General features: G+C 51.6%; 2 protein-coding genes across 3 annotated transcripts; both read right to left on the reverse strand.

The window, feature by feature from the left end:
* Positions 1-38,177: 38,177 nt before the first annotated feature.
* Positions 38,178-105,210, reverse strand: LOC136607491 (uncharacterized). Its single transcript, XM_066589043.1, has 21 exons — positions 105,121-105,210; positions 98,448-99,063; positions 97,139-97,265; positions 96,375-96,961; positions 92,588-92,663; positions 91,846-92,270; positions 89,829-89,862; positions 89,286-89,752; positions 87,492-87,546; positions 86,775-87,214; positions 84,530-84,653; positions 83,573-84,160; positions 78,771-79,540; positions 78,361-78,654; positions 77,832-77,963; positions 55,305-55,433; positions 52,421-52,547; positions 42,793-42,864; positions 41,291-42,180; positions 39,804-39,974; positions 38,178-39,697 (listed from the first exon to the last, which is right to left on the reverse strand). The coding sequence occupies exons 2-21, from the start codon at positions 99,045-99,047 to the stop codon at positions 38,852-38,854; spliced, it is 6,954 nt and encodes a 2,317-aa protein (XP_066445140.1). The 5' UTR covers positions 99,048-99,063; positions 105,121-105,210; the 3' UTR covers positions 38,178-38,851.
* A 17,265-nt stretch (positions 105,211-122,475) lies between these two features.
* LOC136591606 (zinc finger protein 11-like) lies at positions 122,476-143,989 on the reverse strand. 2 transcript variants are annotated; one of them, XM_066588538.1, is made up of 7 exons: positions 143,960-143,989; positions 138,059-138,636; positions 137,774-137,983; positions 134,612-134,797; positions 132,986-133,675; positions 126,131-126,853; positions 122,476-123,393 (listed from the first exon to the last, which is right to left on the reverse strand). In XM_066588538.1, exons 2-7 carry the CDS (start codon positions 138,633-138,635, stop codon positions 122,477-122,479), a joined length of 3,303 nt encoding a protein of 1,100 aa, XP_066444635.1. In that variant the 5' UTR covers position 138,636; positions 143,960-143,989; the 3' UTR covers position 122,476. The 2 variants fall into 2 exon arrangements, with proteins under 2 accessions (XP_066444635.1, XP_066444634.1); XM_066588537.1 differs by lacking the exon at positions 143,960-143,989 and adding an exon at positions 139,294-139,353.
* Between the last annotated feature and the right edge of the window lie 190 nt (positions 143,990-144,179).

The following is a 144,179-nucleotide window of genomic DNA, read 5'->3' on the forward strand; positions in this document are numbered from 1 at the left end:
TTAGACAGGAGGCATATGGCACAAGCGGCCGCGGCGGAGTGTTCCCCACTTATTCAGCGGAAGGCACAAGGGGCGCTGTGCGCGGAGGGCAAAGGGACGAGAGGTCTTCAGAGCAGAGGGGTAGTAGCGCAGAGAGCAGGCGCAATGCAAGGCCTTGTCTCCCTACCCTTTGTCGTCCGATATCTCTCACCAGCTTCCTCTTCAAGTGAGGGGCAACAACGCCGCAGGAGGCACGGGCACTCACGGGAGCGGTCCTTCTGGGGCCAGGAGCCGCGTTTTTGGTCTGAAAAGGATCGCGGAGGGCACGTCGATCGCAACAGGAGACCGGTACCTTCAGAACAAAGAGGACAACCTACAGATGTTGCACGAAGTATGTCAGTGGTGGTGCCGGAGGTCGGCCGTGGTGGTGAGTCCTCATTGTTTGCTGCTTGGAATAGTGAAATGGATCCAGGCAGAGAGGCTGAGAAAGATGATTTCGTGATGGTTTTAAAATCACTGTTAGGTAAAATGGATAAAAAAGAAGGGCTTTTAGTGTCCTCCGGGCCAGGGGGCACGGGCCCGCCTGACGTGAGTGAGAAGTCGGTAGACCATTCAGAGGGTCTACAATTTGCTGATTCCCTTTTCTGTGGTGTAGCCCCATTGGGGGCGGTTTGCCGGAAGAAACAATCGAGAAAGTGAAAAAAGGGCTTCGCTTCTGTCGCCAGAACACATGACAGTAGATAAGGAGCGCTCATACGAACGCGGGTCCGAGAAGAAGCCTAAGATAGCTAGGACCTTCGGAAACTGGCTTCAGGCTTTCTTGGTGCTAGCACATGTTGCATGTCAACACAACCCTAGCAAGGGTCCGGAGTTGATGGTCTACATGAATACCATATATAGTGCGTACAAACTGCATGGCGGATCGGCATGGTGGAGGTATGACGAGGATATCCGGCGTTGGGTTTCTGGTGCGAGTCAAATCAGCTGGGCGTCCAAAGCAACGGACGTTTGGATACGACTGATGTTGGCTCAGCGCCCGCAAAAGACGTCCTTTCTTGGAGGAGCCGCAGAAGCTGGGCAACGGCTCTTGTTGGTTGTACAACGAGGGCCACTGCAGGTTCTATGCGACGTGCAAATTCTGCCATGAGTGTTCGGTATGCGGAGGACAGCACGCAGCTGTCCGATGCTTACGAAAACCACGACCAACCATGGTGGGTCCTGCCAGCAGCGCGACGCACCCCGGTGAAAGACAGCTACCTGCACCAGTGGTTAGAACGGTACCACAGGAAACGGGAGGCAAGTCTGCTCAAGGCGGGCTTCACTAAGGGGTTCATGATCCCTTACGTGGAACAAGCGTCTGCAATGTTTTGCCACAATTTGAAATCGGCGCTAGACAATATCGAATTGGTAAAAGAGAAACTGTTAAAAGAGGTTGAGTTGGGCCGAATGGCAGGTCCGTTTTTAGAACCGCCCTTTCCCAACTTACGAGTCTCCCCGCTGGGCTTAGTTCCAAAAAAGGAACCCGGTAAATTCCGCCTGATTCATCATTTGTCTTTTCCAAATGGCGAATCAGTAAACGACGGGATAGCAAAAGAACAAGCGACGGTAAAATATACATCTTTCGACAGCGCAGTGCAATTGGTTTGATCAGCCGGAAAGGGTGCCTTGATGGCGAAAGCGGACATTGAGTCCGCTTTCCGATTGCTGCCGGTTCACCCGGAGTGTTTCCATCTTTTGGGTTGCAGGGTTGAGAATCAACTCTTTATTGATATGTGCTTGCCCATAGGATGCTCCATCTCTTGTTATTATTTTGAGGTTTTCTTGAGTGGATGGTAAAATTCGAGACGGGCATTCCATCGGCGATACACTACTTGGACGACTTTCTTTTCGTCGGGCCAGAAGCATCAGGTGACTGCGAATTGTTACTTTCGACCTTCAGAAAGCTAATGCGCAAAGCCGGCGTCCCTCTGTTGGAAGAAAAAACCATGGGCCCAGTGACAACGATAGTTTTCCTGAGCATCGAGATTGATTCATCCGAGATGGTTTTCAGATTACCGTCGGAAAAAGTTGCGCGCTTGCGACAATCGGTGACCACGATATCTGCGGCAAAGAAGGCAACCCTGCGCCAAATGCAAGTGTTGATAGGCCTGTTAAATTTTGCCTGTAGAGTCATCCCAATGGGACGACCGTTCGCGAGGAGGCTATCATTAGCCACGGTGGGGGCAAGAGAGCCTCATCATTTCATTCGGATAACACAGGGCATTCGTGCGGACCTTCACATATGGAGGGTTTTCTTGCACGAATTTAACGGTCAAGTGATCTGCCAGGAAAATGAAAAGTCGAGCAGTGAGCTCAGATTGTTCACCGATGTGGCGGGTTCAGCAGGTTTTGGAGTCATCTTTAAAAACCACTGGTGCAGGGAGTCTTGACCAAAGGTATGGGTGGAAAGAAAATGGACGAAGAATGTCACGCTGTTGGAATTTTTCCCGGTGCTGGTGGCAGTGGAGTTGTGGGGCCCTCAGTTGGCTGATCAAAAAATATGTTTCTGGTCGGATAACGCAGCAGTGGTCCAAATTGTGAACAAGCAAACCGCATCATCGGAGGTGGTGTTGGCACTGCTGAGGTATTTCGTTTTACGGTGCCTGCAATTAAATATTTGCTTCAGGGCAAAACACGTGCCGGGTTGCGAGAACAGGCTAGCTGATGCTCTCTCTCGTTCGCAGATGGAGACGTTCAGGAAACGTCACCCTACGGCGGACAAGGGGGGGTGCGTTGCCCTGCTTTTCTGTGGAATCTGGTAGACGAGAACTGATGGCATTGGTGCGTGCATCAGTGGCTGACTCGACCTGGAAGGCTTACGAGTCGGTATGGGACACGTGGTTGAGCTTCGCGGGCAGCGAAGCGGTAGACGAGCAGTGCGCTCGGACAGCGACGTTTGATATGTTAGCGTCACTGAGGTTACAGAAAGTTACAGTGGGTGTGGCTAAGAAACATCTGGCCGGGGTGGCCTTTTTCTTGCAATTGCACGCGAAAGCGGATATAACGAAGGATTTTGTATTTTTTAAAAATCATAAAAGGTTGGAAGAAGGAGGGGGGACGGGTGGACTCCCGTCACCCCATCACCTTTTCCATTTTACTGGAACTTCTGGAAGTTTTAGGGTCAACTGGTAGGGACGAGTACGAGGTTTTATTGTTCAGAGTTGCATTTTCACTAGCGTTTTTCGCAGCCCTTAGAGTTAGCGAGCTAGTTGCGGCGAGCAAAAATAGACCGGGAGGCCTGAAGGCTGCGGACGTTTTGTTATCGGAAGACGTTTTAAAAGTTTGCGTTCATAAGTCAAAAACGGACAGATACGGTAGAGGAGAATGGCTGTCCATAAGCAAGCTTGACGGCGAGTGCTGTCCGTTAAGACTTGTTTCGCGATATATGGCAGTCAGGCCAGCGACCCATCAGTTTTTAGTTCACTCACCGGGCCTAGATGTTCATTGGCATGGGATTCGAGGACTTCAATGGCCCAGGCTCCTACGAGAAGTAATGCAGATCGGCAGGTGGACCCCCCGAAGAGTCGTCCTAATGGTACATGCTGGGGGGAACGACCTGGGAAGGATAAAAATGGGAGAGCTGCTGGTCCTTATGAAACAAGACATGTTACGTTTCAGAGAATGTTCTCAGGAATCGGTGATGGTTTGGTCCGACATCGTGGCCAGGAGGCACTGGAAAGAGGCTAGAGACCCAGGAGCCATCGAACGCATGAGGAAGCTAATTAATCTGAAGATGTCACAATTCGTGCAAGCTTTGGGGGGAATCGCAATCAGGCATTGGGAGCTGGAAGATAGAGAAAGGGGAGCCCTTAGGCGGGACGGGGTTCATTTAAACGAAGTCGGGTTAGATACCTTTTTGTCGGGATTACAGGACGGAGTGGAGGCAGCATTAATTAGAGCTGCGGGGGTGGGGCGGCCTACGGCGTAGGGATACGCCGCATACCGTTTGGCATATGAGCTTCCATGCCGGTGGTGTTGTTTCGTGGAGGGTTAGCAAGTCCGGAATGAGAACGGGGCTTTCCAACACCCAGGATGGTTTCTACGGTATTCAAAGCATGGAAGAGTTTAAATATCTGAAAGTTGCAGTTATAAATTATTTAGAGTTAATAAAAGCAGTTGCCTACCCCACGATTATTTACCAACAAGAAGTAGTCGGATCGTTGATTTTAAGAGCGAGTTCGAAAAGGTTTTTTGTTAAGTGCCCACAGTCTCGCATTCAGCGCACTCGATTTCATGTAAATAACACTTTTTACTCCCAGCAGCAAAATCTTTGTTAATCCGTGTTATGACCATTTTATCACAATTCCGGCATTCCGTTCCTTTTTTATGGTCTTCACCGCGCAGGATTAATATTGTGATATTTAAATAGTTTGGATTTTTATGTACACAGCGACACAACATAAGGGGGCGGGGGGGGGGGCGGGGGGGGGGGGGAGGGGAGGAGGGGGGGGGTTAATTGTTTAGATTTTTAAATACTTTTAGGGTTTATTTTTTTACCTGTTAACAAAACTTTTTAGGTCTTTTCCATTTTCATTTAGTTCCCATGGGGGTCTTGAACTTGTAATCATTTGATCACTTGTACCATAGACAGCCACAGCCAGGGCTTGATGGGCAGCTATGTGTGGCATACAGGGAAGCCATGCTAGCCCATAAGCATTCTGAGGGGGGGGGGGGGGCCAGTGGGGCTCAGCAGGGGCGCCCCCACCCTCACTGACCATTTAGACACGCAATGTTTGCTGCTTGCTGAAAGTTTGTAATTTGGTCAATAAACCTAATTTGCAGTGCGTGCGGGGGAGGGGGTGAATACTTGTGATTGCAGCTCTATATTTGTATGGTGGCTCAGTGGTTAGTGCTGTTGCCTTGCGGCGCTGCGGTCCTCACCAAGGACAAGATCTGCATGGAGTTTCCTCCCAAACTACCCGTGGTAAGTGATGGCGGCCCTTGTACAGCGCTGTGGTATGTGTATGCGCTATGTAAATGAGTACATAATGAATCTGATGCAGCGGTCAGATTACTGATATCAGCGGAGCTGAAGGACCCCGATGATGAGGATGCATCACTATTACAGTAACTTCGTGTCGGACCCCAAATCCTACATCACACAGTCTTATAATATCCCCCTGCATATAATAAACCCCCCAGTGATGTCCGCGAGCCGACCTGGAGGATAATATTATATACTGAGCCCCCCCCCCCCCATATTCTGTATATCGAGCCCCCCATACTCACCGTCTCTGCACCGTGTGAAGGGGAGATCCAGCAGACAAGCAGGGCTTATATGTATATACAGAGTCGGGGTCTCCGGAGGCGCAGCGGACGGATCCTGGGGGCTCTCATATAACCACAGGTGAGTAATTAGCAGACGCTTCCCAGCAGGGAAATCAGGAGCAGCAAGACACAAAGCCAGGGAGCTCCTGGTCCCACTGTGACGGTCGGGGCCGGCGGCCCAGGGGGCCGGGGACGATGCGGACATCAGGCTTACAGGAATATACATGTAAGATGCAGCTTCTGCAGAAGCTTCTGGTAACAGATTAGTCATATACGGTTATTCAGTACGCTATACTCCACCGTGAGTGGGGGATGGTAACAATCTGTTATACACCACAGAGATCAGCAACACGCTTCACTGTACAACACGTAGTAGCGCCACCCAGCGTTTCACCCAGCAATGGCGGTCACCCACACACAGCCTGAAAGTAGCACAGGTGTTGTCCAGTAACCTGTCCACGACTGGCAGATTAATGTGTCCTCTGGTGGCGGCTCAAGCTTGCATAGTGTAACTAGCAGGCCGGCGTTTAACCCACTACCATGAGCAGACGTCGGCATTCTCCCAAGGGCCGACCTCACTTACATATCTCGGTACTGTAATGTAGGTGATGGGCAGAGCTGCAGGCCGATGTGACACCTTCGTAGCCGTCTCTCCAGCTGGGATCCCTGCAGGTTAGTTCTCCCAGCGACGTCTGCTCTGGCACATTATGCAGCTGCACTTCTCAAACACCGGCTGCTCCTTTCTTGTGCCCCCGTCCCTCTCTAACAGGCATGGATTCTCCAGAACTTCTCACACAACTCCCTAAGTTGACACCTCACTCCTTTAGCAGCGCTCTTTCCTGGCAATGCAGTCTCTTTTTAGGCTCAGTTCTACTGGAATTTCTCTCTAGCTTGCAGCTCTCTATGATCTCAAGTCCTCCAGATCCCCCACCTGACCACTGTAACCAATGGGAAGTCATATATAACACTCCATCAAGAAATACACAAACTGCAGTAATGCATGATGGCCAGTAGAGGTCGCCCTTATACCATCCAGATTACATAAGTATAGGAACAATAACAGAGCTTTGTCATTACAGCACAAACTTAAACCTGGGCTCCCTCCTTACACCGCAGCATCAGCATGGCGAGACTCGTCACATGACCCTCAATAACCACACAACATAAAGATATAAAGGGCTCCAGGAGTCAAATACTGGGCAGCAGAAACCAGACTTCACTGCCGAATTACTGAAAACCAGATGCCAAACTCCTGGACACTGGGCACCAAACTACAGGGACAACGGGTGCCAAATTACAGGACAGCAGTCAGTCAACTACAGCATATCAGGTATGAAACTACAGGACACGGAGCACCAAACCACTAGTCACAGGGCTTGTCATTAGCTCCTATGACAGACATGTATGTCAAAGGTTCTACACCTGCATGATTCTGTGTTGACTGCTAGCAGGGCTCGCTGTAATGGCCGGGTCATTTAACTCCTTAGAAGCCACAGTCAATAGTGATCATGGCATCAAGGTGGATACACAAAGGGAAGAAGCTCTTTTTTTCCCCATGGGTCCCCACATATGGAATCGTGTGATGCAGATGGGTAACTATGGCAGTCAGAGGTTGAGGAAAGACCCCAGACACCCCACAGTTGCATGACTATTAGGCCTCTTTCACACGGGGGGCATTGATTGGCCAATTCATAAATCCTACCTCTACAATGAACTGGCTGTTGATTGGTTCTTCGACCTCTGCTCAGCCAATCAATGCAGTGCTGGATGAACCAATCATAGCCATCGCATTGGTCTTGCCATAAACATTAACTAAGGATTGGATCCCTTTAAAATGTAACTTTTATTGAATTATACAAAGATTGCACATGGAAAGAAAATATTTAAAAGCCCGGAATATGCTGCAGACAGATTATATATATATTATATTGTGGTTTATTACTATCCACATTGTCAGTGTTATCCCAGATTCAGATAACTGTCAGTCTATGGATATAGTTATATCTGCATGTCGTAGAATCATAGAATGGTAGAATTGGAAGCGACCCCCAGGGTCATCAGGTCATCCAGGGTCATCGGGTCCAACCCCCTGCTCAGTGCAGGATTAAATCATCCCAGACAGATGTCTGTCCGGCCTCTGAAGACTTCCATTGAAGGAGAACTCCCCACCTCCCGTGGCAACCTGTTCCACTCATTGATCCCCCTCACTGTCTAATATCTAATCTGTGTCTCCTCCCTTTCAGTTTCATCCCATTGCTTCTAGTCTTTCCTTGTACAGATGAGAATAGGGCTGATCCCTCTGCACTGTGACAGCCCTTCAGATATTTGTAGACGGCTATTAAGTCTCCTCTCAGCCTTCTCTTCTGCTAAACATTCCCAGATCCTTTAACCGTTCCTCATTGGACATGATTTGCAGACCGCTCACCATCTTGGTAACTCTTCTCTGAACTTGCTCCAGTTTGTCTATGTCTCTTATAAAGTGGGGTGCCCAGAACTGGACCCAGTATTCCAGATGAGGTCTGACTGAGGACTCTTTCCCACGGGTGCATATACAGCGCGTGTTTATGCCTGTTAAAAAATGTTCACACAGCGGGGACATTTAATCGCCTGAAAGGGCGTATTTGGCTAGTGGCGAGAGCCAGCAAACATATTGCAAGGGCGAAAATATGGTGCGAAGTGTGCAGGGGCAGCGGTCTGAAGAGGGAAAGAAAAGTGTGAATGCTTGTCCGCTCCCACATAGTGTCGCTGTGTAAAGTACGCACGTGTTCTCTTTCTCTCTCTCCTGCGTTTTGTCCCGGTTGCGGCAGTCATTTGCATAGGGTTCGCGTCAGCTACAAAGAAATGGAGGATTTGGAGGGCGAGGACTTGGTTGTCGATTGGCTTTTTCCCCATCATTTCTGCGCTGCGAGGAGGCAGGCCAGGGCGGCAAGGCTCGCAGAAACCTCGCACCAGGCGAACATTCCTGAGACTAGGAGGCGAAGAGTGCGGCGCTTTGGGGTGCCCTCCTGCTTCTTGAGCGCCAGCGTGCGGGGCATTTTTTAGAGCTGTATGAGGGTCTACGGCGCCACCCAGATCAGTTTATTTTGTTTTGTCGTCTCTCAATTGCACAATTTGAGGTTCTTTTGGTGACGGTGCGCCCATCACTGCGGCGAACTAACACAACTATGAGATTGTGTCTCCGTTACAGACAGGCTGTTGATTGCCTCGCGGTTAGTAACTCCTTTCCTGATTTGGCTAGCTTGTTTTTGTTGTTAATGCACATTTTCAGCCACAGAGCAATATAGAGTTCTGCCACTTCTGCCCTACCCAAACGCATGCGTTGTGAAACCTCCGTGCTTGTTTGTCTTATTTTGGGGGGGGTTCAATGCTCCTGCCACCTTTCAGCATTTTATTAATGATGTGTTTCGAGATCTTTTGGATCAATTTGCTGTTGCTTACCTTGCTGACGTTCTGTTCGACTTGAAGTCCTTAAACTGTTCCATGATTCTAAACTTTCGGGCCATCCTGGAGTCCGGAAGACTCTGGAATTACTGCTTAGTTCATTTTGGTGGCCTAATTGTAAGAATGATGTGAAACATATATCGCTCCTTCTGTAATGTGTGCGTGAAACAAGACCCCGTGATCTCCTCCATTAGACTACCATCTCCATTCAAGTTTTTGTGTGGTTGGTGTTAGTTGCCAAAATCAGTGTGCCTTTGCTCTGCGCCAACGTGACGGATTGCCTTATTTGCGCACCTTTGCGGTTTGCATTTGAATGTAATATTTGCCGTTTTTTTTGTTTTTGGGGGGTGTGCCTTTTGAAACACAGTGTGCTTTGCCTTGGGCCTGTGACCCCACTTCAACATCCACAGCCATAACCTCAGTGCCTTTTAATGTGTGTCCTGTGTTATTGGGTGTCCGTTTTTTGTTTTAGTCAGGCGCGCCCCTATTAGGTGACTTGCTATACTCTACCAGCTACATTGTGTTTAGGCCAAAGTATCAGCTATTTCCCCTTTGAGGTGCTGCAATGTTTTTCCATAACTGTGTGGACTACTTAGGAGAACATGTCGTGACTTTCTGTACTCACTACATTCTGCCTTTTCCCTTCTGTTCACAGATTACTGTCTACTGGCAATACGTATGTTTCCGTGCGTCATGAAATTAGACACGGAATTGCCGCCATCGCCGTACTTGTTCCTCAGACATGTTCCTGTATGTGGGAGTGCCTTATTTCTACAGTGATAGCGACTCCCACGCTGCAGGGCTGGACGGAGATCGCCCATGGATTTTGGCATACTGCGCAGTTCCCATACAGCATTGGGGCCTTGGACGGAAAGCACATCCGTATCTGATAGCCTCCACCCTCTGGTTCCCGATACTTCAAATATCGCCTCTTTTTTCAGTCATCTTTTTGGCTGTTGCTGATAGCAATTATTGCTTCCGGATAGTTGATATTGGGGTCTATGGTAGCGCTGTGGACGCACGCGTCTTCAGTGCTTCCAGAATGAATAGATGACTTTTGGCCGCCCAACTTGCCCTTCCAGAACCACGTGCTCCTCCTGGAACATCCGCCCACCTGCTCCTTTTGTGTTTGTGGCAGATTTGGGATTCGGTCTGTCTAATCATGTCATGCGCCCTTTTGCTCGCAGAGACATGAATACCAGGAGGCATGTTTTTAATTACCGTCTCACGCGTGCCCGGCTTTTGTTGAATGCACCTTTTGGAATCCTGGTCAACAGGTGGCGGATTTTCCACAGCAGCATTCAGCTGGCGCCGGACAATGTGAGCGCGGTGATTAAAGCCTGCGAGGTGCTTCATAATTTTGGTCGGCAGAACAATGCTGTTGGGAATGCAGCGGATGCGCATCCCACAATTCTCCAGGTGGAAGTGCTGGAAGAGCCGAGCCTCCATGGTCGGCCAGCTGAATCTGCTTTGCACGTGCGTGAGGAGTTTACTGATTTTTTTTTTTTTTTTTTTATGAGCCCCCGTGAACACGTTCCCTGGCAGTTGGACCATGTACAGGGAAGCAGGTGAGTTGGTTAGTCCGGACAGGATTTTTTTTTAAAGCTGGTAGTGCCTTATAGGATATGGACAGGGACACATTGGCATCTTTTTTTTTTTTACAAGTTAGGGACTTACAAGAGTACGAGGCCCCTTTACGTGGCTTGTGAGCTTAAACCAGCTTGGCATCCACCGAGGAAATACCCATTTGTGTCAAATTGGCGCTCATGATTGCTAAGTCTGTGTGCATGCCAAATTAGTAACTAAGACCTCGTCATGCTTTTTCCTTGATGCCCACCAGGAGGGGCAACTTTGCTTGTTTGAACTGTGCTAGCTGCAATAATCTACTAAAAGGACAGACCTTTTCACACCCCAGGACTGGTAAGAGATATCAAATAAAAGGGATGTACACTTGTGATTCAACTTATGTGGTTTATCTTATCAGCTGTCCATGCGGGCTACTATATGTTGGGGAAACCGTAAATGATGTCAAATCAAGGATCAGTGAACACACGAGTACGGTGAGAACTGGTAGGGGTGACGCCCAGTAGCCAAACATTTTTGTGAGGTCGGTCACTCGGTCAGCCAATTGCGGTATTAAGTGATAGGCCATGTGCCCGTTAATGCTAGAGGGGGAGATAGGGAGAAAAAGTTGAGGTACCTTGAACTCAAATGGATTTTTGAACTTGAGACATTGCATCCCAAGGGCCTTAGTATTGACTGTCATGCGTCACCGTATTTCTGAAGGGATTCCACCCATGCTGATTGTTCTGATGGTTAGAGATCTTTTAGTTTGTTTTAACCATGTCTTTTGTTCCTCCTCACAGGTGTCTCCGGTGGAGTCCGTCTTGTGCGATCTCCCATCCGCATTGAGCAGCTCAATTATCGCATGTTCAGTGTATTCAGGACTTTTACAGTATTTATGAATGGATATAATAAGTGTTACAAAGCACTTGAATTCATGATAAGGCTCTCGTATTCTTCCACTCGGAGCTTTTTCTAAATTGATAATATATTTTTTATTTCTTTATTAATTTTTGCTATTTATTTTTATTATGGATAGTGAAATATTTAAAGTTTTCTAGTAGTTGCTATCGCGGGGGATCTGCCTTCGGTGCCGTCACAATTCCACACGGTGCACTTATCTATTTGACTCATATACATTACTTTGTATTGTCTGTCCCTGGCTGTCTGGGTGGATAGTGCGTTCTATACAGCCGACTATGCATTGATTCGCTTTCTCCCCCTTTTTGGCACTACGGTGATTCTGTAGTTGGCCTGCACCACGCAGCTACAATTGCGATTTAGTCATCTCCGATTGTTCCAATACACTCTATAGTCTAAGAGGACCTGTTTTTGCCGGTATTCCTGCACATGCACAATGGAGCATGTAGTATGACGTAGAGCTGGAGTCTTCTCTGCTATCGCGAGAAGTGTTGCTGTACGCGCCTGCACAGTAGAATGAGGAGACGCCGGGCCATTAGATTCTTAGAATGGAGCAGATAGGGGAGACACAGTGGATGCATTTCCTAATTAACCTGTAAGTTGGTTAATGTTGATGGGCGTGTTTACTTCCTTTGTAATTGGGTTCTCACTATATATTCTGTGCATTTATGTGGTATATGCTTGACAAAGACCATAGTCTGATGGTCGAAACGTGGCGTTTTTATATGTGTGGACTACAATAAAGACCTGGTTTTTACTAAGAGATTCGTCTGATAAAAGTTGCATTCCCTTGTGCTGCCCTACCACCTTCTCCGGTTAAACTTGCAGGCCATCTTGGAGTCAGTAAAACTCTGTGGAGGCCTCATTTTAGGAACGATGTGAAAAAAATGCATTGCCTTTTGTGTAACGCGTGCGTTAAATAAAAGCACAATGTCCTCCATTACAACTTCTTCAACAACTCCCAGTCCCATCCAGGCCATGGGGATCAATACCAATGGATTTTATTTGGGGGTCTTCCTCCTTCTAAAAAAATAACTACATTTCTTGTTGTGGTGGACCGACTCACAAAAATGGCTCATTTTATTCTCACCAAGGAGATTCCTACTACTGAACAAACTGCGGAATTGATGATCAAGAAGATGTGTAGACTACACCATATTCCTGATAACGTGGTTTCTGATAGAAGGGTTCAGTGTACATTGAGATTTTGGAAAAGCTTCTGCACTGCCCTAGGGATTACTATCAACTTGTCTTCTGCCTTCCATCTTGAGTCCAATGGCCAGACCGAAAGGACCAACCAGACTCTTGAGAAATACCTTCACTGTTTCATTTAACCTCCAGGGTGATTGGGTGGAATACTTATGTACAGCAGAATTCACCTATAACAAGTCAAGAAATAGTTATATGTCTTAAAGTGCCTTTTTTGCTAATCTTGGTGTTGCATCCAAACAGGACGTGCTGGATCCATAATCTGAAATACTCGCGCAAATGCACACCAAACTGTGGTAAACAACAAGGGAAATGCTGTCCCTAACGAACCTGCCCAGGGAAGGGACCTTTCTATTTGCAGGTAACCCACCTTGAGAAGGGCCAACCTGACCACGTACCTAGGCCATTAGCTGACCCTATGTGGAATAGAATACCACAGCAAACAAGATGTAAAAGATAATAACTGCTGCACTTAGCTTTGTGAAGGCTCGGGCAAACAGGAGATCAAGTTCCAGGCTCTGGATTCCTCCACAGCCAGAGGAAGACTGAAACCAAACACAAGGCCAGGTTAAATAGTCCTGACAAATTACCCACAGGTGAGGCCAAGCACATCTCACCTAATACTACTCCCCCAGAGTTAGAAGATACACATATAAGACCTGTACCAAATTATTTAGAAAGGAAGCAATCCCAGAACTACTGCAACACTTGGCTTACATCCAGTATTTACTCCTGACCTTCCCATGAATACTACCACCCCTATGGTCACTCATAGGCTAACTACATTAAGGGAAACCTAGGGAAAACTAGAAGAAAGGCTACAAGAGGCCCAGGAACACTACAAAAAGGCAGCAGATAGACACAGCAAATCTCCCCTTATCAGTCAGGTTATCTACTAAAAACTTATTTGCATTTGCCCTCTCCCAAATTCGGGCAAAAAGTTATTGGTCCTTTCCAGATCTCCACAAAGGTGGGCCAAAACTCCTTGGCAAACTTTGAATTCATCTGGTGTTCCGTGTGTTGCCATTGAAGCCATTTTTTAGCAACACCTTTCTGGGAAGAAGTCAGCTTCCTCCTCCACCAGTGAAGGTCCAGGGTAGAGTTTCTTGGACTCCAGAACATATAGATTCCCACAATGTCCATGCTCTGAGGCTCACGGACGAGTTTCACCACAGTTACCCAGGAAACCAGCCGCTGAGATGTCTGGAGGCCATCCCGGTAGGAGGGGAATATTGTTAGGACTCGAACCTGGGACCTGCTGTGCTCCAGGTGACAGCTTTCCTAAGTGAGCTATCAGCCTGTTGAACAGCTCCACTGCTGAATCCTGTCCTTATTCCCTGCTCCTGTTTCCTTCTCTGGCTCAGCCCCATTCACTTGATTAGGCACATTATTTAAGCCAGGCCTTGTACTTCCCTCACTGACTGATTGAACTGAGTAACCCAGTAGTTAGACTCCACCACCTGCCTGCTCCTCCACACTGCAAACTGAGACATACCGTTACTTTCCTCTGGCATTCCTTCGACTACACTGGCAGTGCTCCTCCTATTTTTTTGGTTCTCATACTGGAGCTAATTTTGTAGGGCTCTGGCAACAATCCTCCTCTTCCTCCAGACCTGATGTTGGATGTTGGGAAACCCAGAAGCTCCTGTACACCAAGCGGTAGCCCATCCTACTAAGCTATTCAGAGACTTGGATTGATCAGAGACTTGCTGAAAATAAAAAGGAGAAGCTGTGGGTATTTGGGAACCACCCTGCCTGTTGTTTCAGTCAACCAGCATTTAACAAGCAGCAAAGGATTGAAGCCTTACGTGATCCAATGCTGATTGATGTCATCCACAAACCCCTTTCCTTAGCAGTGAAAGACGACACACAATTGAATTGCTCCCTGGAATAACCATTCCTTTCAGGCAAATTTAGAATCTCTCTAAACTAGAGTTAAAGGTACTCAGAGAATACCTGAATGAAAATCTAATTTTTCGACTTTCTTCATCCCCAGCTGGGGCACCTCTGTTCTTTGTAGAAAAGACTCAACCTTGCGGGCATTCATTGATAATAGGGAACTAAATAAAATTACTGTGAAAAATCATTACTCTCTTCACTTAATCCTGGAATTACTGGAAAGACTCTGTTCTGCCAAGATTTTTGCCAAACTAGACTTGAGAGGGGCCTATAACCTCATACAGATCTGCCCAGGAGATGAGTGGAAGACCATGTTTAGAACAAGATACGGACATTTTGAATACCTGGTTATGTCTTTTAGCCTTTGCAATGCACCTGCCACCTTTCAGCTATTACCATGCGGCAGTTGCTGGTCCTCCTGGGGCGGTGGTGTGCGGAGTCCCGCTGTCGGGGCGCATCCCCCCGGCTTGTTCTGTTATTGCTCAACCCCTGACCGATCTTACCAAGAAGGGTGCTGACTTGGTAAGATGGCCACCTGAGGCCCTAGAGGCTTTTAGCCATCTCAAAAGGGCGTTTACTGCTGCCCCAGTGCTAGTACAGCCTGACGCATGGCGACCGTTCTTCATTGAGGTTGATGCGTCTGAGGAGGGGGCAGGGGCTGTATTGTCTCAGGAAGACAGCGGGAAACCTGGGTATAGTCCATGTGCGTTCTTCTCGCGGAAGTTCAGTTCGGCGGAACGTAACTACGACGTGGGTAATTGTGAGTTATTGGCGATGAAGTGGTCTCTAGAAGAGTGGTGTCACCATCTTGAGGGGGCAAGACATCCCATTACCGTGTATACTGATCATAAAAACTTGGTATATCACTCCAATGCTAAGAGACTCACGGCTCGTCAGGCCAGGTGGGCGTTGTTTTTTGCCAGATTTAATTTCTTTGTTACATATATTCCAGGGGAGAAGAACGTGAAGGCATACGCCCTCTCACGGAGTTTCGGTTCACTGGAAAATGAGACAGTGGCTCCCGAGAATATCCTGGCACCTGGGGTGGTGGTGGCAGCTGTAGAATCTGATCTCGTTCCTCATCTACATGATTGTCAGCAAGACGCTCCCTCAGGGTTGCCGGAGGGCAGATGGTTTGTGCCAGAGACCTTGCGTCTCTGAGTCATTGAAGAGTCTCACTCATCTGTTCTCGCAGGCCATCCGGGGGTTCAGGGGACTCTGGATCTTTGTACTAGACACTACTGGTGGCCAGGCATGTCTCAGGAGATCCGCGACTTTGTTAAGGGATGCTCTGTCTGTGCACGCAGTAAAAGTCGGCGGCGGCGTCCAGAGGCGCCTCTGAGACCGTTACCGGTGCCTTCTCATCCATGGTCACATTTATCGGTAGATTTTATCACCGATCTACCTGAGTCTCAAAAGTTCACCACTATCCTAGTTGTTGTAGACCGTTTCTCAAAGATGGCACATTTCATGGTGGTAAAGAAGCTACCTTCTGCAATAGAATTTTCCAAGATTTTTGTAAAAGAAATCATTTGTCTACATGGGGTTCCCGAGAACATTGTATCTGATCGCAGGGTTCAGTTTGTTGTGCAATTCTGGCAAGCATTCTGCAGAAACCTGGGAACGTTGCTTTCCTTCTCGTCAGCATTCCACCCGCAGACTAATGGTCAGACTGAGCGGAAGAACCAGGATTTAGTACAATATTTACGGGTGCTTGCTAGCGAAAAGGCTCATCAGTGGGCAGAATTCCTGCCGTTGGCAGAGTTTGCGCTAAGCAACGATACTTGTTCTTCCAATGGGGTATCTCCATTCCTTTGCGTATATGGTCAGCATCCTCGCTTCCTTATAGCTATTTCTGCGCCGTCTGCCTGTCCTGCAGCTAATGTTGCCACAGATGCACTTCAGGGTGTATGGAAAGAAGTACAGAAGAACCTGGAAGCAACGGGGGCTCGTATGCAGCTGCGACGTGGGAGGAGTCTGTCAGTATCTGAACCGTACAGGGTGGGACAGAAGGTATATTTGTCTTCTAGAAATCTCAAATTGAAGGTTCCGTCTTTGAAACTGGCGCCGCGTTACATGGGTCCCTTTGTCATCACGCGGGTAGTAAATCCGCTTGCTTGTGAACTTGATTTGCCAGCTACATGGAGGGTTCACAGGGTTTTTCATAAGTCATTATTGAAACCTTTTGTCCTTTCAGGGCAAAAGTTTATTGGGTCTTTCCAGATTTTCGCAAAGGTGGGCCTAGATGCCTTCCACTTAAAACCCCTGGCAGACTTAGAATCCATCCAGTGTTTATTGTGTCGCTACCCAAACCATTCTAGAAGAACACAAGAAGTGAACCACCTCCACCACCAGTAAAAATCTAAGGGGAGGTGGAATATATAGTTGACAATTCTGGATTTTCGAATTTGCAGGGGTAAATTGCAATAAAAGGGGTATGGACTGGAAGAAAATTCGTGGAAGCCAGAATGCAATGTCCATGCCCCTAGTCTCACGGAGGATTTTTACAGGACGTATCCAGGAAAACCGTCTTCTGGAATGTCCAGAGACCATTTTACAAGGAGGGGGAAACTGTCGGGACTCAAACCCATAAGCTCCTCTATTTCAGGCAGCAGCCCATCCTGCTGATCTATTCAGACCTGGATAGCTGCTTTGCTGAACATTGTCCTTATTTCTTCCTCCTGCTCATCTAGTTACTATTTTCCTGTTTGGGTCCATCCTGTTTCCTGAGTAGATGCGCTATATAAGATTTGCCTGGTGACTCACTCATTGCGTGATTATTGAGCTTCCAGCCTGTAATCAAGCTCCTCTTTTTCTGGCTCGTCTTATTACGAATAGCTGCTTTGTGTACCGACCTCTGGCTTCCACTGACTACGCTACCTGCCTGCTCCCCTTGTACGATGCAACGACACTACCTGTGTACCAACTTCTAGCTTCTCCTGACCACGCTACAGGGGCTCTGAATCTGCACCAGATTGTTACACTTGAAAGCATTCTGTAGGGCTCTGGCAGCTCATCCTGTTTCTCCAGTCCTGTTGCTGGAGCACATTTTGCAGGATTCTGGTAGCATTCATCCTCTTCATCTGATCCTGGGGGGCCTTCATTAAGTCTCGTGCAGTGCTCCTGTTTCTCCAGTGCTGATGCTGGGGGGTATTCTGTAGGGCTCTGGTAGCTCCTTCTGTTACTCCGGTCCTGATGCTGCAGGGCATTTTGTAGGGCTCTGGCAGCTCCTCTTGTTTCTCATGTCCTGATGCTGGAGAGTATTCTGTAGAGCTCTGGTAGTTCCTTTGGTCCTGATGCTGGAGAATATTCTGTAGGGCTCTGGCAGTTCCTCCTGTCCCTCCGATCCTGATGCTGGAGGGTATTCTGTAGGGCTCTGGCAGCTCCTCTTGTTCCCCCGCTCCTGATGCTGGAAGGTATTTTGTACGGCTCTGGTAGCTCATCCTGTTTCTATGGTTCTAATGCTTAGGAGTATTCTGTAGAGTTCTAGCAGCTCCCCCTAGCCCTCCAGTCCTGATACTGGATTGTATTTTGTAGGGCTATGGCAGTTCCTCCTGTTCTTCCAGTCCTGATGCTGGGGGGTATACTGTAGGGCTCTGGCAGCTCCTCTGGTTCTGATGCAAGAGGGTATTCCGTAGAGCTCTGTTGGCTCCCTCTGTTCATCCAGTCCTGACCCTGGAGGATATTCTGTGGGGCTATAGTAGCTCCTCCTGGTCCTGATGCTTGAGGGTATTCTATAAGGCTCTGGCAGCTCCTCCTATTCCTCCGGTCCTGATGCTGGAGGGTATTCTGTGGGGCTCTAGCAGCTCTTCTGATCCTAATGCTGGGGGGTATTCTGTAGGGCTCTGGTAACTCCTCCTGTTCCTCCGGTCCTGATGCTGTAGGGTTATCTGTAGTGCTCTGGAAGATCCTACAGTTTTTCCGGTCCTGATGCTGGGAGGCCTTTTGTAGGTCTCTGGTTGCTCCCTGTGTTCCTCCGGTCCTGATACCGATTTGATTGGTCCACTCGGGAATTGACACATTGGGGGTTGTCCTGTCATAGTCACTTAGCTACTATATCCATGTGTTCAGCAGATACCATACTTATTCCTGAGTATTTGTCTGATTTTCATGATGTATTTTCCAAGAGACTGTCTGAGACTTTGCCTCCCCATAGGGAGTGGGACTGTGGTATTGATTTGATCCCCAACAGTCCCATCCCTATGGGAGCCATTTTCAATTTGTCTGGGTGTGAGCATGAAGCCCTTAAGTCCTATATCTCAGAGTCTCTGGCCAAACGACATATCAGGCTGTCCAGTTCCCCTGCCGGGGCAGGTCTCTTCTTTGTAGAGAAGAAGGATGGGACATTGAGGCCTTGTGTGGATTATCGGGCTTTGAATAAAATTACAGTGAAGGACCGATGCTCCTTGCCCCTGATTCCTGATTTATTAAATCAGGTGGTGGGGGCCCACTGGTTCCCAAACTGGACTTAAGGAGGGCTTACAATTTAATTCACATCCGAAAGGGAGATGAGAGGAAGACCGCATTCAACACCTCGTTCGGACATTTTGAATGTCTAGTCATGCCCTTCGGACTTTGTAATGCCCCCGCTGTGTTCCAGGGATTTATGAACGGGGTCTTCCACGACTTCCTGGGGGTATTCTTGGTCATATATCTTGACGACATTCTGGTGTACTCCCCAGACTGGGATTCACATGTGCGGCACCTGAGGCTGGTTCTGACCCGTTTGCGTGAGTACCAACATTTTATAAAGTTGGAGAAATGCATTTTTGGTACTAAACAAGTGTCTTTCCTTGGTTATGTGATTTCACCCACGGAGATTCAAATGGAGTCTGATAAAGTGGCAGCAATCTCCCAATGGGTCAGACCAGAAAACCTGAAAGCTCTCCAGCAGTTTTTAGGTTTCGCAAATTTCTATCATAGATTCATTAAGAATTATTCTGTTATTGCTCAACCCCTGACCGATCTTACCGAGAAGGGTGCCAACTTGGTAAGATGGTCGCCTGAGGCCCTAGAGGCTTTTGGTCGTCTCAAAAGGGTGTTTACTGCTGCCCCGGTGCTTGTGCAGCCTGGGGCGTGGCGACCGTTCTTCATTGAGGTCGATGCGTCTGAGGTGGGGGCGGGGGCTGTATTGTCTCAGGAAGACAGCGGGAGATCTAGGTATAGCCCATGTGCATTCTTCTCGTGGAAGTTCAGTTCGGCGGAACGTAACTACGACGTGGCTAATCGTGAGTTATTGGCGATGAAATGGTCTCTGGAAGAGTGGCGTCACCATCTTGGGGGGGGGGGGGGGGGCAAAGCATCCTATTACCGTGTATACCGATCATAAAAACTTGGTATATCTCGCCAATGCTAAGAGACTCACAGCTCGTCAGGCCAGATGGGCGTTGTTTTTTGCCAGATTTAACCTTGTCATTACATATATTTCAGGGGAGAAGAACGTGAAGGTGGACGCCCTCTCACGGAGTTTCGGGTCGCCGGAAAGTGAGACAGTGGCTCCCGAGAATATCTTGGCACCTGGGTTGGTGGTGGCAGCTGTAGAATCTGATCTCATTCCTCATCTACAAAATTGTCTGCAGGACGCTCCCTCGGGGGTGCCGGAGGGCAGATGGTTTGTGCCAGAGACCTTGCGTCTCAAAGTCATTGAAGAGTCTCACTCATCTGTTCTCGCAGGCCATCGTCCGTGGTCACATTTATCGGTAGATTTTGTCACCGACCTAACTGAGTCTCAGAAGTTCACCACTATCCTAGTTGTTGTAGACCGTTTCTCAAAGATGGCACATTTCGTGGCGGTAAAGAAGCTTCCTTCTGCAATAGAGTTTTCCAAGATTTTTGTTAAAGAAATCATTCGTCTACATTGGGTTCCCGAGAACATTGTATCTGATCGCGGGGTTCAGTTTGTTGCGCAATTTTGACAAGCCTTCTGTAGAAACCTGGGAACGTCGCTTTCCTTCTCGTCAGCATTCCACCCGCAAACTAATGGTCAGACGGAGCGGAAGAGCCAGGATTTAGTGCAATATTTACGGTTGTTTGCTAGTGAAAAGGCTCATCAGTGGGCAGAATTCCTGCCGTTGGCAGAGTTTGCGCTAAACAACCGTACTTGTTCTTCCAATGGGGTGTCTCCATTCCTGTACATTCACTTCCTTACTGCTATTTCTGCGCCGTCTGCTTGCCCTGCAGCTGATGTCCCCACAGACACGCTGCAGGGGGTATGGAAAGAAGTACAGAAGAACCTGGAAGCTACAGGGGCTCGTATGCAGCTGCATAGTGGGAGGAGTCTGTCAGTATCTGAACCTTACAGGATGGGACAGAAAGTATATTTTTCTTATAGAAATCTCAAATTGAAGGTTCCATCTTTGAAACTGGCGCCGCGTTACGTGTAGTGCTCTGGTAGCTCCTCCTGTTCCTCAGGTCCTGATGCTGGAAGATATTCTGTAGGGCTCTGGCAGCTCCTCTTGTTTCTCCGGTCTTAATGCTGGAGAGTATTTAGTAGGGCTCTGGTATTTCCTCATGTCCTGATGCTGGAGAGTATTCTGTAGAGCTTTGGTAGTTCCTTCTGTCCTGATGCTGGAGGGTATTCTATAGGGCTCTAGTAGCTCCTTCTGTTCCTCCGGTCCTGATGCTGGAGGGTATTCTGTTGAATTCTGGTAGCTTCTCCTGTTCTTCTGGTCCTGATGCTGCAGGGTATTCTGTAGGGCTGTGGTAGTTCCTCCTGTCCTGATGCTGGAGGGTATTCTGTAGGGCTCTAGTAGCTCCTTCTGTTCCTCCGGTCCTGATGCTGGAGGGTATTCTGTGGGGCTCTAGCAGCTCTTCTGATCCTGATGCTGGGGGGTATTCTGTAGGGCTCTGGTAGCTCCTCCTGTTCCTCCATGGTGTTGGGTTGATGCCCTTCTGTCCGGCACTCCAGGGGCAACAGCCCGTGTCCTGCTATCTGCTCCATGCTGGGGGACACAGTAACCTTTTTCCAGGATGTCTGGATGTGCCATCCTAGAGGAATAGGACTACTTGTATCACTTGATGGGGTGGCAGGTAATGCCTCATATGCCAGTATGGATGAGCACACCAATAAAACGCAGATCTAGAGAAGAATCATTCAGTAAAGAGGAGAGGAATGGCCTCCAGTCCCTTTTTAGGGTTGTCTTGTTGCCTCTTCTTCGCTTCAATTGTCACTTTCATTTGCACCCAAGTAAGTAAAGTCGATTCCCAATCACTTTATGCTTCTTGGCTGGACAGATTGACGTGGGGTTATACTGTGCTGCGATAAAAACCTCATCGACCAAACTCTACGTTTTGTAGAGATAAAGCATGCAGCGGCTGTGTGGCCATCAAAATGAGAGAAACCATCTGTGGTCGCCCCTATCTCCATCTCCCTATGGAAACTTCACCTATAGGATTCAGGAAGGGTGTGATGGACAAACAGGCGCTCAGTGTGCTAATCCAAACCAGCCTCAGTGGGCATCTGTGTTCACAATGGTGAACCAGGCATAGTAGCAGGGAGGGGGATCACAACCAAGGCTACATGCAAGCCTCGCAGATGGGTGTCTTGATGGGGATTAAAAGTCAAGGAACGGATATACCACAGGTGTAACTGGCCATAGGTGTGGATGGTTGCCTCCTCCTTAGTCATGCTGTGCAGCCCTTCCCCAGCGTAGCTCACCTTTGCTTATAACCATATTAAGAGCCAATAGGAAGGGCTCACTCACACGAGAGTTCATGTCCCACGTATTCCTTGCATGTTTTTCACACACATGATACGTGGTGCTAAAAGCCAATTGATTTCTATTGGGACACTCACACCTCTCACGTGCATAAAACACAGCATGTCCGATTTTGGTGCATATTATCGCAGACACAATACACCCCAATACGGGATCTGGGGATTTAACATATGCAGCACATACACATGACATGCTTATATGCTGTGTACTATGTATTTTACATGCTTGAAAAATCAGCATGTAATACACAGGAGACGTAGACCCATACGAATGAGCCCTGAGGGCCAATGTGGGGCAAAAAATACAAGAATCCATATTTGGTGTTGTAATGGAAATTATTTGATTGTAAGGTATTATAATAATTATATGAATTTAAAAATGCGCAATGAGAGACACCATTGAAATATACCAGAAGTTACTTCACAAACTAGGGACATATGTCTAGATGAGATAAGAATATCAAGAAGCTTCCACATGTTAGCTGAAGGGGACCTAGGAATATCAAGATACTAAGGGAGGGGTTGACGCCTCACACTAAGACTAGAGAATAAAGTAGTTCATGAGCTGGATATATGTGAGTGTATATATATGTATATATATGTGTACATGTATGTGTGTATGCCTGTATGCCTGTATGTATATAGATATATGTATATAAGTGATATTTGAAATATTACGCCACAGAATCATCCTGAAATCTATTGCACAGATCGTGTGACCATATTCTTAGCTAAGGCATATGGTGAGATAAGATAAGAACTTCGAGCTACTTGGGCCCCTCAGCACTCCGTCAGGAGGTTATTCACTGCTGACTTGGAAGTTTCTGGAAGGTATGCAAATGAAGGATCAGAATGTATCCAGTGAATGCCCTGAAATGTCTGAGAAGTAACCAATCAGAGTTCGGATTGAGAACTGTCTAATGAACTATGATATTTCTTGGAGTAATGAGATGTAGCCAATGGACACGAAGAAGGGTTAAACTGACCTATGAAGATGTTGGATTGGAAACTAACCAATAAACTGCATAGATAATTGTCCAATGATGTTGCGACACCCCAATGCAAGGGGCTATAAATAAAAAGCCCAACTTCCATTTGTTGGGAATTCTTTGATGAATCCATAACTGTGTGGGCTCTGTCATTTAATTCCTCCGTCATATGACGTACTGAACTCTAGGTGTGGCAGCCCTACTGCACGGGTCACCTAGACTTCAGTCACAGGGTACAGTCTGCTGTCCCTCATCAGGCTATCGCCGTAGCATGGGTCATATGACGTCATTCACGAGGTACACTCCGCTTTCCCTAAACGGCCATATATTTTTGCCACAACAGTGTCATTCATGTAATTTAGAGCAGAAGTCCCCTACTGCTTCTTGTGGTGTGGGTAGGGGTCTATTTGACAGGCTTGAAATGTTGTAAAATTAGAGCTGCGAGGTCTCCCTGAAGGTGGCGGCACCGCACACACTAGATGGCTTTCATATCCCAATACCATGGCCAACTATGAACTCTGAAAGGTACAGAAGCTTCGATGTCCATTCCGGATTGGTTGTGGCATCTCACCACCAGACCCCATTGTCAGCAAAAATGCTGACAATGGGGTCTACACCCGGTGACATCCCCCCACCAGACCCCGTGGTCAGCTCTACACCTGGTGACATTCCACCACCATACCCCATTGTCAGCTCTAAACCTTGTAACTTACCACCACCAGACCCTGTTGTCAGCCTTACACCTGGTGACATCCCACCACCAGATCCCATAGTCAGCTCTACACCTGTAAACAACCCGCCACCAGACCCCGTTGTCAGCTCTACAACTGTAAACATACCCCCAACAGACCCGGTTGTCAGTTCTACACCTGGTGACATCCCACCACGAGACCCCGTTGTCAGCTCTACACCTGTAAACATCCCCCCCACCAGACCCCGTTGTCAGTTGTACACCTGGTGACATCCCCCCACTAGACCCCGTTGTCATCTCTACACCTGGTGACATCCCACCACCAGACCCCATTGTCAGCTCTACACCAGGAGACATCCCCCCACCAGACCCCGTTGTCAGCTCTACACCTGGTGACATTCCACCACCAGACCCCATTGTCAGCTCTACACCTGGTGACTTACCACCACCAGACCCCATTGTCAGCTCTACACCTGGTGACTTACCACCACCAGACTCTGTTGTCAGCCCTACACCTGGTGACATCCCACCACCAGATCCCATTGTCAGCTCTACAACTGTAAATATACCCCCAACAGACCCCGTTGTCAGTTCTACACCTGGTGACATCCCCCCCACTAGACCCAGTTGTCAGCTCTGCACCTCGTGACATCCCACCACCAGACCCTATTGTCAGCTCAAAGCCTTGCAACATCCCCCCACCAGACCCCGTTGTCAGCTCTACACCTGGTGACATCCCCCCGCCAGACCCCGTTGTCAGCTCTATACCTGGTGACATCCGCGCCCCCAGACCCCGTTGTCAGATCTACACCTTGTGGCATCCCCCCACAAGACCCTATTGTCAGCTCTACACCTGGTGACAGCCCCCCATTAGACCCCGTTGTCAGCTCTACACCTGGTAACATCCCACACTAGACCCCGTTGTCAGCTCTACACCTGCTGACATCTCACCACCAGATCCTGTTGTCGGCTCTACACCTGGTGACATCCCACTGCCAGACCCTGTTGTCCTCTCTACACCTTGTGACATCCCCCCACCAGACCCCGTTGTCAGCTCTACACCTGGTGACATCCCACCACTAGACCCCGTTGTCAGCTCTACACCTGGTGACATCCCACCACTAGACCCCGTTGTCAGCTGTACACCTGGGGACATCCCCTCACCAAACCTCATTGTCAGCTCTACGCCTGGTGACATCCCCCCACCAGACCCTGTTGTCAGCTCTACACCTGGTGATATCCCACCACCAGACCCCGTTGTCTATTTGACAGGGTTGATATGTTGTAAAATTAGAGCTGTGAGGTCTCCCTGAAGGTGGCGGCACCGCACACACCGGATGGCTTCCATATCCCAATGCCATGGCAAAGTATGGACTCTGAAAGCTACAGAAGCTGCTATGTCCATTCAAGATTGGTTGGTGGCATCTCACCACCAGACCCCGTTGTCAGCTCTACACCCGGTGACATCCCCCAACTAGACCCGTTGTCAGCTCTACACCTGGTGACATTCCACCACCAGACCCCATTGTCAGCTCTAAATCTTGTAACTTACCACCACCAGACCATGTTGTCAGCCTTAATACCTGGTGACATCCCACCACCAGATGCCATTGTCAGCTCTACACCTGTAAACATCCCCGCACCAGACCCCATTGTCAGTTCTACACCTGGTGACATCGCCCCACCAGACCCGGTTGTCAGCTCTACACCTGGTGACATCCCGCCGCCAGACCCCGTTGTCCGCTCTATACCTGGTGACAACCCTCCCAGACCCCGTTGTCAGATCTACAACTGGTGACATCCCCCTACCAGACTCCCTTTTCAGCTCTACACCCGGTGACATCCCCCCCACCAGACCCCATTGTCAGCTCTACACCCAGTGACATCCCCCCACCAGACCCCGTTGTCAGCTCTACACCCGGTGACATCCCCCCACCAGACCCAGTTGTCAGCTCTACACCCGGTGACTTCCCCCCACCAGACCCAGTTTTCAGCTCTACACCTGGTGACATCCCCCCACCAGACCCCGTTATCCGCTGTACACCTGGTGACATCCCCCACCAGACCCCGTTGCAGCTCTATACCTGGTGACATCCCCCCCAGACCCTGTTGTCAGATCTACACCTTGTGGCATCCCCCCACAAGACCCTATTGTCAGCTCTACACCTGGTAACATGTCACACCAGACCCCGTTGTCAGCTGTACACCTGGTGACATCCCCCCACCAGACCCCGTTATCCGTTGTACACCTGGTGACATCCCCCACCAGACCCCGTTGCAGCTCTATACCTGGTGACATCCCCCCAAGACCCTGTTGTCAGATCTACACCTTGTGGCATCCCCCCACAAGACCATATTGTCAGCTCTACACCTGGTAACATGTCACACCAGACCCCGTTGTCAGCTCTACACCTGGTGGCATCCCCCCAGAAGACCCCGTTGTCAGCTCTACACCTGGTGACATGCCCCACCAGACCGCATTGTCAGCTCTACACCTGGTGACATCCCCCACCAGACCCCATTGTCAGCTCTACACCTGGGGACATCCCACCACCAGACCCCATTGTCAGCTCTACACCTGGGGACATCCCACCACCAGACCCCATTGTCAGCTCTACACCTGGTGATATTCCCCCACCAGACCCCATTGTCAGCTCTACACCTAGGGACATCCCCCCACCAGACCCCGTTGTCAGCTCTACACCTGGTGGCATCCCCCCACCAGACCCCGTTGTCAGCTCTACACCTGTAAACATCCCTCCCACCAGACCCCGTTGTCAGTTGTACACCTGGTGACATCCCCCCACTAGACCCCGTTGTCATCTCTACACCTGGTGACATCCTACCACCAGACCCTGTTGTCAGCTCTAAAACTGGTGACATCCCCCCACCAGACCCCGTTGTCAGATCTACACCTTGTGGCATCCCCCCAAAAGGCCCCGTTAACAGCTCTACACCTGGTAACATCCCACACCAAACCCTGTTGTCAGCTCTATACCTGGTGACATCCACTCACCAGACCCCGTTGTCAGCTCTACATCTGGTGGCATCCCCCCACAAGACCCCGTTGTCAGCTCTACACCTGGTGACATCCCACCACCAGACTGCGTTGTCAGCTCTACACCTGGTGACATCCCCCCACCAGCCCCAGTTGTCAGCTCTACACCTGGTAAAATCCCACACCAGATCCCGTTGTCAGCTCTATACCTGGTGACCCACCCACTAGACCCCGTTGTCAGCTCTACACCTGGGGACATCCCCCCACCAAACCTCATTGTCATCTCTACACCTGGTGACATCCCTCCACCAGACCCCGTTGTCAGCTCTACACCTGGTGACATCCCCACACCAGACCCCGCTGTCAGCTCTACACCTGGTGACTTACCACCACCAGACTCTGTTGTCAGCCCTACATCTGGTGACATCCCACCACCAGATCCCATTGTCAGCTCTACAAGTGTAAACATACCCCCACCAGACCCCGTTGTCAGTTCTACACCTGGTTACATCCCCCCACTAGACCCCGTTGTCAGCTCTGCACCTCGAGACATCCCACCACCAGACCCTATTGTCAGCTCAAAACCTTGTAACATCCCCCCACCAGACCCCGTTGTCAGCTCTACACCTGGTGACATCCCCCCGCCAGACCCCGTTGTCAGCTCTATACCTAGTGACATCCGCCCCCCCCCCCCCCAGACCTCGTTGTCAGATCTACACCTTGTGGCATCCCCCCAACAGATCCTATTGTCAGCTCTACACCTGGTGACAGCCCCCCATTAGACCCCGTTGTCAGCTCTACACCTGGTAACATCCCACACTAGACCCCGTTGTCAGCTCTACACCTGGTGACATCCCCCCACCAGCCCCCGTTGTCAGCTCTACACCTGGTGACATCCCCCCACCAGCCCCCGTTGTCAGCTCTACACCTGGTGACATCCCCCCACCAGCCCCCGTTGTCAGCTCTACACCAGGTAAAATCCCACACCAGACCCCGTTGTCAGCTCTATACCAGGTGACATCCACCCACTAGACCCCGTTGTCAGCTCTACACCTGGGGACATCCCCCCACCAAACCTCATTGTCATCTCTACACCTGGTGACATCCCCCCACCAGACCCCGTTGTCAGATCTACACCTTGTGGCATCCCCCCAAAAGGCCCCGTTAACAGCTCTACACCTGGTAACATCCCACACCAAACCCTGTTGTCAGCTCTATACCTGGTGACATCCACTCACCAGACCCCGTTGTCAGCTCTACACCTGGTGGCATCCCCCCACAAGACCCCGTTGTCAGCTCCACACCTGGTGACATCCCACCACCAGACTGCGTTGTCAGCTCTACACCTGGTGACATCCCCCCACCAGCCCCCATTGTCAGCTCTACACCTGGTAAAATCCCACACCAGACCCCGTTGTCAGCTCTATACCTGGTGACCCACCCACTAGACCCCGTTGTCAGCTCTACACCTGGGGACATCCCCCCACCAAACCTCATTGTCATCTCTACACCTGGTGACATCCCCCCACCAGACCCCGTTGTCAGCTCTACACATGGTGACATCCCCCCACCAGACCCCGTTGTCAGCTCTACACCTGGTGACATTCCACCACCAGACCCCGTTGTCAGCTCTACACCTGGTGACTTACCACCACCAGACTCTGTTGTCAGCCCTACATCTGGTGACATCCCACCACCAGATCCCATTGTCAGCTCTACAACTGTAAACATACCCCCACCAGACCCCGTTGTCAGTTCTACACCTGGTTACATCCCCCCACTAGACCCCATTGTCAGCTCTGCACCTCGTGACATCCCACCACCAGACCTTATTCTCAGCTCAAAACCTTGTAACATCCCCCCACTAGACCCCGTTGTCAGCTCTACACCTGGTGACACCCCCCCCGCCAGACCCCGTTGTCAGCTCTATACCTGGTGACATCCGCCCCCCCAGACCCCGTTGTCAGATCTACACCTTGTGGCATCCCACCACCAGACCCTATTCTCAGCTCAAAACCTTGTAACATCCCCCCACTAGACCCCGTTGTCAGCTCTACACCTGGTGACAGCCCCCCGCCAGACCCCGTTGTCAACTCTATACCTGGTGACATTTTCCCCCCCAGACCCCGTTGTCAGATCTACACCTTGTGGCATCCCCCCACAAGACCCTATTGTCAGCTCTACACATGGTGACAGCCCCCCATTAGACCCCGTTGTCAGCTCTACACCTGGTAACATCCCACACTAGACCCCGTTGTCAGCTCTACACCTGGTGACATCCCCCCACCAGCCCCCGTTGTCAGCTCTACACCTGGTGACATCCCTCTACCAGACCCCGTTGTCAGCTCTACACCTGGTGACATCCCACCACCAGACCCCGTTGACAGCTCTACACCTGGGGACATCCCCCCACCAAACCTCATTGTCATCTCTACACCTGGTGACATCCCTCCACCAGACCCCGTTGTCAGCTCTACACCTGGTGACATCCCACCACCAGACCCCATTGTCAGCTCTACACCAGGTGACATCCCCCCACCAGACCCCATTGTCAGCTCTACACCTGGTGACATTGCACCACCAGACCCCATTGTCAGCTCTACACCTGGTGACATTCCACCACCAGACCCCATTGTCAGCTCTACACCTGGTGACTTACCACCACCAGACTCTGTTGTCAGCCCTACACCTGGTGACATCCCACCACCAGATCCCATTGTCAGCTCTACAACTGTAAACATCCCCCCACCAGACCCCGTTGTCAGTTCTACACCTGGTGACATCCCCCCACTAGACCCAGTTGTCAGCTCTGCACCTCGTGACATCCCACCACCAGACCCTATTGTCAGCTCAAAACCTTGTAACATCCCCCCACCAGACCCCGTTGTCAGCTCTACACCTGGTGACATCCCCCCGCCAGACCCCGTTGTCAGCTCTATACCTAGTGACATCCGCCCCCCCCCCCCCCCAGACCTCGTTGTCAGATCTACACCTTGTGGCATCCCCCCAACAGATCCTATTGTCAGCTCTACACCTGGTGACAGCCCCCCATTAGACCCCGTTGTCAGCTCTACACCTGGTAACATCCCACACTAGACCCCGTTGTCAGCTCTACACCTGGTGACATCCCCCCACCAGCCCCCGTTGTCAGCTCTACACCTGGTGACATCCCCCCACCAGCCCCCGTTGTCAGCTCTACACCTGGTGACATCCCCCCACCAGCCCCCGTTGTCAGCTCTACACCAGGTAAAATCCCACACCAGACCCCGTTGTCAGCTCTATACCAGGTGACATCCACCCACTAGACCCCGTTGTCAGCTCTACACCTGGGGACATCCCCCCACCAAACCTCATTGTCATCTCTACACCTGGTGACATCCCCCCACCAGACCCCGTTGTCAGATCTACACCTTGTGGCATCCCCCCAAAAGGCCCCGTTAACAGCTCTACACCTGGTAACATCCCACACCAAACCCTGTTGTCAGCTCTATACCTGGTGACATCCACTCACCAGACCCCGTTGTCAGCTCTACACCTGGTGGCATCCCCCCACAAGACCCCGTTGTCAGCTCCACACCTGGTGACATCCCACCACCAGACTGCGTTGTCAGCTCTACACCTGGTGACATCCCCCCACCAGCCCCCATTGTCAGCTCTACACCTGGTAAAATCCCACACCAGACCCCGTTGTCAGCTCTATACCTGGTGACCCACCCACTAGACCCCGTTGTCAGCTCTACACCTGGGGACATCCCCCCACCAAACCTCATTGTCATCTCTACACCTGGTGACATCCCCCCACCAGACCCCGTTGTCAGCTCTACACATGGTGACATCCCCCCACCAGACCCCGTTGTCAGCTCTACACCTGGTGACATTCCACCACCAGACCCCGTTGTCAGCTCTACACCTGGTGACTTACCACCACCAGACTCTGTTGTCAGCCCTACATCTGGTGACATCCCACCACCAGATCCCATTGTCAGCTCTACAACTGTAAACATACCCCCACCAGACCCCGTTGTCAGTTCTACACCTGGTTACATCCCCCCACTAGACCCCATTGTCAGCTCTGCACCTCGTGACATCCCACCACCAGACCTTATTCTCAGCTCAAAACCTTGTAACATCCCCCCACTAGACCCCGTTGTCAGCTCTACACCTGGTGACACCCCCCCCGCCAGACCCCGTTGTCAGCTCTATACCTGGTGACATCCGCCCCCCCAGACCCCGTTGTCAGATCTACACCTTGTGGCATCCCACCACCAGACCCTATTCTCAGCTCAAAACCTTGTAACATCCCCCCACTAGACCCCGTTGTCAGCTCTACACCTGGTGACAGCCCCCCGCCAGACCCCGTTGTCAACTCTATACCTGGTGACATTTTCCCCCCCAGACCCCGTTGTCAGATCTACACCTTGTGGCATCCCCCCACAAGACCCTATTGTCAGCTCTACACATGGTGACAGCCCCCCATTAGACCCCGTTGTCAGCTCTACACCTGGTAACATCCCACACTAGACCCCGTTGTCAGCTCTACACCTGGTGACATCCCCCCACCAGCCCCCGTTGTCAGCTCTACACCTGGTGACATCCCTCTACCAGACCCCGTTGTCAGCTCTACACCTGGTGACATCCCACCACCAGACCCCGTTGACAGCTCTACACCTGGGGACATCCCCCCACCAAACCTCATTGTCATCTCTACACCTGGTGACATCCCTCCACCAGACCCCGTTGTCAGCTCTACACCTGGTGACATCCCACCACCAGACCCCATTGTCAGCTCTACACCAGGTGACATCCCCCCACCAGACCCCATTGTCAGCTCTACACCTGGTGACATTGCACCACCAGACCCCATTGTCAGCTCTACACCTGGTGACATTCCACCACCAGACCCCATTGTCAGCTCTACACCTGGTGACTTACCACCACCAGACTCTGTTGTCAGCCCTACACCTGGTGACATCCCACCACCAGATCCCATTGTCAGCTCTACAACTGTAAACATCCCCCCACCAGACCCCGTTGTCAGTTCTACACCTGGTGACATCCCCCCACTAGACCCAGTTGTCAGCTCTGCACCTCGTGACATCCCACCACCAGACCCTATTGTCAGCTCAAAACCTTGTAACATCCCCCCACCAGACCCCGTTGTCAGCTCTACACCTGGTGACATCCCCCCGCCAGACCCCGTTGTCAGCTCTATACCTGGTGACATCCGTCCCCCCAGACCCCGTTGTCAGATCTACACCTTGTGGCATCCTCCCACAAGACCCTATTGTCAGCTCTACACATGGTGACAGCCCCCCATTAGACCCCGTTGTCAGCTCTACACCTGGTAACATCCCATACTAGACCCCGTTGTCAGCTCTACACCTGGTGACATCCCCCCACCAGCCCCCGTTGTCAGATCTACACCTGGTGACATCCTCCCACCAGCCCCCGTTGTCAGCTCTACACCTGGTGACATCCCCCCAGCAGCCCCCGTTGTCAGCTCTACACCTGGTGACATCCCCCCATCAGACCCCGTTGTCAGCTCTACACCTGGTAAAATCCCACACCAGACCCCGTTGTCAGCTCTATACCTGGTGACATCCACCCACTAGACCCCGTTGTCAGCTCTACACCTGGGGACATCCCCCACCAAACCTCATTGTCATCTCTACACCTGGGGACATCCCCCCACCAAACCTCATTGTCATCTCTACACCTGGTGACATCCCCCCACCAGACCCCGTTGTGAGCTCTACACCTTGTGACATCCCACCACCAGACCCCAATGTCAGCTCTACACCTGGTAACATTCCACCACCAGACCCCATTGTCAGCTCTAAACCTTGTAACTTACCACCACCAGACCCAGTTGTCAGCCTTACACCTGGTGACATCCCACCACCAGATCCCATTGTCAGCTCTATACCTGGTGACATCCCCCCCACCAGACCCAGTTGTGAGCTCTACACCTGGTGGCATCCCCCCACAAGACCCTATTGTCAGCTCTACACCTGGTGGCATCCCCCCACAAGACTCTATTGTCAGCTCTACACCTGGTGACATCCCACCATCAGACCCCGTTGTGAGCTCTATACCTGGTGACATCCCACCACCAGACCCCGTTGTCAGCTTTACACCTGGTGACATTCCACCGCCAGACCCCGTTGTCAGCTCTACACCTGCTCACACCCCCCACCAGACCCTGTTGTCGGCTCTACACCTGGTGACATGCCCCCACCAGACCTCGTTGTCAGCTCTACACCTGGTGACATCTCTCCACCAGACCCCGTTGTCAGCTCTACTCTTGGGGGGCATCTGATGGTTTCTGTATTGTGATCTCCTGTGTGATCCTCTCCTTCATACCTGATCCTCACAGATCTATCTTGCAGCACAGGACTGCTGGGGGGGGGGGGCAATACTTTTGTCAACATAGTGTAGATAGCGCAATCCTGATGGCGGCTTTGGGGCTTTATATATATGATTAGTACATGGATGAAATAGGAGGGCCCCAGCCGATCCCTGAATGGCGCTCTATCTGGAGGTCCTGACTCCTCTTTTGGTCATTGATTTTCATGCAAAACACTGAAATCAGCTGTTACTGAAATACAAAAAAGCAGGCGATGCAGCAGCACTCAGCGGGCAGGACATCCTCCACAAGAGCCCATGCTGTAAAAATAGGATGGTGTGTGCCCTGCACTGTGTATGATGCCCATCAAACAGCAGGACGGAGGGGTGGGGGGTGGGGGGAGGATATAAGTTTCCGTGGCCGATATATAGGGTTGCTATTTTAAATTTCTGGGACCCATGTGTTCCCATCATCCATCATGTATGTAGGGTACACAGAGACAGGTGGGCGGCGAACGGGCTCTGATTTAAGACTCCCTTGACAGTAAGAGTTTTGCCCAGGAATGTGGCGGGCCGGGCCAAAACCAGAAGACGGTGGGGGTGATGGGTGGAGAATAGGGCTGCAGTGGCGATCAAACATAGGTTTGGATTATACTATATGGCGGTCCTGGCCATCACAGGGTCTTCTGGTTCCCCCTCTTCCCACAGCGATCAGATTTGGGATGACTTTTTCTGTAAAGGGGGTCCGGTTATCACAACATACATGAGGATCCTTCCTGTAATCTCCATCCACATGAAAGCCCCCTTATATATAAAGACCACCCCCACTACAGGAGTGATGAGTAAAGGCATGGCAGGCTTATAGTAGGCATCAGCCCCCATCCCCCACCACCACCACACACAAATACACACAGTCAGGACCCCCAAGACTTGAGTTTCGTTACAGAAGCCCCCAGTGACCCACTCTGGTTGCAGCCTGAGGTCATGTGACCACTAGCTGCCCCATATCAACCACAACAATAGCTCCAGGAGGTCAGATAGAAATATGTGACCCCCATCATGTATAATGGGGGGCTATTATGTATCAGCCTCTGATGGGGACCGTTATTTTACGCCCAGTCTTTCTCTCGCAGTACGTCTTATTGTTTGGGCAATATCAGCCATTCTTTTCTCTGGGAACAGATGTGATTTTTATTTTTCCTACAGAAATATTGTGGTTTTCACAAATGGACAGGCCAGCGCCGCGCCCCATTATCATCACAAAACACACTGCGATCGCAGGAAAAAACGCCAGTTTGTGAGTGCGATATCGGTCCAAGTGTAAATATCGCCTTATGGGGAGCATTATGACTGTCCCTGGTTCAAGGGCGCAGTGGCCATCACAGTTACGGCTGACGTCGGTATGGGCGCTGTCTGCTACCGTTACCGCCGGGGGGGGGGGGCGAAGGGGGGGTGGGACACACAATCATCCCACTATTACTGTAGCCATAGCCTTGTAGGAAGTTGTATGGAGCACTCCTAGAGGAAGACTCCATGTCCTCCGCTTGCGCAATTGTCCTGCCTTTACTGTCCAAGAACAGCGGCGGCATCACTAAACCCCCCCCCCCCCCGGACAGCCCCCCCCCCCCCCGGACCCCAGATTACCGTAATGTACGAGGGGGTGCTGATAAGTCTTTGGCTTTGTGTTCTTTTTTTGTTTCTATGGTAACAAATGTTCCATCACATGAAAGCCTTATGTGTCTAATATATGTGTTTGTAGCTTATGGCAACAGTGATCTCGGCACGCGGGAAAACAAAATGGCGGAGTCTCAGGCGATGTTCACAGCCAATGAGAGCTGAGGAGTGATAAAGTCGGCGCAGGATATTCCTGGTGATATGTGGCAGACATCGGGGGATCAATGCCCTTCATATTCTACAGTTATGAACTGGGTGCCATTTCAGCACCGATAATGAGGAACGTCCTGGACGACCGACAGAGGTTGTTGTTCCGGAGATCGCCGATGCTGCGCACAACCTCATACTGGAGAATCGGCCGGCTGCAGGGATAGCCGACATCATGGGGGCTTCTGGTGAGCGTGTTTGTGTCATTATCCATGAAGAAGCTATCAGCACAGTGGGTCCCCAAATGTCTGACAACAGATCAGAAAAGCATGGAGTGACAACTCCCCGGTCCATTTGTCAGGATTTCCAAACTGATAAGAATTTCCTGAATGGACCGGTCACTATGGAGGAGACCTGGATTTATTTGTATGACCCTGAAACCAAGGAGCAGTCAGAGAGTGGAGGCCCAGTGGTTCTCAGCCACTAAGGTGATGGCGCCTGTGTTCTGGGATAAGGAGGGCCTGCTGCTAGTGGACGACCTTCACAATGGTTCCACCATCAATGCAAGGTATTACATGGAACTTTTGGACCAATTGAAGGCCGCTCTGAAGGCCAAAAGGTGCGGCAAGCTGTCCAAAGGAATCTTGTTTCTGCAAGACAACACCTCCGCTCACACTGCACAAGCGACCGCGGCAAAACTGGTGGAGCTAGGCTTCCAGCTGGTTGACCACCCACCTTATTCAACAGATCTAGCTCCCTCTGACTAGCATCTGTTTCCAAGCCTGAAGAAACACCTCAAGGGGACCAAACTTCACCCCATTTCTGATGCCATGGCTGCTATTGATGACTGGTTTGAGGCACAACCGAAATCCTTCTTTTTGCAAGGCTTACAGAGCTTGGGATCCTGATGTAAGACGTGTGTTGGCATCAGTGGAGAGGATGTGGGAGAAATGGAGAGTTCCATCTTCCTACCTCGTTTCTTTCTGGGTAAAGCCAAAGACTTATCAGCCCCCCCTCGTACATCATCCGCCCCCAGGAGCCTGCACCCCACTTTATATCACATCTGAGCCTAGAGCAAATCCAGCAACCAGCAGCAGACTTTATAACCCTAGTTGGTTAGGACAAATGAAGCCAAACAATGCATGAGCCGCAGAAAAAATGAGGCCGGACCCTCGCTCCCAAGAATGAGATTCAATGGGAAATAGTCCTGCCGCAGCATACAGGGGGCCAAAATGAGGTACAAAGACTTTTATTCCTCCATAGAAACAATAGCTACATTCGATCACATAATGTGATCTTTCTCAAGCTTCCTTTGTTCTCACTCCCAGGCGGCCGGGTCCTCGCCAGCGTGATGTCACTATGGATGACACGTCATCATCAACAAAGGGCAACACCTCTCTCCCGGTGGCTGATAGTCACTGCACACAGGATATATTGGGCACTACCTACGACTTTAAGTGGGCACAGTATGGCTCAGTGGTAATAATATCATTGCACATGGGCACTGTATCAGCATAGCTGTATGTGGGCACAGTATGACTGTAAGTGGTAATATTATTGCTATACATTGGTACGGTATCATGTGGGCTCAGAATGGTGGCATCTGGGTACAATATGACTACGTACCACACTATGGCAGGCTTGTTATAGTTTGGAGCAATGTTGGAGGTTGCTGCGGCCCCGGATATTGTAGGGTTAACGCTTACAAGTGATTACGGGCGCCTCCCCAGAGTTATTCCTCCTGTGCACGGATGTCTTGGTCCTTCTTACTTCCATGACATCAGGTGCCGACGTTTCACAAGAGGTCTCTTAATGAGCCACAAGTCAGAGTGGAGGTCCCGGGGGGCGGAGCCTAAGTGTGACCGCCGCGCTCCTCATTATTATCATCCATCGCCTGACATCTTAGCTCTTATGGGCACCGACGCCATGAGGTGATAAGGAAAACATGCAGTACTCGTTACACGTTAACACTGCTGCACCGCGACGCCCTGCAGTAACACATTCTAAGAACTCTGCTGTTCTGTACACATGTAAAATACTACTTCTAGAGATGACAGTGACATCACAGCCACCCGCACACTGTCCCGTCCACTCGCTATGACCTCATCAGACTTCTAATCCTTTTCCTTGACATCACAGTCCTCCTGAGAAAACAGAACTTACCCCCCCCCCATCGCTCCACCCACTTACTGTGGCATCACATCAGATAACGAAGCCTCTAACTATATCACTAGCCATATCCAGAATTACCCTGCCCCCTCAACTGGACATCATCAGTCCTCCCCGGGTAACCCCTCATCTAAGTGGGTGTGACATCACCAGTGATCCCCAAATAGTCACACCCACTCAGTGACATCATCCCTCCTTTCATTGTGACATCACCACAGTCCTTCTTGGACATCTTGTCTCACAGTGACATAATCAGTCAACCACAGGTGACCCTTTCCCTCATTGTGACATCACCTGTGCTTCCCAAAAAGCCACACCCACTCAGTGGCATCACCAGCATCCCCCCCCCCTACACTCCCAAGCCTCTCATTTCGTTGTGACAGTACCACAGTGCTCCCTAGATAACCCCAACTCTTACCGCGACATCAATAGTCATCCCCAGGTAACCCTTCTCCTCACACTAACAGCAGCAGTGCTCCCCTGATAACCACACCCACTCAGTGACATCACTAGTGAACCCCAGAGAGCCATACCCACTCATTGACATCATCAGCCTCTCCATCCCTCCCCAAAATAGCCTCTTCTTTCGTTGTGACATTACCACAGTGCTCCTTGTATAACCCCTTCTCTCACCGCAACATCATTAGTCATCCCCAGGTAACCCTTCCCCTCACAATGACAGCACCAATGCTCCCCTGATATCCACTCCCGCTCAGTGACATCACCAAAGCTCCCCAGACAATCCTGCTCCATCAACAGACATCACCAGCCCTCCCTAAAAAAATAATCCATGTGACTTTGTGGCCATTTTGAGAAAACATAATTCTTCACTGTGATATCAAAGCCTTTTGCTACATAGTCCCACCCGCTCAGTGATGTCACCAGCGTTCCCTGAGATAACCCATCACGTCTACTCTGCACTCTCTGGCGCTTTAAATCAAGCAGTCCACACTCTTGCCTTCCTTATTGTTAGCTGCGTATCTTGACTCAGGCAGCACAACGGACTGTCACTGCGCCATAAACCCTCCAATAATGAGGTAATATTCACCTTTACCACAGGCTGTAAAATGAGCTGCTGTTTCTTTATCAGTCTGACGTGTACGCTGTAGACATCTAGTGGCCAATATGAAAATTGCAACATTTTATCATTTATTTTACATGGAAAGATACAAAATAAAAAGGAATTATAAAACGTAACATGAGACGTTCTGATGATGATGGAGACCCTTTAAAATATATCCCAACCCTAAAATAAAGTAGCAGTCCCAGAGTCATCCTCTTCTAGTCCGCTGTCTCAGTTTCCAACTCTAATGCTGATTGAAAACCGTGATGGCCGCCATTACATAGTGGTTGTTACTTAGAGTCTGAAGGATGCCAGCTCGGGTTCATCTAAAGCTTTTCTAGTCACCTGAACAGGTCTGCGCAGTGTGGAGAGGCGGTCCACCGTACAGCCGGCGGAGCTTCCTGTGAGTGCTGTTACATGTCGGAGCCCACACTGGAGCAGGTGGTTCACAGGACACCTGAATGTAGGTGCAGGTACTGCTGTGGGGGATAACATGTAAAGGGGCACCTCATCACCCTGTGCCCCCAGGAACAAATGAGGATGGAAGCAAAGGATCTAATAAATGAAGGCATTATGGGCGATCAATGGCGGGAGGATTTTCCCATCATCCTCTGCTTTCCTACCTACGGTACTATTATATCATAGAGTGCTGCATTGTACTTTGGGAAGGCTTCTTGTGTTGTAGGATACATCCGGGACCCTCGTGGTGCGCTGGCTCTGTGGATCCCCCCCTTGGCATCTACCTGTTGAGCTGTATTTCTGGTTGTCCAGGCTGGGGGTGTTTGTCACTCTTGCGCCGAGTGCGCAGCTGTTCGTTCAGTCTGTTGCGGATCTCACTGTGATCTGACTTGCGCAAGGTAAAATGTCGCTCCACGACGGCCATGACTCGCCTCTTCACGTTCAGCGGGATCCCCTGTCTGCCTCGGAGGCCATCCAAGTTCACTCTGTTCACCCAACTCTTGTAGATGTCAAACGGGACTAGAGCGCGGAATACGAGGGCCGCGAACCTCCCCGGCTTCCGTGCGCTCCGGGCCAGGAGGCTCCACTCCTTCTCCGCGCTCAGAGACTGCATAGAGATGTTGGGGAGCCGCTCGCCTATCCTGCAGGACTCATAGTGGGGGAGCTCGTAGTATCCCGCCTCGGGGGACAGGCTCAGCTCGCACTCATCCTCCTCCTCCTCCTCACGTTTGATGGTGGTGGTGGGTAACATGTCGTCATCGTCATGGCGGGGATTTTCGTAGATCCAGGACACCGGCTCTCTGCTCTGCTCCGTCAGGGATTCCAGCGGGTAGCCGTATCTGCACTGCAGGCTGCTCTCTGGGGACGCCCGGCTGGATTCTGAAGACGGTCTGTCCTCCGGCGGTCGACTCCACACCGGACAGGAATTCTGCACTAAGATGGCGGCTGGCTGAGCAGAAGAGGAACAGAGTGAGGTCACCATCTCCTTCAGCTCCTTCATCTCTTGGGCCATCTGGTCCATGGCTGATCTCATAAGGTCCCGCTCATGTTGAGCCTGCACCGTGCTTCTGCGGAACCTCTTGAGCTCCCGCAGCAGTTCCTGCTGCAGCCGACTGGGCCTCTTGTTCTGTGATTAATGGGAAAAAAGCAACATGGCTGATAGCAGAGAGCACAGACAGACAATGAAATGTATTTAATAGCGCCCCCTGCAGGAGAGGCTGCTGGGTGTGTACCTCCGTCTGCGTGCTCCGCTCCATCTTGTTGACTGCTTCAGGTTGGTGCTTCTCATCTTCCGCCTCAACTTTCATGGGTTCTGTTAAGTGAATCAGTTCCTGCAGTGGCGGTGGGGGGCGCTCTCCGTAGGGGGCATCCATCGTCCTCTCTGTAACCCACCGGAGACGCAGCTGCAAGGAAGAACAGAGTCACATGTCTCGTATACAGAGAATGTAAATGGTCTGTGAAGATGCAAAAGCTGCGACCTAGCACTGTACTGCGCGGCGGGAGAACGTGGCAGCGCAACAGCTGCAGCAACACAATGCAGAGGGCGTTGCTGCCATCTGGTGGCTGATGTTATAACTGCAGCATAAACTATAATGAGCGCTGGAGTATCCTCAGTGATGTCACATGGTGGCGGCGATGAGTCATCCATCATGTGTCAGCTGTGGTATGTGAGGATGCGAATCCCCTGAGGATATACACCGGGATGGAAGACCCCTTTAACCCCCTAGTGACGTGCCCTATTATGATTCTAAGGTAACAATGATTTTTTGGGGATTTTCCTCTCCACTTTCAGAAGCCATAACTTTGTTATCCCCCCACCACCCCCCCCCCACCCCTCCGCGCCGCACGGGGGATTTTTATGTGACGAACTGGAAGTTTTATTGTAGAACCTTTGTTAATTATTTCTGGAGGGCCGACAGGAAAGACGTCATCCGCCGCATAAATGACACAATAAATGTTTTCTGCGGATCGGTGCGATTGCGACAAAACCACAATTATCTACGTATATTCTATTTTTCCACTTTTACAGTATAAAAGCCCTTTGAATGCAGCGATGCAAACAAAGTCCTAAAACTTCTGCATTTCCCCGTGGGCGGAGCTCTGCGAAGCTCTATGCGTTTCGCGGTTTTATTGGTACCATTTTTGGGTACGTACGGCTTTGAACAAGAAAAGCATTTTGGCTTACACTGCAGTACTTTTGTATTTCAATTCATTATCGCTACTAATAACGATTACAGGCCTAGATGCCAATGTCTGGCGCCCAGTTGCCATGGCAACTCACTGGCCCTCCACAATTAGATGGCAGAGTGCTGATGACATCACAGAGGGAGCGCCCTCCCTCTGTGAACCTTATACATTGCATGCAAGGGGTTAACAGCGGGCATCCGTGTTCTCACGGATCCCTGCTGTTGTCGCGGTTGGCTGGCTGTCAGTCATAGTCGGCTACTGCTGCAGATGTGCGGGCTCAGCTCAGATCTCACGCCATCAATATGACATAGATGTACGCACATTGGCGGGAACGGCTTTCCAGCCAGGACGTACATTTATGTCCGGGGGTGGGAAGAGCTCGGCCCATCTGAGTGATGCTGACTGACAACCGCTAGCGGCTAGTACTGCAGGAGCGGGGGTTGTCAGCCAGCTCCTCGCACACTCTGTCCGCACTGCTGTCATGCACCAGGAGGCTCAGGATGGAGGCGGTTCCCCCGCAGCTGGTCCGTACCTCTCTGGTGGACTCGGGGGTCCGATGAGCCGGTAGATCCTCTGCAGGGATCTCTTCGGTCTTCAGGGTTCTCTCCACGAAGCTCTGGCTCTGCTTCCACCTGGGGTATTGGCGCTCCCAGCCGCTCCTCAGGTTTTCTCCGGAGTGTTTCTGTAGATGGCGCTGCAGGGACTTCTTCCGTATGAAGCGGTCCCAGCAGTAGGGGCACTCGTAGGGCCGCTCGCCCGTGTGCCTCCTCATGTGCGCCACCAGGTCCGTCTTGCGGCTGAAGCTCTTGGTGCAGCAGGAGCAGTGGAATGGCTTGTGCCCGGCGTGGCTCCACAGGTGGGTGGTGAGGGTGGAGTTCTGCCGGAAGCTCCTCCCACATTGGTTGCAGGTGTAGGGCCGATCCTCGGTGTGCGTCCGGCGGTGAGCGTTTAGATGCTGCTTCTTGGTGAAGGTCTTGGAGCAAATGTTGCAGCGGTGCGGCCGGTCCTGGCAGTTGCCCATCTGGTGGCCTAAGAAGTCAATGAGGCGTTTCCAGCTCTCGCCGCACTGGGCACACGTGTGCGTTTTACCATCGCAGTCGGGCTCAGCTGGCGCCTGGGGGGCGACTGTTTCCCTCTTACAAGGTGTGAGGTCAGGGGATGGGGTAACAGTTCTGGAAACCGAGCAGTCCGGGGAGGGTCCCGCTGAAGGACTCGGAGGATCCGCCGCGGTCTGGGCGTTTGGCTTCCTTCTTCTTTCTTCTGTCCATTGTCCAGAGTTTCTTTTTACGAGTCTTAAAGACCTCCTGGTTCCCGCGGCCCCCCCTGCGCTGCCGCCCGGACTGCCAGCCTCTGTTCTTTGGCACTTATTACCCCACAGATCCTCACAGCTGCTCGCTGCGCCTCCATTCACCGTCCTGCCACCTGCAGAAGAGAACAAACCATCTCACAAGTCACCGCCACATAGTAACAATGTGCTGCATACTCCACTCACATCCAAAGCAGCAGTTACATCATGTATTTTACTCCAGTCACATCCAAAGCTGCATCCAAAATTCCACTGTAGTATCAGGTCTTTATAATCCACAAATATATTTAAGGCTGCAGTGACAATACTGCTGTAACGTTATGTCTTGTACTCCAGTCACATCCAGAGCTGCAGTGGGGGATGGAGCTGTGGAGGTCACTGGAGTATGAGACATGATGGGACGCCTATAATGACTCTCTATGAGGTAAGGGATGTGTCTGGTAAAAGACTGACTGCTCTCCCATCGCGTCTGCAGACGACACAAACCCGTGACACGAGGAATTGTAGAGCCGAACAGGAATAAAAAGATACGGCATCTGATTGGTCGTCAGGCCCCTCACTGGAAAAGCAAACGTATCAAAAGAAACACGCCGAAACCCTGCGCCAAATTCAAGGACCAACAACCCAGAATGTATTCACAATAACTCATAAAATGGGCGTGGCTAAAAGCTGCAACAATGTTACAGAGTGTCATTTTCATCTATTTGCGTCTTCTTTCTATTACAGACCTGCAGCTTCCACGCAAGGATCCTCCCCACGCTCCATCTTCACCACGATCTCTGGGGGCGAAATCGTAAGTCCTATGTAAAGAGGAGGGGACAAGTGTGAATGTACAGCATGACATCACTGCCGTGTCTACCATAGTATGACATCACTAACCTCCAGCCACACTATGGCTTTAATGTGATATAATAGCTCTATCCAGCACAGTATGACATCACTGCGCCCAAAGAGAGAGATCCCAGCTCTGACATCAGTGCATCACAAACTATATCAGAGCCCCGCCTATCACACTATGACATCACTATACCCCAAATAATGACATCATGGTGCAGTCACAGTACAACATGTCTATATCACAAACAATGATAACGCTTCATCAGACAATAACATTTCACTTCAGCCAAAAGTAAAATGTCACAAAAGTCTATGACAGCATGACATCACAGCACCCCAACTTATGATGTCACAGCTCTATCACAGTAAAACATCACAGATCTATAACAGTGTGACATCACTACACCTCCAACTAAGACCTGACAGTTCAACCATGGTATGACATCATCACAGGCCAAACTATCACAGCACAGTGCAGTCACAGTATGACACTGGTCAGACCACACAAGGAATATTGTGGACAGTTTTGGGGACCAGTAATCAAGAAGGATATAAGAGAGCTGGAGCGGGTACAAAGGGGGCAACTAAAGTAATAAATGTAATGGGCGGACTACAATACCCAAGGAGTTTGGGGTTATTTAGTTTAGAAAAAAGATGGCTGAGGGGCGCTCTAATAACTATGTATAGATATATCAGGGGTCAGTACAGAGATCTCTCCCATCATCGATTATACCTAGGACTGTAACAAGGGGGCGCTCTAATAACTATGTATAGATATATCAGGGGTCAGTACAGAGATCTCCTAGTTATACCCAGGACTGTAACAAGGGGTCGCTCTAATAACTATGTATAATATATCAGGGGTCAGTACAGAGATCTCTCCCATCATCTATTATACCCAGGACTGTAACAAGGGGGCACTCTAATAACTATGTATAGATATATCAGGGGTCAGTACAGAGATCTCTCCCATCATCTATTATACCCAGGACTGTAACAAGGGGGCACTCTAATAACTATGTATAGATATATCAGGGGTCAGTACAGAGATCTCTCCCATCATCTATTATACCCAGGACTGTAACAAGGGGGCGCTCTAATAACTATGTATAATATATCAGGGGTCAGTACAGAGATCTCTCCCATCATCTATTATACCCAGGACTGTAACAAGGGGGCGCTCTAATAACTATGTATAGATATATCAGGGGTCAGTACAGAGATCTCTCCCATCATCTATTATACCCAGGACTGTAACAAGGCGTGCTCTAATAACTATGTATAATATACCAGGGGTCAGTACAGAGATCTCTCCCATCATCTATTATACCCAGGACTGTAACAAGGGGGCGCTCTAATAACTATGTATAGATATATCAGGGGTCAGTACAGAGATCTCTCCCATCATCTATTATACCCAGGACTGTAACAAGGGGGCACTCTAATAACTATGTATAGATATATCAGGGGTCAGTACAGAGATCTCTCCCATCATCTATTATACCCAGGACTGTAACAAGGGGGCACTCTAATAACTATGTATAGATATATCAGGGGTCAGTACAGAGATCTCTCCCATCATCTATTATACCCAGGACTGTAACAAGGGGGCACTCTAATAACTATGTATAGATATATCAGGGGTCAGTACAGAGATCTCTCCCATCATCTATTATACCCAGGACTGTAACAAGGGGGCGCTCTAATAACTATGTATAATATATCAGGGGTCAGTACAGAGATCTCTCCCATCATCTATTATACCCAGGACTGTAACAAGGGGGCGCTCTAATAACTATGTATAGATATATCAGGGGTCAGTACAGAGATCTCTCCCATCATCTATTATACCCAGGACTGTAACAAGGCGTGCTCTAATAACTATGTATAATATACCAGGGGTCAGTACAGAGATCTCTCCCATCATCTATTATACCCAGGACTGTAACAAGGGGGCGCTCTAATAACTATGTATAGATATATCAGGGGTCAGTACAGAGATCTCTCCCATCATCTATTATACCCAGGACTGTAACAAGGGGGCACTCTAATAACTATGTATAGATATATCAGGGGTCAGTACAGAGATCTCTCCCATCATCTATTATACCCAGGACTGTAACAAGGGGTTGCTCTAATAACTATGTATAATATATCAGGGGTCAGTACAGAGATCTCTCCCATCATCTATTATACCCAGGACTGTAACAAGGGGGCACTCTAATAACTATGTATAGATATATCAGGGGTCAGTACAGAGATCTCTCCCATCATCTATTATACCCAGGACTGTAACAAGGGGGCACTCTAATAACTATGTATAGATATATCAGGGGTCAGTACAGAGATCTCTCCCATCATCTATTATACCCAGGACTGTAACAAGGGGGCACTCTAATAACTATGTATAGATATATCAGGGGTCAGTACAGAGATCTCTCCCATCATCTATTATACCCAGGACTGTAACAAGGCGTGCTCTAATAACTATGTATAATATATCAGGGGTCAGTACAGAGATCTCTCCCATCATCTATTATACCCAGGACTGTAACAAGGGGGGACTCTAATAACTATGTATAGATATATCAGGGGTCAGTACAGAGATCTCTCCCATCATCTATTATACCCAGGACTATAACAAGGGGGCGCTCTAATAACTATGTATAATATATCAGAGGTCAGTATAGAGATCTCATCATCTATTATACCCAGGACTATAACAAGGGGTCGCTCTAATAACTATGTATAGATATATCAGGGGTCAGTACAGAGATCTCTCCCATCATCTATTATACCCAGGACTGTAACAAGGGGGGACTCTAATAACTATGTATAGATATATCAGGGGTCAGTACAGAGATCTCTCCCATCATCTATTATACCCAGGACTGTAACAAGGGGGCGCTCTAATAACTATGTATAGATATATCAGGGGTCAGTACAGAGATCTCTCCCATCATCTATTATACCGAGGACTGTAACAAGGGGGCGCTCTAATAACTATGTATAGATATATCAGGGGTCAGTACAGAGATCTCTCCCATCATCTATTATACCCAGGACTATAACAAGGGGTCGCTCTAATAACTATGTATAATAAATATATCAGAGGTCAGTACAGAGATCTCTCCATCATCTATTATACCCAGGACTGTAACAAGGGGGCGCTCTAATAACTATGTATAGATATATCAGGGGTCAGTACAGAGATCTCTCCTATCATCTATTATACCCAGGACTGTAACAAGGGGGCGCTCTTATAACTATGTATAGATATATCAGGGATCAGTACAGAGATCTCTCCCATCATCTATTATACCCAGGACTGTAACAAGGGGGCGCTCTAATAACTATGTATAGATATATCAGTGGTCAGTGCAGAGATCTCTCCCATCATCTATTATACCCAGGACTGTAACAATGGGGCGCTCTAATAAATATCTATTGATATATCAGGGTCAGTACAGAGATCTCTCCCATCATCTATTATACTCAGGACTGTAACAAGGGGGCAATCTAATAACTATGTATAGATATATCAGGGGTCAGTAGAGAGATCTCTTCCATCATCTATTATACCCAGGACTGTAACAAGGGGGCGCTCTAATAACTATGTATAATGTATCAGGGGTCAGTAGAGAGATCTCTCCCATCATCTATTATACCCAGAACTGTATCAAAGGGGGCTCTAATAACTAGGTATAGATATATCTGGGGTCAGTACAGAGATCTCTCCCATTATCTATTATACCCAGGACAGTAACAAGGGGGCGCTCTAATAACTATGTATAGATATATCAGGGGTCAGTACAGAGATCTCTCCCATCATCTATTATACCCAAGACTGTAACAAGGGGGCGCTCTAATAACTATGTATAATATATCAGAGGACAGTACAGAGATCTCTCCCATCATCTATTATACCCAGGACTGTAACAAGGGGGTGCTCTAATAACTATGTTAGGATATATCAGGGGTCAGTACAGAGATCTCCCCCATCATCTATTATACCCAGGACTGTAACAAGAGGGCGCTCTAATAACTATGTATAATATATCAGGAGTCAGTACAGAGATCTCTCCCATCATCTATTATACCCAGGACTGTAACAAGGGGGCGCTCTAATAACTATGTATAGCTTTATCAGGGGTCAGTACAGAGATCTCTCCCATCATCTATTATACCCAGGACAGTAACAAGGGGGCGCTCTTACAACTATGTATAATATATCAGGGGTCAGTACAGAGATCTCTGCCATCATCTATTATACCCAGGACTGTAACAAGGGGGCGCTCTAATAACTATGTATAATATATCAGAGGTCAGTACAGAGATCTCTCCTATTATCTATTATACCCAGGAATGTAACAAGGGGATGCTCTAATAACTATGTATAGATATATTAGGGATCAGTACAGAGATCTCTCCCATCATCTATTATACCCAGGAATGTAACAAGGGGATGCTCTAATAACCATGTATAATATATCAGAGGTCAGTACAGAGATCTCTCCCATCATGTATTATACCCAGGACTGTAACAAGGGGGCGCTCTAATAACTATGTATAATATATCAGGAGTCAGTACAGAGATCTCTCCTATTATCTATTATACCCAGGACTGTAACAAGGGAGCGCTCTAATAACTATGTATAGATATATCGGGGTCAGGACAGAGATCTCTCCCATCATCTATTATACCCAGGACTGTAACAAGGGGGCGCTCTAATAACTATGTATAATATATCAGGGGTCAGTACAGAGATCTCTGCCATCATCTATTATACCCAGGACTGTAACAAGGGGGCGCTCTAATAACTATGTATAGATATATCAGGGGTCAGTACAGAGATCTCTCCCATCATCTATTATACCCAGGACTGTAACAAGGGAGCGCTCTAATAACTATGTATAGGTATATCAGGGGTCAGTACAGAGATCTCTCCCATCATCTATTATACCCAGGACTGTAACAAGGGGGCGCTCTAATAACTATGTATAATATATCAGGGGTCAGTACAGAGATCTCTCCCATCATCTATTATACCCAGGACTGTAACAAGGGGGCGCTCTAATAACTATGTAAAGATATATCAGGGGTCAGTACAGAGATCTCTTACATCATCTATTATACCCAGGACTGTAACAAGGGGGCGCTCTAATAACTATGTGTAGATATATCAGGGGTCAGTACAGAGATCTCTCCCATCATCTATTATACCCAGGACTGTAACAAGGGGGCGCTCTAATAACTATGTATAGATATATCAGGGGTCAGTACAGAGATCTCTCCCATCATCTATTATACCCAGGACTGTAACAAGGGAGCGCTCTAATAACTATGTATAGGTATATCAGGGGTCAGTACAGAGATCTCTCCCATCATCTATTATACCCAGGACTGTAACAAGGGGGCGCTCTAATAACTATGTATAATATATCAGGGGTCAGTACAGAGATCTCTCCCATCATCTATTATATGCAGGACTATAACAAGGGGGCGCTCTAATAACTATGTATAATATATCAGGGGTCAGTACAGAGATCTCTTACATCATCTATTATACCCAGGACTGTAACAAGGGGGCGCTCTAATAACTATGTATATTTTTGGCAATGAGTATTTTGGCACCCCATAGGACATGGCCTATTAGTTTTTTGAAAGATGGGTTGATTGGAATCGATGAGAAAAGAGCTAATTTAGGATGAGTGAATATACAATAAGGAGACCTGTGACAGACCTCCGTGTCCACACTGCCCCCAACAATTAGCGTCAGGAGCCCTCTACTAACGGAGGCAGTACCACCGCGGCACCTTGGCCCCCCTGGAAGCTCGGCTGGCCCAAGCGACAGCTCTTCACCACCGTCCTATAGGAAGTTTCGTCTACATCTCTTTCCCAAGTAAGTGGCTCAGGTTACCTAGGACTTCATGGTATGATAACCGTCCTTGACTTTGGGAGCAGACGCCTGCCTAAACCGTTCCAGCTCTGGGATTTTAGCTTTGTGGATAGAGGGTTTACCAGGGAACGATTCTGGAGGCATTGGTATAAATCCTCATGGGCGTATCCTGAAGACGGGCGGAAGGATCCCGGGTCCCCCTGGATTATAAGGTTTGAGATGGATTTTAGGCCTCTAGTTACAACTCTGGACTAACGGACTCCGGAGCCACAAGGAATGTCTTTAGGGAGTCCCACTTTACATTCATCTACTTTATCCACTTCTATGGTGGATGTCATTGTTGGGGTTAGCAAAACTGACTTCAGGGGAGGGGGCAGGGCAGCTAAAGTGGTGGCAAGGAAAAGCGACTTCAAGGGCCTGTTGTTATCACATTTTTGTTCTATAGTCGGCCATCCCATTCTGTGCGTCGGAAGTGTCCAGGCCGGAGCCTGGTTCAGGACAGTAGACGGTAAGCATCAATACTACCGTGTTTCCCTGAAAATAAGACACTGTCTTATATTAATTCATGCCCCAAAAGAGGCACACCTCTTATTCTCACCTGGTCCGCAGCATCCTGGTGCCTCGCGCTGCTGGTGTGCGGCGGTGATGCGGCAGTCTGCTGTGTCCTCCATGCTGAGATATCAACTTCTTTCTGGTGACGGGGCTTTGAATACCCCGCCTCCAGCAAAGAAATCGCTGTGATTGGATCGAGCACTAGCCAATCACAGCCGGCGCTCGATGAGCCAATCACAGCCATTCAGTGATGTCATTCACTGAATGCCTGTGAATAATCGAGCGCTGGCTCTGATTGGTTGGCGCTCCATCCAATCACAGCACTGGCTTTGCTGGAGGCGGGGTATTTAAAGCCCTGTTTACCGGTAAAAAAGAGGATTTCTCAGCGCCAGGGACCATTGTGAGGGATTCAGACGCCATGGGCCAGGTGAGTATTGATGTTTTTTTAATGTATTTTAGCTAGGACTTATTTTCAGGGGAGCGCTTATATTTGAAGCCTCCCCCGAAAACACGGGTAGGGCTTACTTTTGGGGTAGGCCTTACTTTCAGGGAAACGTGGTAGGGAGGCCCACTCCTCCCTGATGGCAGTGTAAGGCCAGGACGACTCTAGGACACCTCCCCCCCCCCCCCCTCCCCCCCATAGTAGGAGAGCTGTCTTTGAAATTTAGCTATGAGTTGATTGGGGATTGGGAGGGAGTATTAACATAATGTGTAAGGTAACGCGACCCTTCCAAGATGCCAATGGACACTGAAGGAATCTACGTCTCTCTGTGGTTCCTCCAGTAGAGGGATGACATTTCCGAAGATTAACCCGAGGATGGGAAGCGTGGACGTCCCCTGAGTACGGGGTGCTTGTGTTGTGGGGACTCCGAGGTCATGTCTGGTCTTACATTATTAGATGGACTCCCAGTATTAATCTGTAGTGGAGAAGTGGTCCAAGATGCCACATGTCGCTCTCAGGCTGATTTGATGCCGCCCGCCCGTGCCGAGCGCGAATCCCACATGTTTCTGCGTTCCGCCAATTATCAGGGTAAATAACAGAGGTGATAACGGGCAGCCTTGATGCGTGCCTTGGTGATCGGAAGCACTTTGGCAGAGGGGGCAGAGTATAGCGCTCAAATGGCTTTTAGCCTCTTCCTGCCACAGGATGTAAATGCACATCCAGGCGGGGGGTACTTAAAGGGGTTGTCCCGCGCCGAAACGGGTTTTTTTTTTTTTCAACCCCCCCCCCGTTCGGCGCGAGACAACCCCGATGCAGGGAGGTAAAGAAAGCTCACCGGAGCGCTTACCTGAATCCCCGCGCTCCGGTGACTTCTCTACTCACCGCTGAAGATGGCCTCTTCCTCCGTGGACCGCAGCTCTTCTGTGCGGTCCACTGCCGATTCCAGCCTCCTGATTGGCTGGAATCGGCACGTGACGGGGCGGAGCTACACGGAGCTACACGGAGCCCCATAGAAGACTGCAGAAGACCCGGACTGCGCAAGCGCGGCTAATTTGGCCATCGGAGGGCGAAAATTAGTCGGCACCATGGAGACGAGGACGCCAGCAACGGAACAGGTAAGTATAAAACTTTTTATAACTTCTGCATGGCTCATAATTAATGCACAATGTACATTACAAAGTGCATTATTATGGCCATGCAGAAGTGTACAGACCCACTTGCTGCCTCGGGACAACCCCTTTAACGGAACAGGGGGTACACTTATGTCCTGTGGATACGTGAGATCAGGAGAGAACCCACACCATCCGGCAGCTGGAGCCGGCTGTCACTGACAGCCGGTCTCCACCTGCAACAGCGGGGGTGCATCAGGACAGCGACCCCACTGTTAACCCCTTACCTGCAGATTGCGGCATGTAAAAGGTTCACAGGTCTTAAGAAGAGCCGTTGAATCTTCGGCCTTTTGAATGAGTTGTGTCTTCTTCATGCATCAATGATTTGGCCGAGTGGTTTGTGATACGTCCGCACACACCCGACATCGGTGCACGGCGCTGCCAGCTGCCATTATGGCTTCCCTGATATGATAGGAGTGGACTCTTGCTAGAATATCCCTCGGGTAGTCGGTGCGCCCTGCCAATAATTCCATGGTGTGGAGTTGCTTCTTGGGCCGTGGCCCGTGTTCTGTGGTTTCGGGGGTTACGGACTCCTAGTTCTGTCCTCCATGTCCGCACGTTTGGCTCTCAGTTGCTCCATCTCACCCGAGAGGACATCCTGCGCCTCCATTAATCATGATGCGGTCTTGCTACTTCGCTCACTTTATTTTCAGTGTGACTGACTCTCTCCTGAACTGTTTCCCTAGAAGTGGAAGAGAGGGACCTCATGTTGGACTGTCTCTTAGAGCGCCGGCCATCTCTTTAATGAAAGAGTCTGATGCAGGTTGCTGAGATGGCCTCAGGTAATTGTGGAGGCTGGGACAATTGATCCTGATCTTCATTGCCTGCTATGAAGGGAGCCGCCTGCAGGGGCAGTGTGGTCTGGGGGACTCAGAAGGAGTCTCCTTACCAGCAGCCTGTCTCAGCGCTCCTTGGCTTCTCTGCAGAGACGCCTTCTTCTCCCTGCAGTGAGGATGATGGAGCCGGGCAGACAGAGGCCGGAGCACGTGTAGTGCCGTGGGCTGAGAACTCCTCCAGGCGAGGCATGAGCAGCAGCTGTGGAGTCTCAATGGAGGTATGGTATCCCCCCGCTGTGGAGCTCCGTAGTAGCTTTCAGGATGCTCCAGGATTACACCGCCATCTCGGTGCTCCGCTAGGCCACGCCCCTTGGACGTGTTTCTTGAGTGCTACAATATTACATGTTACATCACTGATTACTCAGAAGGGTCGGTGATCCGGGATTATGCCGATTGCCAAATCAGAGTCAGAAAATAATTTGTCTTCTACCTCATTGGGGTCCTTGCCTTCTTCTGGATCAACATTGGGGGGTAACAGGCTGATTTGGTTGGACGGGCCTAACATACTATGACATCATTATACTGATAGAGCTCTGCCGCTGTAGTTTGACATCACTACACCCCAATGTATGACATCACAGCTGTATCAATCCCAATATGACATCACAGCTCCGCCTTACCCAGTGAGGTCAGGTTGAGGTAATTGTCGGTCATCACCTCTCTGTACAGGTCCTTCTGCGGCGCCTGGAGCCTTCGCCACTCCTCCTCCGAGAAACGAACTGCAACGTCATCAAAGGTCACCGCGCCCTGCGAGAGACAGAGGTCAGCGAGGGGGGCAGCCAGTATAATATATAAGGGGTCTCGGTCACTACTGGGGGTCGGTATGCGGTTACAGGCAGCCTAACGGATCTGGGAGGTCAGTACAATATATTTGGAGGTCTTTATCACTACATGGGGGTCATTATTTTGGGGCTGTTATAGATATGGGGGTCTTCATCACTATATAAGGGGGTCAGTGAGTTATTATCTATATATATATATATATATATATATATATATAAAGACGAAAGCCCTCACTGATTGACTGACTGACTCACTCACTGACTCACTGACTCACTGACTGACTGACTGACTGACTGACTCACTCACTCACTCACTCACTCACTCGCCAAAAGTTCTCCAACTTCCCGATGTCGTAGAAACGTGAATTTTGGCACAAGCATAGATTATCTCCAAAATAGGAAAAGCTAATGGGCCCCAACTCGATTATTCAATTCTAGCGCAAAAGAATTAGCGTCGAAATTTAACGTACGGAATCTAATTCTCTCACTTCCCAATGTCATAGAAACTTAAAATTTGGCACAAGTATTGATTATGACATAAATAGGAAAAGCTAATGGGTCCCAACTCCATTATTCAATTCTATGCGCAAAAGAATTAGCGTCCAAATTTTACGTATGGAATCTAATTCTCTCACTTCCTGATGTCATTTTATATAACTGAAACATCGCATGGTTACCTCCCCGTGGGGTTTCCTGGGTAACGCAGAGAACTATGCAAAATGGTGAACATATGTTTTTCCTCAGTATCTCTAAAGAAACCACGACTTCATAAGATTTTCCGTGTGAACACCAGATAAACACCAGTACCAAATTAACGCGGGCGAAGCCGGGTATATCAGCTAGTATAATACATATGAGGGGTTCTATATCACTAAGTGAGGGAGTCTGTGATTATATAACACTTAAAGAGGGTCTCTATCACTATCTGGGGGTCTTCATCAGTGTATGGGGAGCAGTGAGTGATTATATAATACATATGGGGGTCTTCATCACAAATGAGGGGGTCAGTGAGTTATTATATAATACTTATAGGCAGTCTTCATCACTATATGGGGGGTCAGCGAGTGATTATAGGGGGTCTCTATCCCAACTTGGCGGTCTTCATCTCTATATGGGGGGTCAGCGAGTTATTATAGGGGGTCTCTAACCCAACTTGGCGGTCTTCATCACTGTATTGGGGTAAGTGGGTGATTATAGGGGGTCTCTACCCCAACTTGGCGGTCTTCATCACTATATGGGGGGGGGTCAGTGAATGATTATATAATACACGTAGGGGGTCTCTATTCCTCTCTATGGGGGTCTTTGTCAGTCAATGGAGGTCAGTGAGTGATTATAGGGGATCTCTACCTCTACTTGGGGGTCCTCATCACTATCTGGGGGTCAGCGAGTGATTATAGGGGGGTCTTTCACTATCTGGGGCTTTTCAAGACTATTTGGGAGTCAGTATAACAGATAAGAGGGTCTCTATCCCTACTTGAGGGGTCTCTCACTGCATGGGGGTCTTCATCACTATCTGGGGGTCAGCGAGTGATTATAGGGGGGTCTCTATCCCTACTTGAGGGGTCTCTCACGATATGGGGGTCTTTATAACTATCCGGGCATAACAGATAAGGGGGTCTCTCTACTTGGGAGGGGGGTCTTCATCACTATCTAGGGGTCAGTATGATGGGTAAGGAGGTCTCTATTCCTACTTGGGGGTCTCTATCAGTATCTGGGGGTCAGCGAGTGATTATATGATACATGTAGGGGGTCTCTAACACTATATGGGGTCTCTATCAGTATCTGGGGGTCAGTGAGTGATTATATAATACATATAGGGGGTCTATATCCCTATTTGGGGGTCTCTATCAGTATCTGGGGGTCAGCGAGTGATTATATGATACATGTAGGGGGTCTCTAACACTATATGGGGTCTCTATCAGTATCTGGGGGTCAGTGAGTGATTATATAATACATATAGGGGGTCTATATCCCTATTTGGGGGTCTCTATCAGTATCTGGGGGTAGGTGAGTGATTATATGATACATGTGGGGGGTCTCTATCCCTATTTGGGGGTCTCTATTAGTATCTGGGGGTCAGTGAGTGATTATATGATACATGTAGGGGGTCTCTATCAATATCTGGGGGTCAGTATAACAGATAAGGGGGTCTCTATCCCTACTCGGGGGTCTCTATCACTATATGGGGTCTCTATCACTATCTAGGGGTCAGTATGATGGGTAAGGGGGTCTCTATCCCTACTTGGGGGTCTCTATCAGTATCTGGGGGTCAGTGAGCGATTATATAATACATGTAAGGGGTCTCTATCAATATCTGGGGGGGGTCTTTATCACTATCTAGGGGTCAGTATAACAGATAAGAGGGTCTCTATCCCTACTTGGGGGTCTCTATCAGCATCTGGGGGTCAGTATAACAGATAAGGGGGTCTCTATCCCTACTTGGGGGGTCTCTATCAGTATCTGGGGGGCTCCATAACAGATAAGGGGGTCTCCCAGTATTTGGGGGGCAGGCAGCAGCTGGCAGTCACTGTCACACACTCCGGGGTTCTGTCCTATAATTCGGGGTGCCGGGACCCAGCGGAGTTATGGGGCGCTTGTGTTTCCCAGTAATGCCTTGCGGCCGGAAGCGGCCTGGACGGGACCATTAGTATCGCTGCGGGGGGCGGAGCGCACCATCTCCCGCGCAGGTAGATCCCCGGACTCTTGTGGCCCCCGCACTCACCTCTCCCCTCATCCCCGCCGCTCCGCGCCCTGCCGTGCCGGCCGTGGCCAGTGGGTGTCGCTGCGCTGCCGGAGTAATGCTGACGTCACAGGCGCGTCGCGCTGATTGGTCAGTCCGCGCTTCTTTCTCCTGCCGCCAGGGGGCGATGACTGACGGCGCTGATGACGTCACTGATTCGGTGCCCGCTGTTTGTCGTGACGTCACCTCGGCGCAGGGAGTAAGTGACGCTATTAGTTCAGGCTCCTCCCCTCACTGTTAATAACCCCTGCAGCCACGGACTGGTGCCGCCATGTTGTGCCAGGTTACAGGGGCCGCAGATCCGTGGAGTATTCCGTAATGCTGCGGTCCCCGTATTTCCTCTCCGCGGTCTGCGGTGACGTCGATGATCATGTGACCTGTGGATACTTTTTTCGGGAGGCAAAAGTAATTTTAAAAAGCCTTTTGGCTCCTCTTTTCTGCTCTCAGCATGCGGCGGCAGTGGTGGTGGCGGTGGCGATGGTGGTGATGGAGGCGGTGGTGGAGGCAGTGTGCGGTGGTGGTGGTGATGGCGGCGGTGGTGGCAGTGGTGATGGCAGCGGTGGTGGTGGTTGTGTGGTGGCGGCGGCGGCGATGGTGGTGGTGGTGGCGGCCCCAAACGCCTCGCTGCTTCTAAAAATGTTTGTTTTTTTCCGCAGTCGTCTTTGCGTGCTTTCTGCCCATCGGGGACTTGAACCTGCACTGCGCTGATCGCTCTGACACCCCGCTTCCCCCAAAGTAAGCCTTATTTACAGTTTATAAAAGGGTCAAAGCAGATCGTGTCGCGGCGGCGGCGATACACGGGAGAAAGTAACATTGTGGTGGTACACCGCAGCACTTCTGTACTGCAGTGCATTATTGCTCACCACAGTGGTCACAGGACGAGGCACAGCGCCCGCCCGCTGTGAAGATTGCCCGCTGCATATAAGGGGTTAACAGCGGGGATCAGTGTTCTCAGCGATCCCCACGGTCGGCTCCCACAGATGAGGTTTCTGCGAGGCTACGGCCTGCCACAGCGCGTCTACCACCGGGGGGCAGCACAGACCGCAGCGGACGCTTCCATTCACAGATTATACCAGCGAGAGAGCACGCCGGCCAATCCAAGATTTCCCCCTCCCCCCGCCGCGTCTTCAAGAGGGCCCAGAAAGACGAATACAGAAGAAAGATCACAGCGACGGAGCCCGAATAACACCTCTCAGGTCCTGGGAGGATTGGAGGCGTTGTCTCTGTTGCCCCAGTAGTCCGCTCGCTCTGGGATTCTCCTGAGGATGATTGGGGATGTTGTCTCTGTTGCCCCTGCAGTTCGCTCGCTCTGGAGGAATGGGGGAGTTGTCCCAGTAGTCCGCTCGCTCTGGGAGTCTCCGGAGGGTGATTGGGGGAGTTGACCTTGTTGCTGCAGTAGTCCACTCACGCTGGAAGTCTCTGGAGGGTGATTGGAGGAGTCGTCACTGTTGCCATAGCAGTCTGCTTGCTCTGGAGGATTAAAGAGTTCTCCCTGTTGCCCCAGCTGTCCACTCGCTCTGAAAGTCTCCGGAGAGTGATTGGGGGAGTTGTCCCTGTTGCCCCAGTAGTCCGCTTGCTCTGGGATTCTCCTGTGGATGATTGGGGATGTTGTCTCCGTTGCCCCTGCAGTTCGCTCGCTCTGGAGGATTGGGGGAGTTGTCCCAGTTGCTCGAGCAGTGCGCTCCTTCTGGGAGTCTCCGGAGGTTGATTGGGTAGTTGTCCCGTTGCCCCAGTAGTCCGTTATGGTACAAATATAATTGGCTATTTGTAGCCCTCCGTTGGGATGGGGCTCATATATAATACACAAATGCAGAGAGGGCGCCCCTCCTTATTGAAATACAAATGTTCGCACACAGAAATCTGAGACGGTTTTGCACTCAAAACTTAAAGCAACAGACAAACTGAGCCGAGACACAAATACTTGATCAGCCCACTGAGCTCAGGAATGTGACAGTTTTCCACTACATTGATGACATCATAATTTTCTGGACCAATACCGAACAAGAACTAATAAAATTCCATGAGAGATTCAATGCATTCGACCCCACCATAAACCTGACATTAAGCTACTCGTATACCAAATCAACTTTTTGGACACCAGCATAAAGATTTTGAACAATTTAATACAGACATCCCTATACCGAAAACTGATTGATCGGCCCACATACCTCAGATGGGACAGTTCCCATCCTAAACACATCAACAAGTCCATCGTCTAAAGCCAGGCCATCAGATACAACCAGATCTGCTCCAACGCAACCGACAGAGAGGAACATTTACACAATCTCAAAAATACATTTTTAAACCACAGCTACCATCCCACCTCAGTTGACGACCAAATCACCAGAGCCACCAGGATACCCTGGAATCACCAGAGCCACCAGGATACCCTGGAATCACCAGAGCCACCAGGATACCCAGGAATCACCAGAGCCACCAGGATACCCAGGAATCACCAGAGCCACCAGGATACCCAGGAATCACCAGAGCCACCAGGATACCCAGGAATCACCAGAGCTACCAGGATACCCAGGAATCACCAGAGCTACCAGAATACCCAGGAATCACCAGAGTCACCAGGATACCCAGGAATCACCAGAGTCACCAGGATACCCAGGAATCACCAGAGTCACCAGGATACCCAGGAATCACCAGAGTCACCAGGATACCCAGGAATCACCAGAGTCACCAGGATACCCAGGAATCACCAGAGTCACCAGGATACCCAGGAATCACCAGAGTCACCAGGATACCCAGGAATCACCAGAGTCACCAGGATACCCAGGAATCACCAGAGTCACCAGGATACCCAGGAATCACCAGAGCCACCAGAATACCCAGGAATCACCAGAATACCCAGGAATCACCCCAACACACAGCAGGACTATAAGATCCCTGTAATGTAAGGAGCTGTAGGACCTGCTGACATGTACGGACCGCAGACAGGATACATAACCCCAACACACAGCAGGACTATAAGATCCCTGTAATGTAAGGGGCTGTAAGACCTCCTGACATGTACGGACCGCAGACAGGATACATAACCCCAACACACAGCAGGACTATAAGATCCCTGTAAAGTAAGGGGATGTAAGACCTGCTGACCTGTACGGACCGTGGACAGGATACATAACCCCAACACACAGCAGGACTATAAGATCCCTGTAATGTAAGGAGCTGTAAGACCTGCTGACATGTACGGACCGCGGACAGGATGCAGATCCCCAACACACAGCAGGACTATAAGATCCCTGTAATGTAAGGAGCTGTAAGACCTGCTGACATGTACGGACCGCAGACAGGATATGGACCCCCAACACACAGCAGGACTATAGGATCCCTGTAATGTAAGGAGCTGTAAGACCTGCTGACATGTACGGACCGCGGACAGGATACAGATCCCCAACACACAGCAGAACTATAAGATCCCTGTAATGTAAGGAGCTGTAAGACCTGCTGACATGTACGGACCGCGGACAGGATACAGATCCCCAACACACAGCAGGACTATAAGATCCCTGTAATGTAAGGAGCTGTAAGACCTGCTGACATGTACGGACCGCGGACAGGATGCAGATCCCCAACACACAGCAGGACTATAAGATCCCTGTAATGTAAGGAGCTGTAAGACCTGCTGACATGTACGGACCGCAGACAGGATATGGACCCCCAACACACAGCAGGACTATAGGATCCCTGTAATGTAAGGAGCTGTAAGACCTGCTGACATGTACGGACCGCAGACAGGATACAGATCCCTAACACACAGCAGGACTATAAGATGCCTGAATGTAAGGAGCTGTAAGACCTGCTGACATGTACGGACCGCAGACAGGATACAGATCCTTAACACACAGCAGGACTCTAAGATCCCTGTAATGGTAGGAGCTGTAAGACCTGCTGACATGTACGGACCGCGGACAAGATACATAACCCCAACACATAGCAGGACTATAAGATCCCTGTAATGTAAGGAGCAGTAAGACCTGCTGACATGTACGGACCGCAGACAGGATACATAACCCCAACACACAGCAGGACTATAAGATCCCTGTAATGTAAGGAGCTGTAAGACCTGCTGACATGTACGGACCGCGGACAGGATACATATATACACACAGCAGGACTATAAGATCCCTGCAATGTAAGGAGCTGTAAGACCTGCTGACATGTATGGACCGCCGACAGGATACATAACCCCAACACACAGCAGGACTATAAGAACCCTGTAATGTAAGGAGCTGTAAGACCTGCTGACATGTACGGACCGCGGACAGGATACATAACCCCAACACACAGCAGGACTATAAGATCCCTGTAATGTAAGGAGCTGTAAGACCTGCTGACATGTACGGACCGCAGACAGGATACATAGCTCCAACACACAGCAGGGCTATAAGATCCCTGTAAGGTAAGGAGCTGTAAGACCTGCTGACATGTACGGACCGCGGACAGGATACATAACCCCAACACATAGCAGGACTATAAAATCCCTGTAATGTAAGGAGCAGTAAGACCTGCTGACATGTACGGACCGCAGACAGGATACATAACCCCAACACACAGCAGGACTATAAGATCCCTGTAATGTAAGGAGCTGTAAGACCTGCTGACATGCACGGACCGTCGACAGGATACATAACCCCAACACACAGCAGGACTATAAGATCCCTGTAATGTAAGGAGCTGTAAGACATGCTGACATGTACGGACCGTCGACAGGATACATAACCCCAACACACAGCAGGACTATAAGATCCCTGTAATGTAAGGAGCTGTAAGACCTGCTGACATGTGCGGACCGCCGACAAGATACATAACCCCAACACACAGCAGGACTATAAGATCCCTGTAATGTAAGGAGCTGTAAGACCTGCTGACATGTACGGACCGCCGACAGGATACATAACCCCAACACACAGCAGGACTATAAGATCCCTGTAATGTAAGGAGCTGTAAGAACTGCTGACATGTACGGACTGCAGACAGGATACATAACCCCAATACACAGCAGGACTATAAGAACCCTGTAATGTAAGGAGCTGTAAGACCTGCTGACATGTACGGACCGCAGACAGGATACATAACCCCAACACACAGCAGGACTATAAGATCCCTGTAATATAAGGAGCTGTAAGACCTGCTGACATGTACAGACCACGGACAGGATACATAACCCCAATACACAGCAGAACGGTAAGAACCCTGTAATGTAAGGAGCTGTAAGACCTGCTGACATGTACGGACCGCAGACAGGATACATAACCCCAACACACAGCAGGACTATAAGATCCCTGTAATGTGAGGAGCTGTAAGACCTGCTGACATGTACGGACCACGGACAGGATACAGATCCGCAACACACAGCAGGACTATAGGATCCCTGTAATGTAAGGAGGTGTAAGACCTGCTGACATGTATGGACCGCAGACAGGATACATAACCCCAACACACAGGACTATAAGATCCCTGTAATGTTAGGAGCTGTAAGACCTGCTGACATGTACGGATCGCAGACCGGATACATAACCCCAACACACAGCAGGACTATGAGATCCCTGTAATGTAAGGAGCTGTAAGACCTGCTGACATGTACGGACCGCCGACAGGATACATAACCCCAACACACAGCAGGACTATAAGATCCCTGTAATGTAAGGAGCTGTAAGACCTGCTGACATGTACGGACCGCAGACAGGATACATAACCCCAACACACAGCAGGGCTATAAGATCCCTGTAATGTTAGGAGCTGTAACACCTGCTGACATGTACGGACCGCAGACAGGATACATAACCCCAACACACAGGACTATAAGATCCCTGTAATGGTAGGAGCTGTAAGACCTGCTGACATGTATGGATCGCGGACCGGATACATAACCCCAACACACAGTAAGACTATAAGATCCCTGTAATGTAAGGAGCTGTAAGACCTGCTGACATGTACGGACCGCAGACAGGATACAGATCCCCAACACACAGCAGGAGTATAAGATCCCTGTAATGTAAGGAGCTGTAAGACCTGCTGACATGTATGGACCACCGACAGGACACATAACCCCAACACACAGCAGGACTATAAGATCCCTGTAATGTAAGGAGCTGTAAGACCTGCTGACATGTACGGACCGCAGACAGGATACAGATCCCCAACACACAGCAGGACTATAAGATCCCTGTAATGTAAGGAGCTGTAAGACCTGCTGACATGTATGGACCGCAGACAGGATACATAACCCCAACACACAGCAGGACTATAAGATCCCTGTAATGTAAGGAGCTGTAAGACCTGCTGACATGTACGGACCGCAGACAGGATACATAACCCCAACACACAGCAGGAGTATAAGATCCCTGTAATGTAAGGAGCTGTAAGACCTGCTGACATGTACGGACCGCAGACAGAATGCATAACCCCAACACACAGCAGGACTATAAGATCCCTGTAATGTAAGGAGCTGTAAGACCTGCTGACATGTACGGACCGCAGACAGGATACATAACCCCAACACACAGCAGGACTATAAGAACCCTGTAATGTAAGGAGCTGTAAGACCTGCTGACATGTACAGACCGCAGACAGGATACATAACCCCAACACACAGCAGGACTATAAGATTCCTGTAATGTAAGGAGCTATAAGACCTGCTGACATGTACGGACCGCAGACAGGATACATAACCCCAACACACAGCAGGACTATAAGATCCCTGTAATGTAAGGAGCTGTAAGACCTGCTGACATGTACGGACTGCAGACAGGATACATAACCCCAACACACAGCAGGACTATAAGATCCCTGTAATGTAAGGAGCTGTAAGACCTGCTGACATGTACGGACCGCGGACAGGATACAGATCCGCAACACACAGCAGGACTATAGGATCCCTGTAATGTAAGGAGGTGTAAGACCTGCTGACATGTACGGACCGCAGACAGGATACAGATCCCCAATACACAGCAGGACTATAAGATCCCTCTAATGTAAGGAGCTGTAAGACCTGCTGACATGTACGGACCGCAGACAGGATACAAAACCCCAACACACAGCAGGACTATAAGATCCCTGTAATGTAAGGAGCTGTAAGACCTGCTGACATGTACGGACCGCGGACAGGATACATATATACACACAGCAGGACTATAAGATCCCTGTAATGTAAGCAGCTGTAAAACCTGCTGACATGCACGGACTGCTGACTGGATACATAACCCCAACACACAGCAGGACTATAAGATCCCTGTAATATAATGAGCTGTAAGACCTGCTGACATGTACGGACCGCCGACAGGATACATAACCCCAACACACAGCAGGACTATAAGATCCCTGTAATATAAGGAGCTGTAAGACCTGCTGACATGTAAGGACCCCGGACAGGATACATAACCCCAACACACAGCAGGACTATAAGATCCCTGTAATGTAAGGAGCTGTAACACCTGCTGACATGTACGGACCGCAGACAGGATACATAACTCCAACACACAGCAGGGCTATAAGTTCCCTGTAAGGTAAGGAGCTGTAAGACCTGCTGACATGTACGGACCGCGGACAAGATACATAACCCCAACACATAGCAGGACTATAAGATCCCTGTAATGTAAGGAGCAGTAAAACCTGCTGACATGTACGGACCGCAGACAGGATACATAACCCCAAAACACAGCAGGAGTATAAGATCCCTGTAATGTAAGGAGTTGTAAGACCTGCTGACATGTACGGACCGCAGACAGGATACATAACCCCAACACACAGCAGGACTATAAGATCCCTGTAATGTAAGGAGCTGTAAGACCTGCTCACATGTACGGACCGCGGACAGGATACATAACCCCAACACACAGCAGGACTATAAGATCCCTGTAATGTAAGGAGCTGTAAGACCTGCTGATATGTACAGACCGCAGACAGGATACAGATCCCCAACACACAGCAGGACTATAAGATCCCTGTAATGTAAGGAGCTGTAAGACCTGCTGATATGTACAGACCGCAGACAGGATACAGATCCCCAACACACAGCAGGACTATAAGATCCCTGTAATGTAAGGAGCTGTAAGACCTGCTGACATGTACGGACCGCGGACAGGATACAGATCCCCAACACACAGCAGGACTATAAGATTCCTGTAATGTAAGGAGCTGTAAGACCTGCTGACATGTACGGACCGCAGACAGGATACATAACCCCAACACACAGCAGGACTATAAGATCCCTGTAATGTAAGGAGCTGTAAGACCTGCTGACATGTACGGACCGCGGACAGGATACATAACCCCAACACACAGCAGGACTATAAGATCCCTGTAATGTAAGGAACTGTAAGACCTGCTGACATGTACGGACCGCAGACAGGATACATAACCCCAACACACAGCAGGACTATAAGAACCCTGTAATGTAAGGAGCTGTAAGACCTGCTGACATGTACAGACCGCAGACAGGATACATAACCCCAACACACAGCAGGACTATAAGATCCCTGTAATGTAAGGAGCTGTAAGACCTGCTGACATGTACGGACCGCAGACAGAATGCATAACCCCAACACACAGCAGGACTATAAGATCCCTGTAATGTAAGGAGCTGTAAGACCTGCTGACATGTACGGACCGCGGACAGGATACATAACCCCAACACACAGCAGGACTATAGGATCCCTGTAATGTAAGGAGGTGTAAGACCTGCTGACATGTACGGACCGCAGACAGGATACAGATCCCCAATACACAGCAGGACTATAAGATCCCTCTAATGTAAGGAGCTGTAAGACCTGCTGACATGTACGGACCGCAGACAGGATACATAACCCCAACACACAGCAGGACTATAAGATCCCTGTAATGTAAGGAGCTGTAAGACCTGCTGACATGTACGGACCGCGGACAGGATACATATATACACACAGCAGGACTATAAGATCCCTGTAATGTAAGGAGCTGTAAAACCTGCTGACATGCACGGACCGCTGACTGGATACATAACCCCAACACACAGCAGGACTATAAGATCCCTGTAATGTAAGGAGCTGTAACACCTGCTGACATGTACGGACCGCAGACAGGATACATAACTCCAACACACAGCAGGGCTATAAGATCCCTGTAAGGTAAGGAGCTGTAAGACCTGCTGACATGTACGGACCGCGGACAGGATACATAACCGCAACACACAGCAGGACTATAAGATCCCTGTAATGTAAGGAGCTGTAAGACCTGCTGACATGTACGGACCGCGGACAGGATACATAACCGCAACACACAGCAGGACTATAAGATCCCTGTAATATAAGGAGCTGTAAGACCTGCTGACATGTACGGACCGCCGACAGGATACATAACCCCAACACACAGCAGGACTATAAGATCCCTGTAATGTAAGGAGCTGTAAGACCTGCTGACATGTACGGACGGCGGACAGGATACATAACCCCAACACACAGCAGGACTATAAGATCCCTGTAATGTAAGGAGCTGTAAGACCTGCTGACATGTGCGGACCGCCGACAGGATACATAACCCCAACACACAGCAGGACTATAAGATCCCTGTAATGTAAGGAGCTGTAAGACCTGCTGACATGTGCGGACCGCCGACAGGATACATAACCCCAACACACAGCAGGACTATAAGATCCCTGTAATGTGAGGAGCTGTAAGTCCTGCTGACATGTACGGACCGCAGACAGAATACATAACCCCAACACACAGCTGGACTATAAGATCCCTGTAATGTGAGGAGCTGTAAGACCTGCTGACATGTACGGACCGCGGACAGGATACAGATCCGCAACACACAGCAGGACTATAAGATCCCTGTAATGTAAGGAGCTGTAAGACCTGCTGACATCTACGGACCGCAGACAGGATACAGATCCCCAACACACAGCAGGAGTATAAGATCCCTGTAATGTAAGGAGCTGTAAGACCTGCTGACATGTACAGACCACCGACAGGATACATAACCCCAACACACAGCAGGACTATAAGATCCCTGTAATGTAAGGAGCTGTAAGACCTGCTGACATGTACGGACCGCAGACAGGATACAGATCCCCAACACACAGCAGGAGTATAAGATCCCTGTAATGTAAGGAGCTGTAAGACATGCTGACATGTACGGACCGCAGACAGAATACATAACCCCAACACACAGCAGGACTATAAGATCCCTGTAATGTAAGGAGCTGTAAGACCTGCTGACATGTACGGACCGCAGACAGGATACAGATCCCCAACACACAGCAGGAGTATAAGATCCCTGTAATGTAAGGAGCTGTAAGACCTGCTGACATGTACGGACCGCAGACAGGATACATAACCGCAACACACAGCAGGACTATAAGATCCCTGTAATGTAAGGAGCTGTAACACCTGCTGACATGTACGGACCGCGGACAGGATACATATCTCCAACACACAGCAGGACTATAAGATCCCTGTAATGTAAGGAGCTGTAAGACCTGCTGACATGTACAGACCGCAGACAGGATACAGATCCCCAACACACAGCAGGACTATAAGATCCCTGTAATGTAAGGAGCTGTAAGACCTGCTGACATGTACGGACCGCAGACAGGATACATAACCCCAACACACAGCAGGACTATAAGATCCCTGTAATGTAAGGAGCTGTAAGACCTGCTGACATGTACGGACCGCAGACAGGATATGGATCCCCAACACACAGCAGGACTATAAGATCCCTGAATGTAAGGAGCTGTAAGACCTGCTGACATGTACGGACCGCGGACAGGATACGGATCCCCAATACACAGCAGGACTATAAGATCCCTGTAATGTAAGGAGCTGTAAGACCTGCTGACATGTACGGACCGCGGACAGGATACAGATCCCCAATACACAGCAGGACTATAACATCCCTGTAATGTAAGGAGCTGTAAGACCTGCTGACATGTACGGACCGCAGACAGGATACAGATCCGCAACACACAGCAGGACTATAGGATCCCTGTAATGCAAGGAGCTGTAAGACCTGCTGACATGTACGGACCGCAGACAGGATACATAACCCCAACACACAGGACTATAAGATCCCTGTAATGTAAGGAGCTGTAAGACCTGCTGACATGTTCGGACCACGGACCGGATACATAACCCCAACACACAGTAGGACTATAAGATCCCTGTAATGTAAGGAGCTGTAACACCTGCTGACGTACGGACCGCCGACAGGCTACAGATCCCCAACACACAGCAGGGCTATAAGATCCCGGGGACATTCACATGTTCCATGTCTAATGTTGTGTACTTGATCCGGTGCAGTAAATGTCCTAGGGGGGGCCTTTATTTTGGGGAAACCGGACAAAAACTGAGAGTGAGGATGAGATCTTATACTACTAGAGATGAGCGAGCACCAAAATGCTCGGGTGCTCGTTACTTGAGACGGCATTTCCGCGATGCTCGAGGGTTCGTTTCGAGTAACGAACCCCATTGAAGTCAATGGGCGACCCGAGCATTTTTGTATATCGCCGATGCTCGCTAAGGTTTTCATTTGTGAAAATCTGGGCAATTCAAGAAAGTGATGGGAACGACACAGCAACGGATAGGGCAGGCGAGGGGCTACATGTTGGGCTGCATCTCAAGTTCCCAGGTCCCACTATTAAGCCACAATAGCGGCAAGAGTGCCCCCCCCCCCCCAACAACTTTTACTTCTGAAAAGCCCTCATTAGCAATGCATACCTTAGCTAAGCACCACACTACCTCCAACAAAGCACAATCACTGCCTGCATGACACTCCGCTGCCACTTCTCCTGTGTTACATGCTGCCCAACCCCCCCCCCCCCCACGACCCTGTGTCCACAGCACACACCAAAGTGTCCCTGCGCAGCCTTCAGCTGCCCTCATGCCACGCCACACTCATGTCTATTTATAAGTGCGTCTGCCATGAGGAGGAACCGCAGGCACACACTGCAGAGGGTTGGCACGGCTAGGCAGCGACCCTCTTTAAAAGGGGCGGGGCGATAGCCCACAATGCTGTACAGAAGCAATGAGAAATATAATCCTGTGCCACCGCCATCAAGAGCTACACACGTGGGCATAGCAATGGGGAACCTATGTGCCACACACTATTCATTCTGTCAAGGTGTCTGCATGCCCCAGTCAGACCGCATGCAGGTACAACTCCGCAATGGGAATTCCGTGTGCACCCACAGCATGGGTGGCTCCCTGGAACCCACCGGCTGTACATTAATATATCCCATTGCATTGCCCATCACAGCTGAGGTAATGTCGTGCTTAATGCAGGTGGGCTTCGGCCCACACTGCATGCCCCAGTCAGACTGGGGTTCTTTAGAAGTGGACACATGCAGTTACAACTCCCTGTGGACCGACAGCATGGGTGGCTCCCTGGAACCCACCGGCGGTACATAAATATATCCCATTGCAGTGCCCAACACAGCTGATGTAACGTCAGCTGTAATGCAGGTGGGCTAAAAATTAATTGGATTACACTGTAGGCGCGGGCCCCAAAAAATTGGTGTACCAACAGTACTAATGTACCTCAGAAAAATTGCCCATGCCCAACCAAGAGGGCAGGTGAAACCCATTAATCGCTTTGGTTAACGTGGCTTAATTGGTAACTAGGCCTGGAGGCAGCCCAGTTAAAATAAAAATTGGTTCAGGTGCAAGTTTCAACGCTTTAATGAGCATTGAAACGTATAAAAGACTGAGCCTTGTGGGCCTAAGAAAAATTGCCCGTTCGGCGTGATTACGTGAGGTTTCAGGAGGAGGAGCAGGAGGAGGAGGAGGAATATTATACACAGATTGATGAAGCAAAAATGTCCCCGTTTTTGATGGTGATAGAGAACAATGCTTCCATCCGCGGGTGCAGCCTACGTATTGCTTAGGTATCGCTGCTGTCCGCTGGTGGAGAAGAGAAGTCTGGGGAAATCCAGGCTTTGTTCATCTTGATGAGTGTAAGCCTGTCGGCACTGTCGGTTGACAGGTGGGTACGCTTATCTGTGATGATTCCCCCAGCCGCACTAAACACCCTCTCTGACAAGACGCTAGCCGCAGGACAAGCAAGCACCTCCAGGGCATACAGCGCGAGTTCAGGCCACGTGTCCAGCTTCGACACCCAGTAGTTGTAGGGGGCAGAGGCGTCACCGAGGACGGTCGTGCGATCGGCTACGTACTCCCTCACCATCCTTTTACAGTGCTCCCGCCGACTCAGCCTTGACTGGGGAGCGGTGACACAGTCTTGCTGGGGAGCCAGAAAGCTGTCAAAGGCCTTAGAGAGTGTTCCCCTGCCTGTGCTGTACATGCTGCCTGATCTCCGCGCCTCCCCTGCTACCTGGCCCTCGGAACTGCGCCTTCTGCCACTAGCGCTGTCAGATGGGAATTTTACCATCAGCTTGTCCGCCAGGGTCCTGTGGTATAGCATCACTCTCGAACCCCTTTGCTCTTCAGGAATGAGAGTGGAAAGGCTCTCCTTATACCGTGGGTCGAGCAGTGTGTACACCCAGTAATCCGTAGTGGCCAGAATGCGTGTAACGCGAGGGTCACGAGAAAGGCATCCTAACATGAAGTCAGCCATGTGTGCCAGGGTACCTGTACGCAACACATGGCTGTCCTCACTAGGAAGATCACTTTCAGGATCCTCCTCCTCCTCCTCCGGCCATACACGCTGAAAGGATGACAGGCAAGCAGCATGTGTACCCTCAGCAGTGGCCCAAGCTGTCTCTTCCCCTTCCTCCTCATGCTCCTCCCCCTCCTCCTCCTCAACGCGCTGAGATATAGACATGAGGGTGCTCTGACTATCCAGCGACATACTGTCTTCCCACGCCTCCGTTTCCGAGTGCAAAGCGTCTGCCTTTATGCTTTGCAGGGAACTTCTTAAGAGGCATAGCAGAGGAATGGTGACGCTAATGATTGCAGCATCCCCGCTCACCATCTGGGTAGACTCCTCAAAGTTTCCAAGGACCTGGCAGATGTCTGCCAACCAGGCCCACTCTTCTGTAAAGAATTGAGGAGGCTGACTCCCACTGCGCTGCCCATGTTGGAGTTGGTATTCCACTATAGCTCTACGCTGCTCATAGAGCCTGGCCAACATGTGGAGCGTAGAGTTCCACAGAGTGGGCACGTCGCACAGCAGTCGGTGCACTGGCAGATTAAACCGATGTTGCAGGGTCCGCAGGGTGGCAGCGTCCGTCTTGGAGTTGCGGAAATGTGCGCTCACCCGGCGCACCATTCCGAGCAGGTATGACAAGTGTGGGTAGCTTTTCAGAAACCGCTGAACCACCAAATTAAAGACATAGGCCAGGCATGGCACGTGCGTGAGGCTGCCGAGCTGCAGAGCCTCCACCAGGTTACGGCCGTTGTCACACACGACCATGCCCGGTTGGAGGCTCAGCGGCGCAAGCCAGCGGTCGGTCTGCTCTGTCAGACCCTGCAGTTCTTGGGCTGTGTGCCTCTTCTCTCCTAAGCTGAGTAGTTTCAGCACGGCCTGCTGACGCTTGCCCACCGCTGTGCTGCCACGCCGCGTGACACCGACTGCTGGCGACGTGCTGCTGCTGCTGACACATCTTGATTGCGAGACAGAGGTTGCGTTGGAGGAGGAGGAGGGTGGTTTAGTGGAGGAAGCATACACCGCCGCAGATACCAGCACCAAGCTGGGGCCCGCAATTCTGGGGGTGGGTAGGACGTGAGCGGTCCCAGGCTCTGACTCTGTCCCAGCCTCCACTAAATTCACCCAATGTGCCGTCAGGGAGATATAGTGGCCCTGCCCGCTTGTGCTTGTCCACGTGTCCGTTGTTAAGTGGACCTTGGCAGTAACCGCGTTGGTGAGGGCGCGTACAATGTTGCGGGAGACGTGGTCGTGCAGGGCTGGGACGGCACATCGAGAAAAGTAGTGGGAACTGGGAACCGAGTAGCGCGGGGCCGCCGCCATCATGCTTTTGAAAGCCTCCGTTTCCACAAGCCTATACGGCAGCATCTCCAGGCTGATCAATTTGGCAATGTGCACGTTTAACGCTTGAGCGTGCAGGTGCGTGGCGGCGTACTTGCGCTTGCACTCAAACAGTGGCGCTAGCGACGTCTGGATGCTGCGCTGAGAGACATTGCTGGATGGGGCCGAGGACAGCGGAGGTGAGGGTGTGGGTGCAGGCCAGGAGACGGTAGTGCCTGTGTCCTCAGAGGGGGGTTGGATCTCAGTGGCAGGTTGGGGCACAGGGGGAGAGGCAGTGGTGCAAACCGGAGGCGGTGAACGGCCTTCGTCCCACCTTGTGGGGTGCTTGGCCATCATATGCCTGCGCATGCTGGTGGTGGTGCCTCCCCAGCTGATCTTGGCGCGACAAAGGTTGCACACCACTGTTCGTCGGTCGTCAGGCGTCTCTGTGAAAAACTGCCACACCGTAGAGCACCTTGACCTCTGCAGGGTGGCATGGCGCGAGGGGGCGCTTTGGGAAAGAGTTGGTGGATTATTCGGTCTGGCCCTGCCTCTACCCCTGGCCACCGCACTGGCTCGGCCTGTGCCCACACCCTGACTTGGGCCTCCGCGTCCTTGCCCGCGTCCACGTCCTCTAGGCCTACCCCTACCCCTCAGCATGGTGTACTACCAGTAGTGCAGAAACAGAACGCTGTAATTAAATGTGCCGGTTATTGGCCTGTGGTTGGAGGCTGACTTCGCTTACCGAACGCACAGCAGAGCCAGGAAATAATTTTGCGCAAGCCTGCTGTAACACTTAGCTGGCTGCGTATGAATTAGGAGGGCAACTACACCCAGCACAGACCCAGTACACTGAGGACAGTCACAGGCAGCCCAAATAGATTTTTTTCCCCAAATGTTTTTGGAAAGGCCCACTGCCTATATTCAATAAATATGTCTTCTGTCCCTGCCTCACCACCACTACTGGCCCTGGAGTATGTATAATTACTGCAGGGCGCAATGCTCTGCACGGCCGATATACCAAAAAAAAAAAAGTGCAACACTGCAGAAAGCAGCCTCCACACTACTGCACACGGTTAGATGTGGCCCTAAGAAGGACCGTTGGGGTTCTTGAAGCCTAAAATAACTCCTAACGCTCTCCCTATAGCAGCTCCAGCACCAACAGTACTTTCCCTCCTCTATGTCAGAATAAATCTGAGGCGAGCCGTGGGAGGGGCCGATTTATATACTCGGGTGACACCTGATCTCGCCAGCCACTCATTGCAGGGCGGGTGGTATAGGGCTTGAACGTCGCAGGGGGAAGTTGTAATGCCTTCCCTGTCTTTCTATTGGCCAGAAAAGCGCGCTAACGTCTCAGAGATGAAAGTGAAAGTAACTCGAACATCGCGTGGGACTCGTCACGAGTAACGAGCATCTCGAACACGCTAATACTCGAACGAGTATCAAGCTCGGACGAGTACGTTCGCTCATCTCTAATCACCACTCAATTACAGGGGGAAAGATAGAATTACCTGTGGCAAAACATTTTTGTGGTCAGGGACACATCATAGAGCAGATGAGAGTTATCGTACTGAAGGGCAACTTCACATCATAGCATCACAGACGAATTTGGGAATACAGGATTCTTACATAAAAGGAAAATATGAAAGGTCTGAAGGAGGTCAAGAGGGATGTCCTCCTCCCAATCATTTTTTTTTTCTTTTTAAACTTCATAAAATTCAGAACTTGACTCGTAAAAATGTTGCCATCCAATAGGTGGTGCTGCATCTCCTTCCATGTGCAGGTCGAAGGAGAGATAAGACACATCCTAAAAATGTCACATTCCTGAGCTCAGTGGACTGATCAAGTATTTATGTCTCGGCTCAGTTTGTCTGTTGCTTTAAGTTTTGAGTGCAAAACAGCCTCAAATGTCTGCGTGTGAACATTTGTATTTCAATCAAGAGGGGCGCCCTCTCTGCATCTGTATATTATATATGAGTCCCATCCAAGCCACTTCCATTGTAGAATAAGGAAGGATCCATAGGTGATCCGAAAGCTGCTGTAACATCATGTATGTTTGTTGGCCATTAATAGGTCTCATATCTACAAGATGACTTGGCTTCTCTCACTGAGGACAATCACACTTTGCTCTACTGGCGACTCTGGAACAAACCACCTTTTTTTTGTTTTGTCTTAAGACTGAACTGCGGCCTTTATGTATGCTTGGAGCTGGGTGCTGCCATTGTTTTAAGAATCAGTCTTGTTCGTCTGATCTGGTTCTATTTGAGGAATGGTCACTTCAGATTGTGACATTTCCGGATAAATAACTCCATGCATTGCTATGTGAGATACTAACATTCAAGCCATAAATCCTACTAACTAGAAGGACAGGAGAGGGTCTGGGGGAACCAGAAGCATGCTGGACCTGGGATGGGGAGCGCCCTCTCACAGTGCGGTTCCCAAGAGGCCCCCTGTTCTCTGACTTCGCCGTTGCTTCTCCGGTTGATGCACAAAGCAGATAAGTATACCGAAGGCTCTTGGTGATGAGAGTATTCATGTAACCGATGTTTAAGAATTGTTTACACAACATATATCCAATATCACCGATTTTTATATAACTTGGATTTATTTTATCATTCATTCATTTGTAATAATACCTTGTGTTCCATCAGCCCGCTTGTCCTACTTTGAAGCCGTATCTGACCTTATTGTTTTCAAGTTGGTAAAGCATAAATGGCGCTGTGAACCGAATCCGCAGAAGGTTCAGTGGTTGATATTTAGCAAAATTCTGATAATCTGGAATTTTAAGAACTCTCTCTAATAATCCAGAGAATAGTGTGATATTGCATAAAATGTCTATTTTTAAGAAAAAGGATGTTTTGAGTGAATCTGTTGAGATTCCAGGGTGGGAGCAGGCTCCCCATAATACTTTGGCTACTGAGTGGTCACAACGTGTGGGTTTAAGTGAATCATGGGAAAGGTGTTTGGAGGATGGTGAACCAGAGAATGTGGTGGCGTGTTGGCAAAAAGTCACATTAAGGAAAGAAAAGGATTTCCTGAATGTGTGCAGACGGGGATGGATGTTGTTAGCAGCCTATCGTATACAATGAGAAGAGAAAGCGAGAATGGTGACAAGTGCAAGAATTAGAGAAGCAGCTGTGTAATGCAGAGAGCGCACTGAATATGGCACTGGAAATAACTGGGATTCTAGCAGTAGTGAAGAGGATGATGAGGGTTGGGGTGAACAAAAGAGAAGATTCCTTATCTGTTGAGGCTAAACCAGCGATTAGCAGAGAGGAGGTAGATACTCTTGGTAATGGTCAAGTTTACTAAGGCAATAGAAGATATTTCTGAACAAGATATAACGGATCTTTTTAGTAGATTTCAGCAGAAGTCAGGAGAAAGTTTAATAGCTTGTCTGGTACGCCTGTATGATCAGGGAGCGTCAGGGGTTAACTTGGAAGCACAGGATGTGAAGAAGTTTCACACCCTGGAATCCAATGCATCAGATGGAGGCGTATATTGGCGGCTGATGTATGCTCCTGTGAATAAGCCCTCAGTCATGGACCAAATGTCCAAACAAGGAGGGTTAACAGATGTGTCAGCTGCAGCAGCCCAGGGGTTAATGAGAAATGCCCCAGTGCAGCTGATTGGCCAATGATAGACAGAGGTCTAAGGTAAGAGATTGTATTCAGCGGATTAAAGAAGAGATGATGAAAGTAGCTATTGTTGTGGGACATGCCGATGAGATGATACAGATGCCTGTCCGGTGGGTGTGAGGAATAACGTTATTAGATGTGCCCCGCCAGCGGTGGGTGTGAGGGGTAACGTTATTAGATGTGCCCCGCCACCGTACAAGTCTGTTATCATGGCTTTATTGGTGAACCAGACAGCGCAGGAAACAGGAGCCGTCCTGGAGGGGGTCAGACAATTGGGAGACCGAGGAGAATGGGGGCCCTAGCAATACTCTACCAGAGAAACCGGAGATGGGGAGCCGAGTACTGGCGATAAGGCTCAGGTCACCAGGAAAGAAAGGTTGGTAACTTAAGCATATCCCATACTTATCATTTAATATTACTACAAACTGTTGCCATCCACTGATTCATTACATTGACTCAAGTCATATGTATTTTATTAGTCCAGCTGGATTATAAATTCCAATACTCTAAATAAAGCGAGAAGTGGGATCTTCATCCAATTGTTCTGGTACCTTTATTGGAACCTCCGGAGAGTTGTGCTGACACAGCAGATTTTTCTTTTAGCATATTCTACCCTCCCTCCATCGGTGGGTTAATCTGGGTGGCAGCACCTCCTGCTATCTACCATATCCAAGCTAAGCACTTTAAGACCAGGATATCTTCCCAGGCCTTTAGTCCCAATCTTCACTATGGGTTTGTTCCACTTCTCTCTCCACGTGGCAAGAGAGACGTCCGTCCTTCCATGTCGCCGGAACAACCCACTGCAGCGAGGCTTGATGATTAATATTCAGAGGTAACATCATTGAGGAAAGAGTTAAAACAGGAAAAGGAGGAGGAGTCACAGCAAGATGGAAATCCCAATCCTAATCGAAGAACTCAGGAGACTCAAGATGGCGTGAGCAGGAAGGAGATGTTGCCAGTCTTATTGAAAGATGGGGGGGATAGATGGGATCCGTACAGATAAGATGTGGAGGATGTATAAGAGGGGTTAGATGACCCGGGGAGAATCAGAGAGAGAACCACCTGATAGAACCCCAAATGCTCCAATGTGGGGAGATTACAAGGACTGTTCTCATCTGAGGTTTAATGTGATGCTTGCCTCGTTAGGTTATGTTTGGAGCTCTAGGATGATGATGTGCCGGCTGAGATAGCCGATTCTGCAAAAATACTCAAGTACCTTTTCTAATGATAGGTTTTATTTTGCAGAGCAGAAGCCAAGACTATTTGTTTGGGGGAGGGGATGCTAATATCTGTTGTGTTTGCAGGAATACAAGAGCAAAACCTTGGTCATTCATTGACCTGTGAGATCACCAAACAATGGATACAATAGATGGGGATCGCTTTGCTTCACTATCCCTTGTAAAACCAACCACAAATGTCTAAATTCAGACAAGGTTTTTTAAATTTCCATTTTTTGAACTCGTGTGTTGAAATAACAGTCGCAGAGGTTGTTCCTGCCGTTCAGCCGGGACACGGCCGTGGCTGTTTCAGGCCTCCACAAGTACAGCTTGTACACGCCGTCCTTGCTGCACTCATCCCTCTTCACCGCTCCTGCCTTCCTTCCACCACACTGAACGCTACAATGCTGACTGCACCGAGGGTTGGCCTTCCGCTACAGGGAGCTGAATTTCCCTACCTCAGCGGTGGATGTTGTCAGTTTGTCTTCACTCTCCAGCCCTCCTTGAAGATCTCCAGATTCAGTGACCCCCAACTCACACGGTCTGCAATAACATTGAGGGGTCTCTGCATGTGACCTGCAGCAAGATGGGTGGGGTTCTCTGCCCATGGCAAGATCAGTCCCAGCTTGTTTAGAAGATGTGGAGATCTACTGCCCCCCAGGCCAGAAGTCATGTTGGCTGCCTTCCCCTCGGATACACATGGAAGGGCTGTGTGAATAGCAAGTTCTCACAGATTGCATGTCAATGATGTTTGCTGTGTAGTGCAAGTGTCTCTATCACAGGTCTGGCTTGGGGCTAGAACCTTGTGTTGTAGCCACTACTGGAGTGTAGCGTGGTCAAGGAGTAGCCAGGGTCTGGTACACAAGATGGTGGTGCCGTACAGAAGGTTCAGGCAGCAGAGTAGTCAGGAGGGAGCCGTGGTCTGTTACACAAGATGGCAGTGTGGTGCAGAGGAGGCAGGAGATAGCCGAGGTCTGGTACACAAGATGGCGGTGCAGTACAGAGGGTCAGGCAGCAGAGTAGTCAGGAGGGAGCCAAGGTCCGGTATACAAGATGGCAGTGCACTACAAAGGGTTCAAGCAGTAGAGGAGTCAGGAGATAGCCAAGGTCTGGTACACAAGATGGGGGTGCAGTACAGTTGGTTCAGGGAGCAGAGTAGTCAGGAGGGGGCTGAGGTCTGGTACACAAGATGATGATCAAATGGTAAGAGGCAGGTCAGCAGGGAGGAAGCTTGATTACAGGCACAATAAATGCACAATGGTGCAGTGGAAGGGCCAGGCTTATATAAGAAATCTATTCGGGGCAGGGCGGAGCCAACCCAGGGAACTAAATCAGAAATACAGGAACCAGGCTAAGGGAGCTGTCCAGAAAGCTGAATATCTTAGCAGGGAAAACCACTGCTTGGGGCACAGGAGGTCCCAGGTTTGATCCCTGACAGTCTCGCTCTGGCTCTCCATCTTGATTTTTCCCTACCCAACCCCGTTGGGATATATTCGTTGAAAGCAAGCTCCATCAAGGCAGGACCATAGACTTTCTATCTACCACATCTCCACCCTTTGAGAGAGCCTTCTTGTTGGGGTGCAGTTTCAAATGCACAAGCCTTCTTCTTGTAGAGGTGTGTCCCTGGGTCAAAGAAACTGCATCTGAAGTTGCTGACATGAGGCCCAGAGCTCTGATGAGGGTTGTTTGTCCGTCGAGGGACTATCACGCCCTTTGCGGGAGTTAGGAGACTTCTCTGTAAGGGCACTTCCACAGTTACTGGAATATTCCACCACATGCATTAGACTATCACGCCACACAAAGATCTGCACCAAAATCTGCTTTTTAAGGTCGGTTTCACAAATTTTGTGCAAATATAAAACCCATTATTTTTAATAGCGTCATATACCCGAGCGGTGTTTTATGTCCTACCTTTTTGCATTCCTTGAAACGCATCGCCCATTGTTTTCAATTGGACAGTCAAACACATCACACGTCGCACATTGAAAACAATGGGAAACACTTGCCAATCCTCTTAACGTGCCTGAAAGACAGAAAGACCGCCTCACATCGATGTAAACAACGTAGGTTGGCAAGAGCAATATTGGGCAGAGTTTCTCGGCCCGATATGCTCCTTGCGTGTAGATAGCCTAACATGCAGAGTTTGACACAGATTTGCAAATGGCTAATTTCTGCCTCAAGTCTAAGTAAAAATCCAGGTGTTGGGTGTGCGGACTGATTCCTGAGCAGCATATTCCGGTACGTGTGAAAGCACTCTCTAGCCAACCGTGGAAGCCTCCTTGTAGCGGCAGGACAAATATCTGACTTGTTCCCATTTATAATCCTGCCATGCTGATGGAGGAAGGAGAGAGCAGCAGCAGATGGTTTACGAGTCTTTAGAAACCAATCCTGCAGGCAGGACCTCCGACATATTAATGACCAGTAAAAAACAATTGCAAACTGTGAACCGGCCGAGTAGCAATCCAACGAACAGTTAGCTCAGTCTGTAGGTCCGCTCGCTGATGCTGTGATCAGTCTGTGACCCATTATTCCCCCCCCCCCCCCCCCCCCCCGTGTCTGCATTCCTGTACGCAGTGCAGATACCAGGCGGCGAGGGCCAGGGTCACAGACTGTATGTGGCAACCGGAGGACTGGATCTACAGAGCAAGTCTGGAGGTCCACTATGGGTTGGGTCACCTTTACTACTGGGACAATGTTGGAAGTCACTATTAGGACAACATTTCATGCTTCAACCCAGGCACCATAAAGACTTGTGGCGCCCCTGCTGAGTACAGCTCCACGCTGGGGTGCAATTTGCAGGTATTTCCTGGGAGAATTAGTCGGTTGTGAAAGTAGGTGTCCTTCAGGTTCAAGGTGGCCATATAAGCTCCTCGCTGCAGAAGGACAAAGACCAAATTGATCATTGCGATGCGAAATTTCTTCTTCCAAAAATAAAGAATGAAGTTGATGATGGTCCATGAAGGTTTTGGTACTACAAGCAGTATAGACCTCCTTTTTTAAGTAATGAATAGATCTTCAAGGAGCCTTTTCTGCAAGTTCTCCAAGATAGAACATTCTAGAGCTTCTCACAGGGAAGGCAATTTGTCTGAACAAGTTTGTGTAGTGGAAGACATGAAATCTATGGAATACCCTGACTAGATGATATTTAGGAGCCCAGTGGGATAACAAGGAGAGGAAGAGCAGATAGATGAGGAAAGTCGAGATAGTGAAAAGGAAATGATGGAGATAGGGATGACCGGCATCAGTTGGGTGAGAGGAGATAACCGTCACCAGCGCGGTGAGGGGAGAGATGGTGATGACCGGCACCAGCGGGGTGAGGGCAGAGATGGTGATGACCGGCACCAGCAGGGTGAGGGCAGAGATGGTGATGACCGGCACCAGCCGGGCGAGGGGAAAGACGACGACTGGCACCATCGGGGCGAGAGGAAAGAAGACGACCGGCACCAGCGGGGTGAGAGGAAAGAAGACGACCGGCACCAGCGGGGTGAGAGGAAAGAAGACGACCGGCACCAGCGGGGTGAGAGGAGAGGAGATGACTTCTGTAGTGTTCATTTTTCTCTCCTTCTACCCAATAATTGAAGACCAGAACTCCAGATTTCAAACACAAATTCAATAAATTTACAGACAAGTCACAAACAGTACACAAAAGGGGCGAGGGCAGAGATGGTGATGACCGGCACCGGCCGGGCGAGGGGAGAGATGGTGATGACCGGCACGGGCGGGGCGAGGGCAGAGATGGTGATGACCAGCAGCGGCTGGGCGAGGGCAGAGATGGTGCTGACCGGCACCAGCGGGGCGAGGGCAGAGATGGTGATGACCGGCACCAGCGGGGTGCGGGCAGAGATGGTGATGACCGGCACCAGCGGGGCGAGGGGAGAGATGGTGATGACCGGCACCAGCGGGGTGAGGAGAAAGACGACGACCGGCACCAGCGGGGTGAGGGGAAAGACGACGACCGGCAGCAGCGGGGTGAGGGGAAAGACGACGACCGGCAGCAGCGGGGTGAGGGGAAAGACGACGACCGGCAGCAGCGGGGTGAGGGGAAAGACGACGACCGGCAGCAGCGGGGTGAGGGGAAAGACGACGACCGGCAGCAGCGGGGTGAGGGGAAAGACGACGACCGGCAGCAGCGGGGTGAGGGGAAAGACGACGACCGGCAGCAGCGGGGTGAGGGGAAAGACGACGACCGGCAGCAGCGGGGTGAGGGGAAAGAAGACGACCGGCACCAGCGGGGTGAGGGGAAAGAAGACGACCGGCACCAGCGGGGTGAGGGGAAAGAAGACGACCGGCACCAGCGGGGTGAGGGGAAAGAAGACGACCGGCACCAGCGGGGTGAGAGGAAAGAAGACGACCGGCACCAGCGGGGTGAGAGGAGAGGAGAGGAGACGACTGGCACCAGCGGAGTAAGAGGAGAGGAGACGACTTCTGTAGTGTTCATTTTTCTCTCTTTCTACCCAATAATTGAAGACCAGAACTCCAGATTTCAAACACAAATTCAATAAATTTACAAACAAGTCACAAACAGTACACAAAAGGGGCGAGGGCAGAGATGGTGATGAACGGCACCAGCGGGGCGAGGGCAGAGATGGTGATGACCGGCACCGGCCGGGCGAGGGGAGAGATGGTGACGACCGGCACCGGCCGGGCGAGGGGAGAGATGGTGACGACCGGCACCGGCCGGGCGAGGGGAGAGATGGTGATGACCGGCACCAGCCGGGCGAGGGGAGAGACGACGACCGGCACCAGCGGGGTGAGAGGAAAGAAGACGACCGGCACCATCGGGGTGAGAGGAAAGAAAACGACCGGCACCATCGGGGTGAGAGGAAAGAAAGCGACCGGCACCATCGGGGTGAGAGGAGAGGAGACGACTTCTGTAGTGTTCATTTTTCTCTCTTTCTACCCAACAATTGAAGACCAGAACTCCAGATTTCAAACACAAATTCAATAAATTTACAGACAAGTCACAAACAGTACACAAAAGACGCCAATATATAAGATTTACAGCTTAAAACGGAGTCGTTGTGTAAACCGAGGCAGACGTGAGGTGTCAGGAACCTCCCAGGACAGCAGGGTGCTGAAAAGTCTCTACGCCTAGAAGACGCAGCGCCCACTGGTGGTTGCTTTCTATAGTACAAGTGGAGGCTGCACTCTGCATCATCCCCACAACACAGGGACCCCACTAGAGAGCCTCCACCTATAGCTGCAGTACAGTCTGTACAACAGGAGCTGATCCCATCCAAGTCGGGCTTTAGACTTTCTACCAAATCTGAATCACATCAGGTCTTATACTAGTCACAGCTAGAGCTGCGCTCAGAATTCAGGCAGATATCCCCTATTGAGAGACAGCTGTAAACACCACCTTACAGAATGCACTGCAGCAGAGGAGGTCTTCACCAACAGGCGGACTTCAGATCTACCAATAAACCACCATAATGGCCACTGCAACTCTGGACATGACTGGAGTATATCAGAAAGTGTAGCTCTGGATGTGACTAGAACCAGAATAGGAAGGAAAGCACCCCGGCTGCTGCCCATCCACCAACTAGCAGCATCTTGGCTCGTCTGTCCCTACAGCACTCGCTCACTGAGACAAAGCGCCCAGAAAAAAGGCTCCCGTGACATTTGGCAAATGACTGGGTTCACAGGGCAGTGACCGCGTATTGCACCTTACATATACTGTTGACAGAAGTATTGGCCCCACCAGTCCTGCGCTGGCAATGTGTGAGTGTTAGGTATAAAAGACATGATCACACAGGAGATCCCAGTACAGAAACCATCAGATGCCCCTGGTTGTATAGCTGACAACGGGGTCTGGTGGGGGGATGTCACCAGTTGTAGAGCTGACAACGGGGTCTGGTGGTGGGATGTCACCAGGTGTAGAGCTGACAACGGGGTCTGGTGGGGGAATGTCACCAGGTGTAGAGCTGACAACTGGGTCTGGTGGGGGGGATGTCACCAGGTGTAGAGCTGACAACGGGGTCTGGTGGGGGAATGTCACCAGGTGTAGAGCTGACAACTGGGTCTGGTGGGGGGATATCACCAGGTGTAGAGCTGACAATGGGGTCTGATGGGGGAATGTCACCAGGTGTAGAGCTGACAACGGGGTCTGGTGGGGGGGATGTCACCAGGTGTGGAGACGAAAAAGGGGTATGGCTGGGGGATGTCACCAGGTGCAGAGCTAACAACGGGGTCTGGTGGGGGGATGTCACCTGGTGTAGAGCTGACAACAGGGTCTGGTGGGGGGATATCACCAGGTGTAGAGCTGACAATGGGGTCTGATGGGGGAATGTCACCAGGTGTAGAGCTGACAACGGGGTCTGGTGGGGGGATATCACCAGGTGTAGAGCTGACAATGGGGTCTGATGGGGGAATGTCACCAGGTGTAGAGCTGACAACGGGGTCTGGTGGGGGGGATGTCACCAGGTGTAGAACTGACAACGGGGTCTGGCGGGGGGATATCACCAGGTGTAGAGCTGACAACGGGGTCTGGTGGTGGGATGTCACCAGGTGTAGAGCTGACAATGGGGTCTGATGGGGGAATGTCACCAGGTCTAGAGCTGACAACGGGGTCTGGCGGGGGGGGATGTCACCAGGTGTAGAGCTGACAACGGGGTCTGGCAGGGGGATGTCACCAGGTGTAGAACTGACAACGGGGTCTGGAAGGGGATGTCACCAGGTGTAGAGCTGACACCGGGGTCTGGCGGGGGGGGGGGGGGGGGGGATATCACCAGGTGTAGAGCTGACAACGGGGTCTGGCTGGGGGATGTCACCAGGTGTAGAGCTGACAACGGGCTCTGGCGGGGGGATGTCACCAGGTGTAGAGCTGACAACGGGGTCTGGCGGGGGGATGGCACCAGGTGTAGAGCTGACAACGCGGTCTGGTGGGGGGATGTCACCAGGTGTAGAGCCGACAACGCGGTCTGGTGGGGGGATGTCACCAGGTGTAGAGCAGACAACGGGGTCTGGTAGTGGGATGTCACCAGGTGTAGAGCTGACAACGGGGTCTGGTCGGGAGAGGTTACCAGGTGTAGAGCTCTCAATGGGGTCTGGTGGAGGGATGACACCAGATGTAGAGCTGACAACGGGGTCTGGTGGTGGGAGGTCACCAGGTGTAGAGCTGACAATGGGGTCTGATCGGGGAATGTCACCAGGTGTAGAGCTGACAACGGGGTTTGGCTGGGGGATGTCACCGGGTGTAGAGCTGACAACGGGGTCTGGTGGGGGGATGTCACCAGATGTAGAGCTGACAACGGGGTCTGGTGGTGGGATGTCACCAGGTGTAGAGATGACAACAGGGTCTGGCAGGGGGATGCCACCAACCAAACCGTACAGGACAATGTTGCTCCTTGGAGACCATCCGGTGTGTGCGGTGCCGCCACGTTCAGGGAGACCTCGTAAACTGATAGAACGTGGACATCGAAGCCTTGTAGGAGTTGTGAAGACATCACACACATCGTCTGACCTCACTCAGGGGATCTCACAGGACATTGGGACATCAATTAGTATCAGAACCCTCCATAGGGAACAGCATGTGATGGGTTACCATGGATGAGCGGTGGCACACATCACAGCGGTGCCTGCGATGAGGCTTGGAGCTACGGACTGTAAGTAAGTGGAAGCAAGTGTTGTGAATGAATCACAGTACACCATCTTCCGGTTGGATGGCCGCACTTGGGTGTGGCAGTTGCTTGCAGAGGTTTCTACGTGACAGCATTGTCCTAACAGTTAAGTTTAGAGGAGGTTCTGTTATGGTGAGGAAGGTTTCTGGTGGCAAGGACAAGGACCACTGGTTATAGTGAAGTCCACCCTCACCACCAATGGGGACAGAGACATCCCGGACAACATGGCATCACCTCCCCTCTGGTAATACTCTGGTACAGCTCTGTGTCTCCGCCAACATGACCGAGCGCCCATGTCATACGGCACGGAGGGTGGGGGAGCAGAACATTTGCAGCCTTGTCAGGATCTCAATCCCGAGTGGGATGAACTAAAACGCCATATCCGTGCGCCCAACAGACCCAGGCGGCCAACACCAGATTGGAAAATGGGGAGAAAATGGAATTTAATCCCCGTCTATGTGCGACCCAATACTTCTGTCAACATAGTGTACAGCCCTGGGGGACATGTGGTTAGTTCAGGGGATTTAGTGTCAGACATGATGGGGAGAACAGCACCAATGCAGGAGGTTATCACAGTCTCATGTGTGCAAACTGGAGTCTAAACAGCTGGGAGCAGAGCGATGCCAGGCAGTGGGCGAAGTGCAGGAGGAGAGGAAGTGCCTACCCACCCCTAAGCAGTAGCTGCCCAGGCTCAGGGCAGGACGAGACCCCCCTCAATGCACAGCGGGTGAACAGTTATCGATGTGGAGCATCAGGTTCCTGAAGGATAAAGATGGATAACGACGCCCCTGCTAAGTCTGCTCCTGGCGTGCCCCCTACAGTGGCTTGGGCACCGAGCTGGCAGCCATCGTGCCCCACTTAGCCCTGTGTGTACTCAAAGGAGGAGCTCAGGACATCAGCGTGGACCTTCTGGTGCTTGATGAGCTCGGACCTCCAGCGGTAGCTCTTGCCACACTCGCTGCAGGGGTACGGCCTCTCCCCGGTGTGTGTCTTGACGTGGGTGGTGAGGTGCTGCCGCTGTACAAAGCACTTGCCGCACTGCTTACACTTATAGGGCCGCTCGCCTGTGTGTATGCGTTTGTGGATGAGTAAGGCCGTACGGCGACGGAATATTTTGCCACATTCATTACACAAGTTCGGTTTGTCGCCGCCCTGGTGGCTTCTCTGATGCTTCAGCAGATCCGAGCTCCGTGCAAAACGTTTCTCACACTGATTACACGAGAAGAGTTTCTCCCGTGGCAGCCGGCGCTGGTCCAGGAAGTGCAAGCTCGGCCGGAAGCCTCGGAGAACGTCGCTGGAGGTGTGCGGCTCGTCACCAGGGAAGTCTCTCCCCTCGCACACCGGGTCCGCACCAAGCTGGAGGTGGTCTTTAGAGTCCGAAGACATCTCCAGCTCCTCCGCAAGCTTCTCTGGACTCGTCTCCTTCCCGTTCTTACTGATCCACACCTCACCTGTCCGGAGAAAAGAAATCCACTTATGTTACATCTTATACTCCAGTCACATCCAGAGCAGCAGTTACATCATGCCTAGACAATGCTTCATCTCTTATGGGGTGGCCCTTCTGAAGACACCAATGGTCATGGAGATACGCGTGGGGTTCAGCATAGTCTCCTGCCACCCGATGGGCCTTAATCATATGATGTGTATCTGCCGTCTGGTGTGATATGGTGTCATCTACACCACACGGCATCACAGGATTGAAGTCACTGACTTGATTCGCTGTCAGAAGAGGCCAAGGGGGGCACAATATAGAACCTCTGCACTATGATGGCCGAGAGCTTCCCCACAAGTCAGCACTACCAGACAACGGCATCACTCACCCAGCGATATCAGCGAGTCGGCGCTGTCCTTCATCATGTTTCGGTACAGATCCTTCTGCCATTCCTCCAGATCTTTCCACTCCTCCGAGAAACACACAGCAACGTCATCAAAGGTCACGGCAGCCTGATAGAGAAGCGAAGGGGGCATCATCATAAGAGACCGGCCCACACTGTGACATCACACATATCATACAAGAGGAGGAGCTACAGAGATATGTTATGTGGAGTATCTATCACAGTCCTTTATTTCAGAAAGGGGATCACAGTCCTGTATGATATGGAGGGGGAGGGGGAGGGATCTAACAGTCCTGTATGATATAGAGGGCGAGTGGGAGGGATCTAACACAGTCCTGTATGATATAGAGGGGGGTGGTAAGGATCTAACACAGTCCTGTATGATATAGAGGGGGAGATCTAACACAGTCCTGTATGATATAGAGGGGGGTGGGAAGGATCTATCACAGTCCTGTATGATATAGAGGGGGAGCTATATCACAGTCCTGTATGATATAGAGGGGGAGCTATATCACAGTCCTGTATGATATAGAGGGGCAGATCTATCACAGTCCTGTATGATATAGAGGGGGAGCTATATCACAGTCCTGTATGATATAGAGGGGCAGATCTATCACAGTCCTGTATGATATAGAGGGGGGTGGGAAGGATCTATCACAGTCCTGTATGATATAGAGGGGGAGCTATATCACAGTCCTGTATGATATAGAAGGGGAGATCTATCACAGTCCTGTATGATATAGAGGGGGAGATCTATCACAGTCCTGTATGATATAGAGGGGGAGATCTATCACAGTCCTGTATGATATAGAGGGGGAGATCTATCACAGTCCTGTATGATATAGAGGGGGAGATCTATCACAGTCCTGTATGATATAGAGGGGGAGATCTATCACAGTCCTGTATGATATAGAGGGGGAGATCTATCACAGTCCTGTATGATATAGAGGGGGAGATCTATCACAGTCCTGTATGATATAGAGGGGGAGATCTATCACAGTCCTGTATGATATAGAGGGGGAGTGGGAGGGATCTAACACAGTCCTGTATGATATAGAGGGGGGTGGGAAGGATCTATCACAGTCCTGTATGATATAGAGGGGGAGCTATATCACAGTCCTGTATGATATAGAGGGGGAGATCTATCACAGTCCTGTATGATATAGAGGGGGAGATCTATCACAGTCCTGTATGATATAGAGGGGGAGATCTATCACAGTCCTGTATGATATAGAGGGGGGTGGGAGGGATCTAACACAGTCCTGTATGATATAGAAGGGGGTGGGAGGGATCTAACACAGTCCTGTATGATATAGAGGGGGAGTGGGAGGGATCTAACACAGTCCTGTATGATATAGAGGGGGAGATCTATCACAGTCCTGTATGATATAGAGGGGGAGCTATATCACAGTCCTGTATAATATAGAGGGGGAGATCTATCACAGTCCTGTATGATATAGAGGGGGAGATCTATCACAGTCCTGTATGATATAGAGGGGGAGATCTATCACAGTCCTGTATGATATAGAGGGGGAGTGGGAGGGATCTAACACAGTCCTGTATGATATAGAGGGGGGTGGGAAGGATCTATCACAGTCCTGTATGATATAGAGGGGGAGCTATATCACAGTCCTGTATGATATAGAGGGGGAGATCTATCACAGTCCTGTATGATATAGAGGGGGAGATCTATCACAGTCCTGTATGATATAGAGTGGGGTGGGAGGGATCTAACACAGTCCTGTATGATATAGAGGGGGGTGGGAGGGATCTAACACAGTCCTGTATGATATAGAGGGGGAGTGGGAGGGATCTAACACAGTCCTGTATGATATAGAGGGGAAGATCCATCACAGTGCTGTATATGAGCGGAGGTCTATCACATTCTTGTAGGATATGTTGTGTTTGTGGAATGACGGGGGGGAGGGGTAACAGTCCCAGATTAGCCTCCTGTATCATACGGAGGGGAGATCGATCAGCCTTGTATGATACTGAGAGGGAGGTTTCACACTCTTGGATGATATGGATGGGAAGTCTATCACAGTCCTGTGTTACATGGAGGGGGGGGGGATCTATCACAGTCCTTTATTATATGGGGGAGGGTAATCTATGACAGTCTAGAATGATATGGGGGGGGGGAAGCTATTAAAGCCCCAAATGATATAGGGGAAGTGTGGGGTAAATCTATGACAGTCCTATATTATATGGCGGGGTCTATCAGGGTCCGCACCTCGTTGCTGTGCACCCTCTGGTGCTTCAGCAGCTCGGACCTCCAGCGGTAGCTCTTCCCGCACAGGGCACATGGGAAGGGCTTCTCCCCGGTGTGGGTCTTCAGGTGGGTGGTGAGGTGCTGCCGCTGCACGAAGCTCTTGCCACACTGGGCGCACTGGTACGGCCGCTCTCCGGTGTGGATGCGCTCGTGGATGAGCAGCGAGGTGTTGCGTCTGAAGCATTTGCCGCACTGGTTGCAGACGTACGGCCGCTCTCCCAGGTGACTTCTCTGGTGTCGCGCCAGATCGGAGGTTCTTAGGAAAGTCTTGTCGCATTGGGTGCAGGGGTGGAGCCTCTCCTGGGAGGTGCGGACGGGGCACACCCCCTTCTCGGGAGCAGACGCTTCCCCTTCGGGCTGCCCGCCATGGTGGGCATCGGTGATGGCCTTCCAATCGTCATCTGAGGGGGAAAGAGGAGAATAAGCTGGGGGACACAGAAGGGTCGCTGCACTCCGCTCACCCCCCAGTTACAAGTGGATCTTTCTGGGTGAAGGTCTGAAAACGCTATGAGACACCCTGCGACTCCCAGCATGCCCCAACAACCAGCCGGGCTCTCATCTCCATGCACTGATTCCAATCTACTGCTCCCTGTTATCAGGCAATCCCATAGGGACTGATGCCGACCCGCCATTCCCCCCGGGACCCCCGATACAACGTGATCAGTGTCATCATCTCACTTAGAAAGTTTTCTTTCTCCGTCTTGCAGGTGGGATCAGCCACGGACAGAAGACACTGCGGGAGAGAAGACATCAGTCAGTGCGCCGGTCAATGAGGCGCTGAACGCACAGCTCCGCCCCCGCTCAGTGCTCAATCACAGGGGCAGTCCTATGTAAGGGCTCGTTCACTTCCACATACTCTAGTCCGTGTGTCCCAAGCCCCGTTACAGCCATGTGAACCCGTTCCGCAGGCCAGCCCGCGCAGATTTTCTTCTGTATGTGAATTTGAAATCCAGGTGTGGAAAACCCAGCATTGCCATGTGACCCGTAGGGGGCGCCGCGCAGGAACCTGTGATGGTGAAAGGGACTGCGAATCCACAGTATGCTCAAGGGCAGATTCACAGGAGCCGTGGATGTAGAGGCAGAGTCTGCACCGACCCCGCTGTGAGAACGCATCATTAACCCCTTAGTGACACCCTATTTTGGTCCAAAGGACACGGTTTTGGGCCCAAATTTTCAAAAGTGGTAACTTCTTATCCTTCCGTCCCCACAGACATATGAGGGTATTTTGTGTGGCGAGTCGTAGGTAAGGGCACCATTTTGGGGTCCATATGATGCATTGCAGAACTTATTAATATATTTTTTTTTGGGGGGGAGGGGGGGAAACATCAATTTTGCTGGTTGTTTTTTTTCTATAGTGTTAATAACAAAATTGTATCTTTTTTTAGGTTTTTCCACTTTTGCATAGTAAAAACCCTTTTTTGGTGGTGGTGGATCTAAACATTTGTTTTGCATCGCTGCAGCCAGCGTCCCAGAACGTTTGTTCCCCGGGACGAGCCGTCGCTTTTATTGGTACCATTTTGGGATACATACGGCTTTTTTGACCACTTTCATTGTGACAGCACTTTGGCTCCTTTAACAGCCGTGCAGGATGTAGACGAGTGGGTTTTGTTTACATTTTTTTCCTAAACTGATGGGAAGAGCCGCCCTCGGGCTTCGTTTACATGCCACAATCAACACTGATCACAACATGTAAGGGGTTAACAGCGGGGATCGGTTAATCACCACCAGCTCCGCTTCCCATCCACAGGACATGAGTCTACGCACTGAAGCAAGAACCGTTTCACACTGCTGAGGGCTCGTTACTATGTATCGGTGAAGGTAAGAACTAGCACAGAAGAGAGATTTGTGCTGCTAAGGCCTCCTTCCCACGAACGGATTTCCGCCGCGTAATTCGCGGCGAAAATCCGCTGCGTTGCCCCCTGCTATTAGGTTCTATTGAACCTAATAGCACAATGCTCACGATGCGTAATTCCAGCGCGGAATTACGCATCGCGATTTCTCCCGTCCTCACCCGCAGCATGCTCTATTTTCTGCGGGTGAGGACGGGCTGTACGCACTGACGGCTTCCATTGCAGTCAATGGAAGCCGTCCGTTCACGCTATCTCCCGCTGTAACCAGCGGGAGATAGCGTGAAAAAACGCTTTCCCGCCCACCGCCGCGCGTCATATGACGCCAAATGACGCGGCCGGCCGCGTCACGTGACACGGCCGGCCATGCACGTGACACGGCTGGTGACGCGGCGGTGGTGGGCGGTGACGGGCGGTGACGCGGCGGTGGTGGGCGGGGAAGCGATTTCACGCTATCTCCCGCAGGTAAGTATAGGGGCTCTGGGGGGCGCCGTGACGGGCTTCACTGCGTAATATTACGCGGCGGACCCCGTCACGCTCGTGGGAAGGAGGCCTAAGTGTCTGCGCTGATACACTGTAACAAAGCCTCAGTAGTGTGGAGGACACTCCGCTGAGATCACGTTACCTCCTCCTCCTCGTGGATCTTCTGGTGCTTCAGCAGCTCAGACCTCCAGCGGAAACCTTTGGCACACTGGCCGCACTGGAAGGGCTTCTCCCCGGTGTGGGTCTTCAGGTGGGTGGTGAGGTGCTGCCGCTGCACGAAGCTCTTGCCGCACTGGGCGCACTGGTACGGCCGCTCTCCGGTGTGGATGCGCTCGTGGATGAGCAGCGAGGTGTGCCGCCGGAAGCTCTTGCCGCACACGTTACAGATGTAGGAGCGCTCATCGGTGTGCACCCGCTGGTGAGTGCGCAGCGTCCTCTTGTTCAGGAAGGTCTTGCTGCAGTCTGGGCAGGACAGCGCCCGCTCCGCCTTCTGTGCCCGCTGCCGAAGGAGCAACCGTGCTCGCTTCCCCAGAGCCTTGCCCCTCTCAAGGGCGCACAGTGCCCCCCCTGACACCTCACGCTTGGGTCGCCGCTTCCTACTGGTAGATTCTGGAAGGTAAAAAGCAACAAGTCAGGAGCGGCTGGCCAACCATCAACCCCAACATGCCAGTCAAAAACTGCTCACCTCTCTGCCCGCCCTCCGAGCCACCGTCCGGATCCTGAAAACAGAGGAGGACAGGAAGTTATTCACTGGGACATGCCGAGGCCATACCCCCAACCCCGAGAGACCGCCAATATCCGAGGGTCCACCAACTTTTAAAGGGCCTGTCTGTATAGAAAGCAACTTTGCTTTTCAGTTCCATAGATCTTCAGTGAGAAGAGGCTCCAAACTTGTCCTGTTGCTTTAAGGCAATCCTGTGTGAGCCACAAAGACACCCTGCTTGGGGTACCATTAATGTTGGGGCACTATGCTTGGCACCCTGGGCCAGCCACCACACGGCTGCCCCAGGCCTGGGCCGGCCACCACACGGCTGCCCCAGGCCTGGGCCGGCCACCACACGGCTGCCCCAGGCCTGGGCCGGCCACCACACGGCTGCCCCAGGCCTGGGCCGGCCACCACACCGCTGCCCCAGGCCTGGGCCGGCCACCACACGGCTGCCCCAGGCCTGGGCCGGCCACCACACCGCTGCCCCAGGCCTGGGCCGGCCACCACACCGCTGCCCCAGGCCTGGGCCGGCCACCACACCGCTGCCCCAGGCCTGGGCCGGCCACCACACCGCTGCCCCAGGCCTGGGCCGGCCACCACACCGCTGCCCCAGGCCTGGGCCGGCCACCACACCGCTGCCCCAGGCCTGGGCCGGCCACCACACCGCTGCCCCAGGCCTGGGCCGGCCACCACACCGCTGCCCCAGGCCTGGGCCGGCCACCACACCGATGCCCCCACCCTGGGCCGGCCACCACACCGATGCCCCCACCCTGGGCCGGCCACCACACCGATGCCCCCACCCTGGGCCGGCCACCACACCGATGCCCCCACCCTGGGCCGGCCACCACACCGATGCCCCCACCCTGGGCCGGCCACCACACCGATGCCCCCACCCTGGGCCGGCCATCACACCGATGCCCCCACCCTGGGCCGGCCACCACACCGATGCCCCCACCCTGGGCCGGCCACCACACCGATGCCCCCACCCTGGGCCGGCCACCACACCGATGCCCCCACCCTGGGCCGGCCACCACACCGATGCCCCCACCCTGGGCCGGCCATCACACCGATGCCCCCACCCTGGGCCGGCCATCACACCGATGCCCCCACCCTGGGCCGGCCATCACACCGATGCCCCCACCCTGGGCCGGCCATCACACCGATGCCCCCACCCTGGGCCGGTCATCACACCGATGCCCCCACCCTGGGCGATCATCACACCGATGCCTCCACCCTGGGCCGATCATCACACCGATGCCTCCACCCTGGGCCGGTCATCACACCGATGCCTCCACCCTGGGCCGGTCATCACACCGATGCCTCCACCCTGGGCCGGTCATCACACCGATGCCTCCACCCTGGGCCGGTCATCACACCGATGCCTCCACCCTGGGCCGGTCATCACACCGATGCCTCCACCCTGGGCCGGTCATCACACCGATGCCTCCACCCTGGGCCGGTCATCACACCGATGCCTCCACCCTGGGCCGGTCATCACACCGATGCCTCCACCCTGGGCCGGTCACCACACCGATGCCTCCACCCTGGGCCGGTCACCACACCGATGCCTCCACCCTGGGCCGGTCACCACACCGATGCCCCCACCCTGGGCCGGTCACCACACCGATGCCCCAAGCCTGGGCCGGTCACCACACCGATGCCCCCACCCTGGGCCGGCCACCACACCGATGCCTCCACCCTGGGCCGGCCACCACACCGATGCCTCCACCCTGGGCCGGCCACCACACCGATGCCTCCACCCTGGGCCGGCCACCACACCGATACCTCCACCCTGGGCCAGCCACCACACCGATGCCTCCACCCTGGGCCGGCCACCACACCGATTGCCTGTACCCACATCTACTCTTAGTTTCTCATCTGTTCAGGTTACCTCCGATTTGTACAGCGCTGCGGAATATATGAGCGTTATAAATAAAGTTATTATAGGACGCCCCTTGCTGATGAGGGTCTTTCTGGGTTGCGGGTAATGCATCACCTGCTCCTCCTCGTGGACCTTCTGGTGTTTGAGCAGCTCGGACCTCCAGCGGTAGCTGTTCCCGCAGACGTGGCAGGGGTAGGGCTTGTCCCCGGTGTGCGTCCGCTGGTGGGTGGTGAGGTGCTGCTGCTGGACGAAGCTCTTGCCGCACTGCAGACACTTGTACGGCCGCTCTCCGGTGTGGATGCGCTCGTGGATGAGTAAGGCCGTGTGTCTACGGAAACACTTGCCGCAGACGTTACAGATGTAGGAGCGCTCCCCGAGGTGTCCCCGCAGGTGCGCCTTCAGCGTCCGCTTGTTATAGAAGACCTTCCCGCATTCGGCGCATGCATGCGCCTTGTCTGCCTTGGGGTTACGAGGACGCCGCCGGCCCGCACTTTTCCCCGTGGTCGGGGGGGTCGCGGTGGGAGGATCAGAGTTGGAGTCTGGAGAAGAATAAACATAAAGTGGAATGACTGACAGTTAACCCCTCGAGGACCGGACACGTTCTAGGGATCTCTGGGCGAACGCCGGCATATGTGTCATCAGTCATGGCGGTAGCTGCAAGCCGCTTCCCCACGAGCCGAGGTGGAGACCGGACATTAAACTACTGTGTGCGGGCGACTTCACTACAAACGCTGCGGATGGCCACACATGTCCTCTGCCGCAGCCCGTAGTACATCATGGCGGCCAGGAGAGGCGCTGGGTATCATACAAGAGCGCTGTAGGAAACCTATGACATCAACCTGGCACCGCTGCTCACCTGGGACAACCGCTTCTCTCTTCCGCTCACCAGGATCCAAATCTCCTTGCTCCTCCTTAATGGGCGCATCAGCAACCTGAAACACAACACAGGCCGCTTATCCCGACATCCTGAGCGAGCGGAGAGCATAGACATGGCCGCCTGACGGGGACTGAAGAATCAGGGAGTTATCCACATATACTCCACCCTCGCCGACATCCACATATATAGTTCAGCCTCCACCCCAGATATACTCCACCCTCACCTACATATATACCGCACCCTCACCTACATATATACCGCACCCTCACCTACATCCACATATATACTCCAACCTCACCTACATATATACTCCACCCTCGCCGACATCCACATATATAGTTCACCCTCCACCCCATATATACTCCACCCTCACCAACATCAACATATATACTCCACCCTCGCCGACATCCACATATATAGTTCAGCCTCCACCCCATATATACTCCACCCTCACCTACATATATACTCCACCCTCACCTACATATATACTCCACCCTCACCTACATATATACTCCACCCTCGCCGACATCCACATATATAGTTCACCCTCCACCCCATATATACTCCACCCTCACCTACATATATACTCCACCCTCCACCCCATATATACTCCACCCTCGCCGACATCCACATATATAGTTCACCCTCCACCCCAGATATACTCCACCCTCACCTACATATATACTCCACCCTCGCCGACATCCACATATATAGTTCACCCTCCACCCCATATATACTCCACCCTCACCTACATATATACTCCACCCTCGCCGACATCCACATATATAGTTCACCCTCCACCCCATATATACTCCACCCTCACCTACATATATACTCCACCCTCGCCGACATCCACATATATAGTTCACCCTCCACCCCATATATACACCACCCTCACCTACATACACATATATAGTTCACCCTCCACCCCATATATACACCACCCTCACCTACATCCACATATATACTCCACCCTCACCGACATAAATACTCCACCCTCACCTACATATATACTGCACCCTCACCTACATCCACATATATAGTTCACGCTCTATTCCATATATACTCCACCCTCACCTACATATATACTCCACCCTCACCAACATCCACATATATAGTTCACCCTCCACCCCATATGTACACCACCCTCACCTACATATATACACTCCACCCTCGCCGACATCCACATATATAGTTCACCCTCCACCCCATATATACACCACCCTCACCTACATATATACTCCACCCTCGCCGACATCCACATATATAGTTCACCCTCCACCCCATATATACACCACCCTCACCTACATATATACTCCACCCTCGCCGACATCCACATATATACTCCACCCTCCACCCCATATACACACCAGCCTCACCTACATATATACTCCACCCTCGCCGACATCCACATATATAGTTCACCTATATAGTTCACCCTCCACCCTATATATACACACAAGCCTCACCTACATATATACACCACCCTCCACCCTATATATACTCCACCCTCACCGACATCCACATATATACTCCACCCTCGCCGACATCCACATATAGTTCACCCTCCACCCCATATATACTCCACCTTCGCCGACATCCACATATATACTCCACCCTCGCCGACATCCACATATATAGTTCACCATCCACCCTATATATACTCCACCCTCACCAACATCCACATATATAGTTCACCCTCCACCCCATATATACTCCACCTTCGCCGACATCCACATATATACTCCACCCTCGCCGACATCCACATATATAGTTCACCATCCACCCTATATATACTCCACCCTCACCAACATCCACATATATAGTTCACCCTCCACCCCATATATACACTCCACCCTCGCCGACATCCACATATATACTCCACCCTCGCTGACATCCACATATATAGTTCACCATCCACCCTATATATACTCCACCCTTGCCGACATCCACATATATAGTTCACCATCCACCCCATATATACTCCACCCTCACCTACATATATACTCCACCCTCGCCGACATCCACATATATAGTTCACCATCCACCCTATATATACTCCACCCTCACCAACATCCACATATATAGTTCACCCTCCACTCCATATATACACTCCACCCTCGCCGACATCCACATATATACTCCACCCTCGCCTACATATATACTTCACCCTTGCCGACATCCACATATATAGTTCACCATCCACCCCATATATACTCCACCCTCACCTACATATATACTTCACCCTCGCTGACATCCACATATATAGTTCACGCTCTATCCCATATATACTCCACCCTCACCTACATATATAGTTCACCATCCACCCTATATATACTCCACCCTCACCAACATCCACATATATAGTTCACCCTCCACTCCATATATACACTCCACCCTCGCCGACATCCACATATATACTCCACCCTCGCCTACATATATACTTCACCCTTGCCGACATCCACATATATAGTTCACCATCCACCCCATATATACTCCACCCTCACCTACATATATACTTCACCCTCGCTGACATCCACATATATAGTTCACGCTCTATCCCATATATACTCCACCCTCACCTACATATATAGTTCACCATCCACCCCATATATACTCCACCCTCGCCGACATCCAAATATATAGTTCATGCTCTATCCCATATATACTCCACCCTCGCCGACATCCACATATATAGCTCACCCTCCACCCCCACCAACATCCACATATATAGTTCACCCTCCACCCCATATATACTCCACGCTCACCTACATATATACTCCACCCTCGCCGACATCCACATATATAGCTCACCCTCCACCCCCACCAACATCCACATATATAGTTCACCCTCCACCCCATATATACTCCACCCTCACCAACATCCACATATATACTCCACCCTTCACTCAATATATACTCGCCAACATCCATCTATATACTTTTTCTACATACCTATTCCACCTACATCCACAAATACTGTTCACTCTCCATCAGCACATGTTCAGTACCCCACCCATGTATACTCCACCGCCTAATAACAGAATATATATAGTATACACACAGGATATATATTAAGACCCAATCCACATTTATACTGCACCCTCCAGGCACAACATGGTCCACCGGTGACTCTACAGTAACCCCCCGCCCCCCTATACGACCTCGGAGACCCATGTGACTAACTGCACTGCTGATGTCCTTGCCGCCCCCACCGCCCCATTAGTGTCAGTAAGGCCTCTTTCCACAGCCACACATCACCCCCCTCCTCTCCACGGTGCCAGTCATACATCACCCCCCTCCTCTCCACGGTGCCAGTCATACATCACCCCCCTCCTCTCCACGGTGCCAGTCATACATCACCCCCCTCCTCTCCACGGTGCCAGTCATACATCACCCCCCTCCTCTCCACGGTGCCAGTCATACATCACCCCCTCTCTCCACGGTGCCAGTCATACATCACCCCCCTCTCTCCACGGTGCCAGTCATACATCACCCCCCTCTCTCCACGGTGCCAGTCACACATCACCCCCCTCTCTCCACGGTGCCAGTCACACATCACCCCCCTCTCTCCACGGTGCCAGTCACACGTCACCCCCCTCTCTCCACGGTGCCAGTCACACGTCACCCCCCTCTCTCCACGGTGCCAGTCACACGTCACCCCCCTCCACCTCTCCACGGTGCCAGCCACACATCACCCCCCTCCTCTCCACGGTGCCAGCCATACATCCCCCCCCTCCTCTCCACGGTGCCAGTCATACATCACCTCCTCCTCCTCGTGGATCTTCTGGTGTTTCAGCAGCTCGGACCTCCAGCGGAAGCCTTTGGCGCACTGGCCGCACTGGAAGGGCTTCTCTCCGGTGTGGGTCTTGAGGTGGGTGTTGAGGTGCTGACGCTGGACGAAGCTCTTGCCGCACTGGGTGCACTGGTACGGTCGCTCTCCGGTGTGGATGCGCTCGTGGATGAGCAGCGAGGTGTGCCGACGGAAGCATTTTCCGCAGACGTTACAGATGTAGGAGCGCTCCCCGAGGTGTCCCCGCAGGTGCGCCTTCAGCGTCCGCTTGTTATAGAAGAGCTTCCCGCACTCGGCGCAGGCGTGCGCTCTCTCCGAGGTGCTGCCGTTTGCACAGTCTAGAAATTTCATGCGGATCTTGTCCATTCCTTCTGTGAAGGCTTTCCCCTCAGCGATGTCCAAGGTCTGCCCCAAGGGGTCTTCTCCTCCACCCAGAGGGTTGCTACATGCCACGGCCTGCTCTGGGCACAGCGGTAAGTTACTGGCACAGTCCACAGCCAGGCTGGGTGTCCGCTCATCTGGGGGCTTCTCGCTGATCGCCTTCTCTACCAGACCTTCACCTTTGAAAACAATACATAGGTATCAGAGCCACCAAATGTCTCGTGCCTCATCCACTAGGGATAGAAAGCATTGCGCGACTCGTAGTGGCACTTATTATACTTAATGGCTTGCACTAGCTTAGGGCACAGTCTACTCCACCAACGAGGAGGCACGAGTAGCCCGAGGAGGGGTCTTACCAAGGGAGATTAACGTCTCTGAGGTTTCCTTCATGACATTCCTGTAGAGCTCCTTCTGCCACTCCTCCAGCTCCATCCATTCTTCTTTAGAAAACGAAGCGGCCAAATCGTCAAAACCCCCACTGGACTGGAGACAGAAACGGCATGACAATAACTCAACCAATCTTGGATCATGTCACCAGGTCTGCTCTATAGAGACTGTGTGCATTCGCGTAACATTTAGCTAGGTCTGGTCTAGCTGGGGGCGACTGGTGGTTCGGACAGTCAGGTCTGGGATTGTCTGGCAGTTCAGCCGGTGAGGTCTGTTTCCATCTCTGTGTGCCTGGCGGCTCAGCCAGTCAGGTCTACGTCCATCTGGTGGATCATTAGGTCAAGTCTGGGAGCATCTGGTGTCTCAGCTGTCCAGGTCGAGTCTTGGGAAGCTTGGTGCCTCAGCTTGGTCCATTAAGTGGATGATAAGGTCAAGTCTGGTCTTGTCTGGCAGCTCAGACAGGTCTGGTCGAGTCTCTTCTAGTGGTACCTGATGACTAAGTCAGTCAGGCATGGTCTGGCCTCTCCAGGCAGTACCTGGAGGCTCGTCCGGTCTGGGCTCACCTAGAGCCAATTTGGGGCCTGGTGGGTCAGATCTGGGTCCATCTGGTAGATTGTCAAATCTCGGCTGGGGGTGCCTGGCGGCACGGACAGTCAGGTCTGGGGGTGTCTGACGCCTCTGCCGGTCAGGTCTGTTTCCTACCTTCAGGTGCCTGGTGGCTCAGCTGGTCAGGTCTAGATCCATCTGGTGGATCATTAGGTCAAGTTCGGGGGCAACTAGTGTGTCAGCTCTCGAGGTCTAGTCTTGGGAAGCCTGGTCCCTCAGCTTGGTCCATTGGGTCGAGAATCAGGGTCAAGTCTGGGGGCGTCTGGCAGCTCAGAAAGCTCTAGTCGAGTTTCTTCTATTGGTACCTGATGACACAGACAGTCAGGTCTGGTCCAGCCTCCTCAAGCAGTAGGTCTGCGTCATCTGGTCAGGTCTGGGTCCATCTGGTCTATTGTCAGATCTCGGCTGAGAGCACCCCGCGGCTCGGCAAATCAGGTCAAGTCTCGTCTAGGGGCACCTAGCTGTTTGGCCATTCAGGTCTGGTTTGGGGGTCGGTCAGATGTCATCTGGAGGCACTTTTCAGTTCTGGCAGTCAGGTCCGAGGGTGCCTAGCAGCTCGGCTAGTCAGATTTGTCTGAGGTGCCTGCAGGCTGACCAGTCAGGTCCGGGGGCGCATTGTGGCTCAGCCAGTCAGGTTTCGTCTGGGGTGCCTGGAGGTCTGCAGGAGGTTACCTTGTCCGTGTGGTTCTTCTGATGTTTGAGAAGCTCGGACCTCCAGCGGAAGCCTTTTCCACACTCAATGCACTGGAAGGGCTTCTCGCCGGTGTGCGTGCGCAGGTGGGTGGTGAGGTGCTGCCGCTGGACAAAGCTCTTGCCGCACTGGGTGCACTGGTATGGCCGCTCTCCGGTGTGGATCCGGCCGTGGATCAGCAGCGACGTGTGCCGACGGAAGTTTTTCCCACATGTGTTACAGGCGTACAGCCGCTCATCCGTGTGCGACTTCTCGTGCTTCACCAGGTCGCTGCAGCGCAGGAAGCTTTTGCCGCACTGTGTGCAGTTGTAGTTCCGCTGCCCGGACGCTCGCCTCTGTCGTGGTTTGGGAGTTTTTCTGGGCAGGAAGCTGACGTTGTAGTCCAGACATGGCGGAGGGCCGTCCCCGATCTGTATCTCCTGCTCCACCGTCAGCTGTGTCCCCAAGTTGTAATCCACCAGACAGTCGACAGTCTCTGCCAGCACCACCCCCGCCGCCTCCTCCACCAGCGGCGCCTCCTCATGGGGGAAGTCCGGAGCCTCAACTTTCACTATGTCCGTCCCTATTCGCTGGTCTTCCATGGCCAGTCCCCACCGCCTGCAGGATTCAGACAGCACAAATGTCACACGAGGAACCACGTTACAGCCTGTCCTATACTCCAGTCACCTCCAGAGCTGCACTCAAGAATAATGCCCTCCACTCCAGTCACACCCAGAGCTGCAGTTAAGTCTACAATAACCTAATGCCTTCCACTCGTTACCTCCAGAGCTGCAGTCACAAAGCAGCTGCGGATTCCTCGGCCCCTCTTTAGTCAACCAATATGGCGGCAGCGCTCGTGTACTATCCCTCTGTCTGAAGCCCCTCACGTTGCTTTCCGATTGGCCAGCACCAAGTCAAATTGCTGATGCCATCTTGGAAGATAGACGAGACGCAGAGCGCGACCAGCAGGCCTTACCGGCCATTACTAGTCTCGGCCCTGACATAAGTGGGAGTCATTTCATTGTAGAGGGGTAAGTCGCTGACACTGAGGCGTTTGTACCATCGCTCCGCGAGACTAATATCTCTGGCAGTCCAAAGACACGCACCTACGGTACCGGGCACGTTTCACCGCAGCTCCATTTAGGCAGGGCTTCAAAGTTCTCGTCAGCGGTCGTACCGGCATATGGGGGATACCTGCTACACCCCTGCGGCTCTGCTTACAGGACATCAGATGGGGGATACCTGCTACACCCCTGCGGCTGTGCTTAAACCGGTCATGATATCAGATGGGGGATACCTGCTACACCCCTGCGGCTGCGCTTACACCGGTCAGGATATCAGATGGGGGATACCTGCTACACCCCTGCGGCTGCGCTTACACCGGTCAGGATATCAGATGGGGGATACCTGCTACACCCCTGCGGCTGTGCTTACACCAGTCAGGACATCAGATGGGGGGGATACCTGCTACACCGCCTGCGCTTACACCGGTCAGGACATCAGATGGGGGGGGGCTATCTGCTACACCCCCAGCGGCTGCGCTTACACCGGTCAGGACATCAGATGGGGGGATACCTGCTACACCACCTGTGCTTACACCAGTCAGTACATCAGATGGGGGGATACCTGCTACACCACCTGTGCTTACACCAGTCAGTACATCAGATGGGGGACACCTGCTACACCCCTGCAGCTGCGCTTACACCGGTCAGGACATCAGATGGGGGGATACCTGCTACACCGCCTGCGCTTACACCAGTCAGGACATCAGATGGGGGGCTACCTGCTACACCGCCTGCGCTTACACCAGTCAGGACATCAGATGGGGGGCTATCTGCTACACCCCCAGCGGCTGCGCTTACACCAGTCAGGACATCAGATGAGGGGGGGGGGGGCTATCTGCTACACCCCCAGCGGCTGCGCTTACACCGGTCAGGACATCAGATGGGGGATGCCTGCTACACCGCCTGCGCTTACACCAGTCAGGACATCAGATGGGGAGCTACCTGCTACACCGCCTGCGCTTACACCAGTCAGGACATCAGATGGGGGGCTACCTGCTACACCGCCTGCGCTTACACCAGTCAGGACATCAGATGGGGGGCTATCTGCTACACCCCCAGCGGCTGCGCTTACACCGGTCAGGACATCAGAGGGGGGGCTGTCTGCTACACCCCCAGCGGCTGCGCTTACACCGGTCAGGACATCAGATGGGGGGGGCTATCTGCTACACCCCCAGCGGCTGCGCTTACACCGGTCAGGACATCAGATGGGGGGCTATCTGCTACACCCCCAGCAGCTGCGCTTACACCGGTCAGGACATCAGATGGGGGGACTATCTGCTACACCCCCAGCGGCTGCGCTTACACCGGTCAGGACATCAGATGGGGGATACCCGCTACACCCCCAATGGCTGCGCTTACACCGGTCAGGACATCAGATGGGGGGATACCTGCTACACCCCCAGCGGCTGCGCTTACACCGGTCAGGACATCAGATGGGGGATACCTGCTACACCCCCAGCGGCTGCGCTTACACCGGTCAGGACATCAGATGGGGGGGCTATCTGCTACACCCCTGCGGCTGCGCTTACACCGGTCAGGACATCAGATGGGGGATACCTGCTACAGTCCTGTGGCTGCGTTTACACCAGTAAGGACATCAGATGGGGGATACCTGCTACACACCTGCGTCTGTGCTTACAGAACATCAGGTGGGGGATATCTGCTACAGTCCTGCGGCTGCACTTACACCGGTAAGGACATCAGATGGGGGATACCTGCTACACCCCTGCGGCTGCGCTTACACCGGTAAGGACATCAGATGGGGGATATCTGCTACACCCCTGCGGCTGCGCTTACACCGGTAAGGACATCAGATGGGGGGATACCTGCTACACCCCTGCGGCTACGCTTACACCGGTCAGGACATCAGATGGGGGGATACCTGCTACACCCCTGCGGCTACGCTTACACCGGTCAGGACATCAGATTGGGGATACCTGCTACACCCCTGCGGCTGCGCTTATACCGGTCAGGACATCAGATGGGGGATACCTGCTACACCCCTGCGGCTGCGCTTACAGGACAGGACATCAGATGGGGGATACCTGCTACACCCCTGCGGCTGCGCTTACAGGACATCAGATGGGGGATACCTGCTACACCCCTGCGGCTGCGCTTACAGGACATCAGATGGGGGATACCTGCTACACCCCTGCGGCTGCGCTTACAGGACATCAGATGGGGGATACCTGCTACACCCCTGCGGCTGCGCTTACAGGACATCAGATGGGGGATACCTGCTACACCCCTGCGGCTGCGCTTACAGGACATCAGATGGGGGATACCTGCTACACCCCTGCGGCTGCGCTTACAGGACATCAGATGGGGGATACCTGCTACACCCCTGCGGCTGCGCTTACACCGGTCAGGACATCAGATGGGGGATACCTGCTACACCCCTGCGGCTACGCTTACAGGACATCAGATGGGGGATACCTGCTACACCGCCTGCGCTTACACCAGTCAGGACATCAGATGGGGGGATACCTGCTAAACCCCCACGGCTGCGCTTACACCGGTCAGGACATCAGATGGGGGGATACCTGCTACACCCCTGCAGCTGCGCTTACACCGGTCAGGACATCAGATGGGGGGATACCTGCTACACCCCTGCGGCTGCGCTTACAGGACATCAGATGGGGGATACCTGCTACACCCCTGCGGCTGCGCTTACAGGACATCAGATGGGGGATACCTGCTACACCCCTGCGGCTGCGCTTACACCGGTCAGGACATCAGATGGGGGATACCTGCTACACCCCTGCGGCTGCGCTTACAGGACATCAGATGGGGGATACCTGCTACACCCCTGCGGCTGCGCTTACACCGGTCAGGACATCAGATGGGGGATACCTGCTAAACCCCCACGGCTGCGCTTACACCGGTCAGGACATCAGATGGGGGATACCTGCTAAACCCCCACGGCTGCGCTTACACCGGTCAGGACATCAGATGGGGGATACCTGCTAAACCCCCACGGCTGCGCTTACACCAGTCAGGACATCAGATGGGGGGATATCTGCTACACCCCTGCGGCTGCGCTTACAGGACATCAGATGGGGGATACCTGCTACACCCCCTGCGGCTGCGCTTACACCGGTCAGGACATCAGATGGGGGATACCTGCTAAACCCCCACGGCTGCGCTTACACCAGTCAGGACATCAGGTGGGGGGATACCTGCTACACCCCTGCAGCTGCGCTTACACCAGTCAGGACATCAGATGGGGGATACCTGCTACACCCCTGCAGCTGCGCTTACACCGGTCAGGACATCAGATGGGGGATACCTGCTAAACCCCCACGGCTGCGCTTACACCAGTCAGGACATCAGATGGGGGGATACCTGCTACACCCCTGCGGCTGCGCTTACAGGACATCAGATGGGGGATACCTGCTACACCCCTGCAGCTGCGCTTACACCAGTCAGGACATCAGATGGGGGATACCTGCTACACCCCTGCAGCTGCGCTTACACTGGTCAGAACATCAGATGGGGGATACCTGCTACACCCCTGCAGCTGCGCTTACAGGACATCAGATGGGGGATACCTGCTACACCCCCTGCAGCTGTGCTTACACCGGTCAGAACATCAGATGGGGGATACCTGCTACACCCCTGCAGCTGCGCTTACACTGGTCAGGACATCAGATGGGGGGATACCTGCTACACCCCCAGCGGCAGCGCTTACAGGACATCAGATGGGGGATACCTGCTAAACCCCCACGGCTGCGCTTACACCAGTCAGGACATCAGATGGGGGGATACCTGCTACACCCCTGCGGCTGCGCTTACAGGACATCAGATGGGGGATACCTGCTACACCCCTGCAGCTGCTCTTACACCGGTCAGGACATCAGATGGGGGATACCTGCTACACCCCTGCGGCTGCGCTTACAGGACATCAGATGGGGGATACCTGCTACACCCCTGCGGCTGCACTTACACCGGTCAGGACATCAGATGGGGGATACCTGCTACACCCCTGCGGCTGCGCTTACACCGGTCAGGACATCAGATGGGGGATACCTGCTACACCCCTACAGATGCGCTTACACTGGTCAGAACATCAGATGGGGGATACCTGCTACACCCCTGCAGCTGCGCTTACAGGACATCAGATGGGGGATACCTGCTAAACCCCCACGGCTGCGCTTACACCAGTCAGGACATCAGATGGGGGGATACCTGCTACACCCCTGCGGCTGCGCTTACAGGACATCAGATGGGGGATACCTGCTACACCCCTGCAGCTGCTCTTACACCGGTCAGGACATCAGATGGGGGATACCTGCTACACCCCTGCGGCTGCGCTTACAGGACATCAGATGGGGGATACCTGCTACACCCCTGCGGCTGCACTTACACCGGTCAGGACATCAGATGGGGGATACCTGCTACACCCCTGCGGCTGCGCTTACACCGGTCAGGACATCAGATGGGGGATACCTGCTACACCCCTACAGATGCGCTTACACTGGTCAGAACATCAGATGGGGGATACCTGCTACACCCCTGCAGCTGCGCTTACAGGACATCAGATGGGGGATACCTGCTACACCCCCTGCAGCTGTGCTTACACCGGTCAGGACATCAGATGGGGGATACCTGCTACACCCCTGCGGCTGCACTTACACCGGTCAGGACATCAGATGGGGGATACCTGCTACACCCCTGCGGCTGCGCTTACACCGGTCAGGACATCAGATGGGGGATACCTGCTACACCCCTACAGATGCGCTTACACTGGTCAGAACATCAGATGGGGGATACCTGCTACACCCCCTGCAGCTGTGCTTACACCGGTCAGGACATCAGATGGGGGATACCTGCTACACCCCTGCAGCTGCGCTTACAGGACATCAGATGGGGGATACCTGCTACACCCCCTGCAGCTGTGCTTACACCGGTCAGGACATCAGATGGGGGATACCTGCTACACCCCCTGCAGCTGTGCTTACACCGGTCAGAACATCAGATGGGGGGATACCTGCTACACCCCCAGCGGCAGCGCTTACAGGACATCAGATGGGGGATACCTGCTAAACCCCCACGGCTGCGCTTACACCAGTCAGGACATCAGATGGGGGATACCTGCTACACCCCCAGCGGCAGCGCTTACAGGACATCAGATGGGGGATACCTGCTAAACCCCCACGGCTGCGCTTACACCAGTCAGGACATCAGATGGGGGATACCTGCTACACCCCTGTGGCTGCGCTTACACCGGTCAGGACATCAGGTGGGGGGATACCTGCTACACCGCCTGCGCTTACACCGGTCAGGACATCAGGTGGGGGGATACGTGCTACACCCCTGCGGCTGCACATACAGCGGTGCTTTTTCTTTGCGCCATTCAGTCACGTCATAGAAGGGGAACCACAAATAAAATTGCTGAAGTACCGGAAGCTAACGAGAACTATAACGGCCGCGGATCTCAGGGTAGTCATGGAGATGCCTACAAATCCAGTCACAACCAAAGCGACCAATCAGACGCCGGCTTTCATCTCCTGGGGGCCAGTCTGAGGATAAAAGCCGCGCTCTGGTTGGTTGCTATGGCAGCGGCGTTCCCTGCATAACCCAACGGTTGCTAGGAATCTCCTGCGCTCACCTGTCCGGCGGCTCCTCACATCCCGGGACCTCCGCACTGACAGCAACCGCTTCCCCTCCCCCTCCTGCCGCTGCGGCCTGACCCTGCCACATCGCCCGCCTACTTCCGGCGAGTTGCGGCAGCTCCGAGACTACAACTCCCAGTATGCGTAGTGCTAGCGGTGCGCCGCGAATGGTGGCCCCTGGGAAACGGTGCAGGCCATTATGGTTCCGGAGTGCAGATGTTCGTGCAGGGGGCGCTGCAGAGCGCAGGCCGGAGGTGGGGGCTCTTCACACCCGCGGGGTTTTATCAGTCCTCAAAAAGTGGCCTTATGTTTTCATGGAATTGTTCCTGCGGTTGTCGCACACGATGTTACTCTGTTTTTCATCCAATTCCTATGCACATTGGGTCAAATCAGGTAATAAATGGTCCGCATGCGTTTGTGATGGTTACCATGGTGACACGCGGTAACAACTGATTGCAATCCGTTTTTTGTCTTTTTTTACTCGCACTATAAACTTCAATCCATAATCTTAGTTGGAAAAACCGCCACAAAGTCGGCCGCGCTCAAACCGCCCCTCCGATTAAAAAACACCGCCCCCTCGTGTGAAGAAACCCGCTTACAGTAACGTTATTTCTGTCTGATTCCGGACATAAAATCAGAATGTGTGAATATAACGTGACGGGCGAACGTGAACAGCGCTGCAGGGCGCCCGCCGCCGTCTACACATTACAGCCTATACGTGCTGCCGGCAGAGACCACGTACGGCACTGCGCCCGCCGCCATCTACACATTACAGCGTATATGTGCTGCCGGCAGAGACCACGTACGGCACTGCGCCCGCCCGCGCATCACACGGGGACCTCCGCCGCCCGCGCATCACACGGGGACGTACGGCGCCCGCGCATCACACGGGGACGTGCGCCGCTACGCATCACACAACGACGTGCGCCACCCACTCATCACACGGGGACGTGCACCGCCCACGCATCACACAACGACGTGCGCCGCCCACGCATCACACGGTGACGTGCGCCGCTATGCATCACACAGCGACGTGCGCCGCGTATCACACAGGGACGTGCGCCGCCCGCGCATCACACGGGGACGTGCGCCGCTATGCATCACACGGGGACGTGCGCCGCCCGCGCATCACACGGGGACGTGCGCCGCCCGCGCATCACACAGGGACGTGCGCGGTGTGACTTTTTAATAAAACACATTCTCTAGGGGACGGGGTGTGGTGTGGTGTACTTTCTTCTGATGATGCGCTGCACCTGACTGGTCGAACTGTTACGGACGTTTTTTAAGTATTATTACCTTTTATTTTTCTACTAATAAAGCTTTTTTTCCTACTGCGGTTTCCACATTTTTTGGCCCCACGGAGCCCCTGTGAATGATGTCCTTCCATGAGTCTGGTGTCTCTCCGCCCGCGGCTGTGACGCTCAGGAGCATATTCATGGGTTCATGGTGCGGCCTGCAGAGACTGCAGAACCAGGAACCGGCCGAAGCCTAGTCACCTCCAGATCCATCGAACCGCACTTTAGGAGGCGAGGACTTTGCCTCCAGACCTGCCTGAAGGAAGTCTAGTACCCCAGGCTGGTTGGGGTCATACAGGCCGATGGGAGACGCAAGCAGAACGTCTTCCAGACTCAGAGGAAGCAACAGACTTACAACCTCCAAGAGGGAGCCTATTGTTGGAGAGACCGCATCGAAGAGTCTTTGTTTCTCAGCATCAGGGCCGTTGGTTGCATCTTGAATCCCTGGTAGCAGACCGTCTCGGAAGTACCAGACCGTCTTGCAGGTAGAGACATGTTGTGTTGGACTGAGAGCCACTTCCAAGGTCTCTTGGTCCATGATGGAGCAATCGGTATTACTGCTTTGATGCATCCTCCACAAGCCTCGGGGATAGAGACAGCGAGGGAAGGCATATGCAAGGTCCATGTCCCACTCTTGTGAGAGGCCATGCAGACCGGCGGGTTGTCTCTGGGATGTCACAGAGTATTTGGCATTTCATATGGTCTTGCTGAGGTTGCCCCCACTGGTCTGCGGAACGCCTCGCGGTTCAGGGTCTGCTCTCCCGGCTCGAGTACTCTGCCGTTGTGTTCTGGGATCCTTTCTGACCGCTGAGAGGGAAAACAGTTTTGTTTCTGCTCAGAAGATACTTCTAAAGTTTTTGGAGTTGTGGGTGTCTGGTGCCCCCCCTGGTGGTGAATAGAGGACAATGCCGTTATATCTGAGATCTTCACATGCCCCCCCCCCCCCCCCCCCCCCCAATCACCCCGGCTCCCGTAGTGAAAAAAAATAGATTATACCTACCCTATAATCGGGTTTCCAGGAGTCTCCACGACAGCACCAATTGAGATTGCCTCCTCCTGATAGGACAGGAACACACTGAGAGGTTAAAAGCTCCCCCCCTTCCCCACTTTCCTCAGTGGATTCTAACGAATTGCTGGGGTAGGAGCTCAACTTAACTTTTTTCCCCTAACCGGGTTTTTTTTTTTTTGGGGGGGGGGATTATATTCTATAGTTTCTTTACTACTTTCTTAGGGGGGAAGGTACGGGTGCTGTCGTGGAGACTCCTGGAAACCTGATTATCAGGTAGGTATAATCCATTTTTTTCCCAGTCGTCTCCACGACAGCACCAATTGAGACGTACCAACTAAAGTTTCCCTAGGGTGGGATTGCTGCCGAGAGGACTTTGCGGCCGAAGGCCATGTCCTCGTCCTGCTGCACTTTTACCCTATAATGTTTAATGAACGTGTGGGGTCTTTTCCAGACTGCGGCTTTGCGTATCTGCTCGACCAAAGCTGAGCTATGTTCGGCCCATGAGGATGCTACTGCCCTTGTAGAATGGGCTTTAAGAGCTAAGGGGATTTCCTTCCCGAGGGCCTTATAGGACTCTATAATGGCCAGGCGGATCCACCTGGCTATGGAGCTTTTTGCTGCTTTGCTCCCTTTATTTGGGCCACTGAACTGGATGAACAGGTTGTCGTTCCGCCTCCAGTGGCTTGTCGCATCTATATAGCATAGGACTGATCTCCTAACGTCCATTCAGTTTAGGGTTTTTTCTTCCTCATTTTTAGGTTTACTAAAAAATGAGGGGATTATTACGTCCTGGGACCTATGAAAATGTGATACTACTTTTGGCATAAACGCCGGGTCCGTTTTAAATACTAATTTGGTGTCCGAGATTTTCAGGAACGGGTGGCGAATGGACAAGGCCTGCAGCTCGCTAACCTGTCTTGCGGAGGTGATGGCTACTAGGAAAACGGTCTTGATCGTAAGCATTTTTATCGGTAGTGCTTCGATCGGCTCGAATGGTACCACTGTCATGGCCCTTAGAGCCCAATTAAGGTTCCAGTCTGGAACAAGTTTTATGGGTCTAGGTCGTAATCTAGCTGCTGCTGTCAAGAACCTGTTGACCCATCTGTTGTCTGCGAACTGTGTGTCACATATGGCGCTAAGGGCTGAGACCTGGACCTTCAGGGTGCTTGGAGAGAGGCCCATCTCTAGGCCCTTCTGCAAGAACTCTAAGATTAAAGAGATGTCCGGGATATAATCCCCGCGATCCCTTCCCTGTCTCCATGAGGAAAACCTTCTCCAAACCTTCTGGTAGATAAGGTGAGTCGTCTTTTTTCTGCTGGACATTAACGTTTCTACTACTCTCTCTGAGAATCCCTTCTCTTTTAGTGAGGATTCCTCAAGAGCCATGCTGTTAAGTGGAGCTTGTCTAGGCTCGGATGGTTCAGTGGCCCCTGCGATAGAAGATCTGTCCAGGTAGGAAAGGTGACTGGTTCCTGGACGCTCAATGTTGCTAGAAGACCGAACCAGCTTCTTTTGGGCCAGAAGGGGGTCACCAGGATTAGTGTGCATACCTGGGTTCTGAAATGTTGCAAGACTCTGGGGATCAGCGGTATAGGAGGAAAGGCTGGCGTACGCCAGCCCCTCTCCCCAGTCTTGGCCTAGGGCGTCTACTGCTGTCGGACGATCTCCTGGCCGGAGGGAGAAGGAGTTGCTTACTTTGGCATTTTCCCTGGTTGCGAACAGGTCCAATTGTGGGGTCCCCCACCGGTTGGTCAGGATTCTGAATGCTTCCAGGGAGAGAGACCATTCTCCTGGGTCTATTTGCCTCCTGCTGAGAAAGTCCGCTTTTTGGTTTAGTGTCCCCTTCAAGTGGGTTGCCGTGATCGAGAGGATCTGGCCCTCTGCCCAGTGGAAAATTGTCTGTGCGATGTTTTGCAGGGCGGGAGATCTTGTGCCCCCTTGGTGTCGTATATGGGCGACCGCGGGGATATTGTCTGACAGTATCTTTATATGTTGGTTCCGTAGCGAGTTCCCTAACTGCTGTAGGACCTGCCATACGGCCTGTAGTTCCCTGTAATTTGAGGACTGTTCTATTGTCCTTTGAGGCCATGGGCCCTGAAAGAACTGGTTCCCCACATGCGCTCCCCATCCCCAGGCGCTTGCGTCCGTTGTGATGTGAGTGACTGGGTTTTGTAGCCAATGAACCCCTCTCCGCAGGTTCTCTGGGGATGTCCACCAACGCAGGGATGTTTTCACCGCGCTTGGGATGTACATTCTTGTCCCTAGAGAGGACTGCCTTTTGTCCCACGTGGATAGGACTGAGGCTTGCAGGGCTCTGGTGTGAGCCTGGGCCCATGCCACTCCTGGAATGCATGACGTCAAGCTTCCCAGGAGAGACATGGCTTCCCGAATTGTGCATAATGGTCTCCGTAGGAAGGTTTTGACTAGCCGTCGGATTTTTTGTATTTTCTCCTCGGGTAGGCAGGAGCATTGCGATTCTGAGTTGAGCGTTATACCCAGAAACGTCTTCTTGTCGGGATCTAGGCTGGATTTTTCCCAGTTTATGATCCATCCTAAGGATTGGAGAAGTTCTAGCGCTATCCCCAGGTGTTTCGTTAGGAGTTCTCTGGACTCTGCTATTATTAAAATATCGTCCAGGTAGGGTACTATTAGGACCGACTTCTTCCTCAGGTAGGCGGCTACCTCTGCCATAATTTTGGAGAAGATTCTGGGTGCTGAGGAGATCCCGAAAGGCAGGCATCTGAATTGGTGGTGCTCTATTCCTTTGCCCATATCCACTGCGAACCTTAGGTATTCCGGGACCCCTCGTCGATCGGTATGTGGAAATAAGCATCCTTTAAATCGATGGATGCCATGTAGGCTCCTTTGGGAATCAACTTTATCGTTGAGGAGATGGACTCCATCTTGAATTTTCTGTATCTGATGCAGGTGTTCAGAGGTTTCAGATTCACTATCATCCGCTGTTTCCCGCAGGGTTTTTTTTTACTAGGAAGAGCCTGGAATAATGGCCCTGGGTTTCCTCGTTTTGCGGTACGGGGGATATTGCGTTTAGCTGTTGCAGGTCCTTTGCCTTAGTAAGTGTAACTGTTGCCCTGAGCCTCCCGTGATAACGAATTTCCTCCTTGGGAGGGACACCAGCTCTATCCGGTATCCCTGCTGTAAGATCTTTGGGATCCATGGGCCTTTGCAAATCGTGGCCCATTGATCCACAAAGCTCCCCAGCCTTGCCCCTACGGGGATGGCGTCAGGGTCTCTGCTTTGGCTCCCCCTGGTGGGGGTTAAAGAGGATGTTCCTTCCTCTGCCCCCCTTGGGGTAACTCCAGCGGCCTGTCTTGCCCTTGCCTCGGTAGGCCTCGGGCTGTTGCACTGGAGCCCGGAAGAAGGTCTTCCCTTTCTGTGGCTTTTCTTCCGGGAATCCCTTCTTTTTGTCGGCCGCCTTCTCTAGAATCTTGTCTAAGTCCGGTCCGAACAAAAACTGGCCGTAGAACGGGAGGGCACATAGCTTATTTTTGAGGCTAGGTCGCCTGACCACGATTTCAGCCATAACACTCTTCTGGCTGAGTTAGACCAGGCTGTGGCTTTCGCCGGGAGTTTGACAGTTTCGGCCGCGGCGTACGCTAGGAAATTTGTTGCCATACGCAGGATCGGAAGGGAATTTAGGATCTGTTCCTTTGGCGTCTTATTGGTTAGGTGTAGCTGTAGCTGTTCTAGCCATACCCCCAGAGTCCGCGCCACGCAGGTTGCTGCGATCCCTGGCCTAAGTATGTTTGCCGCTGCCTCCCATGATTTTTTTAGAAGGCCCTCAGCTTTGCGATCCATGGGATCTTTTAACTGTGCGGTGTCCTCAAAGTGCAGGGTTGTTCTCCTGGCTACTTTGGCCACTGGGACGTCTACCTTAGGTACCTCCTCCCAGCTTGCGCAAACTTCCTCCTTGAATGGGTACCTTCTTTTTACCCCTCTAGTGGAGAAGGAGCTTGCGTCTGGTTTCCTCCACTCTTTCTGGATTATTTTGGTGATATTCTTGTGGACAGGGAAGGTATGCTTGCGCCTCTCCCCTAGTCCCCCGAATATCTCATCTTGTAAGGTACGTGGTTCTCTGGGCTCTTCCATTTTTAGTGTAGCCCTGACTGACTTAATCAATTCCGTTAAGTTGTCTTGATGGAATAAGTATCTTTTGTGGTCCTCATCATCTGAGGACTCCTCGACCGCCTGTTCCTCTTGCTCCGACCCGATAGAACTCTCGGAGTCAAAAGGCTCGTCGGGAACATACGCCTTTTTCTGGCGTTTCGCTGGCGGCGCCAGCTGTGACGTTAGGGCTGATCTAACCTCCTCTTTCACCAGCTTCCTAACATCCTCCATAAATCCCGATTCCTCTCTGACTAGCCTAGCTACGCATGCCTTGCATAGAGGCCTCTGGTACGTAGCTGGCAGTTTTATCCCGCACTCCACACATTTTCTGAGTTTTGTTCTCGGGGGGGGGGGGGGGGGGGGGTGTCTTTTTTATCCCCCTTACAAATAAAGCATTTTTTGCGGGTAAATATGCAATTTTCCATACACAATACACTGGATATTTGCATTGTATTTTTTGCTGCACTGGCTACTTACGGCCGCTGAGGCTGAAGTTTCAGCTATCTCTGGGGCTGGAGCACTCATTACTATACCGATGCTGCAGACACCCTGCGACCTGTAGTGCTGGTCTGTTCTGGCTTCTCTCAGGTTCCTTTATTTTTAAATTTTCGTGCTCCTGCGCTAAGCCCCGCCCCCTCCGCTCCTGATGCAGGCGCGATGCCGGCATCCCGCTGGACATGTGACGTGGCGCCCCGCCGTTCAAGGGGCTTCCTGGAGCGCTGCGCTGTAACTCTGCAGGGAGGAGGAGGGGAACTGAGGCTCCCGCTTTGTACCCCCCATGGGCCGCCGGGGGAGGAACCTGGCCCGGGGGTTACCACCCCATGTGGCGTCCCGGGAGTCGTCTGGCTTGGAAGGGAGGACAGGCTGACCCACTGCCCTCCGATCCGCCTGTAAGTAAATCCTGGCTGGCTTCTCCACCAGCTCCTCTCAGAGATCCTGCCTCCTGGCAGGACAGGAAGACACTGAGGAAAATGGGGAAGGGGGGGGGGGGGAGCTTTTAACCTCTCAGTGTGTTCCTGTCCTATCAGGAGGAGGCAATCTCAAGTGGTGCTGTCGTGGAGACGACTGGGGAAAGTGCATTTTACTTTCACTTTCCCCACACACTGTGTATTGGGGAAGCAGAAGGCGGAAAGGGTTTGCCCCTCCTGCCTTCTGCTCCGGGTTATCAGCTGTCACTAGCAGCCATTAACCCCTTCCTGTCTCTGATTGATTGCAGAGCAGGAGGCTTAAAGCACTGCCGTAATTTTACTATTGGCGGTGCTTTAAGCCCAGGACCAGCCGCCGTATATTTGGTCCTAAACGGGTTAAACGGTCTCGTATCTACAAGATGACTTGGTTTCTGGGAACAATCACATTTTACTGGCGACATCGGACCAAACCCTTTTTTTTCATATTCTCAGGAAACTTACTCTGGATCAACAAGGGGGTGGAGGTCAGAGGGCATCCTCCACGTGTGCGGTCCTGCCTGGACGATGTGGAAGCTTTGATTGCTCCTAGAGTATAACGCGATGCCATACTATTACATAATATAGTGTTCTGACAGTCCTGGGGGCTTCAGAATGTCCATGGCAAACAAATGGCACCCACAATCTCATCACGTGGAGGCCATTCAGGTCCCCCAACCAACGATCAGGGCATTTAAAGGTGTTAACAGCCGTGATCCACGTCAGCACTGATCCTGGCTGTTGCGGGTGGGTGTTGGCTGTCACAGATAGCCGGCACCCACCTGGTATGGAGTGGCTTGCGATCCTGCTCCATATAAACTCTGCACACCTCGAACGTAAAGCTACACGCTGGAGAGTGAAAGGGTTAACACTGTAAGGCACAATTTTATCTGCCCGCTTTTTACGCCATTTTCAGCGGCGCCCCTCCTCCCTGCAATATGATTTATTATTACAATACGTTCTCTTCATTAATACACGAGAAAAACACAAATAATTATACAGCCGCTCCGCTCTACTGGCGGCGGGAAAAGCAGTGAAAGGAAGAGCCCGTTCAGGAGCCCGCGGGCAGCACGGGAGGAGCTGGGGGGAGCAAATACACATGTGGAGCTGGGGGGAATTTGTGCAGACTGCAACTGAATGGAGGGATGCTGGGTAACGGGGAGGGGTGTAACTAAGGAATGGAAGGATGCTGGGTAACGGTGAAGGACGTATGGGGAATGGAGGGATGCTGGGTAACGGGGAGGGGTGTAACTAAGGAATGGAAGGATGCTGGGTAACGGGTAGGGGTGTAAATGGGTAGGGGTGTAAACAGGCAATGGAGTAAACAGGCAATGGAGGAATGCTGTGTAACGAGGAAGGATGTAAACGGGGAATGTAAGGATGCTGGGTAACGGGGAGGGGGCGCATGGGGAATGGAGGGATGCTGGGTAACGGGGCAAAGCCACGTGGGGAATGGAGGGATGCTGGGTAACGGGGAGGGGGCATGCAGGGAATGGAGTGGTGCTGGGTAACTGGGAGGGGGCACGCAGGGATGCTGGGTAACGGGGAGGGGGCGCACGGGAAAATGGGGGATGGTAGGTAACGGGGAGGGGGCACGCAAGGAATGGAGGGATGCTGGGTAACGGGTAGGAGGCACGCTGGGAATTGAGGGATGCTGGGTAACGGGTAGGAGGCACGCTGGGAATTGAGCGATGCTGGGTAAAGGGGAGGGGGCACGCTGGGAATAGAGGGATGCTGGATAACGGGGAGGGGCACGCAGGGAATTGAGGGATGCTGGGTATGGGGGGAGCTGTATAACGGGGAAGGGGGTAAACAGGCAATGGAGGAATGCTGCGTAATGAGGAAGGATGCAAATGGGGAATGTAAGGATGCTGGGTAACGGGGAGGGGGCACGCAGGGAATAGAGGGATGCTGGGAAACGGGGAGGGGGCACGCAGGGAATGGAGGGATGCTTTGTAACGGAGAAGGGCACACGGGGAATGAAGTGATGCTGGATATCAGAGAGGGGGGGACGTAGAGAATGGAGGGATGCTGGGTAACGGGGAGGGGGCACGTAGGGAATGGAGGGATGCTGTATAACGGGGAGGGGGCACGCAGGGAATAAAGGGATGCTGGGTAACGGGGAGGGGGCACGCAGGGAATGGAGGGATGCTGGGTAATGGGGAGGGGGCACGCAGGGAATGGAGGGATGCTGGGTAACAGAGAGGGGGTGCATGGGGAATGGAAGGATGCTGGGTAACAGGGAGGGGGCACGCAGGGAATAGAGGGATGCTGGGTAACGGGGAGGAGGCACACAAGGAATGGAGGGATGCTGAGTAACAGAGAGGGGGCGCATGGGGAATGAAAGGATGCTGGGTAACCGGGAGGGGGCACATAGGGAATGGAGGGATGCTAGGTAACGGTTAGGAGGCACACGGGGAATGGAGGGATGCTGGGTAAAGGGGAGGGGGCACGCAGGGAATAGAGGGATGCTGGGTAACCGAGAAAGGCACACAGGGAATGTAGTAATGCTGGGTAACAGGGAGGGGGCATGTAGGGAATGGAGGGATGCTGGGTAACAGGGAGAGGTCACACGGGAAATGGAGGGATGCTGAGTAACGGGTAGGAGGCACACAGGGAATGGATAGATGCTGGGTAACGGAGAAGGGCACACAGGAAATGGAGTGATGCTAGGTAACAGGGAGGGGGCACGTAGGGAATGTAGGGATGCTGGGTACCGGGGAGGGGGCGGGCCGGGAATGGAGGCATGCTGGGTAACGGGCAGGGTGCACGTAGGGAATGGAGGGATGCTGGGTACTGTGGGAGGGATGTACATAGGCAATGGAGGGATGCTGGGTAACGGGGCGGAGCCACGCGGGGAATGGAGAAATGCTGGGTAACGGGGATGGGGCATGTAGGGAAAGGAGGGATGCTGGTTAACGGGGAGGAGGTACGCAGGCAACGGAGGAATGCTGGATAACAAAGCGGACACATGGGGAATGAAGGGATGCTGGGTAACGGAGAGGGGACACACAGGGAATGGAGGGATGCCGAGTAATGGAGAGGGGTCACGTGGGGAATGAAGGGATGCTGGGTAACGGGGAGGGACACGTGGGGAATGGATGGATGCTAGGTAACATGGAGGGGACGCGCTGGGAATAGAGGTATGCTGGGTAACGGGGGGAGGTATACGGGGAGTGGAGGGATGCTGGGCAACAGAGAGGGGGCACGCAGGAAATGGAGGGATGCTGGGTAACGGGGAGGGGGCACGCGGGAAATAGAGGGATGCTGGGTAACGGGGAGGGGGCACACGGTGAATAGAGGGATGCTGAGTAATGGAGAGGGGGCACGCAGGAAATGGAGGGATGCTGGGTAACGGGGAGGGGGCACACGGTGAATAGAGGGATGCTGAGTAATGGAGAGGGGTCACGCGGGGAATGCAGGGATGCTGGGTAACGGGGAGGGACACATGGGGAATGGATGGATGCTAGGTAACATGGAGGGGACGCGCTGGGAATGGAGGTATGCTGGGTAACGGGGGGAGATATATGGGGAGTGGAGGGATGCTGGGCAACAGAGAGGGGGCACGCAGGGAATGGAGGGATGCTGGGTAATGGCAAGGAGACACGCAGAGAATGGAGGGATGCTGGGTAACAGGGCGCGGGGAATGGAGGGATGCTGGGTAACGGGGAAGGGGCACGCGGGTTGTGAACGGATGCTGGGCAACGGGGAAGGGCAAGCGGGGAATGGAGGGATGCTGGTTAACGGGTAGGGGTGTACACGGGGAATGGATAGATGCTGGGTAACAGAGAAGGGCACAAAGGAAATGGAGTGATGCTAGGTAACAGGGAGGGGGCACGCAGGAAATGTAGGGATGCTGGGTACCGGGGAGGGGGCGGGCCGGGAATAGAGGCATGCTGGGTAACGGGGAGGGGGCACGTAGGGAATTGAGGGATGCTGGGTAACAGGGAGTGGGCACGTAGGGAATGGAGGGATGCTGGGTACTGGGGGAGGGGTGTACATAGGCAATGGAGGGATGCTGGGTAACGGGGCGGAGCCACGCGGGGAATGGAGAAATGCTGGGTAACGGGGAGGGGGCATGTAGGGAAAGGAGGGATGCTGGGTAACGGGGAGGGGGTACGCAGACAACGGAGGACGGACAGCATGGGGAATGAAGGGATGCTGGGTAACGGAGAGGGGACACACAGGGAATGGAGGGATGCCGAGTAATGGAGAGGGGTCACGCGGGGAATGAAGGGATGCTGGGTAACGGGGAGGGACACGTGGGGAATGGATGGATGCTAGGTAACATGGAGGGGACGCGCTGGGAATGGAGGTATGCTGGGTAACGGGGGGAGGTATACGGGGAGTAGAGGGATGCTGGGCAACAGAGAGGGGGCACGCAGGGAATGGAGGGATGCTGGGTAATGGCAAGGAGACACACAGAGAATGGAGGGATGCTGGGTAACGGGGAAGGGGCATGCAGGTTGTGAAGGGATGCTGGGCAACGGGGAAGGGCAAGCAGGGAATGGAGGGATGCTAGTTAATGGGTAGGGGTGTACACGGGGAATGGAGGGATGCTGGTTAACGGGTAGGGGTGTACACGGGGAATGGAGGGATGCTGGTTAACGGGTAGGGGTGTACACGGGGAATGGATTAAAAGGGGAATGGAGGGATGCTGGGTAACGAAAAGGGGGCACGTGGGGAATGAAAGGATGCTGGGTAACGGGGAGAGGGCATATGGGGAATGAAGGAATGCTACTTAACGGGACGGGGGCACATTGGGAATGAAGGTATGTTGGGTAACAGAGAAGGGCACACAGGGAATGGAGGGATGTTCAATAACGGGGATGGGTGCACACGAGGAATGGAGGGATGCTGGGTAACAGAAAAGGACACACAAGCAAAGGAGGGATGCTGGTTAACGGGGAATAGAGGGATGCTGGTTAACGGGTAGGGGTGTACACGGGGAATAGAGGGATGTACCCAGAGAATAGAAGGATGCAGGGTAACGGGGAAGGATGTAAATAGGGCATGGGGGATGCTGGGTAATGGGGAGGGGACTCACGGGGAATGGAGGGTTGCTGGGTAATGGAGAGGAGACTCACAGGAAATGGAGGGATGCTGAGTAACGGGGAGGGAGCACGTGGGGAATGGAGGAATGCTGAGTAACGGAGAGGGGACACACGGGGAATGGAGGGATGCTGAGTAATGGAAAGGGGTCATGCCGGGTATGGAGGGGTGCTGGGTAACGAGGAGGGGACGCGCGGGGAATAGAGGGATGCTGAGTAAAGGAAAGGGGTCATGCCGGGAACAAAGGGATGCTGGGTAACGGGGAGGGGACGCGCGGGGGAATGGAGGCATGCTGGGTAACGGGGCGCGGGGAATGGAGGGATGCTGGGTAACAAAGGAGGCACGCAGGAAATAGAGGGATGCTGGGTAACAGGGCACGGGGAATGGAGGGATGCTGGGTAACGGGGAAGGGGCATGCGGGTTGTGAAGGGATGCTGGGCAACGGGGAAGGGCAAGCGGTGAATGGAATGATGCTAGTTAACGGGTAGGGGTGTACACAGGGAATGGATTAAAAGGGGAATGGAGGGATGCTGGGTAACGGGGAGAGGGCATATGGGGAATGAAGGAATGCTACTTAACGGGACGGGGGCACATGGGAAATGGAGGAATGCTGAGTAACGGAGAGGGGACACACGGGGAATGGAGGGATGCTGAGTAATGGGAAGGAGGCACACTGGGAATGGAGGGATGCTGGGTAATGGCAAGGAGGCACGCAGAGAATGGAGGGATGCTGGGTAACAGGGCGCGGGGGAATGGAGGGATGCTGGGTAACGGGAAAGGGGCACACGGGTTGTGAAGGGAGGCTAGGCAACGGTGAAGGGCAAGCGGGGAATGGAGGGATGCTGGTTAACGGGTAGGGGTGTACACGGGGAATAGAGGGTTGCTGGGTAACGGGGAGGGGACACACGGGGAATGGAGGGATGCTGAGTAATGGAAAGGGGTCATGCCGGGAATGAAGGGATGCTGGGTATGGAGGGATGCTGGGTAACGGGGAAGGGGCACGCGGGTTGTGAAGGGAGGCTGGGCAACGGGGAAGGGCAAGCGGGGAATGGAGGGATGCTGGTTAACGGGTAGGGGTGTACACGGGGAATAGAGGGATGCAGGGTAACGGGGAAGGGACTCACGGGGAATGGAGGGATGCTGAGTAATGGGGAGGGGGCACGCGTAGAATGTAGGAATGCTGGGTAACGGGGCGGAGGCACGTGAGGAATGGAGGAATGCTGAGTAACAGAGAGGGGACACACGGGGAATGGAGGGATGCTGAGTAATGGAAAGGGGTCATGCTGGGTAACGGGGAGGGGACACGCGGGGAATAGAGGCATGCTGGGTAACTAAGTATATGGGGAGTAGAGGGATGCTGGGTAACAAAGGAGGCACGCAGGAAATAGAGGGATGCTGGGTAACGGGGCACGGGTTAATGGAGGGATGCTGGGCAACGGGGAGGGGGCACGCGGGGGAGTGGAGGGATGCTGGGCAACGGGTAGGGGTGTACACAGGGAATGGCGTAAACAGGGAATGGAGGGATGCTAGGTAACGGGGAGAGGGCACATGAGGAATGAAAGAATGCTGCTTAACGGGGCGGGGGCACATGAGGAATAGAGAGATGCTGGGTAACGGAGAAGAACACACAGGCAAAGGAGGGATGCTGGGTAACGGGGGCATATTTCTATATTACACTCAAGTTCGGCACCAACAACCAATCAAGTTAAATCAGGGAACCCAAACAACCAATAAGGTTGAATCAGAAAACCCAAACAACGAATCAGCTTGCTGGAATTTTGAATCAGAACCAATGAGGTTGCTGGAATTGCTCCATAGTGCCGAACATGAGTGTAATATAGATATATGAATGGGGAGGGGGCACGCGGGGAATGGAGGGATACTGGGTAACGGGGGCACACAGGCAAAGCAGGAATGCTGGGTAACGGGGGAGGGATGTAAACTGGGAATGAAGGGATTCGTAACGGAGAGGGTGCACACGGGTAATGGAGGGATGCTGGGTAACGGGGAGGGGGAACGCGGGAAATAGAGGGATGCTGGGTAACGGGGAGGGGGCACGCGGGAAATGGAGGGATGCTGGGTAACGGGGAGGGGGCACACGGGGAATAGAGGGATGCTGAGTAATGGAGAGGGATCATGTGGGGAATGGAGGGATGCTGAGTAATGGGGAGGGATCATGTGGGGAGTGGTGGAATGCTGGACAACGGGGAATAGAGGGATGTTGACTAACAGGTAGGGGTATAAATGGGGAGGGGTGTACACGGGCAATGGAGGGATGCTGGGAAACGGAGAAGGGCACACAGGGAATGGAGGGATGTTCGGTAACAGAGAGAGGCACACATGAGGTATGGAGAGATGCTGGGTAACAGAGAATGACACACAGGCAAAGGAGGGACGCTGGGTAACAGGGAGGGGGCACACAGGGAATGGATAGATGCTGAGTACCAGGGGAGGGGTGTAGACAGGCAACGGAGGGATGCTGGGAAACAGAAAGGGGGTTAAACAGGGTATGGAGGGATACTGAGTAGCGTGGAGGGGGCACGTGGGAAATGGAGAGGTGCTGGGTAACAGGGCGGAGCCACGAGGGAACGGAAGGATGTTGGGTAACGGGGAGGGGGCATGTAGGAAAAGGAGGGATGCTGGGTAACGGAGAGGGGGGCACACGGGAAATGGATAAATGCTGGGTAACGGAGAATGGCACACAGGCAATGGAGGGATGCTGGGTAACAGGGAGGGGGCACACGAGGAATGGAGGGATACTGGGTAACGCGGAGAGGGCATGCGGGAAATGGAGGGATGCTGGGTAACAGGGAGGGGGACACACGAGGAATGGAGGGATACTGGGTAACGCGGAGGGGGACACACGAGGAATGGAGGGATACTGGGTAACGCGGAGGGGGACACACGAGGAATGGAGGGATACTGGGTAACGCGGAGGGGGACACACGAGGAATGGAGGGATACTGGGTAACGCGGAGGGGGACACACGAGGAATGGAGGGATACTGGGTAACGCGGAGAGGGCATGCGGGAAATGGAGGGATGCTGGGTAACGGGGAGGGGGCACACGAGGAATGGGGGGATGCTGGGTAACGGGGAGGGGGCACACGAGGAATGGGGGGATACTGGGTAACAGATAGGGGACAAACAGGGAATGCAGAGATGCTGAGTAATGGAGAGGGATCATGCGGGGAGTGAAGGGATGCTGGACAACGGGTCGGGGGGTGAATGGGGGCACACAGGCAAAGCAGGAATGCTGGGTAACATTCCCTATACTGGGGACAGGTCATCAATATCAGACTGGTGGCATTAGCAGGACGGTAGCACTGGCCGAGCACATGTGGTCAGCGATGCATTCATTTCGATGGGGAAATACCCGAGCGGGTGCTACTTGGCATCCGCACTGAAAGTGAATGGAGCACTGGCGGAGCTACTGGTACACAACCTGTAAAGTGCTGCTCCGTGTTATTTGTATATAGGAAGGTTTCCCTTTATTAAAGACCCCCATGTAGTAGCACGTTGTATCACCTTTTCCTTCAAAGGATGAAATCCTCCTGCAGGAATACCGGCCCCTGCGGACAGGAAGCTTCTTGTAGTTGCTGCAGATTAGATGGCGGTGCTGACGTGTTCTGACCGGCTGACAGGAAGGGGTCAGCGATTCATGCTGCTTGTGCCAAATTCTGACCTCCCATCAGCAACATAAATCTGGATCCATCCGACCAGGAGATGTTTCTCCGCTGCTCAGTGATACAAGTTTTGCGCTCTTTTGCCCGCTGGACTCTTTCTGTTCCTCTTAGACACAATGGCGCTGGAACTGGTCGCCCGCTGTTATACCATCCGTGCGGAGGAACGGCGAGTTGTGCGTTCGGACACGTTAGTTGGAGCTCCAGCGTTGTATTCAGCTGACTGTGTAGCCTGTTGGTCAGTACGATTCCTGACATCCTCCTCCGACCCCTTTCAGTGAGGAGTTGTTTCCATCCACAGGATCCCCTTTCGCTGGATGTTTTCCTCGATCGCGCCATTCTCGGTATACTCTCCACACCGTTACATGAGAACCCCCCACGGCTGGCGGTGGGACCCCAGCTAGTCTAGCGCCGATGACTGAGCCTCGTTGGAAGTCGCTCCGATCGCTGGATCTTCCATCTAATGTGGATTCACACTAAAACTGATCCACAGAAAACTTGTCATGTGACTTTATGTTCTGGGGTCACGGGGAGAATTACTGACAGGGAAGCGCCAATCATGACGTGGGGGGCTCTAATAAATGGGCTGTTCAGTGTATTTGCACACAGACTGAAGATCTGGGGGGGAATGCAGATGACAACTCTGAGGGCTCTACACACCCCAGGTTACTGCCGTAAGGGGTGTGTGTGGCAGCGGCCCCCTTAAACCTCCTCATAATCTGAATGAGCAGAGTAATGAGAGGTGAGATGTAAAGGAAGGGCGGGGGGCGGTCACAAAGAAACATTTTCATTAAAGGGGTTGTCCAGTGTTAGAAAAACATGGCTGCTTTCTCCCACACACAGCGCCACCATCATCTGTGGGTTCTGTGTGGTATTGCACCGCAACTGAAGTGAATAAGAGCTGAGCTGAAATACCACACACAACCATCAGCCAAGGGTGGCGCTCCGTTTGCAGCAGTAAATCTAGACCCTTCTAAGTTCCACTGTCCGGGAAAGCTGGGTGATAAAAGAAACAACCCCGATTATAGCCTTGACGCAACTGTCTCTCCCAAGCTCCTGAATGGTGAAGGGATGCGGCTCTGCATCACTAAGGGGTCTGCAAGCTCCACTGCCCCCCATAACGACACGATTGTGGTTTTCTAGGTCATTTATTTGGAACAACAATTTTAACCCCCCCCCCCCCCCACCCCCCAAAAATTGTATTTTAAATAAAGTCAAAAGCTAAATCTAGAGTTGATGACATCACGGCGGAGGCAGCAGCTCCCCCTCCACTTCCTCCAGCCCCCCAGCAGCTGCCTGCTCTTTCTTCGGAGAGTCATGTTGGTAGTTTTGCTCGTGTCGCATCCGGGCGGACCTGGAGCAGAAGCTCCTCCCACAGACCTGGCAGCTGAAGGGGCGCTCGCCGGTGTGCGTCCGCAGGTGGTTGATGAGGCTGGGCTTCTGGGAGAAGCATCGCAGGCACACGTCACACTGGTACGGCTGCTCCCCGGTGTGGATCCTCTGGTGGCGGAGCAGGACGGAGCTGCACTTGAAGCTCTTGTTGCACTGCAGGCAGGTGAACGGCCGCTCGCCGCTGTGCGTTCTCTGGTGCCGGACCAGTGAGAAGTTGCAGTTGAACGTCTGGCCGCACTCGCGGCACATGAACATCCCGTCTCCTTTATGGCTCCTCAGGTGTCTCCTCAGGTCTTTGGAGCTTGAGAAGTTCAGGTGACAAATGCCGCACTTGTGGTACTGCTGCCCAGGAGAGACGGAGGTGACCGGCTCCGGGTAGACGATCCCTGGCTGCTCGATGCAGTGCGAGTTCCGGTGGCGCATGAGAGACGAGCGGTGACCGAAGCTCTTCCCGCAGTCGGAGCAGACGAAGCAGGGGCTGCTCGCGTGTAGCTTCTGGTGCTCTCCGAGCAGGGTCTCAGAATGGAAGAACTTCCCACAGTCCGGACATATACAGTTGCTGCACCCTTCCCGCTCCACCTGCGGCTTCTTCTCCTCGCCACTGGCTTCCTTTCTAGCATCTTCAGGATTCTTGTTGCTTCCCTGCGCCCCGGAGCCAACCCCAGTCTGCGGACGGCACAAGTCTCGCTCCTGGTCGGCGGGCTCTTGCTTCACACGGTATTTCTCTTTCTCCTGGTGGTCGCTTCCCATCGACATTTTCTCCACTTCTGAGGATAAAGAAAAAAAATCACTATGAAAGTCTCCCATAGACTGTGGAGGCCACTAGGCCACCAGGGATACGATGTACTACAGCACCTGGGCAGAAGAGATATAAGAGTAACAGGCCTCACGCACACGGGCGGCTCGTACTCCGGCCCTGGCAGCAGCGGCGTCCGTATGTAACGGTCTTTCTTTCTCTTCATCTGTACTACGCACGGTCCGCGAGGCTCGCCGCCGGATACGTGCAGTACAGATATTTTTTTAAACTCCTGCTTTTCCCGCTTTATCGCCTATGGATGACACAGAATCCGCGACCTCTCCGCAATGTCAATTGTAGAAGGGCAGTGGATTGGAGCGCAAAAATGCGGCATGCTGCGATTTTTCCTCTGCAAGCGGAAACCGCACCTGATTTCGGCTCGTGTGCATGAAGAATCAGTTTTCCATAGCAAGCTATGGACAGTATTTGCTGCGGAACCCGGAGACGGACACCCGCTCCACATTCTGCAATACAAATCCGCCCGTATGCGTGAGTGCACATTCACAGTGGTCTGTTTCAAACCCACCATGGCACCAGGCCTGCTATAACCCATGGGGGTCACCAGAAATACCAACATTTCCACTAGAGCAGCAGGGATAATAAAAACCCACAAGGCCACCAGGAATACCATAACCTATTAAAGCAGCAAGGACGGTGTTGAGCCACTACGCTACCGGGGATATTATGTGTTAACCCGTCTGGTTACATTGTAGTATTTATGGTGAGCCATTTAAAACGATATGAAAAATGTGCAAGGTCACCAGGGATAATAGAACTCTTAAAGCATCACTGAATACTAAAAATGTCACTTAAGGCACATCGGATACCGAAATTCTCAAAACTCACAAACCACCAGGTATATTATATCTCTAGAAGTTCACAATACTTTAAACTTATAAGCCTGCAGGAATGGTGTTGAACCACTAAGCTACCAGGGATATTATACATTAATCCACCTGGTCAGGAGATATTATAAATGTAATACTCATAAAGATTCATTTCAAACCCACTGGGGAACTGTGATATTATAAATCCACAAGGTAGCAGGCATGCTATAAACCACTGGGCCACCAGGAATACTAAGCATCGCACTGCAGCACCAGGAATCTGATAAATCCCACTATGACACAAGGAAACTAAACATTTAAAAGGCCACCAGGGAAAATATTCCTCTTTAAAAAGTCTCCAGGTATACTATTAACTAATAAACCACCAAGCCACCAGGGATATTATAAACCCAAGAGAGGGGCAGAATTATTATGTATTCACCCAGCTGGCCACAAGAGATATAGTAATGTTCAGCGATCTGTTTCAGACCCACTAAGGAACCAGGCATGTTAAAATATTCCTGGTGGCCCAGTGGTTTGCAAAGGTGTCTAAAAGATACTAAAAATCTCATACAGTACCATGGATAATAAAATAATGATAATAATCTTTATTTGTACAGCGCCAACTTATTCCGCAGCGCTTTCAAAGCACGGGGGAAACACAAACAATGCGGCAATTACATGTGGTATACAATTAATTGGAAACAAATAGGGGAGGGGTGATAAGGAGGTACAGGGGCAGGAGAAGTACAGGATAGGCAGAGTGGAAGGTGTGGGGAGCCATTGGGAGGGGCAGGGGGCATGTTGTGGGGGTTAGAGGAGATTTGATAGAACAGGGATTATAGAACTTCAAAAGCTCCCCAGGGATACTAATACCTAATAAAGCACTAAGCCACCAAAAGACTATATCACCCCACGTGGCCACACGATACTATAAATGTAACCCTCATAGTACGCCGAGGCACCAGAGATATTATGTATCCGACCACAAGAGATAATAGTCATAGTGATCCGTTTCAGACCCGCTGAGGCACTCGGGATTCTATAAACCCACTAGGGCACCAGGCATGCTATAAACCACTGCGCCATCATAATTCTAAAATGTCACAAGATATACCAAAAATCCACAAGGCCACCACTAAACCACCAGGCACTGTGATGAACAACTACCTCAAGCGGGCGTATTATAAACACACTAGGTCACCAGTCATGCTATAAACCAACGGCCCACCAGGGATATTAGAACTCTAAAAGGTCACTAGATGCCAACATTTTCACTATGGCATCAAGGAAAATAAAAACTCACATCAAGGGGGAAACTATAAACTGACAAACAAGGAGGGATGATGCTGAACCACTAAGCCACCTGGTCACAAGAGATATTAAACCCCCTGGGACACCAAGCATGCCATTAACCACTGGGCAACCAGGAATAGTAGAACTACAAAAGGTCATTAGAGAAACTGAAAATCCCACTACAGTACCGCAGATAGTATACATCCGGGAGAACAGACCAATGATCCAGCTCAGGCTTCGGGCTGTGTTCTTCTAAGATTGGGGTTCTTGCATTGGGAAGGGGAGCTTCTGAAAGTGAATGGGCTGGGGTCTTCATCTCATACTAAAAATCCCATTACGGCACCAGGGATACTAAAAAACCCCATTAGGGCAGAAGAGATATGAACCCCCCCCCCCCCAGGACACCAAGGACATTATAATTCTAAAGAGTCACCAGGGATACTTAGCAAAAAAAGGGGCACGGGGCACAAAGAATACAAAAAAGGCCTTGTGGCACAGGGATAGCGCCAGGAATCCTAAGAACTAGTTAGGGGTAAAGGCTGTGCCTTGTGATATGTCTCATGGCTCCTCACATGCTCCCCTCACCTTGTCCATCCGGCAGGTGATTGTGCTCATGCCGCAGCAGCGCAGACCTGGAGCAGAAGCTCCGCCCACAGATCCAGCAGCTGAAGGGGCGCTCCCCGGTGTGCGTCCGCAGGTGGATGATGAGACTGCTCTTCTGAGAGAAGCCCTTGGTGCAGACTTCACACTGATACGGCTGGTCGGGGGAGTGGATCCTCTGGTGGCGGAGCAGGACGGAGCTGCACTTGAAGCTCTTGTGACACTGCTGGCAGGTGAAGGGTCTCTCGCCGGTATGTGTCCTCTGGTGACGCACCAGGTAGAAGTTACTGGTGAAGGTGCGGCCGCATTGGTGACACATGTAGCGCTGCTCCCCTCCGTGACTCTTCAGATGTCTCTTCATCTCACCTGAGTCCTGGCAGGTCACCTGACAGATGCCACATTTGTAGGAAGGCCGAGAGTCCAAGGAGTAATTATTGGAGATTTCTCTTATCTTGGCGTTACAGAGCAGATCTGCGTGCGATGCAAGCAACAAACGATGCGCCAAGCCCTGTGACCTCTGACCCTCACTGGTACCATTCGTATCCTTCCCCTCATCCTGAGTAACAGAATCCGATTTCTTTTCCTGGACGGGACCTGCTGGACGAGGAGTCACGATCGGGGTCCTTTCTTGGGAAGAGTCCGGCCTTGTTGTGTCCGCAGCGTTCTTCTGAACTGCTTCACGACTCGCCGCCTTCTCTTTTTTCTCACCTACAAAAAGGGAATAACTGGTCACCAACTTGTGTTCAGCTTCATGTAGTTCATCAAATTTACCAATCCCCCCGATCGTCACCCCTCTGTTCTAAGATATCTGTCTATTGTACGGTGCGTGCGCTAAACAAGCTGCAGCTGCCATCATATACCATCGGCAGCACCGCAATGACAATTTACACTCTTTGTAAAAAAAAATGTCGTTGTTCTGCTGCAGACCCGGCATGCGGCTCCATCTCAGACAGATCTGTAAATGATGAGAGTTGTGGTGATTAGATGGACGGTCTAAACCGGAGGCCTAAAAGTGGTTCCCCTCTTGGCCTATAAGAGGCTCTCGGAGGCTCCGTGTGTTTAGTGACCTCTTCTTCCACTGTAGAGCTTGTTGACCACTAGACGCCTCTACGACACAGAAATGATTTCACCCCGTTACCAGAGGGGGGCGCATTATTGTGAGAAGCTGGATGGCCATATCGATAAACTGTCCCCCCCGGCTGTCCTGACCAGACTGTAAGGAGATGTTAGGACTAGTGGATGGGGGCACACAAGGCAACCGGGCTCAGCCCCCCCCCCCCCCCCCAACAGACCAGCAGTAGAGAGGAGCGTCTGACCAGACTGTTAGGAGGTGTTGGGACCAGTGGATATGTGAGGGCACACAAGGTGACCGGGCTCAGGACGCCCCCTACAGACCACCAGTAGAGAGGAGGGTCTGACCAGACTGTTAGGAGGTGTTGGGACCAGTGGATGAGGGCACACAAGGTGACCGAGCTCAGGGTGCCCCCCCACAGACGACCAGTAGAGAGGAACGTCTGACCAGACTGTTAGGGGGTGTTGGGACCAGTGGATGTGTGAGGGCACACAAGGTGACCAGGCTCAGGACCCCCTACAGACCACCAGTAGAGAGGAGCGTCTGACCAGACTGTTAGGAGGTGTTGGGACCAGTGGATATGTGAGGGCACACAAGGTGACCGGGCTCAGGACGCCCCCTACAGACCACCAGTAGAGAGGAGGGTCTGACCAGACTGTTAGGAGGTGTTGGGACCAGTGGATGGGGGCACACAAGGTGACCGGGCTCAGGACGCCCCCTAGAGACCACCAGTAGAGAGGAGCATCTGACCAGACTGTTAGGGGGTGTTGGGACCAGTGGATGGGGGCACACAAGGTGACCGGGCTCAGGACCCCCTACAGACCACCAGTAGAGAGGAGCGTCTGACCAGACTGTTAGGAGGTGTTGGGACCAGTGGATATGTGAGGGCACACAAGGTGACCGGGCTCAGGACGCCCCCTACAGACCACCAGTAGAGAGGAGGGTCTGACCAGACTGTTAGGAGGTGTTGGGACCAGTGGATGGGGGCACACAAGGTGACCGGGCTCAGGACGCCCCCTAGAGACCACCAGTAGAGAGGAGCATCTGACCAGACTGTTAGGGGGTGTTGGGACCAGTGGATGGCGGCACACAAGGTGACCGGGCTCAGGACCCCCTACAGACCACCAGTAGAGAGGAGCGTCTGACCAGACTGTTAGGAGGTGTTGGGACCAGTGGATATGTGAGGGCACACAAGGTGACCGGGCTCAGGACGCCCCCTACAGACCACCAGTAGAGAGGAGGGTCTGACCAGACTGTTAGGAGGTGTTGGGACCAGTGGATGGGGGCACACAAGGTGACCGGGCTCAGGACGCCCCCTAGAGACCACCAGTAGAGAGGAGCATCTGACCAGACTGTTAGGAGGTGTTGGGACCAGTGGATATGTGAGGGCACACAAGGTGACCGGGCTCAGGACGCCCCCTACAGACCACCAGTAGAGAGGAGGGTCTGACCAGACTGTTAGGAGGTGTTGGGACCAGTGGATGGGGGCACACAAGGTGACCGGGCTCAGGACGCCCCCTAGAGACCACCAGTAGAGAGGAGCATCTGACCAGACTGTTAGGGGGTGTTGGGACCAGTGGATGGGGGCACACAAGGTGACCGGGCTCAGGACCCCCTACAGACCACCAGTAGAGAGGAGCGTCTGACCAGACTGTTAGGAGGTGTTGGGACCAGTGGATATGTGAGGGCACACAAGGTGACCGGGCTCAGGACGCCCCCTACAGACCACCAGTAGAGAGGAGGGTCTGACCAGACTGTTAGGAGGTGTTGGGACCAGTGGATGGGGGCACACAAGGTGACCGGGCTCAGGACCCCCTACAGACCACCAGTAGAGAGGAGCGTCTGACCAGACTGTTAGGAGGTGTTGGGACCAGTGGATATGTGAGGGCACACAAGGTGACCAGGCTCAGGACGCCCCCTACAGACCACCAGTAGAGAGGAGTGTCTGACCAGACTGTTAGGAGGTGTTGGGACCAGTGGAGGGCGGCACACAAGGTGACCGGGCTCAGGGCGCCCCCCCACAGACGACCAGTAGAGAGGAACGTCTGACCAGACTGTTAGGGGGTGTTGGGACCAGTGGATGTGTGAGGGCACACAAGGTGACCAGGCTCAGGACCCCCTACAGACCACCAGTAGAGAGGAGTGTCTGACCAGACTGTTAGGAGGTGTTGGGACCAGTGGAGGGCGGCACACAAGGTGACCGGGCTCAGGACGCCCCCTACAGACCACCAGTAGAGAGGAGCGTCTGACCAGACTGTTAGGGGTATTGGGACCAGTGGATGTGTGAGGGCACACAAGGTGCACACTGCCCCCACTAGTGGTGTGATGGTCTGGGGGGGTCATTACATAAAACAGGCGGTCCGCCCTAGTGGTGGTACGAGGGACAATGACAGCTCAGCGATATATTCAGGACATCCTGCAGCCACATGTGTTTCTCTCATGGCAGCTTCCAAGAGGCAGCAGGATAATGCACGGCCGCACACACAAGGGGGTCCCCACAACATTGTATATATATATTATATAGATAGGTTACTGGCAATGTGTGTACACACACACACACACACACACCTTCTACAGGGGCTTATAAGTGGATGGGCTGGGGTCTTCATCTCATATTAAAAGTGCCATTACAGCACCAGGGATGCTAAAAACTCCACTATGGCAGAAGAGATACAAAATGCCCCCACAAGGGCACCAGGGACATTAGAATTCTAAAGAGCCACCAGGGATACTTAGAAGAGATAGATAGAGATATCAGCATATATGTATATAGGCTGCTGATATCTATCAGCACTGGCAGATGCACACACAAGCCCACGTAACGGAGCAGCTCTGTGGATTCCAGCTCCGGGCTCAGGAGGGGTGTTTTCTGCAACATGGATTCCAAATTCACAAGTGGAAGAATCTGCGCCGTATGAACATTCGCAGATTCCCATGGAACTCAACTCAACCAACAGGCAGAAGGGACATTATAAATGTAACAGTCATAGTCATCTATTTCAAACCCACTGGGACACCAGGGATATTCTAAACCATAGCACCAGGCATACTGTAACGTCCCTGGTGGCCCAGTGGGTTTATATCATACCTGATGCCCTTTGGGAGGATCAAGTACCTCTTATGATCTTTTAGCTCGTAGTACATCACTGCAGCACCAGGGATAGCAGAAATACCACTGCGACACCAAAACTATTATAAAGTCACCTGGGGCGCCAGGCATGATATAACCACTGGGCTACCAGGAGTAGTACAACTCTAAAAGATCACCATACATACTAGAAATCTCAGAACGGCACCAAGGATACTAGAAGCCCAAAAGGGCATCAGGAATATTCTAATGAGTCACAAGGAACACTAAAAGCCATTATAAACCTAATAGATCAGGACTGCTACAAACCCCCTAGATTACCAGGGGTATTATAAATATTAGAAATTCCGCTAGGGAACAAAGATTATTATAAACCCACTAAATACCATCAGGCTACCAGAGATAGTGGAAGTCTAAAAGGTCACCACACATTAAAAATCCCTCTATGGCACCAGGGACACTAAAAAGGCCATCGGGGATACAAAAAAAAAAAAAAGCCACTAAGGCCCAGGGCTAGGGAGGCTACAAGCCCACTACAACAACAGGGATATTATAAACCAGCTAGGGCACTAGGCATATTATAATATCCCCGGTGCCCTACTGGTAGTATCGAGCGTCTCCGGTGATATTTTAGAGTTATAGTATCTCACTGCGGCACCAGGGATGCTAAAGATCCCGCTGCGGCACAAAGACTACTATAAAGCCACTAGTGCACCATGCATAATATAAACCACTGGGCCACCAGGAATAGTGCAACTCTGAAAGATGACCAAAAACACTAGAAATCTCAATAAGGTACCAGCGATACTAGAAACCCACAATGGCATCATATTCCAAAAAGCCATTATAAGTAGAGATGAGCGAACATACTCGTTTCGAGTAATTACTCGATCGAGTACCGCGATTTTCGAGTACTTCAGTACTCGGGTGAAAAGAGTCGGGGGGCGCCGGGGGGAGGCGTGGCGGCGCGGGGGGTAGCAACGGGGAACAGGGGGGAGCCCTCTCTCTCTCCCTCTCCCCCCCCCCACTCACCCACGGCGACCCCCGAATCTTTTCGCCCGACTACGGAAGTACTCGAAAATCGCGGTACTCGGGCGAAAAAGGGGCGTGGCCGAGTAGGTTTGCTCATCTCTAATTATAAGCCTAATAGATCATCAGGAATGCTACACACCCACTAGGTCACCAGGGATATTATAAAGTATTAGAAATCCCACTAGGGCACCAAGATTATTATAAACCCACTATAGTATTAGGCATGCTATAAAGCATCGGGCTACCAGGGATATTATAACTCTAAAACGTCACCACCTATTATTAGAAATCTCTCTATGGCACCAGGGACACTATAAGGACCATCAAGGATATTCTAATAGGCCCCAGGGATTCTATGCGCCCCACCAGGGCCCCGGGGGAATTTATCCACCCCACCAGGGCCCCAGGGATTCTATCCACCCCACCAGGGCCCCAGGGATTCTATCCACCCCACCAGGGCCCCAGGGATTCTATTCACCCCACCAAGGATAAAGATCACCAAGATATTATAAATCTGAAAGATCGCCAGACATACTACAACAGGCACCAGGACACCAAAAATGAAATAGTCATAAAGAGTGGTAGAATAGCACTGATCCCTATAGAAAAAAATCCATATGAACGAGGCTTTACAAAGCATCCACAGCGCTGCCCAAAAAACTCAAGATATGTGCTTTTACCGCCAACTGGCGGGGCTTTACAGATTAATCTACTGTACAACCACACGGACGTCATCAATTGATTTGAAGACCATGGTGATTTACGGTACAACCACATGCAGTGAGGGAGGCGGCAGCTGCCAGCGTCTCCACCCTTGGCAGTATTACCCTAATATACTTAAAGGGGTTGTCTCGCGAAAGCAAGTGGGGTTAAGCACTTCTGTATGGCCATATTAATGCACTTTGTAATGTACATCGTGCATTAAATATGAGCCATACAGAAGTTATTCACTTACCTGCTCCGTTGCTGGTGTCCCCGTCTCCATGGCTCCGTCTAACTTCGGTGTCTTCTTGCTTTTTTAGACGCGCTTGCGCAGATCTATCTTCTCCATTCGGCTCGGCTCGGCTTGGCATCACCGGCATTTTGGCTCCGCCCCCTTGTACGCGTCATCGCGAAGCTCCGCCCCCGTCACATGTGCCGATTCCAGCCTCTGATTGGCTGGAATCGGCACATATGACGGGGGTGGAGCTTCGCGATGACGCGTACAAGGGGGCGGAGCCAAAATGCCGGTGATGCCGAGCCGAGCGGAGAAGATAGATCTGCGCAAGCGCGTCTAAAAAAGCAAGAAGACACCGAAGTTAGATGGAGCCATGGAGACGGGGACGCCAGCAACGGAGCAGGTAAGTGAATAACTTCTGTATGGCTCATATTTAATGCACGATGTATATTACAAAGTGCATTAATATGGCCATACAGAAGTGCTTAACCCCACTTGCTTTCGCGAGACAACCCCTTTAAGACGCCTGGCTGCATTTCCAGTCTCTGCTGCCATCACTAGGGGGAGCTCTCTTAACAGCTCTGAATAGAGCAGATCTCATCATACAGGCGAGCTGAACAACCAGTGCGCAAAAGAACATGCTCAACTAACAGCCCGGGATCATGCGTACTGGGAAATATAAGCTCCACCTATTTCTTACCCAGCACCCACCTTTCCAGTTCTTCATGATGTCATGACGGTTGCGCTGGTGCCGTATCAGAGTCGAGCGGGAGTAGAAAGCTCTGCCGCAGACGAAACAGATGTACGGCCGTTCCCCAGTATGTGTCCTAATGTGGATGACCAAGCTGGCCCTCTGGGTGAAGCCTCGCCAGCAGAGCTTGCACTTGAAGGGCTGCTCTCCTGTATGTGTCCTCTGGTGTCTCACTAAGAAGTAGTTACAGTGGAAGTCGCGCCCGCAGTCCTGGCACGTGTACCTGCCGTCACCCATGTGACCTGCCAGATGTTTCTTCAGCTCGCTTAGGTGCTGGAACTTTTGGGTGCAGATGCCACATTTTTGGCCGAGTTCGGAGGTGTCCGTGAGGGCCTGACTGACGCTGGGGGCCTTCTTCACCGCCAGACTACGGCAGCGAGACCGCTGGTGTCGAACGAGGGTGGATCGGTAGCTGAAGTTCTTGCCACACTCAGTGCAGGGGAAGGGTCGGCCTCCGCCGTGCGTCCTCTGGTGCGCCGAGAGCTGCGATGACTTTTTAAAGCTCTTGCCGCAGTCCAGGCAGATGATGCCACCATTGTTGGAGCCTGCGCTTCCTACGTTATCTGCTAACAGCATCTTGGGGTCGGATTGAGGAGCCGCTCTGGGAACGCCTTCCGGTTTTACAAGACTTTGTGGTGGCGGCGACTTCTCTGCAGGAAAAAGAAGACTTATCATTGATGCGACGACATCATCACCGAGCGAAATACCGGATAGGATATCGCTGCTCCATCAGGTACTCACTAGTATCACTAGGACTGCTAATATAGCATTTCTCGAAATCACCTCCAGAGCTGCAATCATTATTCTGATGTCACATTAGGTCTTATACCAGTGTCCCCTCCAAAGCTGCAGTCAGAATTGTGCATCTATGGACATCACTTATCAGCTTCACCCTAATCACCTCCAAAGCTGCAATCACTATTGTGTCATTACATCATGTCTTATACTACAGTCCCCTCCAGAGCAGCAATCACCATTCTGCTGTCACATCATGTATTGCACCCCAATCTACTCTAGAGCTGCAATTACTATCCTGCTGTTATATCATGTCTTATACTCCAATCCCTTGCAGAGCTGCAAACCCTATTGTGTCATTACATCATGTTATACACTCCAGTTTCCCCCAGAGCTGCGATCGCTATACGACTCTTGCATTATGTCTTATGCTCTAATCCCACTGAGAGCTGCAGTTTCAGTTCTGCTCTTATATCATCTAATCTAGTTCAATCGAACTGAGCACAAATCCCAGATACACAACCCTTGCCGACCCCGAGGGGTGCAGATTACTGTACAGTGCAGTGTATATGCGCCATCTCACACAACCAGCGCAGCACAAGATGCTTCTTACAGACTGGCAGGAAGTGAAATGTGAAGCCCGGCAGATGACGGCAAAATAGGCAGAAGCAGAACTGCAGCTCTGGGGGTGACTGCAGCATGGAGAGATACTCACAGTCATGTGCAGACGGAACCTTAAAAAAGATGTCCAGAAGCAAAGCTCCCCAACAGCTCCAATTCAGTCAGCTCTGAGGAAGGGGCCAGGGGAAGAGAAGTGCGCCAACACCACGCACGGTCTGCCACCCGCTTACCATCGCCTGCCTCACTGTCAGCGCGTCTGCCATCTTGAATGCCAACCGGGAGTTTTCCGTGCCTCGTCCCGGAGTCCATCTGCTGCTCTGTCCATTGCGAGTTTTTCTCATCACATAGCGACTGGTCACTCCCCGACCTCTTCATCGACCAATCAGGATCAGCCTGCTGCTCCTCCGATTCCTCTACTGCATACAGAATACGGAGACAGAAAGATCACAACCGCCATACAGACAGGACAAAGCCGATATGGACGTCTATAGGTCAGATACTGATGGGATGAAGCTGATAAGTGATGGATATCTATAGGTCAGATACTGATAGGATGAAGCTGATAAGTGATGGATATCTATAGGTCAGATACTGATAGGATGAAGCTGATAGGTGATGGATATCTATAGGTCAGATACTGATAGGATGAAGCTGATAAGTGATGGATATCTATAGGTCAGATACTGATGGGATGAAGCTGATCAGTGATGGATATCTATAGGTCAGATACTGATAGGATGAAGCTGATCAGTGATGAATATCTATAGGTCAGATAATGATAGGATGAAGCTGATAAGTGATGGATATCTATAGGTCAGATACTGATGGGATGAAGCTGATCAGTGATAGATATATATAGGTCAGATAATGATAGGATGAAGCTGATAAGTGATAGATATATATAGGTCAGATAATGATAGGATGAAGCTGATAAGTGATGATATCTATAGGTCAGATACTGATGGAATGAAGCTGATAAGTGATGATATCTATAGGTCAGATACTGATGGAATTAAGCTGATAAGTGATGATATCTATAGGTCAGATACTGATGGAATGAAGCTGATAAGTGATGATATCTATAGGTCAGATACTGATGGAATGAAGCTGATAAATGATGGATATCTATATGTCAGATACTGATAGGATGAAGCTGATAAGTGATGGATATCTATAGGTCAGATACTGATAGGATGAAGCTGATAAGTGATAGATATCTATAGGTCAGATACTAATAGGATGAAGCTGATAAGTGATGGATATCTATAGGTCAGATACTGATGGGATGAAGCTGATCAGTGATGGATATCTATAGGTCAGATACTGATGGGATGAAGCTGATAAGTGATGGATATTTATAGGTCAGATACTGATGGGATGAAGCTGATAAGTGATGGATATCTATAGGTCAGATACTGATAGGATGAAGCTGATAAGTGATGGATATCTATAGGTCAGATACTGATAGGATGAAGCTGATAAGTGATGGATATCTATAGGTCAGATACTGCTGGGATGAAGCTGATAAGTGATGGATATCTATAGGCCAGATACTGATAGGATGAAGCTGATAAGTGATGGATATCTATAGGTCAGATACTGATAGGATGAAGCTGATAAGTGATGGATATCTATAGGTCAGATACTGATGGGATGAAGCTGATAAGTGATGGATATCTATAGGTCAGATACTGATAGGATGAAGCTGATAAGTGATGGATATCTATAGGTCAGATACTGATAGGATGAAGCTGATCAGTGATAGATATCTATAGGCCAGATACTGATAGGATGAAGCTGATAAGTGATAGATATATATAGGTCAGATACTGATAAGATGAAGCTGATAAGTGATGGATATCTATAGGTCAGATACTGATGGGATGAAGCTGATAAGTGATGGATATCTATATGTCAGATACTGATGGGATGAAGCTGATAAGTGATGGATATCTATATGTCAGATACTGATAGTATGAAGCTGATAAGTGATGGATATCTATAGGTCAGATACTGATGGGATGAAGCTGATAAGTGATGGATATCTATATGTCAGATACTGATAGGATGAAGCTGATAAGTGATGGATATCTATAGGTCAGATACTGATAGGATGAAGTTGATAAGTGATGGATATCTATAGGTCAGATACTGATGGGATGAAGCTGATCAGTGATGATATCTATAGATCAGATACTGATAGGATGAAGCTGATAAGTGATGGATATCTATAGGTCAGATACTGATAGGATGAAGCTGATCAGTGATGGATATCTATAGGTCAGATACTGATAGGATGAAGCTGATAAGTGATGGATATCTATAAATCAGATACTGATAGGATGAAGCTGATAAGTGATGGATATCTATAAATCAGATACTGATAGGATGAAGCTGATAAGTGATGGATATCTATAAATCAGATACTGATAGGATGAAGCTGATAAGTGATGGATATCTATAAATCAGATACTGCTGGGATGAAGCTGATAAGTGATGGATATCTATAGGTCAGATACTGATGGGATGAAGCTGATAAGTGATGGATTTGCATTTTTAGCTGTAATATTTGAGGTATTATCTAAATAACCTGTACCATCATCAAAACTAATCACATGGTTATTATTACAGACACTGAATACGAGATCCTGATAATCACCGACTAGTCAGGGTGTACATAAATACTAATCTTATAACAATTCTGTGTCCCAGCATTCTCATTGGTCAATGTGTCTACAAGCTTCACATTATACAGCTCTACTCATTGCAGAGGCTGCTGTGATCAAAGGACCGCACATCCCCTGTAAGGACAGTTTTATTCTCTGTCTGGGTGATGGGCCATTTACATGAGACAATTATCGTTCAAAATTTGTTCAAACTAACTAATTTGAGTGATAATCTTGCAGTGTAAATGCACAAAAATGGCTCACTATCCGTTCACTTATCGTTATCGCAGATTTTCAATCAGTATAAGAACTGTCGCTGGCTTCTCGTTGCGTGTAAACGCTCCCTGCTTCACATAGAAGGTCCAGCGATCCAGCGGTGAAGTCTGTCAGTGTAAACGCTCTGCACCTCAGCGGTGACATCAGCACGTGTGCAGTCCTTTACCCGACTGTCGCCCCGTGTGAAATGGCCGTTAGTTAATCAAAGAATTTCATCCTTTCCCTTTCAGCAGGGAGAAAGTAAAGGACTTCAGTAATCCTTCTCTCCTGTATTAAATGGCACAGAACCCACACGTTTCTTCTAGCCTAGAGACTTGTATCTCCAGCTTGGTTCTTTATGCCCCTGAGCCAAAACTCCAATGGCACGTCACGCCCTCCCCTATGGGGATCCTGGACTCCTGAGATCTCTCCCCTCCACAAGTAGATCCCCGTCATATAGTCAGTCCTCACCTATGATCTTGGTTATGTCTGTGTCCTTCTCCTGCTTCACATCCTGCATCATTTCCGTGTCTTCCTGCTGCTCTGAACCCCTCTCATCATCATCATCATCTTCATCTTCGTCATCATCATCGGACGTGGAAGGATCGTCGAGCTCATCTGATGAAATGTCCATGATCTTCAGCTTGATAAAATCTTCATCATCTTCCTCTTCGGTTGAACCTGCAGTAGGAGAGGATTAGATTAGATTACGCTCCGGTCCCCATTTGGGGGGGGGGGGGGGGCGGTGGGTCGTACCTTCAGCGGGTTCATCCTCTTGGTGACTTCGCTGGTGGTTGGTCAGGTCGGACTTGGAGCAGAATCGGCGCTGGCAGACGGAGCAGGTGTAGGGGTGCTCCCGGGAGTGCGACTTGAGGTGGAGGATGAGACTGCTCTTCTGGGAGAAGCCCTTGGTGCAGACGTCGCACTGGTACGCCTTCTCTTCGGAGTGCGCCCTCTGGTGGCGGAGCAGGACAGCTTGGGTCTTGAAGCTCTTGTGACACTGCGTACAGGGGAAGGAGCGCTCGGCACTGTGCGTCCTCTGGTGGCGGACCAGCGAGACGTTACTGGTGAAGGTCAGGCCGCACTGGCAGCACATGTAGCGCTCCTCCTCGCCGTGGCTCCTCATGTGCCTCCTCAGCGCGCCGGCGCTCTCGTACGTCTCCCGGCAGACGCTGCACTCGTGGGACGGCCGGGTCTTCGTGGGTGCCACGCTGGAGGCCGGAGTCGCGCTGCGGGACTTACAGTGAAGTCGCTGGTGCTGCATGAGGGAGGAGGGCAGGCTGAAGCTCTTCCCGCAGTCCGGGCAGCTGCACGCGCCCCGCTCCATCTGCATGCTGCAAGAGAAACATGGCGTTAGGAGAGCGAGGGGGGTCAGGGGGCGGAGTCTAGTGCGGGGACCGCCATATATCATCAGGAGGCGTCACATGATCATCGCTGCAGCTGCCATAGCAACCAATCTGCAGAGGAAGTACGCACTAATATGGGGGGTCAGGGGGCGGAGTCTAGTGCGGGGACCGCCATATATCATCAGGGAGGTCTCACATGATCATCACTGCGGCTGCCATAGCAACCAATCTACAGAGGAAGTACGCACTAATACGGGGGGGGTCTAGTGCGGGGACCGCCATATACAGTGATGTATACCCCCGCCATCAGGGAGGCGTCACATGATCATCGCTGCGGCTGCTTTCATTGACCAAAGCAACCACTCAGAGGGCAGCTCACAGAATAACAGCAGTAACCCGATTGGCTGCTCTAGATGGCTCCTCCCCTGCTCTACAGCCCATAAAAGAGGCCATGTGTACTCGCGGGGGGAGGGGCGACATGACGTCACTCGGTGTATACTGTACCGTACTGACGTCAGCAGAAGAGTCCTATGATGTCACCCCGGATCTCCTGCACTGCACGGACGCCTCCTGCCCCTCCCCTGATCCGGCAATGCACCGGTTAGGTCTCCCCTCAGCACCGCACGGGTTAATAGCGCTCCTCACCTCCTGGTCGCACGGGGCTTCATACTACAGAAGCATCTTGATGACGTCACGGTCATGTGACCGCTGCCACAGGCTCCGCCCTGCCCTATGCTGACGCCCAGAGGCTGGGATCGGCGGTAGAGAGTCACGTGACGCTTGAGTGCGGGATGTACCACTAGGAAAGAAGAGGGGGGTGTACGGCCGAGTCCATGTCATTACGCGGGGTTGCACGGGGTTCTATAGGGTCCCGGCCGGTCTTTGTACTGTATATATAACTGATAACAAGGCATCAGGTATATACAGTGAAAGGGGGAGGTTCTACCACAATACAGCCTGTCACATAGGGGTTATGTACACTTGTCAGAAAAAGTAAGTGAACCCCTGTGTTAGTGATTTCTCCAGGGGATAAGTGGCAAAAAATCTCTCAGTTCCAGTGACTCTCCGCCCGCCCGGAGGCTTCGGGGGGAGGTACATCACTACGGCCCTCGTCCTGCCATCATGGCCGCGCTGGCGACTACCTGATCAGACACGGCGAGGCTTCCTGTTGGCCGTAGGGTTGTCAGTGGGGTGTGGTTAGGGGCGTGGCTTATCACAACTGATGTTTTATAGGGGCGTTCCATGCTGTCAGAGTTGGGATAAATCGGGTCGGAGTGGCAGCCGCCGCCATGCCTTCCCCGTGTAGTGGCCGCCGCTTGTAACTGCAGGTGCCGAATAATTGTGAAGAAGCGGAGCAGCACCGCCGGGCTTCCAAACAGCTGGTAACATCCAATCCATAAAAATGGGGCCGCAACGTTTCATCCCCAACAGAGGCGCAGCCCTCACTGACATCCGTTACAACCCCCACCGGCCGTGGCAGCAGCCTCTGCTCCGACACAGCCAGACACTGCGCTGCCTGGAAAACCCCCGTGTCACTAGTGGCCCCAACTAGTAGATGTGACCCCAGGAGTAATAGTGTCCCCAGAGTGGCCCCCAGGAGTAATAGCTAAGAGGGATAGCTAACACTAGGGGAGAGAGGGAGAGGATTCAAAAAGATCTAGAAAAGCTTGCACAGTGGTCGGCGACTAACAGAATGGTATTTAACAAGGAGAAATGCAAAGTCCTACATCTGGGCAAGAAAAATGAAGGAAGCACATACAGAATGGGAGGAATTGGGCTAAGCAGCAGCACATGTGAGGAAGACTTGGGTATACTAATAGATCATAGACTGAACATGAGTCAACAATGTGATGCAGCAGCCAAAAAGGCAAACACAATTCTGGGATGTATTAAGAGAAGCATAGAGTCTAGATCACGTGAGGTCATTATCCCCCTCTACTCTTCCTTAGTCAGACCTCATCTGGAATACTGGGTCCAGTTCTGGGCACCCCACTTTATAACAGACATAGACAAACTGGAGCAAGTTCAGAGAAGAGGTACCAAGATGGTGAGCGGTCTGCAAATCATGTCCTATGAGGAACGGGTAAAGGATCTGGGAATGTTTAGCAGAAGAGAAGGCTGAGAGGAGACTTAATAGCCGTCTACAAATATCTGAAGGGCTGTCACAGTGCTGAGGGATCAGCCCTATTCTCATCTGCACAAGGAAAGACTAGAAGCAATGGGATGAAACTGAAAGGGAGGAGACACAGATTAGATATTAGACAGTGAGGGGGATCAATGAGTGGAACAGGTTGCCACGGGAGGTGGGGAGTTCTCCTACATTGGAAGTCTTCAGAGGAGGACATACATCTGTCTGGGATGATTTAGTGATCCTTCACTGAGCAGGGGGTTGGACCTGATGACCCTGGAGGACCCTATGACCCTGGAGGACCCGATGACCCTGGAGGTCCTGATGACCCTGGAGGTCCCTTCCAACTCTACCGTTCTATGATTTTAGTGCACCCAGTAGTAAGTGTCTTCTGTAGAGGCCTCACTAGTAATACTGACTTCCTTAGTGCTCCAGTAGACGTAGTGAATTATAGAGGACAGCACCTTGATACAAATGATGCCATTATAATGTAGTATCAGGAATAACTCCCCTGGTGCCGAGCGGGACCTCCAGATAGTAGAGACCCCCGCTGGCACTGGAGATCCTGGTGGGCTCAGCAGAACGAAATCCAGGAGAAACCGTTAGTAATTTACCGGAGAAATAAGACTGCAGAGCATCTACCGTGGGGAAGGAACATCAAGAAGAGCGCCATCGGTGGGGTCTACAGATGTAAATGTCGCCCCCTGATGGAACAAAGAAGGACCATCAGAATCAGTTTGTGAATTGTAGCTGTAACTATGTGGTTTACTTCCTGGAGTGTCCTTGTGGGGGCAGTATATAGTATATGGGCGTACAACCAATGCTCTCAGATCCCGTACGAACCAGCAGAGGTTCAGCATCTCCACAGGCGACACCCAACACAGCGCTTCATGACACGACGGTTACCCCTCCGCAGTGAGTGGCCGCAAAATCATTTTCTCAACTGCGAGCGAGGGCGATGTTGTGGATTTATAGAATGAACACGTCGGTTCCAAGCGGTCTACACGAAATGTTAGAAAAAACATAAAACAACAATAATAATAAAAAAAATGTAAAAAATCATGAAAAACAATAAAAATGAAAATCTATCTAGAATAATCCCAATCCATCGATATCTGCCAGGGAATCGGGTTGTTTGCGCTGTTCGTCGTTCCGAAGAGTATCTATTAGTTATCTGTGTCGTTATCGCGGGATGTGATTTTTGAAGGTTTTTTTGATGTTCTGTTGTTTTTTAGGCACTATTGGAAATGGGTATTTGTATTTTAAACGCAAACATTTTCTATGCTTCCCGCTATTCTGAATCATCTGGAGAGATGTTCTATGTTGCCTGGACAGGAGCCTTAGCCCGCTGCAGCGCAGGTGGGAGCTATCCGTAAACCCTTTCCAATCCACTGTCTGACGTCTGAAGACATTATGATTTAAGGCTGTACAGCTCTGATGTTGGAAGACGTCTGTTGGGGTTCTCTTACTATATATTGCCAGCCTCTCTGCTGTCAGAATCTATCCAACGTGTCACCTCATGCAGTACTGGCTTTAGCCAGCAGATAGCGACGTTGTGTAATGGCAGAAAAAGAGTAAGCCCCCTAGGAAAACCAGGATACAAATTGGATTGGAAAGGGTTAATATTGTCATTAAAGCTTATGTGACAATAGGCGCTGGGGGAGTGGCCTAAACACGCCTCTTCTATTCAGCATCCCGGGTGCTTAATGGCACCAGTTGCTATGGAACACTACAACATCCCGTGCACCACATGATCATGGACGGCATAGGAGTGACATCACATCACCCACGCCCGACGCTACAATGAAACACATTCGCGTTCCACAAGTTAGGGAGCATACGCCTTCATTGCCTCTGGGACCAAAGGGGATTGCCTCGCTGACGTCAGAGATGCGCCGAGAGCGCGCCCGGTGTCCAAATAGCGGGAGTTTTCATAGACTAAGAGGCATGTGTGGCTGTATATAGATATACAGGTGTATCGTATGTGTGTTGGGCTGTGTATGCCGACACCCGCTGCATCGTCCTGCATGGCTGTATACAGGTGTATCGTATGTTGTTGGGCTGTGTACGCCGATACGCGCTGCATCGTCCTGCATGGCTGTATATAGGTGTATCGTATGTTGTTGGGCTGTGTACGCCGACACCCGCTGCATCGTCCTGCATGGCTGTATATAGATGTATCGTATGTCTGTTGGGCTGTGTACGCCGATCCATCGTCCTGCATGGCTGTATATAGATGTATCGTATGTGTGTTGGGCTGTGTACGCCAACACACGCTGCATCGTCCTGCATGGCTGTATATAGATTTATCGTATGTGTGTTGGGCTGTGTACACTGACACCTGCTGCATCGTCCTGCATGGCTGTATATAGGTGTACTGTAGGTGTGTTGGGCTGTGTACGCCGACACCCGCTGCATCGTCCTGCATGGATGTATATAGATGTATCGTATGTGTGTTGGGCTGTGTACACCGATCCATCGTCCTGCATAGCTGTATATAGATGTATTGTATGTGTGTTGGGCCATGTACGCCGATCCATCGTCCTGCATAGCTGTATATAGATGTATGATATGTTGTTGGGCTGTGTACGCCGATCCATCGTCCTGCATGGCTGTATATAGATGTATGATATGTTGTTGGGCTGTGTACGCCGATCCATCGTCCTGCATGGCTGTATATAGATGTATCGTATGTGTGTTGAGCTGTGTACGCCGATCCATCGTCCTGCATGATTCTTGCGATGTTCTTGAGGTGCAGCTGACATGTTCGGGCCAGAGACTGGATATAGCGAGTGGAGGAGAGATCAGGGTCGAATATAACCCCAAGGCAGCTGCTGTCTGGCAGTGGTATTATTGCCTTGTGAAGTGGGTTCATCCACATAAGCATGCGCGCAAAAAAGTGCGCAGCATGCTCTATTTTACTGTGCATTATCACAGAGAAAGAGAACATCTAGAACTAATTACACTAATTGCACATTTCATGGCGCATGCACGATTTGTGTTCAGTAAAACACAGCCCATTGTCCAAGTGCGCTTACACGCATGTGAGCGTGGGCGGGGCTTAGAGGAATAGCAGATGATTGGTCGATTGAGCCTCACTATCTCCTATCCACTGGTTGGACTGCCGGTCAGGCTGCTGACAGGCGGTGCTGAATCAACCTCTGCAGCCTCTGTATCACAAACCTGCGCTGTAGGAGACGGGGTTAAACGTCTCGCAGGGACAACAGAAGACGAGCGTCCTGCGGCTTCCTGTTCGCCTTTCATCCTCAGGATCTTCCATTATGAACTGGAAGGAGCCTCCTATTGTTGTGAATGTCACTGGGGAGGGTGATGTCACCGCGGTCCGCGTTGTCCGGCCTCTATACATAACACTAGATGTGAACCGCGGACCACGAAATCCCGA

This window comes from Eleutherodactylus coqui, chromosome 1, assembly GCF_035609145.1.
Source record: "Eleutherodactylus coqui strain aEleCoq1 chromosome 1, aEleCoq1.hap1, whole genome shotgun sequence".
NCBI classification, from domain to species: Eukaryota; Metazoa; Chordata; class Amphibia; order Anura; family Eleutherodactylidae; genus Eleutherodactylus; species Eleutherodactylus coqui.

Excerpts from the sequence above, each read along its gene's own strand:
- LOC136607491 (XM_066589043.1), bottom strand. The coding sequence starts at position 99,047 with ATGGAAGACCAGCGAATAGGGACGGACATAGTGAAAGTTGAGGCTCCG. Across the intron at positions 84,161-84,529 it reads CGACTCGCTGATATCGCTGG|GTGAGGTGTGGATCAGTAAG; the intron begins GTGAGTGATGCC and ends TTCTCCGGACAG. Across the intron at positions 77,964-78,360 it reads TCTCTCCCCTCACCGCGCTG|CGAGGAGCTTATATGGCCAC; the intron begins GTGACGGTTATC and ends GTCCTTCTGCAG.
- LOC136591606 (XM_066588537.1), bottom strand. The coding sequence starts at position 139,349 with ATGACCGTGACGTCATCAAGATGCTTCTGTAGTATGAAGCCCCGTGCG. Across the intron at positions 133,676-134,611 it reads TGACAGTGAGGCAGGCGATG|AGAAGTCGCCGCCACCACAA; the intron begins GTAAGCGGGTGG and ends TTTTTCCTGCAG. Across the intron at positions 123,394-126,130 it reads TCACCTGCCGGATGGACAAG|AAGTGGAGAAAATGTCGATG; the intron begins GTGAGGGGAGCA and ends CTTTATCCTCAG.